Source organism: Oppia nitens, unplaced genomic scaffold, assembly GCF_028296485.1.
Source record: "Oppia nitens isolate AA-2021 unplaced genomic scaffold, nextdenovo-longstitch-racon4-pilon3 scaffold2_pilon_pilon_pilon, whole genome shotgun sequence".
Lineage (NCBI taxonomy): Eukaryota > Metazoa > Arthropoda > Arachnida > Sarcoptiformes > Oppiidae > Oppia > Oppia nitens.
This window is the reverse complement of record NW_026533210.1, coordinates 7,917,536-8,061,714: the sequence shown is the minus strand read 5'-3', so window position 1 is coordinate 8,061,714 and position 144,179 is coordinate 7,917,536. Positions and strand designations below refer to the sequence as shown.

The following is a 144,179-nucleotide window of genomic DNA, read 5'->3' as shown; positions in this document are numbered from 1 at the left end:
ATTTTAATCATGTAATTAAAATCGCAAATAAAATCCAATAAGAGAATTGTGTTAAACATTAAATTTATTGATTGCAAAGTTGATACCATATATTATATATAATTTAATATATATTTACAGTATATAAATATACATAAAAGTAAAAGTATATAATAAAATGTTAACATCAAAATCGCATAAATAAACTATACAGTTGTATACAAAACAAACTAATCATATTCAATTATAAAATATCTATTAAAATATTTTATTTTGAAAATAATTATTTGTAAAAATTAATTTTAATTAATTTAGCTTTATTAATATTTTTTATTAATAATAAAAAATTAAAAGCACACTACATTGTAACAATGTACTGTATATAAATATTTATTTAAATATCTTTAATAAAATTTCTTATCAAACAAATAAAAATAGCTATTATATCATAAAATTAACACGACTCGATAATAATGATATTTATTTATTTAATAACTTAAAAAATATTTATTATTATAATGTCATTATTATAAGTAAATTATATTTTGTTTAACAACTTTGTTTTTTCATTCCTAAATTACTAGATTTTACAAAAATTAGATTTTATAAATAATTAAATATTTTGCTAAAAAAATAATTTATGTAATATATTAATCAAAATAAAATTTAAATTTGCCAAATATTTTTCGTTGACATATTTAGCTCTGTATTGGTATAAATAGTTTTGCAATTGGGTGTATATATATATATATATATATATATATATAAATATTATATATAATGTCATACGCTATCTTTACTAGTATTTTATTAATAAGTTATCCCTTATTATTATTTTTTCTTTTTTTTTGTTTTTTGTGGACATTTACGGCACAAAACCCATACACTATATAGACATAAATATAACGGTGGAGTTTGTATTGAATTTATTATCTCAATATACTGTGTATTACCGCAACTCAGAGAGAGAGAGAGAGAGAGAGAGAGAGAGAGAGAGCCATATAAAGGTGTGGCACACATGATATGTCTTTTCACTGATACATCTCTTTAGTATTATATCTAATAGCCATAGCTTTTCAATATATATATATATATATTTATATTGATATATACCATAAATATTATATATATCTGACACTAATCTCTCTCTCTCTCTCTCTCTCTCTCTCTCTCTATTTTGTTGTATTATTTATTCAAAACTACATCCTTTTAAAAATGTATACATAAATTGCATTATACTCTATATATATATGAAGTATAAATTTTTGCAATTATTAAAAAGGATAAAGTTATTAATATATACAAAAAAATTATTATTTTTTATATTAAAAAGTTATTAAACCTATTAACTATGACATTAATATTTAAACAGATTAAATAATATGTTTAAATTAATTAGATTTTGTTATGTGTGTGTATGTGTGTCTACAATAATAATTATATATATTTTTAACTAAAAAATTTAACATTAAATAATTTTAATAATGCATTATATATATTCTACAATGCAATTTATATGATATTTTAATGGTTTATTATCAATAATTTATTATTTTACTATAATACTGTAATATTATTATAAATTATAATATGATGATCAGTGTTATATATTGTAGTATAGTTTAATATTGCTTATTTATCTATTGATTAATATAAATTAATATAAAATACATTATAATAAAAATCTGCAATTGTTATTTAAATTATGTTAAGAGTATAAATGTTTATTATTCTCTTATATGTTTGACATTGTTTGACATATTTAAGATTATAAATGTAAATTATTTGTACTACTATTTGTCTACTTTTTTAATATAATAATTATTATATTAATATATTTATTTTTACTTAAACAAATTAGTGCATTAACGTTAATAAAATGTTATCTAAAAATAGCACATAATATATATATATATATACAGTATGTTATATATATTGTATATCATATAATATAAACTTTTCATTTTTGAAATGTATATATAAATTATGAATTATAATAATAATATTCTCTAGATATTAATGTTAAAGTGATTCATATATTTAATGTTTTTTCTCTCTCACTCTCTCTAGAATTATTGCTTCGGAAATATAATATTTTTCACATATAATAAACTATATAAACATTACACAAAACTACTGTTTAATAAATAGTGTCACAAATATAGCACTGTTTCTAAATTTAGCAAATAATTGTATGAATGAACTCATTTTTAGGGTCACTTTAAATGTAATGCATTCCTCCCATTGTGTTATATATATATATTAAAAGCAATAGTTATTTCATTGCTATTCAACATTTTGTTCGCTATTCATATGAATTTGAAAGTTCACAGAATATTCTGTATTATATATTCTATATATAAACACAAATATTGTGTACAAAATAATATTTGTGTCACACATACTGTGCGTATATATATATATAATCATATATACATTTATATGATTGAGTTATTTTTAACTCAATTTATTAATAGAAATAACATTTTTATTTAGTTCTTTATACTTTTTTTATTTAACATATTAATTATTAATATATGACATTATTTGCTGCAATTTTTTGAATTAATTTTTAAAATATTGATTACATTGCATAAATGCAATTTATATTGTTTATTATTATATTGTACAGTATATACAGTATAAATTTATATATATATATTATACATATATAGGTGCAATATTATACCGGATATATTTTTATGATGTCAATTTTTATTAAAATTTAATAGATAATTTATTAGAAAAATTAAAAAAAAATTTTCTCTATATTTTTTAATCTCTAGTGCAACAAAATTATTATTCATATGTAGTAAATGTTTAAATCAAAATGTAAGATACATTTATGTTATGAGTTTGCATGAAATATAAATATTCTCTTATTTAATCCGATTTAAAGTTATATATATATATAAATAATATACAGTATATTGCTAACAGAATATTTATATAAAAATTTATTTAAAAATGACTAAAAATAAAATCATTATTTTAAATGATTTATAACATTCAATGGCTCTAACATTAAACTAAACTCAAACACATTTGTTTGGATAAAAACACTTCAAAAACTCAATGACATTTTCCTTTCATTTAAAGTTAAAATATAAATTATATATAAGTTATATATATACACACTATATATGCAGTATTTAAAGTATTTTAATTAAGAGAAATACAGTATATTTAAATAATTTTCTTGTTATATAATATAATATTTGAAATGATTATGAAATACATGTATCGTTCATTATATAGCATAGAGTATATAAATATACTTTCTTTTTATTTCTAAATTAAGAGCCCAGAAAAATATTTGATAAAAACATTTTCTTTCAAAATTAATTAATATATTGAAGTTAAGGAAAAAAGTTAAACTAATATAATAAAAGTCAAATATTTGCCTTCAAGACAACCAAACAAAAAAATATAAAACAATTGTATGTAATGTAAGCAATGGATTAAACATAAAAATATTACTAACTTTAACAGGAAAATAAATGTTTGACAAAAAATTTAATATTAATAATAATAATAATAATAATAAAATACACTTTAGTTATAATTGAAACAATTATTAAAAATTAATTCTAATAATAATGTATTAATTTATATCTTTAAAAAATATAAAGATATTTTAATTTTAAATTTTGTTTTCAAACTGTATATTATGAATATTATTATTTATTGAGTGCTGATATGCTGTTTATATATTTTTGTTATTTTTTTATTAAATTAAAAAACTATTAATTTTTATTAAAGATAAAACAATTTTTGTAAATAAAATAATACATAATTAAATATTATAATAATATACTGTATATACAATGTTAGCACACCTGAGCAACAAATGATCTTTTTTTCTTTCACTTATAAATAGCTAATAGTTTAGTATTTATCAATTGTCTCAATAAGGAGTATTGGTATACTGTGTATATAATAAATATAATATATATGTATATAATGTGAATAGCGTTTGGTTTTTATCACACGAAACACTTTTTTCTCTCTATTTTTTCTTTTGTAATGATTTCACTCTTATTTCCCACAATAAGCTGGCTTTCAATGAAATCAATGAAAAATTATTTATATAACAAATTGAATTGAATTTCATTTTGAATGCATGAATAATGACACTCTATTTATGGTTTCACACACACACACACACACACACACACACACACATATATATATATATATATATATACCAGTATTGTTCACATAGTTTTCCACAATTTTTTATGGTGTGGTTTCTTGTGTGTAAACGAGCAATACATTCAAGTATTTTCCATATATACTAATACTTTTCAATTTGCACATCGCATGCAATTGTACTGCAAATATAAATTTATATATATATATATATATATATATATATATATATATATTATGTATGTATAACATATAACAAATGTATTATATATATATATATAAGATCTGTAATTTTATACAGACACACGTTATATACTATATGTGTATATAAGTATAAACTAAAAATCTTTGTCTAACATAATATATAAAACAAAATAGTTATCATTTTCTGTTTGTTTTGTGTTTTGAACAATATATATGTGCAGCTTTTAAAACAGGTTTAGGGGGTTGTCTGTCAAAATGTATACCAAATTTTGTCACTCATAGAAATACACGTGAGACCAATTTTAAATGAAACAAAAATAAATACATACATATTATACATACTGTACATAAACACAATTATTTGGCATATGATTTGTGACAATTTTTGTGTGTCTATATATATAGGGAATATTCTTAAACAATATTATATACAGTATATATACTATATAGGTATATATATCCAGAATATATATCATATATTATTTTAAAAGATAGACTTTTATTTAAGTCTCTTTACGTTTGTTTAGAGACTTAAAAAAGTTTATTTCTATTGAATACTATTTCTATATCGTCGTTGTTGTGTTTTTGTTGTTTTTTAGCATAAATTGTTTAGTCATAAAAGTCATGCATTTTTTTCTGTCCATTATTTTGATTCACTATCTGCTTGTTTGTTGTGTTATATGTTATATGCTATAAACTTGTTTGTTATTGTATTGAAATAATAATAAAAAACTTTTTGTTTTCTTTATTGATTTTTAAGCAAAAATAAAAAACACGATTATATACACAAAATATAACTTCAAAATAATATTATAAATATATAAAAATACAATTTTGCTGACTCTTCATACTAGTAAAAATACTATATATATACACACTGTATATATATATATATATATATATATATATATATATATATATATATTATGCAATTATGTTTAATAAAACAACTAAAAATTAATTAATTAATTTTTAGTTTTATATAATTTAATTATTATATCTAAAGTGTACAGTAATATACTGTATACACTTACACTGTGTGCAAAATTTTATAACTATTGCATTTTACATTTTTTATACAATTTTTTACATATGATTTAAATTTGAATATAATTTATAATTTTACAAATATAGATACATTTTTATATTGTATATCAATAATTGTAAATCTTGCAATTTCACTATATAATGTTTTTAAAAAAATGAGTATGATTTAAAATAAATGCAATTTTATGCAAAATTAATGCAACATTTTTCATATAAAAAATATATATTATATATATATATATATAATCTGTTTGCTAACTCATAAACAATTTTAAGTCAAAAATATTATATATATATCTAACACCATATGATGGACCTTTAATACGGCAATAATACAGGGCTTAGACTTTCTATTTTTAAACACACAATCAATAAAAATTTTTGACATTATTAAAATATATTTTTAAGATTAAAATTTTTACACAAATAGCTTGCAATATAGCTTAGACAACAGCAACAGAAAAAACAATTGGTTTAATTTGGCAAATGTTTGATATGTCTAAACGTTTGTTTATGTTTTGTTAAATACAATTTCTATAATGTATACCGTAATGCAATTATAATATAATTTATGTGCTAAATATTTATATATTTATTTTATAACTTTTAAGTATACAGTATCTATAATAAACTATACAGTATATTGATATATAGGGATAAACATTTATTTTAGGATTTTAAGCAGCTTTTTGAAAAATATATAAAGAATTTTATCAAAACTAAAAAAATTTGTTCTTAAAAATTGATCACAATTTTGTTTGAGACCTACCAGTGCTTGACTTAAAGGCAAGCAGTAGTAGTAGTAGTCAGTCTGTTAGTCAGTCAGTCAGTCACTGATATCATAAGTGGCACTAATTCTAATGGAAAAAGCATTACATAAGGAGATGGATGTGTAGACAACCAAAGAGAGAGAGAGAGAGAGAGAGAGATATTGATCCAACCATTTCTGAGGCAAGGATTTCAAGTTTAATTGCTTTTATAGCACACAGTTTTACAGTATGTGTGTGTCATAAGACTCTTATGTCTATCTAAACATTACTAACACAACCAAAACCTGTATTTTTTAAAGCCCTGTACACCACTAGTATCTGTAGTACAATATGTGTGTTTGACTCCATTAATGGCATAAAAATATTATCAAAGAAAAAAATTGTAAAAAACTGTTAGTCACTGTAAAAATAGTGATCAGTTACTACTGTAATGGCATTATTGGTACACTAGAGCACAGACCTATCCAAATGTGTTTTCTCCTCTAAGACATTGTATGCTATACTAAGACATTATCTCTTTTCAATTGTATGTGTGTGTTGTCTGCATGGATGAGCTGTCCTCCTGTCTTAACTAATAAATTTCTTAATTATTATAAGTTTATTGTGTTAAACATTTTTGTAGATATATTATATATATATATATACAGTACTGTACACTGTATTTAGATTAATATAATAACCCAAATATAATTTATTATAAACAAATTTAGTATATACTGTATATAATTTACAGTATAAACTGCTTACTAAAATCATAATGAAAATAAATTATTTTTAGATAATTACAATTTGTTTTTTTTTTGTTTTAAATGAATGAATAAAATAAAAAACAAAACATAAAATAATTTATTTAATTTACTTAATTAAAACTAAATAAATTAGATTTACACTTGTCTTATACATATAGACAAAAAACAACTATAAATATCTTTAAAATTAAGTAAATAGTAAATTAAAGTATCATTTCCTTTTATTTAATGTATAATATGATACTTATATAAATATTTGATACTTATATATATATATATACTGGTAGAAAGAGAGAGAGAGAATAAATATTTTATATAATTTTTATATATACAGGTATATATATACAGTATATATAAAAGACTTTATCACAAGTTTAGATATTTAGCACAAAATTACTTTTCAAATACATATCTACAGTATATTATATAGTTAGATATGATTGAGTATATAAAAAAAATGATTTCAAATAGTGTATAAACTTATATATAATGCTATAAAATTGCCTAAAAAATTTATTTTATTGTGAATTTATTTAAATGTAAATATGTTTGGAAAGTAGATCATTACTACTAGTCGACGAAAACATATCGTAAAATGCTTTTCAAAAGAGAGTGGAGGAGTGTTGTGTGTGTGTGTGTGTGTGTGTGTGTTAGTGATGAGCATAATATTACTGAAATTGAGAGTAAAAATGCTGAGAAACCTTATGGAAAGTGTGGGAAGTGTGTGTATATTATGTGTGCGGTAACGGTAACTAAGTTTTGGATGCCTTTTTCCCAATGATTATGACTTAACATTTACTTTAGATATCATAGACTTTTTACATCAATAGTATTAAGTAAATACAAAAAAAAACTTTGTGGCATTTGAGTAGTGAGGAGGCAGTTACTCACTCACTCACTTGCTCTGTGATATATTGATATATGTACTGTATATACAGTTTATATACTATATAAATGGATTTTTATGTATTGGATATTAAGAGACAAATTTCAGCTGCAATTCATTGAACAGTCGGTTTTTTCCTCTACAGAACTGACAGTAAGTAATACACAAAAAATAAAGAGTATATATAATATGATTTGAAAATCATTGCTATTGAGAGACACCAATAAAGAAACCTCCATTCATACGATTACTTCAACATTTCAATCAAACATTTATATTTTTGGTGTTGTTTTTTATAAAGGAATTTTTTTCAATGAAAGAGAGAGAGAGAGAGAGAGAGTAAAAAAGTTCACAATCTCTGCCCTGTATTTTGTATGTTAAGAGTCTTGACTCAAGACATAGAGAAAGAAAGAGAGAAAATAAATCAATAAGTTTTGCTAAATTATAAATTAAATAAAAAAGCGTAAAAAGAGAAATATATGTCTGAATAATCAATTCAACTGAAAAATATGCAAATTATATACCAGAGAGAGAGAGAGAGAGAGAGAAAGAAAGAGAAATTTTGTTAAATTTTAAAATTAATTTCCAATTCTTTATGATATTTTTCAATATTAAATATCTTGCGAGAAATTCAAATACTATATTAAAAATATTTACTTTATTAATATATTACTTTAATATTCGTATTAAGTAAAAAAATCAATTTCTTTAAACTTTAGTTAATAAATTTGTAATTATAAAAGTAAATATAATTTTTTAAACATATTTAGATAAGAATATAGTGTATGAAAATTAAACAAACAAACAAAAAATAAATATAAATATATAAAATACGTGTCATATGATTTAGATAACATTAAAAAATGAGTTTTTATTTACTATATATTTTATTTAGTATGAATATTGCAGCATATAATTTATAATATAAAACAGTTAAGCTATTATGCAATAAATTTCATAAAAATATTTTTAAAACATAATTTTATTAATGTTTAATTTAAATTAAAAAAAATTGTTTACAACATGCATCAAATATTTCATATAATATTTGTGTTTTAATATAATTTATATTTTTTGACAATTATCTTATATTTTTATTAATTTATATATATATATATATTGCTTTGATTTATAAAATAACTTTAAGTTAAATACTAATTATTATTATTAATTTCATTAAAAATTATCACTAATCAAAAATAATATTTTAATTTTGCATATAAAAAATAATAACAAACACATAAGTTATTTTAATATTAATATTAGTTTTTTAAATAAAAAAATATCAAATAAATATCTTAAAACACAAAATTTGAAAACATTTCTTATTACAAAAATCTTAAAACTTTTTATTTTTCATTTACAATATTTTAAAAAACCATTCAAAAAAATTTATATATAAAGATTAAATTTTATAATAAATTATTTCTATCCAATTTTATTTTCATAGAGAAAAAATCTATAGAGAGAGAGAGAGAAAAAGATAGATCAATAAATATAAAAAATAAAGTTTATTATAAAAAATTGAACAGTTGAAAATTGTTGCTATAATACTACAGTAGATAGTCGTATAAAAGTTTAAATTAATTATTTTAGGCATCAATTGCAGCCTATTATATTGAACTATAAATTAGTATTATATATATATATATATATATCTATATATTAGTTTTCAAATCCTTAGAGACTAAACGAGAGGATAACTACACAACAAAAAAAGGACAATTCATTAGTTGGACAGCAGAAGCAAAAGCACAGTTAGCTTTTTCATGTCTTTTCTGTTATTACTGTACTGTACAGCTATTGAGCTTTACTGCAAAAAAATATTTGCATCAATATATACTGTAGTTATATAATAATAATAATAATAGTGATAATAAAAATAATAATAACTAAACTAACAATTTATTTGTGATAAGTAAAACTCAGCCCTAAATTGCTTTAACTATTTTCCAATTTGATTCATTAACATAGATAAGCGTAGAGAAACTACAGATAAATAGTATACTAAATATAGCAAACACAGAGAGAAAGAAAGAAAGAGAGAGAGAGAGAGAGAGAGAGAGAGAGAGAGAGAGAGAGAGAGAGAGAGAGAGAGAAAGATCCACATTTTTTGGGAGCAAAAAATAGACTAATTTAATATTAAGGTCTCATATATACAGTATATTATATGATATAAATATCTGGTATATTGTCCAGACTTTCATCATATATTTGAAACACTATTGTTATGGTGGCTAACATTTGCCTAACGTATCATCTTTCACCCGCCCATTGATCACCAATTATTTGTCAAACATATATTTTGACATCACATCAACCAATACAATATTGATATATATCATCAAAATAATTTATATCTCTTTTTTTTGTTAGTAATAGTTATGTTAGTTTGTAGTCAATCGCTGATATCTTATTGTCGGCAGTTTTTTTTGATCAAAATATTTCAGTAAAAAAATAAATAAATACATTATTATGTATTAAATATAAAATATATTATTTATGTTTTTTTCTGTTCAGTGACAACATATAAATGGGGTTTTTGTTAGGCAAAAGATTATATAAGACAAGAGAAAGTGAGAGAGAGAGAGAGAGAGAGAGAGAGAGAGAGAGAGAGAGAGAGAGAGAAGATATACTATATATGAAACAGATTATCAATCATTTTAGTGCCAATAATGGGCAAACATATAGCACTGGGAGTTTGGCCTACTCAATGATAACTGTGTGTATGTGTTATATGGCTATATATATTGCCGACTAAAACAGTGAATAAAGATATATAAACCTTATCAAGTGAGGGAGAAAAGGGAGCACATGGATGTGATTCAGGGAACAGTATGTACAACGTATATGTGCTTTATATCAAAGATTTAGTTCATCAAATCTTTCTAACATTAACTTTATGAGTGAACAGAGCATAGATATACATTTATACTCATATATATATATATATATATATATATATATATATATATATATATATATATATATATATATTTGGTGACAACTACTCAGACCTATTTATAAAGTAATATATTTTTAGTACTGCTGTCATCATCCAGTTTAGTGGTACAGTAGTAGTTGACTGAACATTAAAACTTATGTTCAAATAAACAACAAAATATAGCACTAAATAATTGATTTGCTTAACAAATACACACATCGAGTCCAGACATTTCTAACTAATTGCTTATATTTTTATATATGTTTTACAAAAGTTTTCTTATGAGTAAGTGTTTTGATAATACAGTGCAATACAGTGCACTTGTATTCAACAAAACTGTATTGGATTGAGATATAGAAGTTTGCAATAATAATATTATATATATATATATATATATTATTAATTTTTATTATCTTAATATCTTTTAATATTTTAAACTTATATTATATAAAGTAATATAAAAATTTTTATTAAAGTATTTTGTACCGGGAAATGAAAAATAATATTTTTATTAAATATTTAACACTCATTTCAAAATATTATAAATAAATGTTTAGTAGTTTAATAAAATCAAATAAATTATTATAGATGTTATATAAATGACACATTATTTTCTAAATATATAACTTAAAAAAATATATAATTATTTTTAGCATATTTTAAAAAGTTGTTTTGTCTATATTATCATTTTAAAATACGCACACTAATGTCTACATAAAAGTAATTTTAAATTATTATTTATTTATTATATATATAATCATATAATTTTTACAGACATTTTTAATATCTATTTTATTACTTTTAGTTTTGTAATAAAAATACATATAGTAATAATAATAATAATATTATTATTATATTTAATAAAAAATTTAATATTAATAATGATAATAATAAAATTTTCTGGTTTTAAAACATATTAGATTATTTGTGTTGTGCTATATATAAGATGTTTTTACTAAAAAGAGGTTTTATGTTATATTAGATTAAAAATAGGCTTTAGACGTAAATATGTGCTTAAATGTCGTGTATATAATATAATAGATATTATATAATACACATATCAAATATATACCACATATAATTTATATATAATACTGTACTCATGAATGTATGCTATGAGACAAATATTAACAATAAATAATTTATATAAAAAAAGTTAACATATAAAGTGGCAACAAAAGTAAATAAATGTTAATTTGCTTGAAATGGACATAAAATACAGAGAGAGAGAGAGAGAGAGAGAGAGAGAGAGAGATGCTTTTATTTCTATTATTTTGTATTTATTTAATATATACTAAATTATATAATATATAATACATAGTATACATAATATATACTATGCTTAATATAGAACTTTATTAAATGGATGTATTTATATCATACAGTAGACCATGTAGTATATAATTGCAATAAATGTAACTTATATAAATCTATAATATATTTAATATCCATTTAGGAAACAATCTCAAAGAGAGAAAGAGAGAGAGAGAGAGAGAGAAAATCATTATTTCAATTATTCATTAAATTTATTAAATGCATCGCTATGTATATGAAAAACAAATTTAATGAATTTAAGTTTTAATCCTATAAGTTATAACATTGATAATAATAATAATAATAACAACTACTACTATTGTATTATAATGATGTCATTATTAGACTAAATATTATATCATATTAGTCTCTGGCAATAGTGTAATGAATATGTTGGTGACACGGGGTCTCTCTTTCTGTCTCTCTCTCCCTTTCTATCTCTTTCCCTCTATTAAGTCACTCTTAGTTTGTCAAACTGTCCAACATTTCTACTGGTTATCTCTCTCTCTCTCTCTCTCTCTCTCTCTCTCTCTCTCTCTCTCTCTCTCTCTCTCTCTTTCATTCACTAATAAATCAATTTGAAAGACCAGAAACTAGTTGTTATTTAGTACATCTCAATGCAAGATGTGATGCATCGATGACTTTCCATTGAATTCATTTACTCCTATCAAAGCCTCTGCAGTAGTCATCTATACATAACAAATGCAATGCAAACTTACTGTTAATATCGTGTCATTTGTTTATTATTACAGCTATTTATTGTTATTCCTGTTTCAATCAATCCGTAGATATATATATATATATATTAGTATATATATTGTGTTGATGTTATCTAATATATTAAATATTTCACTGTTTGACAACTAATTAATCCGATGCACATTTCAACAGTATTATATGTTACTACAGTATAAATATAATATAAATTTATATAATAACAATCATAAACTGGTAAATGGCTGTTAAATATTGTTTTTCTATTTTAAGTTAAATAGATAATAGAAATTTTTATAAATTAAAATATACAATATATACTAATATATATAAAAATTATATATATATATATTAATATATACTATATTTAGTATATAATTTGCATTTTTATTGCTGTATTGTGCGTCAAATTGTAATATGATTTTATCAAAACAAAATTTAATGGCAAAAAAATGCATAACAATTGCAAATATTGAATAACCATTTGTTAAAAGAGAAGTGGATAGCACTTGAATATAATATACACACTATATATATGAGCCAATTGTAGTGTTTTTCCCTTAGGGTTTCGCATATTTTTATAGATTTATACGTTAAAAGTATAAAAAAAACTTCCAATTTCCTGGCCTTATATATTTTATATAAATAAATAAATAAATTTATTTATATATATATCCAAATCAATTGCATTTATATTTTATCTCAACGAGTAATTCAAATTATTAAGTAATGCGATGGTGTTTATAACGACGACCAGTATTATAGCTTTAAGCGCTGAGTATAAAAATAGTATGGTTTATACATATCATATACTGTATATATATATATATATATATATATATTGACTAAACAGAATCGATTGGATATACCATTAGCTTATACCTAAAAATGTTAGTTAAAATTTTGTGCAAATATATGGTAAATAATATTATATAATATATAAATTATATACATATATATATATATATATATATATATACTGTATAATATACACGTACAGTATTTACTGAATATATGATAAACATGTGATGTCCAATAAATATTAATCTCAATCACTTAAGAGATGCTTATTGAAATGGCCAAATAATATTATTAATATTATTAATACATACAATAATAATAATAATAATATATGGGGTACTACTGTACATAGCATTATATTATTATTATTATATTTGATGGGCACTCATCAAATGAAAACCGCTATTTTTATGAGATTTGTATTTGTAATGTGTCTATAATAATGGTATACATATGTTATATACAATACTGTGTGTATATGTGTTTGAAACAAACAAAACAAATAAATATATAGATATTTATTCAATAATTGAGTGCCACCAATATTTTGTTTGTTTGTTTCTTCTAATCATCACTTTTGGTGTTTTTATTTAGAAATTTATTGTCAAAAAAGAAATAATAGCTGTAAATGAATTGATTGTAATTTTTTTTATCGTTGGTTTGCTTTTTGTCTATTGAATTGAGTGTTCATCCATATGTTATTTTTTGTTGGCCATTGAAAGCGTAATATTTTTGGACATCAAATAAATTTGGTGTTAAATCTTTTAGAAATAAATTCCTATTGAGGGTTGGGTTGTGCTGTGTTTTGTTGGATAATATTTAGCCAAACATTATAAAAGAGTATAAAAAACAATGAGAGAGAAAGAGAGAGAGAGAGAGAGAGAGAGAGAGAGAGAGAGAGAGAGAGAGAGAAAGTTGTTCTTCAAAACCTAATCATCATTTGAAGCATAACTATAGTATTAGTTTTTGTTTATTGTTATCATTGATAATGGTTTGTATGTGTTTGCTGTGTTAATTACAAACATATTTTTTGCCAATTCATCAATAGCATCCACATAAGTACATACATAAACACACACACACACACACACACACACACACACACACACACATACACACACACACATACACACATTATATATATATATATATATGTATATAAGTAATCTCATTGATGGCACACACCTAATGATATAATGTTAAAGTTGAACAACTTTTTATGATTATATATACACTGTTAGTATGTATTAAAGTAGTTCATTGCAACACTCGATAACTATTAAATATATAGAAATAATACTATTTGTTATTATACTGTAATACAATAATAACTTTCTATATTTCATATCAAATTTTATGTTTTTGTGTTTCAAATTTGATTTTGTCTTTTTTTATTGCTATATAAAAGACAAAAATAGTATTTAGTTTCCAAAGAGTTGTGTGTGTTTTGTTGTTGTTGTTCATCAAAATTATTATATACTTTATAATAATAATAATAAATAATTTTTTTAACAATAATAAAAAACAAGAGATATGTTTTATCAATTTTCAACAGATATTATATAATGAAGCGTAAAGTATATAAAATTTCAGTAATTTATATATATATTTCACTCTACTGTAAATTACAGTATATATATGGTATTAGCTACTTATTACGGGTACTTATAAAGCTATTTGATTTTACAATTGTTTTTAATTATATAATACTATTAAATATCTGTTTATTTTCACGAATTCCTGAAAGGAATACGTATATGCATTCTAAAAGTCTGTCCGTCTGTCCGTCTGTCTGTCCCACGAGGACATAGGTTCGAATCCAGGCTCCGCTGCAAAAATTTTTTTTGATTTTTTTTTTGATTTTTTTTTTGGTTTTTTTTCTTTTTTAAGTTAAGGAGATCGTATGGGAATGCTTTTGAAGCATTCTCAACTGTTTTTTTTATTTTTTTTTAATTTTTTCCTTTTTAAGTTAAGGAATTCGTGTGGAAATGCTTTTAAAGCATTCTCAACTGGTTTTTTATTATTATTATTATAGTTTTGTTAAAATATTTGTATATATTTAAAATATAATTAATTTAATATTAATACCGGAATACCATTTATTTTTATTAACATCAAAGTAAAGTTAATATTTAATAACTAATAATAATATATAAAAGAAATATTTATATACTATATATTATATTTAAACCAAACTTTACTGGTTGTTAACAGCAATTACTTGACTCAATGATACTTATGGCCCAACACTTATAACTACTATATTTATTGTAAAATTATTGAATATTATAATTGTATATCATTTTAATTAGTACTCAAAATTGTGTTAACATAATAATAATATTATTATTAATAATAATAATAGTCTATTACACAAAAATACAGATACAGACAAAAAATATAAATGAATATTCAATTGAATGGCATTAATAAAACTAGAGTTACAAATTAGAGAGCATTATATAAACATTACAGCATTAAAACAACTATTGATTAGAGTGTTATATATGTTTATCGGCTAAAAAATACTAAAAATATCAAATAATTTATGATAAAACTTGTCTAAAGCTTTTTTACCAGAATATTCTGTATATAGTAATCAGTTTTAGTGTATATATATATCTAGTTAATGTATTACACAGTTTATATATTATAAAAAGATTAATTTAATTTCATATGACACAGAAAACATATTTTGCTGACTATTTATACAAATTGATCTAATCATATAACGATCTAAACATTAATATATAAAAAACATACTTCATATTTACTATAACAGCAAAAAAAAAGTGTTATAATAATAAATAATAATTTTTCTAACAAGTATAATGTAATATATTTTTTGTAAATGTACTGTATGTAACACACACACAGACACACATAAACAAACAAACAAATACACACAAACAAATACACACACACACACACACACACACACACACACACACACAGACACACACACACAAACAAACACATACATACGTAAGATATTAGCTTTTTTGTTGAGTTCAAAACAAAATTATTGAACAATTATTATTGCATAAAAGTGTTACAAATATTTACTATTATATATATACAAAAAGCACGTGCACTCATAGATATGTGCACACATACTGTATATATATATACGTGTGATTAAGGGGACAGAGGTGGTGTGGGTGTGTATGTATGTATTTATTTTATGGATTATCTATAATTCACACTTACCAATGGTTGTCAATACAGTAGTAGCAAAATAGAAAGCTCCCGAAAATTTCCACTGAACCCCTGCTTTGTGGGGCACACTTTTGATGACAACTGTTGTCATTATTTTAAAATCCTCGTCACTTATATTATACTTTTTTTTGAGCATCTCTTCAAACGTATCCAATGCTACTCTTTGTTTATCTTCGTGTTCAGACTCTAGTGCGTCAAATATAGCGGCGCCGACCAACAGATAGGTGAATGTGCACACTATTAGACTGAGGGTCCGGATGTTCTGCCTTTTCATGGCAGAAGCTGGTGGTGTTGTTGTTGTTGTTGTCGATGGTAATGAACCCTCCCTTTTATAAACGCACACTAAAGCCTAAACAACTTAATAAAAAATATTTTTTGTGTGGGTATGATATTAGCAGTGATTCACGTATATTATCACTTCACTTATCACATAATATTTTTTCTATAAATATATATATAAATCTCAACTTTTTTTCTTTTTCACAATCATTATGTGTTTTTTAAGTGTTGTGTTGTCTATGAGTTGTGGGTATCACTTGTCTCTCATTTCTCTCACTCCTCACTCTAACTCATCGCTAATGCGAAATATTTTAGTCCATCTCTTTGAACGCCTGTAACTCAACTGAATGATAACGATATGATACTCAACACACACACACATCATGCATATAGACATAACATACATACATATATATATACTCTCACTCACTACCAACATATATAACACACACACACGCACTCATATAAAGCTGAGAGAGAGATTCAACACAAGGCTCTCCCATTCCTCTCTCTCTCTCTCTCTCTCTCTCTCTCTCTCTCTCTCTCTCTCTCTCTCTCTCTCTCTCTCTCTCTCTCTCTTACTTACACTCACTCACACATCAACTAAATTCTGGTCTAAATATTCTATAATATTCTGTGGGTGACGTCAACTACCATTCCTATGGCAACCCCTGTCTCCCTTTCCCTGTGTGTGTGTCTTGCTGTCCCTGTTCTCTATATTCTCCTGTTGAGAGAGAGAGAGAGAGAGAGAGAGAATGGTTGTGTGAAATATATATATATATATATATATAATTTTATGGTATATATATATATTATGACCAAAAGTGTACAGTATTATATAGTATGTACTGATGATATTTATTAAGAATATATTTATTTTTAATATTTAGTTATAAATATCAACAACAATAATATTTTATAGCATCACCAATGCATTAGTTTAATTTGCACTAAATTTAATTTTTGTAACATTTTAAAATTAAATACAATATAGCATTTTGTTGTAGACAGCAACATTAATAGTAATTATAATACTATTAATATAAACTAATAAATAAATATGCATTATAAAATTAGATTACAATTATTTTATGATATAAATATAATAATAATGATATTGTATTGCAATTGAAAATTTAAAACTGAGATTACGGACCAAAAAAATAAAAATAAGATTAACATTTAAAATGTTATTTTATTATTATTATTATTATATTGTATATATTGCATGATTTACAAATAACTAATTCTAGTTTATTTACAGTATAAGTATAGATTTTACTCTACAGTATATATACTTTATATATATATATATATATATATATATATATATATATATATATACAGTACTTTATATTTAGTATACAGAATATCTCATTAGTATTATATTCACATAGTGTTCACTACACGTAGCACTTGTATGTATGTATGTGTCTCAACAATAAATACAAAACTCAATTTTGAGTATCACTTTGTGATTAAACTTCCTGTTATGGCAGCTAAACATCGCTAAAATGAAGAAATGTTTTTTAAGGAAAATAATACCTTTAAATATATATATATATAATATATAAGGTGTTTGTCTGGTAGTCATCAAAAAACAATCGGTACCGAAATTTTTTGGGAATGAAGACAATTTAAAATTACTTATTTTTTAAATAAATCGAGATTAACAATAACCAGATTGCAATTTATAAATTTAAAAATAAAAACTAAAAATTTTGCTTAATTTAAAATTAAACATATGCACTGTTTATAAACAATGCTAATACTATTACAACTACTGTATATACTTAGTAAGCTAATTTTGCAATAATAAACAAAATTTAAAAGTTAACTAATTATTTGAGGATCAAAATAAAAGTTAAACACAACAATCTTGCATTAATTGCATTATACTATTGTAAAACTATTGCAATTTACTTAATGCGTTTAATTTAATTAAAATGTATAATTCATTTGATATAATATATATATATATATATATATATATCATATAATAGCGGACCATTAAAAATGTAATTTTTGTTTTATTTATTTATTTTTTTTAGTTGTTGTTAAAACTCATTGCTAGTAACGTTTGTTCAGAAACTTTTAATATAATATTACGTAAATATTATTATTATTATTATTTCATATTATTCTATAAAATATTACAATAATATATTGTGACATTTATATTTAATATATAATGAGAGATCATAATTCATACTATGTTTTTTATATAAATTTTTTTTTGTTTGTTTCAAAAAACAACTTATTCAATAACAAAAAAACCAAATTACTCTTTATTTTAATAAATTTTTGATTTTATACCTAAATATAATTATGATAATAGTTGCAAAATTTATTTGCTGACGTATTATTTTTATTAACGATTTTAAAATAAATTTATTTAATGATAATAATAATAATAAATAATTTCTTTAATATATATATATGTAATTTATAATATGTTTAAGTAAAACATAGGCTTATAAATTATTAATAGAGAATCTATTTTTGATATATTATAAATAATATATATATATATAGATTTCTGTTGATTAATTTGAAAACTAATACTTTATTAAATATATATACAATATGTCCAAAATAAAATATGTATGGATTATTTATTTTTGTTATATCAATAAATAAAAATTTAATTAATAGTTATTTAAAAGCAATTTATTTTAGCTAATAGTCGACACACAATTGCATCGATTATATGTATTATACAGTATGTAGTGTATTATCATATAATGATACATCAATGTATAAATTACTAAAAGTATATATATTTAATACTTTTATCTATAAATATAAATATATATATATATATATATATATATATTAAAAATGAATTTTATGTTTATCAAAATTTATATATAAATATCCAACTTTTTTGTTTGTGTTTATAAAGAATTGCATTAAATAAAAGTAATAATATATATATAATAATATTCATATAATATATATAATATATATTTATGCTCTAACTATGAGCTAATGTGATGTTGCGGTCCAGCGATTAATTGTACTGAAAGTTGAGCTAAAAATAGCCACAAATGTATTGAATGTAAAGCAAACACACAAACACTGGGAAAGAGAGAGAGAAAGAGAGTGAGTGAGTGAAAGAAAGAGAGAGGAATGCTGTGCTGACTGAGACTCTCTCTCTCTCACAACTAATAGAGAGGTTTTCAATGTATACAACAAATAGAGAGAGAAAAATAGGAGAAAATATTTATTCATTTTCTTCTTCAAAAAGAAATTGAGGCCTTCATTGACACTATTGAACCCCATATTTGCTATTCAAGTATTTAATGAGTTTGTCAGCAAAACATACATACAATACAATCAAATACTGTATAGAGTTAGACAATGAATAGTCAAGAGGGTGTCCATACAGTAAAAGGTTGTCAGCAATTTGTCTGTTATTTTTGTTTTTATATGTTTGTTTGGCTATCCTTGTAATGGACAAAAAAAGTTTAGGAAAAAATAATTATTGCATATTTTTTTGGATAAATAAATATAATAATGCAAAAGTGTATGTATTTTTGTATATTGTATACACACATACATAAAAAATTGTTGAAAATCTAGTGAAAATATTATGCATTATATATATAGTGGTATATACTGTATATTATTAGATAAGTTTAGAAAATAAAATTTACATAACATTTTTTTTGAATAACAATTTTGAAGAAAACAAAATTAAATTTATAGTTATTTTGAACCAACAAAAATAAATAAATATTAATTTAGCACCTGAACACTGTATGAAAATGTTTTTATTAGAGTAATTTTTTTTGTTGAAAAATACAATTTGCGCGATTACACAATAAAATCTATACACATTGATTTACACACACAATTTGGTTATATTTTTTATCGGATAACCAACAAAAAAAATAAAATAAAAATAAATAAGTTATCATTGTTTCGGGTCATAGCATTTGCTGTGGAGGAAAAAAGGTTTCACCAATACTATTACTACTACTCGAGAGTTAGATTTTTATGGGTATATTCAAAGATAGATAGATAGATAATGACAAACAATATATATATATATCGCCAGCAAAAAAAGGGTTTACACTAGAGTTGACTTAAATGCTGGAATGGTTTGAGTGGTTTTGTACTCTAGTTTTTTTTCTGTAGAATAGTAGGAAAAAAACATACAATAAAAGTGTTTGAGAAAAGTCGTGAAAAAAGTGAGAGAAAATAGATAAAAGATGGTGAAAAAAATTACACTTATTTTTGTTGCTGTTATTGTTGTGGCAATAAATCAGTGGTTAGGATAAAAATACGATGAGTTTATAGGGATTCATAGATTAGTCATAGATTTTGTTTGTATTGAAGATGACTTATATATTGTATATATATTTAGTTGCTTTTAATCTGACTATTTTTTTGTCTAAAAGTTGCATTTTTTATATTTACATTTAACTCAAATTATGTATCGATCATCAAATATAAACGTTTCAAATGAATTTCAGAGTTATATTTTGTAGGCCAGCAGTTATATCATAATATATTATATAAGTAGTAAATATACAGTATATATATATATATATATACCGTATACTATATATAGACTTTATCTATCTATAAGATATATGTGCTGATAGAAAGCCAATAAATAATACATAAATAATTCCCAGAAATTAGACATTGGTTTTTTTCTCTCTTAGTTGAACTAAAAAAAAGACATAAATTTTATGGTAAATGAGTAGTAAATACAAGTATTATATTTATATATTATAAGTACACTTAAATTGAATTGATGTAAGAATATACATATCAATCATTGTCATTGAATTTATGTTTTTTTATTTATTTATTTAGTTTTTTTCTCACTATTTGTGTGTATGTGTGTGTAGATATTTAGACAAATTTTGCATCACTACACACACACACACACTCACAAAACTTATGGTTATATTATTTTTAATATATGTAGAGTATTACAACAAAAGTCTATTAACATTTAATATTAAATATACGTATACTGTATTATATATATATATATAATTTTATTAAAAATATTATTTAAATTAATCAACTAAATTTGTACAAAAAACAACTCAACCATATAATTATATACAATATATATAAATTTTATATATATCATATATACTGTACGTATACTGTAACTAAATTTGTCTTTTTATTATAAATATAGTGTAGTTTCAAAACAGTTGTTTTATTTTATTATTAAATTATTGAAACATATTTCTTATTCATCCATTTATCCATTCGTTTATTGATTAACATAAAAATGTTTTGTTATAATATAATGCGTTAATTAATTAATTAATATAAGTTATTATACATTTTATAATATACGTTTGTTTAATCTACAGTGTGTACTGTATTAGTCAAAATGTATGTAATAATAATAATAATAATAATATTAAAATATAATTTAAACGATAAATAAAATAAAATTTTGATAAATATTATGTATTGTTTCTAATACATTAATTATTCTGTACTTGTAATGTTAAATAATATATCTTATATTTAATTCATATATTATAATAAATATTGTACAGTAGTATAAAACATATTTTATAGTTTAGTTAATAATATTAATTTTATTTGTCTATTATCATTATTTTTACTTAAATAACAAAACTTAGAGAAACCGTATTTTTCTATCGGATTTAAGCAATTTTTTTGTTTATTTGGTTGCAAATGTAATATTTGATGCAATAAAATAATAAAACACAAAAATTAGACGAAATGAATGTGTATTTTGAAATCCCAGATCACATATAGTTTTTGATTCATTGCAGATAATTAGTGGTCAGTCGCCTAAATCATTGGAAATGTCAAAAACAGGAAATCTATTTTTAGGTCAATTGAATATTTCAATCAATCAATACTTAGCAAAACATATTAGTTTTATTTATTTTTATTACTTATATATTTGTTTTTATAAAACATAAAGCTTAAACATAATTAATGCTTAATTATTGATGCATAAACTTATTTATATATATTGTTAATGTTTTTTCAACAAATTAAATAAATTATTCATTGATTTTTTGTTTTTTAAATAATAATAATACTATTGATAAATGTATAGTATTTAACTCAGTATTTTTAAGTCTATTTTCTAAAAACTATGTAAAAACTATATATATAGTAAACTATAAAGTATATATATATATATATATATATAAACAAGAGATGTACAGTATTTATATATAACTTTATATAAAAATATTTTTATGTATTTATGTTGTTATAGAGATAGTCTATCTCTCTCTGTCTCTCTCTCTCTCTCTCTCTCTCTCTCTCTCTCTCTCTCTCTCTCTCTCTCTCTCACACACACTGGACAATCACTGGGCAATTAATTGTTTCGGATATACAATAGTAGACAAGTGTTGTAACCAATTGAAAAATGATTGATACACGAGATGTCTAACTTCTGTAGATAAACAATACCAACAAATCTGATGAGTAGATAATCTATCTATGAGTCCATCAATAGTGAGGTGAAAGCAAAACGAGACATCATTTGTCATACCGATGAGTGAAAGTAAGTGTATGTATGTATGTGTGTGTGTGTCTCTGTGTATGTGTGTGTCTATGTGTGTGTGTGTGTGTGTGTGTGTGTGTGTGATAAAAAGAGAGATAGAGAGTATAATTGCTATTTGTAGTTATTGTTTGTAAGATATTATTATTATTATTATTACTATTATTTATGATCATATGATATGATTCATATCTGATCAACTCATCTATAGTTAATAACAACAATTTTTTTGTTGAATAAAAATAATGAATGATATTTTCAAATATTGCTAGTTTTTTAATAATATAAATTCTATTATTATTAATACTAATACAACTAATAATAATAATAATAAATATCTGGGTTTTCGAAAAATCTAAGCAATTCTATAGAAAATACTGTATATTATGTCACGAAATCTGTCAAAAAAGGAGATATTCTCAACATTTTCACAGAATTTCATAGAGATATTCATTTGAAAGGGAACTTTGAATTCTTTTTATTTGTGAAAATGTATTATACAAAGTATTTATATATATATATATATACTATATATATATATATATATTATATACCATATTATATACGTAGTGAAACATAACGTATTGTCGAGAGCTTTATAAACATATTTAGACTGTCATTAAAGTATTGTGTTTTTGCTATAAAAATCCATTCGTGCTCTCAATAGATCTCAGATTTACAGATCTTATATTATACAATATATATACAGTATATATAATAACACACAAACAAACATATATGCATACCGTATATAATAATACATAAAAATAAATTCACGCCATTTTGGGAAAATTTTCACACATGCTTATTTTTCAATTTTAGTATATTTATTTTAACTAAATAAATAATATATTTATATAACATATTATACAAATAAAAATAAAAAAAGATTTAAAATATTAGAACATAAGAATTTTTTTTAAAAAAAGATTTATTTCAATTTTATCAACAATAAAAACAAATAAAATATAATTTTCATGACAAATATGTGAATATTTTTATCCAATGTATAAATTTTATTAATAAAAAAAATTCAAAAATACTAAAATACTAAAAAATACTTTAAAAATCTAATTTATTAAATATAATTATAAACATCACTTGATTTTCAATAAAATAATTTCAAAATTTGTTTATCAATTTTTTACATTGATTATAATTTTTGTTTTAAAAAATAAGTTTCAAAAATCTAAAAAAATATGAGTAAAACCCAATAGATTTGCCATTAGTTGAAGAGGCGGACAGATATTATTGATTCATCACTTGTAAAGAAAAAAGAGCATATATTTCATAGAAAAATGTTATCTGAATTTTTTTATATATAAATTACTGTTGAAATCATTATAAATTGAGCTAAAACGCCAAATCATTATACTATATACAGTACAGTGTATTATACACTTTGTATATGATATAGTCTAGAAAAAAGTTATTTTTCATAACATAATAATGTTTTATTAAGAAAAAAAGGTTATAAAGAATTTTGAATTTGATTTATAACAAGAAATTAACTATTTAATAGAGAGAGAGAGAGAGAGAGAGAGAAAATTGTATACTAAAGTAATCTATTTAATACATTGTTAAAAATTAATTTTTAAAAAATTTTCAGTACATTTTCTTTTGTAAAAAATTATTTTCCAAATAATTAACTGTAAAATTTTTAGAAATTACATACAATATTAAATGTATTATACATATAGAGTATTAATTTACTATTAAATATAAAATATATTTTGGTAAATTGCATATTAATACGGTTGTTTATGTATATATATATATTACAGTAAGTATACCAACGATATATTATAACACACACACACACACACACACACACACACACACACACACACACACACACACACACACACACCACACAATATATTTATATATATATATTGTCAACCATTAACTATAGTCATATTGAATGACTGAAAACCATTAAACCATTATTCAAAAGCTAATTACTTACACAATATTTTTGTTTCTTATCTATTGAATTAATTTCAATTTGATTAGCAAAAACACTAGTGTTTTTGCAATACTTTTTTCAGAATCGACAGAATTAACTATAATCTTACCAAAAAAAAAACATAACATTATATACAGAATATTTTACAACAACAACAAAATACTAATACATTACATGTAACCATCAAAAAAGTGTTTATAATATATTATATAATATGATTATCAAAGCAAAATAAAGATAATATTAAGCAACAAATCTATAGAAAAAAGAGTCTAAATGTTTGTTAGTTTGTTATCAAGATTTGCAAACTATTTTATTGTTGTTGTTGTTGTTGTTGTTGTTGTTAAGTTAGTCCTTAAACACAACATAACTCTTATACTAATATATCTTAAATATTTTTATTTCTCGCACTTAACTATTTTTTTTGTAGATACAGTCGACTATCGTTATCTAAATAAAAAAAACTTTCTATTTAATGACTTTTAAATCATTAACATAAAGATTGTATCAGTTAAATTAAATTTTTTACAGAAAATTAACATTTATTGATTAAATTAGGTTTTTACTGTCTTTTTCGTGTATGTGATAATTAAATGATGTAAAATTACAATTAACTACCCAGGCAATTTTATCCCGAGTAGTTTTCAACAATAGCGATAGTTATTAGTAAATAATATCAAGTAATATAATGTTTTTACTAATATATCTTATGTTATCTCATGTTTTGTGTTTTGTTTGTAAATCTTGTTTCGGAACCCAAGAAAATAAAACTAATTTCTCAACAATTTTGTTGTTTGTTTTGTAATACAAGTAAAAAAAGGTAACTTCAGTTTGTTTCGTTGTCTTAGTTTTTTCTGTAATAATAATAATAATAATAACATTATATAATAAATGTTATAAAAGCTGCAATTATTATTGTATCTAAAAATTTTGCTTAATTATTTTTTTTAGTATTTATGCAATTTATTTTATTTAGTAAATTTATTTTATCTAAATTACTTACTTACTTAATTTAGTTTACTGTAAATTGCAATTAATATAATTTTATTTCATTTATAGACAACTAATGGATAAGTTTTTGGAAATTATATAATATTTTTTTATTCTTTTTTGTTGCAATTTTATTTTATTTTTATTTTTTTTTATTAGTAGCCAATAATAAGTCAACAAATTATCATCAAAATTTGATTACACACTGTATTTTTGTTCAATGATCGACTAAATGAACCATCACATCACAAATATATATATATATATCTTCAATTTATTTATTATAGTTAATATAACTTTTATAGATAAATACAATATATATATATAATATTAATTCAATTTAAAAGCACTACATCTGAAAACAACAAAAATGCTTTCAATGTTTTTTTTATTGAGCTTTTTAATAATTTATAGCCAATAACACCAATTATTAGATAATATTTGGCAATCAATTTAATAAATTTGTTGCTTTATTTTACTGTAGTTATTGTAACAAACAAATAAATATAATTTCAAAAATAATGATGAAATTGTCAAAAATTGTTTACAACCCCGCCCCCCAATTAATTTAATTATATATTTAGTAATTTTTTTTAATATAAACTGACTTTAATTAAGATTTTTAATTTAATTTTTAATTATTATGTTTAGTCTTTGAGATATTAAAAGAAAAACATGTTTACTATTATATTATTTTGTCTTTTATAAAAATTTTATTAATGATATTTGTTATAATGAGAAAAATTTTATGTTTTTCTTTAATATCTCAAAAAACTAAACATAATAATTAAAAATAGCAAATATTAATAGAATAATTATTCTTTACAAAAATAACAAATTAATAATCTACTAAATATCATAACAAAATATACCTTGGCAGTTTTATTTTAAACAATATCAAAATATAGCAATTTTCATATTTATGTATTGTTTTTATTCGATTACATTATAATTTTTTGATATGATATTGTATCTAGTATACTAATATATATATATTATAAATTCACATTTTACAGAATCTTAAATATCTCGTATATATTTTGAAATATCAACATCCCTGACCCGACATCCCGGAGCCGTAATATACATAATGTGCTAATGCTATAATATCAATGATTGCATAATACCAAAAAATTGTGTATTATTTTAATTTTATTAATTTTAAAGTAATAGTTTAATCTTTATAAACAATTATTAATGAATTTTATTAAGAAATTAATTTAATAAATTTCTAAAACTAATTTTCAATAACTAATTTATATTAATTTATAAAAAAAATTAATATATGTATTTCATTTAATTATTTTGTTGTTGTAAATGTTTGAATAATAAATTATTTATAACAAAATAAATAATTGTCAAAAAAATTTTGTTTTATGTTTAGTGCATTTTAGAAAATTACATAAAAATGTTTTTCAAAGTGGAATCTTTTGACATATATTTTTAAAATTTAATCAAAATTTCAATTATATATACTTTTAAAAATTTTTATATTATATAATTCATATAAAACATTAATCATTTTGATAACTTAAAAACATGTTTACAGTACTATTATGTTTACATTAAAAATTGCTAAATATTTTAGTAGTTTTATTTAATATAAATCATAAGTGTTAATATAAAATTGAGCAAGTTCCCTCCAACCATTTATTTTCCAAAAGTTCCCAAAAATTTTGTCTGTTCACTGGGAATTCATAGGGAATCTATTTCCTTGTATTAGCAAAAATATTGAAATCTAAACAACAAATTTTATTATTAAGATTTGAATAACAAATGTTGTATTAAACTGTATTTTGAATGCTATTATTAAATAGTATTTACTGAATTTATTGTGATTTCAAATTGATTTTTTTAATATTTGTGACAATAAAATTTAATTTAATAATTTAATATTTATTATAAAAAAATACATTTTCCTTTCTAACAATAAAGGGAGGGAATATAAAATATTTCCTTATTTTCCGTGAAACTTCTCTCCCTTGAAAAGTTGCCCGAAGCCTAAGTATAAGACGGGTCCTTTAATATTTTTAATGAAATTACCGGTAATTTTTCGTTTAAATTGAACGAAATTATATATTATTTTTAAATTTTATACAAATTTTAATAGTATTAGTACAGTATAGTAAAAAGATATATAGATATCTTATTATTAATAAGTTAATACTATAAATTAAATTATCGACAATTGCAATACAATATATTTATTAAATGAAAAATATAGTAGTTAGAAATTTTAATTTTATTAAAATGTAAATTAAAATTTACAAATTAGTTTTCTGTAATATCTTTAGACAATAAAAATACAAAATATTTCATAATAATTCAATTTTAATGAATTAATAATTGAATACATTATTGATTTGATAAATATTTTATTTTTCAAAATTTTTTTTTTTTAAATTATAAAAATATTTTAAGTTTATTAGAGTTGAAAAATATTATAAAATAGTTAAACAAATTAGATTACGGTAAACCATAAAACCGGAACCGACAACACAAAATCGGTTAGGATTTTTAGATATTAAATACGATTTAAATTTGGGATTTATTTTTTTTGACAATAAGATTACCGGTCAGGTTTCGGTTCGTTAGGTTTCTGAACTCTATTTATAAATTGAATATACAGTAGAAAACAAAAAAACAAAGAGATATTGTCTATAAATAGATAAAACAAAAAATTTATAGACAAATCTCATGACACCATCACTATTAATACCAAACAGTACTTCAATTTATTTTTATTTATAAACATTATAAACAAATATCTAAGAGCTAATCGAGATTATCAATTACGGGGTAAATGTGTATAATTTTATATCGAAATAATAAAGTGTAAAATAAATAGTGTATACAAATTGAAATTAATTATCACATACGCTAACAAATAATTAGCGTAATTTTTACAATATATGAAAATAGTATAAATGAAATTAAAATATTTAGTTTAAACAAATTAAAAAATGAATTATCAATATATATATATATATAAATATTGTTTTTAAACAGACATATCCATCGCAATCTTAGCGTACGGATTGTAACCGATTAGTTCAAAATCATCACTTTTGAAGTCATCGATCTCATGGACAGTACGTTTGATATGTAGTTTTGGAAATGGACGGGGAGTTCGAGTTAACTATTGGTATAAAATAAAAACAATTGATTGTCAATCATAATCAACTAATATGTTTGGTTTAAATTACTTGTTCTTTGAGTGGATCCAAATGGTTCAGATAGATATGCGCGTCGCCTATCGTATGGATAAAATCGCCGCACTTTAGACCAGTTATGTGGGCCATCATATGTGTCAATAAGGAATAGCTGGCAATATTGAATGGCACTCCCAGTCCCTAAAGTGACCACAAAATAAATGTCATTTAAATACAGTATATTTGTCTGTCTATATGTTTATCGATATATATATATATATATATATACTTAAAGAGATATAAATATAAATTTATATCAAATAACTATAAATAATATGTCAAATACTATAACAAATGTCACAAAAAAAGAAGAAAAGATATCTTCGTGTTTAAACACAAAAAGATCCGTTAAATTTGGGTGATATTTAAGATAATAAATACAACCATTACTTACCACATCACCAGATCTCTGGTAGAGTTGACACGAAAGTTCACCATTTGATACGTAAAACTGGACCAAACAATGACACGGAGGTAAAGCCATTGATGGGATATCTGTTTTCAATATTAGTTCCGACAAAAAAAAAACAAAACTATGTGTCAATAACTACGGTAATCACTGAACATTTTTGGTCAAAAAATAATTATTACCGATCGGATTCCACGAACAGATAATCATTCGTCGGTCGTCGGGATTTGTTTTAATCGTTTCGATGACACTCTTCAGCTGATCGATACCTTGGTTGCCGTAATCGCTGTCTTTGTTGACATAGTTTGCACCGAAATGTCTCCATTGAAAACCATAAACGGGTCCCAAATCGCCTTCTTGTCGATCATTAAAACCAAGAGAGTCGAGAAAACTTCGGCTGCCATTAGCGTCCCATATCTTAACGCCAACTTTGGACAACTCTGTACTATCGGTACTGCCTCTGATAAACCAAAGAAGTTCTTCGACAACACCTCTCCAGAAGACTCTTTTGGTGGTCAATAGTGGTATAACACCTAAAAACAAAAATTATCAATTAATTAATATAAAAAATAAGTAATTTGATGGATCAACTTCAGTATACAAACCATCTCTTAGCGAATATCGGCATTGACTGCCAAACACCGAAACAGTTCCCGTCTTTGTTCGGTCATTCTTGCGGTGTCCGCGATCTATGATATGTCTGATGAGATTCAAGTATTCATATTCATCGTGTTGTTGTTGTTGTCTTTCATCATTATAATCATCGGTCACTTTATCATCGGTGGTCAATTGGTGACCATTTTCGATAGTATTCATGATAGTGTCACTGCCGCTTATATAGTTTGACCAACTTAATTATTATGGGAACCGATCAGCGATTATATATGAGTGTCAACTGAACGACACAATTATGGACAACTATCACATCAGGTCAATGGCCAGTCGGTATGTCAAATGGTTTGCACGTCCGACCACTACCAACACGTGTGGACTAAAAAGTAAAATAGCGCTAAAAGTTATTACAGTATTATTGTTTGGAAAATGTGTTTTTGAAATGTTTTTGGGATAACTTGTAATAGGATTAGCAATACATTAGTATTAGTATAATATTACAGTATTTATATAAACTTTTTTTCAATATATCAAAGTTCAATATAATATTAATAGTTAGCAATAGTTATCTAAATTTGTAATCAATTATTTTGACAAAACAACAAAAATTGTTTAATAAATTTATATCTATAGTATATAAAGTTTTTTTTGGCAAATAAATTAATTAGTATATATATATTTCCTATTCAATTATTGTTATTTCTATTCAATAACTCTTTTATCAATAATACAACAATTATTATCAAATATTTCATGACTGATATGAAATTACAATTTAATATTAAATATTTTATTTGTAATACAATAGTAATCAAGTTGAGAATGCTAGAAAGCATTTCCATACGAACTCCTTATCCAAAAGTAATTTTTAATTAAAATCAAATAACAGTATATATAACAAAATAAACACAGCTTTTGTCATATGGTATAAAATAACTCAAAGAAATTATTATATTTATTCTAATTTTTCTAATTTTAGTATAATTTTACTAATTTTAGTATAATTTTACTAATTTTACTAATTTTTTGTTCACTTTTTTGTATTTCTAAATTTTGTATCAAAATGATAATTACTTATAACATATTTTTGATGCTTTATTCAAATTTATACTTTTAAATTTAATTTCAAATTTTTTTGTACTTTGACCGCCATTTTCTCTATGTTCCCGAAGAGATATGAAAATTTTTATGCTAATCACTTATAAATTATTTTTGATGTTTAATCCAAATCTGAAGTAAAAATTGCAAAATTCAATAAAATACAGACAGAAAGACATATAGAATTCAGATACGCACTCCTTTCAGGAGTTTGTGAACAATATGGGTTTAGCCAATCACCCACTGATTAGTTGTATTACAATATTTTTTAGTATCAAATATAATGTATGTTTAATATTTTATTTAATATACTACAGTAATGTAGTGTTTAATGTTACCGGAATAGGACTATATATATATATATATATTTAAATTAAAGCAAATTAAATTTGTTATCCATATGTTGTAATAATACTAAACTAAACATATCTTTGTAATACAAACCGTGGATTAGATTTGAATTTTGATGAATAGATAGTGAATAGCATATAAAGTGAATACATTTAAACAATAATAATTGCTATAAAATAGACTCTAAAAAATGACCCTGGATATATTCATATTATATTAAAGCAATTGAATCAACCCGAGGGGGTAAAAGGTAGAAAATGTAAAAGATTTCAAAGTTTTTATCTTCAATAGTCATATATTTGATATTTATGTTAATTTATTATAATTTTATACAATAAAATTATAATAAAAAAATTATATATTTGAAATTCAATATATAATATATACTGTATACCGGTAAATGAAATAAAAAATAATAGTATTTGATAAAACTATATAACAAATTAATCATTGAAAACACACACACAATAATGTTAAATTAAAATATATAGGAAACATAATATTTATGGTACTATAGGTACTATATAATAAAAATAATAATCAATTGGTTTAATTTATTAATTAAAATCTATAATTTATTTATAAATTTCTAATATATAATAATAATAATATTAATAAATATTTATGAATTAAAACAAAAATTAATAAATATTCGCTAAAATAATAATAGATTAAATTATTACATTTCGATGTTCCAAATAAATATACAATAATTACATAATCATTATGTATATATAATTATTAACAGAAAAATATTTAATCATCTTTTTATATATATATATAATTATAAAAATAACACAATGAGTTAAAAACAATAAAATTCAATATCAATTATTTAAATAAATAAGAGTTTCTGCTTTTGATGCTAATTATAATCACTTCATTATTATTATTATTATTCAATACTAATCACTAAAGAAGGCGAACACTTCCACAAAGTTGTTGATTTTTGATGACTTTTGTTGCTTTTATTATGTTTGCCATCACTATTGGCCATAGGTTTAAGTCTGATGGTGTCATCGCTTATGGTATTAGTGTTGCATTCAATGCCTAACTTATAGATTCCTCTGTAGAAGAATGTTAGACCACATTCGTGACAATAGTTCTTCATTGATTCAATCTATGGTTTTTTGTTTAATTAAAAAACAAATTATAAGATATTTTTAAACAGATTATTCTTCTGGTATGTTATGGTTAACTTACTTCTGGTATAACAACTCTATCAAAACCGGTCAACGCTTTCTTCATTTCTAACCTATAGTTTCGCTCTTTACCGATTCGGTGACTGTTTTGGTAGTCCTGATAGTAATTGATTGAGAGATTCAATGATTTCAATGAAACGGCCGAACAATTATACAACGATATGGCGACTGATATGTATTGACCGGCTTTAAAGCTAAACTCATTACCATTACGCAAGTTTTGGTCGTTTAAAGTAACTTCTACTCAACAAAAACATAAAAAAAATAAATATTAGATTTTAAATTATAAGATAATTTATTTTTTGTTGTTGTGTAATAACAAACCCCATTGGATGGGCGATAAAAGTATTGAGTTAAGCATTTGGTCGGAATAGGGAACGTTGGCCACCGATGCCGTTCCTCTAATACCAGATGATGGGAGTTTCCAATTTAAGTTTAATTGATTGATGAGATGTTGTCGACATCGAGCTAATAATGTTTGAGATGAATCCTCCCGTTTGTCATCACTATCGGTTTCATCATCAACTAGAGGACATCGTTCAATGGGCACCGGTATACGACAGGTTTCATTGGCTTCTATTAGTATTTCTTTAGTGGCCGTATAATGTAGTTCCATCTCTTGAGTTGTGACGTTCAGAGCATCCAATACTAAAAAACAATTGGTTGGCCTAACAGTTTGACAATTATATAATTAATAGTAATAACAATAATATGCTTTCAGTAGTTAGTCATCTTACAAATCGGCGGGTAATACATCCCAATGAGTAATTAAAAGTGACGGTTGAATCTCTATAATAATGGCTAAACAACTTTGCCGACAATAGCCGGAAGCGAGTCCCGGTCCTCCACTATACTCAAACATTAGAAGAACTTCTACTATCTATTAATAGAAAAAATAATTAAATATTATGTCAGAAATTTAATTTCAATAACAAAAAAATAATAGACAAACCTTTGAGGGAAATGGATCAAAGGTATCGTTAATTCTTTTATCAATTTGTTTCGGTTTACTATTCGTTTGTAATTCAGATATAAAATTCGCTAAAGTGGTTGAACCTAACAGTTGAGTCTTTTTGGTGGTGGCGGTGACACCGGTATGTGCGGGAGAATTCTGGTGGGAGCCAATCGTTGCCGACCTATTGGTCGTAGCTTTTGTATTATTTCTATTATTATTATGGCTGGACTCGACTACAAAGCCGCCGATGGCGTTCAAATTGAGATCGAAAGTGATGGACGCGCCACAGGCCAGTGGTAAGTCTTTTATTATTTCGTTGTCATCCCATTCAAGTAGTGATCGTTCAGTTTCTTTCGGCAATTTTGTTATTATACTGACATTAATTAGTTCAATGAGTTCACTATTGGGACTGTTATTTGATAGTGTGATCTGAAAGGTGCGCTTTTCGCCGGCAAACATCGTTACCATAGCATTGTAAGCGATATGAGTCTTATCGGTGGCCAATGAGTTGGTGGGTAATGTTTGAGTGGTCTTCGGCAACGAACATGAAATGCCAATCAATGGAAGAAATGGAATGACTTCTACTGAGTAATTCTTAGGAAGTTTCAACTTCTTGGCCTTCGGTAGCTCACGAAGTCGACACTCGCTGTTGACGCCCAACGTTTGCATACTGTAGCCCAAGATATCAAGTTTGCCACTCGATCGGGGAATTCCTGTCAGTTTTATTGTTACATTTTGTGAATCGGGTGCCATCGTCAGCGATACAGCATGTGTTTCAAAAGTCAGACCATTAGTCATGAGTACCATTTGAGATATATTCAGTTCAATCGGCAAATAATTATTGACTACCAGTATTACTGTCGCTATCTCGCCTTCTGTCCACTTATAGTCCAATAGTGTACTAACTGTGGACAGTCTTCGCGGTGTATTCACAGTACTTCGGTTGAGTTGAAGCGGTGTAAATATGAAAGGACTGGATGGTGTCGATGATGGTAACGGTTTGATTTTGGATTTCAGTTTAACAGGTCTCAGATGTGGCGACAGATTTTGCACTTTGAATGAGACTACTGTTGGAAATTTAGTTAAATTAACTGATGGTATGACAAATCCGTTCTGCAGTTTCATCGCCGACGACTCGACAGTCGGCGACGATGATGATGACTCTTCTTCAGCTAAGCGGGCGGACAGCGATATAAGTTTATTTGCAAACTCTTGCCGTTGATTGACAGTCAAGTGTTGAAACAGAGATTGTAACAGAAAGCTCATGTGTCTTACGGCCAGCGAATGACAATCCATTTTGGCGGCAGTGGTCACCAATTCTTGCAATAATTGCAAATGAATGCCCGGCCAGCCGACAGTATTGGTATCGATTCGGCGCTGATATTCAATGGGATCCAATGTCAGACCGTAGCCGTCGAGCGATGGCAACAACAGCTGATAGCATTTAATCCAATCGGGATCTTCGAGATGCAACGATACGGCTTTCAATGCGGCCAATCGGCGATAGAAGGCGGCCTTTCGGTTCTGGCCAGTGTTGGCGTACACCTCGGCTATCATTGTCAGATTGTCTACATTGCTCATCGCTATTCACCGCCTCTGTCTCTGTCACCGCAAATCAATTGACAACTAATCAACCGATAATCGGTTGTACTGTCGATAATACTGTCATTGACCTGAATATGCAATAGATATATAAAGAAAATAATCGGTTAATTGTTTTGTCCACAAAAAAAAACAATAATAATAATAATAATAATAAAATACTTGCAATGATATTGTTTTATCAATTAACGTATAATTAATTAATTGGTACTAAATTTTTTTGTGATGATATTATCACGACATCAGTGGTAAACATAATTTTAAAAATTTGTTAAAATGTTTTTATGAGACAATTATTTAGTTAATGATATTTTATTATTAATATTTGTGTCAATAATACTGTAATAATAATAATAATAATAATAATAATAATAATAATAACTCTCTAAACACTGAAAACTGCGGTCAAAACACTTTATTATTACAGGTATTACTGTATAAATAATATATACACCACTAATGGCGGGTTACATGCAATCACTGTTGTCAATGGCAACCGTCAACATTATATTATTAACATTTTGACAACTATTTATTTATTTGCTGGATATTTAATATAAATGTACTTGCGCATTTTTGTTGTGTATTCAAATTTATTTATAATATTGTATCCAGGAACAATTTTTGTATTATCAATAAAAATACCAAATATGTGACCAAAAAAAAAATAGTTACGATAATAGTAATGAAGTTTATTTTAGTTATAAATGAATAACATACTGTAGTACTGTACTGTTATAACTAGTATTATTATTTAACTTAATTATATAACTATTTTATATATTTTAGTTTAGACATTTACAATATAATAAATCAAAACTTTTATATAATATAAGTTTTGATTTATTATCATTGTCATCATTGAATCAGTATAAATTATTTAAATGCATGATAAAACAAAATATTTAAATAAATTGCATTGAATTTTAATTAACAGTAATGATTTATAATTAATATTTTACAGTTTTTTGTTTTTAAATTAAAAATTTAGTATTTATATTATCAGATAATTAAATAGAATTGAATTCAATTTACAATCAATTAATGTAATCTAATTACTAATTACTTTAATTTATTAAAAATAATAGCAATTTTTATTTATTAAAAAAATTATGCTATCATAACTAAATAATAAAATAATATTTTTAAAAAAAAATATATATATATTTATTGAATACAAACTTGAATTAAATATAAACTCTTGTAAATTATACAATATTAAAACAATAGAATTTAGTAAACTTTTCAAAACAGCTAATAATATAATAATAATAAACAAAGAAACAAAAATTATGAAAAAATTGAGAAAACTATAAGAAATAAAGACAACACAATATAAGTGGATTGACCGGCAAATGAATGGCCTCTTCGACCTCCTCCAGAGCTTCCACCAGAGTCTCCACCAGTTCCGCCTCCAGTACTGTCGTCGCCTGAGTTTTCACCACTTCTCGACTGTATTTTAGTATCAGTCAGTTTAGTACAGGGTATGTACTGTTTGCACCCATTGTCGCCAACATCTTTGGGTTTCAATGATTTGCACTTAACATCACTAATTGAAATACCTTTCTTCGAGCAAATCTCTTCATTGGTTTTTTGCGACCAAAACTTATTTTCTGCGGCAAAATCGTTGTTATCCTCTTTACTACACTCCTTCTGAATCTATTGATATAATATATCAATTGAAAATTATATATAAATAAAAATTATAAGTTTAATAACTATCAGTTTTTTTTTGGTCAGCAATTAGTTACCACTTTATCAACAATACAATTGAATTCATGTCTAAGACAACAGTACTCTTTGTTGATATCTTTCGGTATAACCCCTTTGACATCCCAATCAATTGATCCCCATCTCTGTTGCAAACAAACGTCTGCCTTATGAACCAACGGTTGTATCTTTTCAGTGCATTTGTCGCTGACATCGAAAATAAGACTCAAAAAGGAAACCGAATCGTCTTTGAAATTGAAGTTTCCTTCGCCGGACACCACTGTCAACAGTACTCCAGAAGTAATCAAAATAATTGATGTAATAATCAACAAAATATTCATTTTATTAAACAACATATCAATTAATTATTTAAATTAAATAATCAATAATTTCTAATTATTTGTAGAGCACTGTATACAGTATACTAAGTAAATATTAAAGAATAATAAATTAATTGTATTTTTAAAATTATGTTAACAATCATTGAAAATCTCGTGATAATAATTAATTAATTAATTTTATTTAAAATTATTGTAGCCTTTGATTATTTTTCTGCTATAGTTTTAGATAATAAATTTTGTAGTCAAAACAATTATTGCTATCAATTAAATGATAACACCATTAAACATATTCATTACTGTTTTGTTACAATTACTCGTTTTGCATATTATATGATATATTAACTGAAAATATATTACAGATAATTGAATAGAATTGATACTCAATCAATCAATATAATCTAATTATGGCTAATTTAATTTATAAAATAATTTCAATTTTTAATTATTAAAATAAAATATGCTATTATATTCTAAATAATTATGCAATAATGCAAGGTTATATAAATAAAAATTAAATTGGAATTAATTAATAAAATTATAATTTGAAAACAAAATATTTATTGAATAAAAACTTGAATTATAAACTCTTGAATAAAATATTAATATAATAAAATTTAGAAAACTAATTTAGTAAACAGCAAAAAATTAAGATAAATAAATAATATTAATAATTATCTATTTAACAAAAATCATAGAAAAATTGAGAAAACTATAAGAAATAAAGTGAACACAATATAATTGGTCTTTTGAGTACCGGTGCCGTCACCAGTAACTCCATCAGTGTTTCCAACAGTGCTGTTACCTGTGCTGTCACCGGCAGTCTCACCACTTCTCGACTGTATTTTAGTATCAGTCAGTTTAGTACAGGGTATGTACTGTTTGCACCAATTGTCGCCAATATCTTTGGGTTTCAATGATTTGCACTGAACATCGCTGATGGAAATGCCATTCTTCGAGCAAATCTCGTCAATGGTTTTATGCGACCAAAGCTTGTTTTCTGCGGCAAAATCATTGTTCTCATCTTTGTTACACTCTTTCTCTATCTTTAATATATCAATTAATATTTATATACAAACAAATTATAAGTTAAATAATTATCAATTTTTTGTTTGTTTGTTAAGCAAAGAGTTACCATTTGATCCATAATACAGTTGAATTCATGTCTGAGACAACAAAATACTTTGTCGACAGTATTTGGATTGTGACCTTTGACATCCCAGTCAATTGATCCCCATCTTTGATGCAAACAAATGTCTGCCTTATGAACCAACGGTTGTATCTTTTTACTGCATTTGTCGCTGATATCGAAAATAAGACTCAAATAGGAAACCGAATCGTCTTTGAAATTGAAGTTTCCTTCGCCGGACACCACTGTCAACAGTACTCCAGAAGTAATCAAAATAATTGATGTAATAATCAATAAAATATTCATTTTATTAAACAACATATCTGTTAATTATTTAAATAAAATAATAAAATTTCTAATTTCTATTTATTCTGTATATACAGTATAATTAGAGAATTATAAATTTATTGAATTTTTAAAATTCTATTAGCAATTATTGAACAATTCTCGTAATAATAATTATATTATAATAATTGTAGTTTTGATTATTTTGCAATAATTATTATATTTTTGATATAGTTTTAGACATTGAATTTTTTACTATTATATTACATGAAATTAATACATCATTAAATTAAATACAATAAAAATAGTAAATCTTTCAATAACAGATACAAAATAAATTATACAATAAATATTTATTTTTTTAGATAAAAATCATAAAAATTGAGAAAACAATAAGAAAAAATGTGATCACAATATAAGTTGATTGACCGTCAAATGAGTAGCCATTTGATGTTTCGTGACTACCGGTTCCGTCATCACCAGTGTTGTCACGATTACGTGACAATAGATCAGTACAGGGAATGTACTTTTGGCACCATTTGTTGTCAACTTTTTTCGGTTTTAATGATTTGCACTTAACATTGCTAATGGATATACCATTCTTCGAGCAAATCTCATCAATCGCTTTATATGACCACAGCTTGTTATCGGTGGCAAAATCATTGTCATCATCTTTGTCACACTTATTAATTATCTTTAAAAGTATTGTTTTTTGTTTGTAAACAAATAAGTTATTAAAAAAGTTATTTTTTGAAAAAAATAGTAATAACTACCACTTTATTCATAATACATGTAAATTCATGTCTGAGACAACAATACTCTTTGTTGATATCTTTAGGTATAACCCCTTTGACATCCCAATCAATTGATCCCCATCTCTGTTGCAAACAAACGTCTGCCTTATGAACCAACGGTTGTATCTTTTTAGTGCATTTGTCGCTGATATCGAAAATAAGACTCAAATAGGAAACCGAATCGTCTTTGAAATTGAAGTTTCCTTCGCCGGACACCACTGTCAACAGTACTCCAGAAGTAATCAAAATAATTGATGTAATAATCAATAAAACATTCATTTTTTATTCAAAGAAAAATCAACTTATAAATGAAAATATTATAATATAAATTATATAACAACCCCCCCTTAACAAAGATCTTTGTTAGGGAGGGCTGTAGGACAGATGTTGGGTCACAAAGGACCTAACAGTCCTTTGTGTGTCCCAACACTGTCAGTATGTGTTTGGGCACTGATCGGTGTAGTTGTCTCTCGTAGAGAGACAACTAGTTTTAATATATATAGTATATATATATTTATTTTTTATATATAAATAATTATAATAATTATTATAATTATTATTAGTATTATTATCATTATTACTATTAGTGTTGTAGTTATTATTATTATTATTATTAAAATTAATAATATTGTGACGACTACTACTACTACTACTACTACTACTACTACTAAATTTAGGGTATGTCTGCTCTCTATCTCTCTCTCTTCTAATTAATTATTTTATTAATTATTATTATTTATTATTATTATTACTATTATTATTATCAAAACTAAAACTTTTTAATAAGTTATTTAAAACTTTTTAATATAATAATATATATATATATATATATATATTGCAACTGTATATATATATATATAATGTGCCGGCATCTGCGCACTTAAATTTTCTTTGTCTTCAGTATCTATCTATAATTATTGATTTTTATTTTATCCGCCATTTTAATTTCACAATACAATGATCAATAATATATTATTTAGTATGTATATATACTACAAATTTAATTTATCAATATCTCATTAATTATTAATCGTAATTAAATATAGTAAGAAGTGCCGGTATCCCCATAGATATACCTATCTAATGATACTAATTCTAATTATGTAGTAGTTGCCGTTTATAAATTTATTGATCGACTTTTAAATTTGTTTTTAATATAACTTTTTAGTTATAAATAATACACAGTTTTATTTTATATGATTGTAAACACCGGTCAAAGCCTAACACATACATCTTAACCAATTTACTGTAATTGTAACAACAATTCAGTAAATCACAATTAACTGCCATAACGTTAAACTCAATTCACCTGTCAATCATCTGAAAGTACGCTGCCTACGAATTCGTAACCATAGACAACTACCAGTGGCGGATACATATAACATCAGTAATCTAAAATCAATACTCAGCCTTCATAGTGCTTTTTATTATCGATTGATGTCTCAAAACGCGTATATAAACCCCTGATTTCAACACAAAAGTACGATTAAGTTGACTGCTAAACAAGTTCACGTCTCATTGAAGAGCTTTTGGGACTGCTAACCGCGTCCACGTCTCCTTAAAGAGTTTTGGGCCTGCTATCCGAACTCACGCCTAGCAAACCTTTATTGTGTTATCTCTATAATACTACAATACTGTATTTATGCTAAAGTGAACTCAAGACATCATCACAATTCAACTGTGGCGATTATCTCTGAACATCTCCAGAATCAGGCACTGGTGGCCATCCACGACGGCGACACCAGTCTCTTATCTTTCTCTTTCATGGTTTTGTTTGATGAGTCAATTTAAGTCAAGTAATTAAATGTTTTAATCTATTCAAATGATTTATTTAAATTATTGAGCGATTATGCGGGCGACGGCCATTCTGGCGGCGGCGCAGGCAGAGAGTAGCGTTGCAATTAAATAATATGTATTAAATGTGTCAAATTCGTTTCACCGTACCTTTCGGTCGGCCAGTAGGATTCTTGTAACCCTGCTCTACCGACTGAATCGGTACTCGAGGTTCACCGATTACACCGCATGTGAGGTGGTGGCGGTGCACCGGTAGTGCGGTTGTACCGTATTCTTTCTATTAGTTTAGTATTGAGTTACTGAGACCAGTCCTACGCATTAGTGACTGTTCAGTAGATAGATAGCAGCCAGCGGGCGCCGATTACCGACGGCAGCCGGGCAGGGGCGCAGCGTTTAATATACATGTTCAATGCAATTGAGATGATTCGATTGTATATTGGTAGACTCGGCGGTCGACGCCAGTAGAGTTCTTGTAACTCTGCTCTGCGGCGATTGGCTGGGTGGGGGATCGACAGAAACTTGGTGGCCGGGGCCAGTAGAGTTCTTGTAACTCTGCTCTGCCTTGACTAACCCGGTGGGGGATCGACAGAAACTTGGTGGTCGGGGCCAGTAGAGTTCTTGTAACTCTGCTCTGCCTTGACTAACCCGGTGGGGGGTCTTCAAAATGGCCGACGATATGGTTCGAGCCAATAGTGTAGGATGTTAGGTATACAGGTTGGGGTTTAGGTTTATGCGCATGACTATGCGTACCGTGTAAAATATGGTTATAGACGTTGTAGTCAACATAGACACGCGTCTGGGGTTAGGAAGTGCCGATCGGTACGGCATTTGCGCGTATTAACTGAGTTATATGAAACCCAATAAGTAGATAATGAGTTTTACTTATTATCATTGGTTAGCATCGGTGGCTATGACCCACGTGTATGCGCGGTGTAGGTTTTATATTGCTAGCGTGTGTACGGTTTGTATGCTGTAATATACAGTGTATAAATATATTTATAGGACAACCTATAGGTTTGTCTATTATTTCTGTAATATAGTGTATATACGTTCCTATACGTATTATTTAATATTAATTTGTATATTTGGTCGATTATTTAATATAGTAATCGATTTTATTAAATCTTAGTCATTAGTATTTGATACTTATTACAGACCAATGACTATATGACCTATGATAGTATTAATACTATTTAATTATTATAGTATTATTTATATAATGATTGAATCTTTGGTATTTTTTATTGATAACGTTAGGTAATTAAATATGAATGTATGAGATGGTATTGGTGTATATATATATGTATATATATACATRTATATATATATATATATATATAATAAGGTACGGATATAGGTATACGGGCCAGGTAGTATACGATATATATTTTATCGAAATTAGTATTGAGATAATAGTTGTAATTATTTTAAGTATAGATTTAGTTAGTATTCGAATTACATATAATGATTATTGAATATATTTATTTATAAAGTATACACATTTAAGTAATAATAGGTTAGGTTAAATTAGGTTAAGTTAGATTGGGATTAATATATAAGATTTTAGTTGTTTTACTTTTAATAACCATTATTTTAGTTCATCAGACTTAGACTACTTATTAAGTGGCACTGATAGTTATATTTCTTCTATTATTTGTTAATTCAGAATAATTAGTCARTTAGTTAATTGATTGATTAAATGATTGATTGAATAATCGGTTGTTTGGTTAGTTGATTTGTTGGTTATGTGTTTTATAGTTAGGGTTAGTTTAGGTTTTAACTATTGTTTAATTTGATAAGATTTAGGATACGAATTTGATTTATTTCAATTCAGATATTTTATTTATAATTATATAACAAATAGTTTAACTTACATTTTAGACAGTGTTTAGTTTACTTGTTATTAGTTATTTATTAAACATATATATCGCAATGATTGATTTCAATTATATGAATATATTACAGATTACTTGTTTAGTGTTACTCTCAGGGTAACCATTAGAAGTAATAGATTTATGGATGAAATAGATTTATAGATTTATACGACGATAATGATTTATATTAATAAGTTTTTTATTAACAACATAACAGTGATTGTATTTGAGTCGAGTTTAGTCATGGTTTGAGTCTAGACATTAGATTGTCGGTTGATATTGGTAATATCAGTAATTTAAACTGATTCGGTTAAATATCAGGGATAAACGCAAATCGGGTTGAGTTTTAGAAATGTAGCGGTTAAGTGGGGATTCAATAAATCTAGCTTGATTGTGACACTTGTAAGACTCAAATATATAATTTGTTTAAGTGATTTGTTGGGAATTATGATTCCCATTATATTAGAGAAATGAGTTGATTATTAGAAGATAGATTGGATTAGATTGTACCGAACATACATTGCATCATATTTATAGATATGAGGGTATGGCGGACGTGGTTATATGTATGAAAATAAATGATTGATTTGATACAGAGATTGATTCAATATTGCATCACATGTATATAGGTGTGGGGGTCGTCCTTTCATTGCACTGTATGAGTTCAATACGGGGGTCAGGCCGACATTGCATCACATTTATATGGGTGTGGGGATTGTCTCGATATTGTACTGTATTTAGAGTTGATAGATATATCCTTAGCAATTACTGGGACAGGCACTGGACCAATATTGGCGGCCGATCCGGTAAAGACTTGAGTTGTAATGATAGTATATAGCAAACAGCAGTTGAGTTAATATAGATTAAATGTTTGTCAAGTTAGTCATGGACAGGGTACATGGGGTATTTATATAATGTATTTAGATTATAGACCCGATTGATGTGGTCTTTTGTAGGTAGCCAGGCGGGTCTAAAGGAAATGGCCGGCAGCCGTGGCTAACCATAGTATTTGGATTAGTGTTGTTTTATACTCTGAGACGACTACCATGATTTACGTCTTATTAATAATAATTGGTTCTGTTATAGATTTTAATCATTAGTTGAATATAGATAGGTTTTGTGAGTATCTAAAGAATATGAGTGAATTTCTTTGTGAATTGTATTGATTTTTGAGAATAGTTATAGACGTATACTGTGTGTATATGAGTTTATTGTTGGATGGATTATTGAAATTGAGATAGAATATAGATTTATTTGAGGTACTTTGTGTGCTTTAAAGTTGAGATAATTAAGATTGAGTATTGTTGTATTGAATTCCTGATAATAAGATAACCTACTATAATACCAACACTTAGACCGACCAGATTATCATTATTACCTTATTAAATTACTGTCATTTTTATTGCCAATAATACAACTTTACATTAGATATCATTTTATAAGTAACCTGTAAGTGGACTTAATATTAGTAATTGAGAATAATAACTAGAATAGGATTCCGGCCGCCTAGCCAACGGTCGATGATATAAGTGGTCTGTTACCAAATACTGGTTCCTGATCCATAAAAATCAGGTGGTGGAAGCTACAACCCCCATTCAAGCAGAATCCAGAGGGCATATGTGCGACCAATGCTTACGAATTATATAATTTTGAGTATTAGTTAAGTGAGTTGTATCAAACGGCACCGGAAATACCGGTCCGGACGTATGATAATTTTTATTGGGAGTAAAAAGCAATGGCGTATGTCAGTTCTCTCTGCTTGTCTTATTAATAATATAATAATAAAGATAGACTAAAATCTAGTCATCACATATTTGGTGGAAGTCAGCGGGGTATGCACTTAGAGTGAAACAACAGACTTATTTCTAGCTAAGTACTGTAAATGTCTAACTCTACTTTGCATTATTTGTTACATGGTATTTACTATGATAACATAAGATCCAATTACGTACGATTAATATTACTTAAAAAATTTAATTAATTTTAAAAAAATTATATATACAAAAAACATTAAATAACTACTGAATATTTTCTAGTATTTTGATTTATTTAAGAAAAAAAAATACCTATAGACCATACATTCATATTGCCAAATGTTATTCCTATTTATATTAGTATTACTTATATATAAAAAATAATTTGTATTAAACTTAATATAATAATTAAATTTTAATAAAAAATAAGAAAGTTATTAAAAAATATAAAATTAAAAAAAAACCGCAGTTTAGAAACAAAAAAAATAAATATATTAATATATCTATTTTTAACTTAAATTTTTATAAAATTGTATATATAACATGAATGTAAATATATTAAGATGTATAATAGTAGTAATTGTGTATATAAAAATGATTAGATCTATTGAAATCGCTCCAATAATGTACTGTGAAAAATTACCGTATAAAGTTTTAATTAAATTATATAAAATTAAAATATTTATTATTCATAGCAACCCATGCGATGAATTATACAAAATCAACGAGATTTCTCTAAATAAATTACTTAATGATTGGTGTAGAAAATTTTATTATATGTCTTTTATCAACCCGACCAACGAAATTTGCATTGCCAATTCAAGTGGTAGTTATTTAATTAAAAATAATCAGATTTATTTTAATCTAGGAAATTCCTACATCATTTAAAGTGACACATTTAGCCTTAAATTATAGAGACTCAACAGCATTATATAACAACCAAATAATTGAGCTATATTCTCAATCACTAAACTATCTTAAGGTTGTCAATTATGCAGAGCCTACAATTCCAATTCAATTTTTTGATGTTTCATTTACTAAATGTAAAAATTTACATACATTGGAATTACATGCTATGTCAATTAGTACATCAGGCGACATTATTAGTCTAAATAAAATGTTTTCAGGTTTCAATCGCCTTAAATATCTTGACATTCATTTGTTTTTAGATTATGATATTATAGACTTTATGCTTACATTTGATAACCTAAGCAATTTAGAGACATTGATTATTGATGCACACTTTGCTTATATACAACATATTCCTTCAAATTGTTTTCGTAATCTAAAGAACATTAAGACACTAGTGTTCACATCAAATAGAGGATACTTTCATTACTCATTTTTGCGACATATTATTAGATATATGCCCAAAATTGAAGTACTTGAGTTAGACGATGTTCTCGCAAAAACTTGGGTACCATTAGTATTCTCAAACAATGAACCTAAAAGATTTAGCCGTTTTGACACATTTAAAACTAACTATAATACAGGAATCAGGGCTATCATAGATTTAATAACTAAAACGAAGATTAATTCTATTGACCTAACAGGTAATTTTGACTTTCGTCAACAAACAGTTAGAGAAATTAAGAGACTGATAAGACTTAAGAAAACATCTCTAAACTATTTAATAGTGTATAATAATAGACACATTAAATAATATGTATAAGCATTGTAGACCGCACTCGTCATCATCACAGTGTAGGTGTGAAGCACATACAATTAAAGTGAAACCAAAACCTATTAGTGAAAAGTGCTCAAGTCCAGAACCAGAACCTGGAAAACATCGAATGTTTTCTTCATTAATTAAAAATTATAATAAAATATACAAACAAAAATACTCTCTGAAAAGAAACAAAGAGTTCGGAAATGTGAAAGTGAAAACCGACAATGAATCGACTTACTACCAGTTGTTCGATTTTGGTAGACATGACAATACATCTGATAAGCCAGATATTTCCTTTTTAGTTAAAACATCGCATAAAAAGGCTAAAAAATATTCACTGGCTTATAAATTAGACAACAACTATGTTCTCACATGTATTAAACAATATTATAAATGTGACAAAGTGGATCAAATTTCAATATATAGTCGTCCAAAATATTCAGCAAGTTTAACTCGTGCGCTTTTAGAGAAAACTCAAAAATTAATCAATAATAAAATATCTTTTATTTGTGTTTATTGTAACCAGCGTTTTAATGAGTTAAAAGTGATGATCAAACATTTATCTAAAGAAATATCCGATCGTGAACAGGTCCATGTGTGTATGCCATCATTATGTAAATATTTATGTGCTAATCATCCTCACGCAGAAACTTTAAAACCAATTAGAAAAGCTAATAAATGTTTGATTTATTGTCCAATTAAACGACATAAAGATAGCTTTAAACGTGTTTGGGCAAAAACCTTTATCGACAATCATATTACCTCTAAGGACTGTTCATTATGTGAGAAGTATTTCTTTAGAAAAGACATTTATAAGAAAAGTGACATTAATTATGAAAAAATAACAGAATTATATGAGCATTTAGGCATTAAATCCTTAGCGTGTAGGATATGCAATGACAAATCATTCAATGATAAATCAGTAAAAGTTAGTCAGGTTTTCGTACCAAACGATTTGTTCCTAGCTGTATATCATTTAAAAGAAAACCATTTAAATGATATCGATTTTACAAATTTTATGGAGATTTTGTACTTCTGTTACAGAAAAGAAATTTCCGTAAATTTGTTTCTATTAATTAAAAACACTTTTATCGATCTCTTGGAATCTCAGTTAGAAAGAAATATTAAAACAAATTTCAAGAGAATTCATCCGATGAGTAGTGTTTATAATTCATTGACCGATGCTGTTTGGCAATATAGATTATTAGGAAAATTTTATAATTTCATTGACCCAGAAGCATCGTATAATATTGATAAAGTAGAAAATGATAATTTGTCAAACTACTTTGTCAATGTTAATGACGAAAAATAACATCATGTCATAATCATCTTGTATCGTACCGATAACAATTAAAAATTAAATAAAAATTGCAAAATAAAACAAAAAATACAAAAAAAAACAATTAAATAAAACATAATATAAAAAACATTTTAAGCCACAATTATACTCTCATATCAATACATTTAAATATCTTAATCACAACCTTATATACAATTTATTATCTACTCTTTAATTATATTAGTGAAAAGCCATATAATTACTCTATACTCATAAACATACAATACAATTTAGTAACACTACTAAACATTATTTCAATATAATCAATATACCTATCGCTATATATCTAATTAATTTTATAAATTTAAGTAATACATTATAACAAACATATATAACTACTAAAATGGAATGAAAACTACAATTAAAATATGAAAAAAAATACACAAAAAAAAATACAAAATACTGAAAAAACAACACAAAAAAAAACCATATTAAATACCTTTTAACTTTAATATACATTTTTGCATATAAATTAATATTTAAATAAAAAATAATTACAATAATTAAACATAAATATATAGAGTCACCAATTTTCTAGCATTATTTTCAAATGTAATAAACAAATCATTTTTCAGAATTAATTAAAATACAATACACATTAATCTATTAATTCACAAAATTTTAAATATTTGTTTCATTTAATATATGACATTGAGATAAAGAAGGACTTGTCGAGTAAAATAACTTTTCTTATTAACATAAAACTATGATAACCATTAATATATTTAACAAACATAACTTAATATTTTTCAATATACATATATATAAGTACATTATTAAAACATAACCAATAATCATATTATAACCATACATAACCAAAACTTAATAAATTAGCAATTTATTTATGAGACTTTTAATCTACCAAAACTTAATTGAATCATTTTTATTTATTGACCAAATACTTACATAATTATAAACACATAGTTATAAAATATATAATCTCAATATATTTAACATTTTACGTATTATTATATAATTATTAAACTTGAAAACAATTATAATATTATCGATGAAACTTTAATCTACATAAAAATAATCAACATATAAATCATAAAATAAACATATCTATAAATTAATCATTTGTAACACTTATGAAATTATATCATAAGTGATAATATTGTCATGTAAACGTTTTTGTAACGTACAGTAAACCTATTTAATATAATTAACAAAATATAATACATAAATATATAATATAATTTATGACTCTTTAATTTAAACTTATTCATTATATAATTAATAATAATCAAGTTATAAATTATTATTAAATAAAACTTTAATTGTAAACTTTAATTAAATATAAATGTAAGACAAATCAATCATTATCTTGAAAGAGATTGTAAGAGACCAAGAAGATAGAAGAAAACAGAAGAAGACGGTTGAACTTGAGCTTGGAGTCCAAGCTATCGAAGAGGGAGGCAAACTATATAATATAAATTATATAACAACCCCCCCTTAACAAAGATCTTTGTTAGGGAGGGCTGTAGGACAGATGTTGGGTCACAAAGGACCTAACAGTCCTTTGTGTGTCCCAACACTGTCAGTATGTGTTTGGGCACTGATCGGTGTAGTTGTCTCTCGTAGAGAGACAACTAGTTTTAATATATATAGTATATATATATTTATTTTTTATATATAAATAATTATAATAATTATTATAATTATTATTAGTATTATTATCATTATTACTATTAGTGTTGTAGTTATTATTATTATTATTATTAAAATTAATAATATTGTGACGACTACTACTACTACTACTACTACTACTACTAAATTTAGGGTATGTCTGCTCTCTATCTCTCTCTCTTCTAATTAATTATTTTATTAATTATTATTATTTATTATTATTATTACTATTATTATTATCAAAACTAAAACTTTTTAATAAGTTATTTAAAACTTTTTAATATAATAATATATATATATATATATATATATTGCAACTGTATATATATATATATAATGTGCCGGCATCTGCGCACTTAAATTTTCTTTGTCTTCAGTATCTATCTATAATTATTGATTTTTATTTTATCCGCCATTTTAATTTCACAATACAATGATCAATAATATATTATTTAGTATGTATATATACTACAAATTTAATTTATCAATATCTCATTAATTATTAATCGTAATTAAATATAGTAAGAAGTGCCGGTATCCCCATAGATATACCTATCTAATGATACTAATTCTAATTATGTAGTAGTTGCCGTTTATAAATTTATTGATCGACTTTTAAATTTGTTTTTAATATAACTTTTTAGTTATAAATAATACACAGTTTTATTTTATATGATTGTAAACACCGGTCAAAGCCTAACACATACATCTTAACCAATTTACTGTAATTGTAACAACAATTCAGTAAATCACAATTAACTGCCATAACGTTAAACTCAATTCACCTGTCAATCATCTGAAAGTACGCTGCCTACGAATTCGTAACCATAGACAACTACCAGTGGCGGATACATATAACATCAGTAATCTAAAATCAATACTCAGCCTTCATAGTGCTTTTTATTATCGATTGATGTCTCAAAACGCGTATATAAACCCCTGATTTCAACACAAAAGTACGATTAAGTTGACTGCTAAACAAGTTCACGTCTCATTGAAGAGCTTTTGGGACTGCTAACCGCGTCCACGTCTCCTTAAAGAGTTTTGGGCCTGCTATCCGAACTCACGCCTAGCAAACCTTTATTGTGTTATCTCTATAATACTACAATACTGTATTTATGCTAAAGTGAACTCAAGACATCATCACAATTCAACTGTGGCGATTATCTCTGAACATCTCCAGAATCAGGCACTGGTGGCCATCCACGACGGCGACACCAGTCTCTTATCTTTCTCTTTCATGGTTTTGTTTGATGAGTCAATTTAAGTCAAGTAATTAAATGTTTTAATCTATTCAAATGATTTATTTAAATTATTGAGCGATTATGCGGGCGACGGCCATTCTGGCGGCGGCGCAGGCAGAGAGTAGCGTTGCAATTAAATAATATGTATTAAATGTGTCAAATTCGTTTCACCGTACCTTTCGGTCGGCCAGTAGGATTCTTGTAACCCTGCTCTACCGACTGAATCGGTACTCGAGGTTCACCGATTACACCGCATGTGAGGTGGTGGCGGTGCACCGGTAGTGCGGTTGTACCGTATTCTTTCTATTAGTTTAGTATTGAGTTACTGAGACCAGTCCTACGCATTAGTGACTGTTCAGTAGATAGATAGCAGCCAGCGGGCGCCGATTACCGACGGCAGCCGGGCAGGGGCGCAGCGTTTAATATACATGTTCAATGCAATTGAGATGATTCGATTGTATATTGGTAGACTCGGCGGTCGACGCCAGTAGAGTTCTTGTAACTCTGCTCTGCGGCGATTGGCTGGGTGGGGGATCGACAGAAACTTGGTGGCCGGGGCCAGTAGAGTTCTTGTAACTCTGCTCTGCCTTGACTAACCCGGTGGGGGATCGACAGAAACTTGGTGGTCGGGGCCAGTAGAGTTCTTGTAACTCTGCTCTGCCTTGACTAACCCGGTGGGGGGTCTTCAAAATGGCCGACGATATGGTTCGAGCCAATAGTGTAGGATGTTAGGTATACAGGTTGGGGTTTAGGTTTATGCGCATGACTATGCGTACCGTGTAAAATATGGTTATAGACGTTGTAGTCAACATAGACACGCGTCTGGGGTTAGGAAGTGCCGATCGGTACGGCATTTGCGCGTATTAACTGAGTTATATGAAACTCAATAAGTAGATAATGAGTTTTACTTATTATCATTGGTTAGCATCGGTGGCTATGACCCACGTGTATGCGCGGTGTAGGTTTTATATTGCTAGCGTGTGTACGGTTTGTATGCTGTAATATACAGTGTATAAATATATTTATAGGACAACCTATAGGTTTGTCTATTATTTCTGTAATATAGTGTATATACGTTCCTATACGTATTATTTAATATTAATTTGTATATTTGGTTTTCGATTATTTAATATAGTAATCGATTTTATTAAATCTTAGTCATTGGTATTTGATACTTATTACAGACCAATGACTATATGACCTATGATAGTATTAACACTATTTAATTATTATAGTATTATTTATATAATGATTGAATCTTTGGTATTTTTTATTGATAACATTTGGTAATTAAATATGAATGTATGAGGTGGTATTGGTGTATATATATCTGTATATATGGATATATATATATATATTTATATATATAATAAGGTACGGATATAGGTATACTTGTCTCTGACCGGAAGGCCAGGTAGTATACGATATATATTTTATTGAAATTAGAATTGAGATAATAGTTGTAATTATTTTAAGTATAGATTTATTTAATATTCGAATTACTTTAATAATTATTTAATATATTAACTTATAAAGTATATACATTTAAGTAATAATAGGTTAGGTTAGGTTAAATTAGGTTAAGTTAGATTGGGATTAATATATAAGATTTTAGTTGCTTTACTTTTAATAACAATTATTTTAGTTCGTCAGACTTAGTCTACTTATTATGTAGCATTAATAGTTATATTTATTCTATTGTTTATTAATTAAGACTAATTAGTCAGTTAGTTAATTGATTGATTAAATGATTGATTGAATAATCGGTTGTTTGGTTAGTTGATTTGTTGGTTATGTGTTTTATAGTTAGGGTTAGTTTAGGTTTTAACTATTGTTTAATTTGATAAGATTTAGGATACGAATTTGATTTATTTCAATTCAGATATTTTATTTATAATTATATAACAAATAGTTTAACTTACATTTTAGACAGTGTTTAGTTTACTTGTTATTAGTTATTTATTAAACATATATATCGCAATGATTGATTTCAATTATATGAATATATTACAGATTACTTGTTTAGTGTTACTCTCAGGGTAACCATTAGAAGTAATAGATTTATGGATGAAATAGATTTATAGATTTATACGACGATAATGATTTATATTAATAAGTTTTTTATTAACAACATAACAGTGATTGTATTTGAGTCGAGTTTAGTCATGGTTTGAGTCTAGACATTAGATTGTCGGTTGATATTGGTAATATCAGTAATTTAAACTGATTCGGTTAAATATCAGGGATAAACGCAAATCGGGTTGAGTTTTAGAAATGTAGCGGTTAAGTGGGGATTCAATAAATCTAGCTTGATTGTGACACTTGTAAGACTCAAATATATAATTTGTTTAAGTGATTTGTTGGGAATTATGATTCCCATTATATTAGAGAAATGAGTTGATTATTAGAAGATAGATTGGATTAGATTGTACCGAACATACATTGCATCATATTTATAGATATGAGGGTATGGCGGACGTGGTTATATGTATGAAAATAAATGATTGATTTGATACAGAGATTGATTCAATATTGCATCACATGTATATAGGTGTGGGGGTCGTCCTTTCATTGCACTGTATGAGTTCAATACGGGGGTCAGGCCGACATTGCATCACATTTATATGGGTGTGGGGATTGTCTCGATATTGTACTGTATTTAGAGTTGATAGATATATCCTTAGCAATTACTGGGACAGGCACTGGACCAATATTGGCGGCCGATCCGGTAAAGACTTGAGTTGTAATGATAGTATATAGCAAACAGCAGTTGAGTTAATATAGATTAAATGTTTGTCAAGTTAGTCATGGACAGGGTACATGGGGTATTTATATAATGTATTTAGATTATAGACCCGATTGATGTGGTCTTTTGTAGGTAGCCAGGCGGGTCTAAAGGAAATGGCCGGCAGCCGTGGCTAACCATAGTATTTGGATTAGTGTTGTTTTATACTCTGAGACGACTACCATGATTTACGTCTTATTAATAATAATTGGTTCTGTTATAGATTTTAATCATTAGTTGAATATAGATAGGTTTTGTGAGTATCTAAAGAATATGAGTGAATTTCTTTGTGAATTGTATTGATTTTTGAGAATAGTTATAGACGTATACTGTGTGTATATGAGTTTATTGTTGGATGGATTATTGAAATTGAGATAGAATATAGATTTATTTGAGGTACTTTGTGTGCTTTAAAGTTGAGATAATTAAGATTGAGTATTGTTGTATTGAATTCCTGATAATAAGATAACCTACTATAATACCAACACTTAGACCGACCAGATTATCATTATTACCTTATTAAATTACTGTCATTTTTATTGCCAATAATACAACTTTACATTAGATATCATTTTATAAGTAACCTGTAAGTGGACTTAATATTAGTAATTGAGAATAATAACTAGAATAGGATTCCGGCCGCCTAGCCAACGGTCGATGATATAAGTGGTCTGTTACCAAATACTGGTTCCTGATCCATAAAAATCAGGTGGTGGAAGCTACAACCCCCATTCAAGCAGAATCCAGAGGGCATATGTGCGACCAATGCTTACGAATTATATAATTTTGAGTATTAGTTAAGTGAGTTGTATCAAACGGCACCGGAAATACCGGTCCGGACGTATGATAATTTTTATTGGGAGTAAAAAGCAATGGCGTATGTCAGTTCTCTCTGCTTGTCTTATTAATAATATAATAATAAAGATAGACTAAAATCTAGTCATCACAATATAATAAATTTTTTGTGAACTTATATTTTATTTCAATAAATTATGAATTTATTGGGAAACTTTTTTTTAAAATAATTATAACTGAAAATCTCGTGATTAATTATAATAAATAAATTATTATATGTTTATTATTATAATTATTGAAAAGTTTATGTATTTTCACTTATGCGGCCAAATATTGAACATTATTTTCTACTTCGGGTATATTTGTCTTAGACATTGAATTCAATAAATATACTAAAAGATATCCCAACAGCACTTGTATGATACCCAGTAGCAGATCGATGACTGTCGGACCCAATACTTCATTGACATCAAACATACCGTAAATCACTGAAACAGTGTTCAATATAGTGATCACCAAAATTGCTGTTAACCTGTTGTAGACAATAACATAGAGAAACAGTAGGGTATAGATGACCACCAATAACAGTATCAACCAGAATATAATAGTAACCAACAGTTCAATCAGTTTGACACCCATTCCCTTTAATTCAAGTTCGTGTTCATAGTATTGGTAGAGTGTCTGCCGGTTCAGTGAGAAGTCAATGATAAAGACTATGGCCGTCAACAATGATAACACCATTAAACTTGTCTTTACTAACTTAACACTGTTTTGTCTTAAATAGTTTTGCATATTATTTATTATATAATAATCCATAAGTAGTTTTTTATGCTTAAATTAACTCAAATATTTTTTTGGTACTAAACTTTTTTTAAAAAAAATTACTAATAAATATAACTTTTTAATACCATAAATGGTTTCATAACATTTATTTTTGACACTTAAATACTAATAATAATAATAATAATAAAACTACAATTGTATTAACAAAATGAAAGTAACTAAAAAAATTAAATTAAACAACATTTAAACAAACAATAATAAAGTTTTATAAACACAAAGTTGTTTGAAATCAAACATTTTTTTCTGTAACGTATATTTAAGCAATTCAATAATTATTTTCATTTTATAATTTTCACAAAATACACACAATTTATTTGGTAGAGATAATAGTTGTGAAGGCTATTTCAAGTGATGTCAATCAATTGATTGATTATTTAAATAAATATTTAATGTCTAAATATATTTCTTGAAACGCATAATTAATTTTTATTTTTGTAAAATATAATTTATACAATTTAATAATACAGTATAGATATAGTTTAATGATGAAGTTGATCACATTGGATAAAAAAAATAATACAAAATTATTTATTATTAAACAAAAAATATATTTATTTTTAATGCAGCACAAAAAAATGTAAAAATAATGTTTGCAATACAGTACATATATGATATGTAATTCATCATCACAAAAAAACTGGTTAAAACAAGTTTGTCAAATGAGCCAGATAAAACTATGTTTAAATTTGGTCATCATAAGTGTTTAAAATTAATTTTATAGAGACAGTGCAAATATTTTTTTTAACAATGATAAATATCATTAATGTTAACATTTAAATTATATACATATAGTTACTAATTTATTTAGAAGTTTATTTTTGTTTGTATTTTATTTTTTTAATTCAATATACACGTTGTTATTTTAATGATATTATATATATATATATATATATACTACATATACTATATTATCCTTGAATTTCTACAAACAATTTTAATATATTTTTATAAATTATATTTATTTATTTTTATTACATTGCTTATTGTTTAATATAATATTAGTTAACTTTCATTTAATGAATATTTAATAAATTAATATTTGCATTTATAAATTTAGCTCATTGATCGTTATACTTTAATATTTTGTTTAAAAAATAAAAATATATTTTATTATATACTATTCTAACACTTGACAATTATTTTTGCTTAGAGATTATTTTTTTGAATTATTTATAAATAGAGTATTAATAATTAAATATAGACTGTATATTTTAAAAACATGTATTATATATGTATATATAATAAAATAAATTATTATTTGTGAATTCCGATTCATGTCATCCATAAAAATTTTAGTTTATTGTCTGAAAATGTTTATAATTGAATGCTATTGTTTATCTTAACAATACAAAAAAAGATAAATAATATAAAAAAAAGATTATCATTAAACTGTATTCAATGTCCCTCTCTTTCTCTTTATAAAACTATTCATTATTATAATAATATATCATTTTATTATTCATTTCATAAACACTTTCTCTTTCTATAATCATTATTATTATTATTAATATTATAATAAAACCTTTTATTTTTGTTATCTTTTTTATATATAAATAATAATAATTCTATATATTATATTAATATTTAAACAACTTTCGTCTTCCCAATATTACTTATATAAATGTATTTATTATTATTATTATTATTATTTAAATAAAAACTATAAAAACTATTTTAAAATTAAATAAATGTACAGTATAGTTAATTTAGAGTATTAAAAATAATAGATATTTATTTTATTAAATAAAATCGTATTAAAATGTAATTAAATTTAAATTAAAATTTTTCATCTGGTTTTAAAATGATGTCATTTTTCATTAAAAAATAATAATACTAAAATAATGGCGTTTTCATTACACACTGTAATTTTTAATTATTAAATTAAACTAATAATTTCAATTTATCATTAGACTAAATATTTCAAGTTTATCATCTGAATATATATATAGATATAAATAAATTTATGTAAATACAAAAAAATATGCAAAAAATTACAATATGTCTAATAGTTTTGGTAAATGTTATGATCATAACCGACGCATTTGTCGACAAATTGTTTGGTGAGAATCCTGTCGAAGAAGGTATCAGCAAAGTTAAGGCTAAGTTACCGGTAAATAAATTGGGAAAACAAATGGTTAAACAGTTTGATCCGATGTCTAAAATGAAATTTGCCAAAAAACTTGCAAAAACATCTCAATTGGATAAATTAGGTTTAGATACGGAAGGATTAAGCGAAAAACTAACACCAAAGAAGTTTGAATCGCAAGTGACTAAACCATTGAAGATGTTGAACATAGAATCAGCTATCGGTGGAGACAAAGGTAATGATGGAGAAGAGGAAGAAGAAGAAGAAGAAACAACAGAAGACAAAAAAGAAGAAAAGAAACAAACAAAAGAAGAAAAGAAAGGAAAGAAAGAGAAAAAAGATAACAAGAAAAAAGATGAAGAAGAAGATGAAGAGGAGGAAGAATCAGTGACCACAACAACAACGAAACCAACGAAAAAGAAATCTAAGAAAAAAGTCTAAATGAAAACATCAGTTCGTATTTTTTTCAAACAAACCCCAAAAAATTGTATTCAAATGTTTATTGAAGACCTTTTAATAATTTTTGTTAAGTTGATTGTATTAAATCAACATTAAATACGATTTTTGTGTGTGTGTCTAACTAATAAATTAGCTTAAAAATTAATAATAAATGTATGCATAAAAAATATGACTGAAACTAAATAAATAAATTCCTATTATAATGAGTAAAAATAACTGCTACTTCATTGAATTTTAAAAAAATTGATTTACAATCATATTTACTATAATATTAATAGATTTGTAATTTAATTCTCGAAAATATTTATCGTTTCAAATATATGTTATATTATTTTTAGTTAACCTTCAATCATACTTATAGATTGTCATTTGACAAGTGAGAGATCAAATGAGTTGAACTCCCTGTGCTCTCTAATTAAGTATTACTACTAAATTACTACTAACTTAGATGCTGTGCATTTAATCAACAAAATTTATGACTTACACAGTAGTTATTCACTTTTATAAATAACTTTCATGTAAATAAACTTTTAGATTTGAGAAAACTTCAATTATATTATTATACTATTATACATGCAATGAATAAGTAAATTAACAAATTATTTTAAAAGTCACATACAGTATACCAGTCATCGCTTTATTCATATAAAACTCGATGACATATACCTCTAACACTTGTATTATATAATATCATATTATATTATATCTATTGAAACTAAAATGTTAAATAAGATAATAATAAAAGACCTTTTATTTTGATTAGGATTTTAAAAGTATACAAAAACCAAATGACAGCAATAGTTTTTAAAAGCCTTTTAAAATTGAGTTTATTTATTCACAACAGTGATTATTATTACAGTAGTAGTAATTATACAATAATAATATATACTGTACACTGTATACACTATACATTTGTATCGATGATAACATTTGGGGGTTTTTAGTTAGAAAAATCTGTTTAATATTTTCATTGCACTAAAATTTTAAAATAAATAAACAAATTATAAAATATGTTTCTAATATACAATATTTATAATCAAAGAAAAGTTATAATAAGTTTTTTTTCAAACACAAAAAGGGTTTTAGTTTAAACAAAGTTTTCATTTTATACTATCATATATTTTAGTTAATTTGTAAAGAAAAAACCAGATATACGGTATATATATGTTAGTATAAAAACTTTAAGGAAAGACATATAAAATAATAATACTTCATATGATATATACGCTAACACTGGCTGTTGTTGCTAACAGTGGGAACAGCTGTCGAGGATATACTGGGAGACCTTTAAAATAGATTTTGTCTTTCTTTGTTGTTAACGAAGACAGACTTATATTATAGTAGTAATAGTAGTAGTTTTCAATGAACTTACCATTCGCTACCTGAGCCTCAAAAATTGGGGCTTAAGTTCTCGTGAGAGAGAGAGAGAGAGAGAGAGAGAGAGTGGGTGCCCCCCATACAGGTCTTACTATATGCATATTATGCACCGATAGTTAAAGTGAAGGCTCTCTCACTTTATACACCAGTGTTTCTCTCTCTCTCTCTCTCTCTCTCACACACTCTCACACATACAGTCTGTTTGATAGTCCGTATGTGTCGTCACTGTTCTCTCTCACGACAGTCTGTGTTGTGTATCGAATGGAGACTTTCAATGCATTGACTCATTCACTGAATCACTACTCAATCCATTCATTGTTTGTTCCATTGGTTATACAGTATTGTAATAGCAATACAAACCAAATGCTATGGAAAACCAATGGCTTAACAATCGATGAGTTTTTTTTAATAACAATTTATATGATAATTATTTGGGTTTTATTTGCATTTATATCTCCATTAATTGCTAATAATATTATTAATAATAATTGTGTCGACATTTTCAACCACAACAACCACAACAACATTAATATACAAACGACAAGACATTTAATATAATATATCCAATGTTTAGTTAAATGTCTTACAATTAGACCAAATGTTTTGATGAAAATTTATATAACATTTACTTATATTATAGTAAACAACAAAACATTAATATCAATGTATATCTCATTTATATAACAACAATATATTGTGATGTGTTTTGCAATAATGCTATTGAAGTGCTAACCCTTTTTTAATGGATTTTTATTTATTTAGTTAATTTAATTTATATTTATTTATTATATACAACAACGACATCAGCTATAATAATGTGTTTATATTTATTTATTATAACAATAATTATTACATCAATTGACTATTCATATCAAGGTTTGTATTGAAAATATCGCAAAATAATTGATTGATTTATTTATATTATAATATATGAATTGATATTCATTATTGCTATCACTTTATGTATCCTATAATTTATTGATTGATTGATTATATTTTATTATTGTTTTATGCAATCAATGAGTTATAAATTTTTCTTTTTAAAAAATATTTTAAATATAATATATGAATTAGTATTCAAATAATGCATATAAACAATGATATATTAAATGGGTTTTTAATTTGTAATAAAAAACACATAAAGCGATAACAAAAAAACATTGAAATGTTTGTCACAAAAAATTAATTTTATTACTTTTTTTATATCAAAAATCATATCCTATTTATAAAAAAAAAATTGTTTTTATAGGAAGTGCACCCAAATTAAAGCCATTTTTGTTTGAACGAAATGTGGCCACCGGTCAATCGGTTCGGGTGTACTGTCGCCTACTGGAGGGCAGTCCTCCCGTATCGTTCCGGTGGCTAAAAGACGGCCACCAATTAAAGCCAATGACCTTAGAGTCGATGGGAGTTGTCATAGAGTCGCGCGAAGATTACTCATCGCTGGTTATCGATCGCGTCTCAGCCATCACTTCAGGCATCTATACGTGTCTTGTGTCCAATATTTACGGCTCCGACACCTATAGCGATGTGCTTGTTGTTGAAGGTATGCATATCTATTAAATAGATAACATTTAATGTATACACATATACACGCCTATCGACACTATAAAACAATTTTAATGGGCTATCATTTGTATTATTATTATTATAGACATTAAATTCCTAACCCATTATACCATTGAAAATCAAAATTCTTGTTAAAATCAATGAATGCATTGCTAAAAATAGCAATTCTGTGATAACATTAATAACGTTTGGGAAATGTTTTTTTAAGGAGTTATATTTCAGTATATGTTAGCCAATAATGGGGACTAAAATGATATATTATACTATATATGTAATAGTTGTAGACTTTTAACACAAATACTATGTAATATTATTTTAAATACAGTAATAATACCATTGAATTAATAATAGCTATAAATCATAATTGATTTGAATGAACAATAATAAAATAGAAAACAAGGTTTTTTAGTTAACATCAATCTTAACTGTTAGTTATAATTATGACTATAGTGTTTGTGCATAAAAGTATAGATAATTGTATATTTAAACACTTATACTGTATAATACTGTATCGTACTTAAGCGGCTAATATAATAAACAATTTATTTATTGTGTAAGACTTATGTAACATTTTTAACGAGAAAGCAAAATAAAAAAATACAATTGAGTTGAAACAGATTAAAATGAAAACTTATATAACGTTTATTTGAGATTAGGTTTAAATATAGAGTGAAAATAGTAACATAAAAAACAAAATTATTTACAAATGTTTGCAATAATAACAAGAATTCCTCTTTTAATATGTTATGTCATACTGTTTGAAATGTTAAATACTATGTATCATACACTATATATAATATATTATAATATTATGTGTAATTGAAACTATTTTTTAAGGAAATATAGCTGAGCTTTTAAAAAAATATATCAGTAGGAGTTGAAATACATGTTATATTTATAGCATACATATATAATTTAATTAAGCATATATATTATGTGGTCAGATATTAGATTTCAAAAAAATATTAACATTATTCATAATATAAAAATTAAAATATATTAATGATTGATATTAATGATCATATATATATATTAAAATATATGATGTATACATTTGACTAATAATTTTTTTTAATTAATGAATTATAAATGAATAGTTCCGCCATACTTGAGATCATCGGTATTGATACCAATATTGGTGGCAATTGTCATAATAGTGATGGCCTGTTCCGGTGCTTATGTCTATATAAAAATGGAAGAACGAAACGCTCAGTTAGCCAAAGCAGGTATACTATCCGTTAGTCCATCGAAACAATTTCATTATATCGACACATCAGCCACACCTCATATGAGCCATAGGACTAGTATAGTGTCCGAAGAGGGATCGCTTGCCTTTAAATATAGCGATTCATCAGATAAAACAAAACCATTGTTGGCCAGACCGGGACAGCCGGCTGTCCTCTGGGCTCACGAAACAATCGCCGAAGAGAGCGATGAAAATTCATACGCTAGTCTTCCCTTTCAAAAGCAACATATGGCTAGTTTTAAGTGTCAGCCAAACGGTGAACCACCTCAACTGCCGCCTCCCCTTCCACCTGACAATCGCACCCTTATGTATGATACGCCTCCCAATACATCGGGCGGCGGCAATGTTTTCTGCAAAGTAGACGTTCATCATAACGACAACAGTGACTCTTATGACGAATTTTTTAAACCACATCACGTCTGAACATCAAACGTTGATTATTTAGACAACTATTTACAAAATGATAATTTTTTTATTGATATTTTATTTTAATTGAATAACTCAAATTCAAGACACACAAAAAAAAGAGACATATATTTATCTCAATGAACATGTTTTTTATTAATAATGCCCATTTCAATCCATTTGAGTGATAAACATAAAAAATATTTTAGATTTTTCTACAATTTAAACAATTTTTCGCATTTAGTCGATAATAGTAATAATGATGACGTGATTTTATAGTTTATTGTAATAGTTTTATTTTATAAATTTCAATGGATTTAAAAAATTATTTGCAAATATATATATATATTTGGCATATAATTATGTTTTAATATTTATATATATTTTTACCATTGTAAAACCACCAAAAAATTAATGATTTACTGTTTAAATGAACTCAAATTATAATTTGATTATATATTTTTTTTTTGTTAAACCAAAACAAAAACTCATAAAATAATGACCAAAGATTTGTTTGCCGTTAACACACAAACACACATCACCTCATAATAAAAGACCTCATAATAATAGATCAATTAATTATTTTATTTTTTTGAAGAAAAAGTCTAATGATTTATGAAGAAAAGTCATCATTTTTTTTGTCATAAATTAATGGATTCTTCATATAATCGCTGGAAGAGTTTGATCCCAAACAAAAAAAAAGTTGGCGTCTATTTGGGCGTCAATTTGGTTATTCATTCATTTAGTTTCACTCTCATCATCATAAAGACTGAGCACTCGAACCAATCATTAAGAAAACATTAGACAATAAAATACTATTTGAATGCATTTAACAATATATATATGAATATAAACCTTATTATATATTTGCAAATCATTTTCATTCACATCTCATTTGATTCATTTTTGATATTCAATTTACAAACAATAGCAACAAAATTGAAAACCTTTTTTATACTCATTTACCTAATTGTCGCTAGAATTAAGTTTTTTTAAAAACATAATTATTTAATAATAATAGTAATAAAATTATATATACAATATAAATACTGTATAATAAATATTCAGGGCGTTAAAACTGATGGATGGACAGCCTATTTTTTATGTGGCGGTTCCCCTAAGTTTAATGATTACATGTTTGTATGTATGAAATTATGTATTTTTCAAGAAATAATTGTATATTTATGGTGTTTTATGAATTGTTTACAAATATTATTATTATTATGTATACATTGTATAACAAATAGATATTTAAATGATTTATTATTTACAATATTTAAATTATAAACTATAAATATATAAATTGTCAGAGTGACTAAAATTAATACAATATTAATTTTGAATTATATTATTTATATTTATTATAAGATATTTTAAAATTTTTTAGATATATACTCTCGTTAAATGAAATTATGTTGTGATTTATAAAATTAATTTGTAGACTATTTTTTCAATTTTATTTATTTTAAATATATTTATAAATATATATTACTTAATAGTTATTATTATTATAATAATAAATACAATTATGGTATACCAATAAATATTTGTATCAAATATTGATTGCTTAGATATACAATAAAACTAATGAATTTTAAAATGCCAATAATTACTATCAATTTATTAATTATATTATTAATTATGACACTATCTATGGATAAATGTTTAACATAAATCATTGATGGAAATTAATTTGTAAAATAAAATTACGGTAATAATAACAATTCAATTTTAAATGATGTCTCCACTTAATTGGTCACTCTTTAGCTGATTCATTGTCGCTGCCGGTGACCAAACGTGACCTAATAGTGTGATATCTGCTTCCAATAAAGTCATATCTTTAGTTGATCCCAAAAATCTGTCGGATATTTCCAAGTCGTTGATACGAATTTTAACTTTGGCTTCTCTGACATAATAACTGACAAATTAAAAGATAAAAAGTTTATAGGATTTAATTGAAGACAACATTTGGAAATAATAGTGTTTAGACAACACATACTTGGGATTAACTTTGGGTCGTTTGCAGACACCATTGAATTTGCCTCCAAAGTCAATGTAAAGATCGTCTTCGACGACATCAACAATACGACCGATAACTACCTTTCCTTCGGGATCTCCCATCTGAATGAATGGTGAATATCGAAGAAGTGTAGGAAACGGTTCCGACGGTTCAGTTGTCGTCACATTTGTTCGTCGTTTGTCCGACTCTTTGGACATTTGAGTAAACTTTTCAAACGCTTTGGCAAAAGACTGAATCGGATCGTCATTAGCTGTTGTTGTCGACTGTTGAGGACTTGATTTCTTCTTCATCATATCATTCTTCAAGAGTTCATTAGTGACCGATTCTTCAGTAGATTTGTCGTCCGATGAAGAAGTGCTCAAAAGTTGGCGACAGATTAATAGGTTTTTTGTCAAACATTTGGTCCTCAATTGAGACACACGTCGTTGTCGTAGACATCCAGAGACGACAACTGATCTGATCATTGCTGAAGAAGAAGACAATAAGTTAAACAATTAGATCAACAAAATTTCGAGACAAACAAAACTAAATCCAAACAATTATTATTATTATTAAATAAATTAAATAACAAATAAAATGTGAATTTTGTTTATAAAATACAATAACATGTGTTTTGATTGAAAAAAATAAAGACGTTTTTTATATCATAATATAAAATCAATAAAAATTCAATTGAATCACAAAATTAGTTAACAAAACATAAATGAAAAACTATTATGAGATATACAAAAAATATATAATTAATTATAATTTATTTAATTAAAAATTTTTATTACTTATTAGTAATAATAATAATAATATAAACAATAAAACAAATCAATTATTTTGTCTAAAAGTTTTTTTTGGTCGTAATTGACGTACAATTTTGATATAATAATAATAATAACGGTTTGCGTAACGAAAGTGAGAGTAAATAATGTAAAACTCATAAACAGTTTTGTTGTTTAGACTCACATATTGTCTAATCATTTGTGGATCAGTTTCAGTGACTCCGGCTTAAGACACACACACAGACAGACGGGAAACCAATTGAGTCGTAACGAGATGGCCGACGCCGGAGATAATGGTGAAGATGTGACCAATGGTGTGGCCAATAGTGGCGGCGTCGGTGGTGTTCGCCGCAGACGCGTTGGTTTAGTCGGCAGTAATGAGTCGTCGGACGGCAGCAACGGTTCCAATGGTTCAGCGCTTCCCTACAAGACATGCAACGAATATATCCAACACTTGAACGTCTGGATACTACAGACAATGCAATACAACTGGTTTGCAGCCAATTATCCATTGATAATGTCTTCGATGGCAACGACGACGACGACGTCATCGTCGGCCGCAAATAACAACAACAATGTATTTAACTTTAACTTCTTGAACATGAATCCACTGGTCAACCAAAATATGGTCAACAATAACATGAATAACAACACAACAACCACACAACGTAATGGTCAGTGTCTTCAGTCTTCACTCTCCCTCTCAATGTCTTTATTATTATTATCTCGTAATTAGCTTTTGATTGATCTTATAGTGTATTATCTAAATCTAAAAGTTTAGCTCAAAATTTAAATTTGTTTTTTGTTTGTATTTTTTTCTGTAAAATTTAGTTTCAAAAAAATATAGTTAAATTGTTAGTTTTATTAGCAAAAAAATATATGTAAATAATATGATAATAATTATTATTTAAAAACATTTTTTATTTAACGAAAAAAAATAATTATGTGATATATTATTATATAAAACAAATTTTCCACTAATTATTAGTTTTACTTAAAATTGATTTTATATTTAATCTATATGTGAGGGTTTGTTAAATTTTAATTAAATAGATAGAAATAGTTATATTATTTTTTAAAATGTATTTTTTATTTAATAAGTAATTATTATAATATATTTTTAAAAACAAAATTTAGCCTAAATCTAACACTTGTCCTCATATCTAATAAGTTATGTAATAATAATAATATCTGACATTTATTTCTGATAAACTATTGTATGTATAGATGACTAGCCTTTAGATGGCATTAGTCTTCGCACAAGTCTTCGTAAAAATACTTTTTGTCTGTTTGTCTGAATCTCGAAGATTGAGCTCATTATCTATCCATACATTTGTAATGTCATTCATATCAATCACTGAATTGAATTCAATTTTTAAAAAAATTTCTCACTTGTATTCATATATATATTAAAAGATTTTTTGACAATTTTTTTTGTGAGAGAAAGTGTTGAAAGAAATTGAAATGAAATGACATTTCTGTGAAAAACTTTTTGCCACTATTTTTTCAAAGCAATTAATCATTCAATGAGATCATAGATCAAAAATAGTAGTCATTTTTTGCGATTACTTAATCTATTTAATAATAAAAAAAATAAGTTTTAAAAAAATGTGTTTTTATATTTTCTAATAATTAAAGAGTATATTAAAAAATCACAATTTAAAAGAAGAAAAAAACACATGAATTCATCATCAAATTGAAAGATGACTTAAATGACTATTTGATTATATCATATGTCGATAGAGTAGCGGAGAAATCGTTTTAAATGCAAATTTTGGCCCTTATTTTAGCTCTCAAATGAATTTTATATTTATTTTTTTAAAGCATTCATTCATTGATTTTTATCGTAACACTCAAAATATATATATATATATATTTCTACAACAAAACAATTTCTTAGGCTCTCTCTCTCTCTCTCTCTCTCTCTCTCTCTCTCTCTCTCTCTTCAATGATCCCAACAAATGTTGAAAGCTTTTAGTCATGAAATCAATTTTACTTCATTTAATGCCTCAAGTATTTCACTTAAAATTGATGTCAACGTTGAGGCTAAAAAATATTTCTTAATTTATCGAAATTGGTTTTTTTGCTGTTATTATTTTGTGTATCAATTTTTGTAGTGTATGTGATTTTTGCTTCACATTTTTTTAAAAAACATATAATTAAATTAAAATTGCCCTGAATTTTATTTTATGGCCACAAATTGATCGCCGAAATAATAATAAAAAAAAAAGTTTAATTAATGGCAAAAAAAATCTTATATAATATCAGTTATATTTAGTGAGAAATATATTTTTAAAACACTTTTTTATTTTTGTTACTTAAAATGTAACTCAAAAAATATAATTTATTATTTTCTAATATTGTTTTTCTCTTTGTTATTTTATTAAATTATTTATATTGAATTTATATATTTATATATATTTTTGTTTAAACATCTCTCGATTTGATTTAATATATAATTTAGTTTTTATTTTCTCTTTTATTTTTTCTATCTCTCTCTTTCAATACGTTTGACATAACAACAACAAAAATACATTTAAAAAAAATATAATTTTATTTGTTTTTCATTTAGTTTTTTATATTATATGAAAACGTAAGCATTAAATCTAATTAAATTAACTGCTGATCAAATTCATTACCGGAAAGTAGTTTGATCTCACAGTTCAATCTCTCTCTCTCTCTCTCTCTCTCCCTCTCCCAATATCTACCGTTCCCCAGAAATCATCTCACATTTTTATGCCTATTTGAGACACAGCAGCTTTTTTATATAGAGTTAAACAAATTTTCTATCGTTTTATGCTTCAGGTTAGACAAAAGAGATAGAAATATATTATAGAAATACTCTAAAATGTTGTAAATGTCGGTATGTTTTATATTATTATTATTATTATGTTTTTTGTTTTGTTTATTTCATTAGTTTATTATAGATAGCAAATAATATAATAATAAAAACCATAAATTGATGTCTGAATTGTAGTGTAATCTGTGCCTTAAAGGCCTATATATATACACACAGAAAATATTTCAGAAAAATATGTAGGTTTTTATCGCCCATTTGTTGTATGTATTCATTCAAATGTTATGACAAAATTTGTGTTTATTTTGCTTATTTTGTGTTTAATTTATATATATATTTTATTTTACATTATTTGCATATTCAACGAGAAATAAAATATAATTAGAGTTTGAAATATATGGTGTAAATTATGTGTTTTAAATACAAAAAAAAAGTAATCACACTTTTATATCGTACAAACTTTTTGATTATTATGATATGTTGTAAATAATAATAATAATAATTTTTATAAATGACATAAAACTTAAGTAATGAGATAAATACTTTATCGTAACTACTTTTGACACTAATTTAGAGATATTATGTTTAAAAACTCCATAGAGTATTAAAAAAACTAATAAAAATTGAAAATTATATATCACTTTAATAATTTTGGTTACTATCGTTAAAAACTACAAACATTTATTACATGTTATGCAAAATATTTTTAGTATATTAAGAAAATTTTTTATAGTTTTTATTTTTTGTCTACTATTATTGTTTTTGTTTTTTAATATGTAAATTATCCAATTACAAGTTGTTATAATTTCAGTATAAAATTATTATTATTACGAGTAATATTAATTTAAATTAGTCATCACATCCTCTATCACATTGTTGTTGATAGTAATGCTAATCAGTCACACACACACACACACAGTCACACACACACACACACACACACAACATAACATTCACACAAATATTAATAAAATTTAATTAAAATAAAATATATAAACATTAAAACAAATTACAAATTAGTTTATATTAATGTTGTCAGTTAGTGTATTTTGAACACTTTTAACAAATTTTGAAATATAATCAGCAATTTTTTTAAAAATATATAAATATTTAAATGATTTTCTTAAACTTGAATTTGATGGGAATTGTCGGTAAATGTTGTTTTGTCATTTAGTATTTTTTGTAGATAACTGAACATGCTAAATTAATAACACTAAAAAATAAATATGATTGCTAAGTTTTCATTGGCTTACTGTTATATACAGATTTACCCACTATTTTTATAATTAGCCGGGATAACATTTATACACTTGTGTGTGATTGTGCATTGAAATAAACATTAGGGTCATCACATCACACAAGCATTTAATGCCTATATTATCGGTGGGAACCCCATGTTATTTCCCAAGTATCCCTAAACTGGGAACATGTGTTTTAATGGGTCAACATGTGTTTTAGGGGCTATTTTTAGAGGGAAAAGGAGACATAAATGATGCATTGCAAATAAATTATGAGATTTGAAAAAATTGTTATTTTTTTATCTCAAATTTCAATATACAATTGACTATATGTTATACTATATATTTTTTACTATTTTTTAAAAAAAGAAAAAATACTAAATAATTAAAATATGCATTAGATTAAAATGTAATTATTTTTTATGAAGATATATATTTAAAATTTAAATATAAAAAATTATAATTAATTATATCTAAAAAATATATATTAAATATTTATATATATATAGAAAATATATAATATAACTATATAAAATTAATTACTAATTATTTAATCTAATATAATTAATACATAAACGTGTAAAAGTATTTATATTTTTAGCTAAATTGATAGTTTTATAAATATATATTATTTAATTATTTTCTAATTAATTTCAATTAATTTATATTTCACCAAATATAGCAATGTTAATACTATATTATTATTAAGTAATATAATGCTTATGCAGCTATCGATTAGTTATTATTAAATATGTGTCTCATTTGATAAATATATACTGCATTATACAATGACAAATGAGATTGTTTGTTAAACATGAGATGCCTAATATTTTTCATACAAGATTTACTTATTTTTTATATAACTAAATCAAAATTTATGTATATTGATGTATAATAATAAATTTATATATATTATACGAAATATTTATGCGCTAAATATGTTATAACGTAAAAAGATTTTTTTGTGAATAACATTATACAAAAAAAAGTTAAGCAAAAATTTTTGAGTTTAGTTCATATTTCGAGTTTCAATTTTTTTATTATATGTTTTATATAATAAATATTTTATATTTAATACTTTATTTTAACCCTACATGTATGCGTATATACATACTGTATATATAAATGTTTTTAACGGTTAACTAAAATCTGTATCTTTTTTATGTTTGTTTGCTATTTAGACATATTGAAGACTATAATTTATATTCAATTAGTCTATAAAACAGTGTATTTAGTATTAGATTTATTTACATTATAATGGGTTGACTGTATAAGTATGTATAAAGTTTTGTTATTGAAGGCACTGTTATTTTCCACAAATGTGGGAATTTTTTTTATTTAAGTCAAAAACTATATATACTGTAAGTTTTGTAACACACTGTTTATATAATTATATCAAAACAAAATAGTTTGACTGTTGGACTGTGTTTTGAAACATATTGTTTATAAATATATACAGTATATACATATCGTTACAATTATCTGTTTATAGTTGACTACAACGTGAGGTAAATGAAGTAAAAGAAATTAGGCATTGATTTGCTTGGATTACTTGTTTAACTAAATTGCCTTAAATTGTCTTCAAATAAACGATTATATATATACAGTATATCTTTAGTTTATATCTTTAACGGCACTGTACCTGATATTGGTGTGGCCTGTTTACAGCAAACAACACACACACACACACACATACACACCAAAACAATCTCATATTATTAGATGGCATTAATTGTAATTCAGTAGATATAATGTACAATCATATTGCCATTCAATTGTCAGAAATGGTATCATCAAAGCGTACAGACATTTCCAATGTAATGACATTTTGTATATAATTTATTTGATATAAAGTATGATTGCAGGCAATTGTATCGAAAAAAATTGTATCCAATATAATAATAATATCAATAATATTAGCTGAGATATAAAGTTTAAATTATAAGCGCACTGTATATGTGTAAAGAATATTCTTTAGATATTTTATATATAATATAATATATATATGATTGTGTTATAGAGTATGAAAAAAGTCACATAAATATCGATGTATAAGACATTTACGATAGTTGCCATCAAATGTCTAATGTTGTGTTCAATAGTTGTCATTCCGTAAGTGACTCAAATAATTGTCTGTCCTCTCGATATGTCAGTTCCTACCAATGCTGGTGAGTGTGTGTGTGTCTATCTATCTGTCTGTCTATCCATCTAAATGCATGTATATATGGATGTGTCTGAGCAGAGCTTTTTCATGCGATTAAATGGAAAGAGAGAAAGAATGTTATGAAAGACAATATGAGAGTCCAATATTACAAACCTTTGCATTTTTCTGTGTATAGCACTGGTGGGTAAAATGCAGAGTACAGTCATCTCTCAATACCCCATCTCTCTTATTCTCGCCCTTTCCTTTCCACTCTTTCTCTCTCTCTAAATATCATTACTCTCCATGTATTGTAATGTCATTTGTTTGTCTGTCCTCTATTTGCGCCTTTAGTTTTATATCACACACACATACAGTGTTTGCCATATATTTTAATAAAAACCGGATTTTCTTTGACTCTCTGTTTTGCGCTTAAGAGCAGCAAAAATATAAGTAAAGAATAAAAACAATTTTTCTTTTAATAAATTAAATTCTCAGTAAAAATAATATATGATATATACATATATATCATATATTATGTAATATATTATGTTTGTATATATAAAGGATATGAGATTTTTTCTCCTTCCATAGCTTTTAATACACTATAAATCAATCATTTTGTAGACTTTTTCTCTCTGTGTGTATTGTTTTTTAAATGAAACGGCTATTGTTTTGTTTCCCTTTCACCCCATATCCATAGGTCGTGTCTATTCAATGCCGAAGCTCTGGAAGAGAATCGCTGCAGAAGTCATTGATTTTTGTTTTCTTCTTATACTTAAATTAATGGTTACATACGTTGCCGTCGATTATCTCGATCTCATGTATGGTATATTCAATTATATAATGCACTCAATTTTAATACTATTTATATGTATTTACAATATACATACAGTTCAGTAAAGTACAGTACAGTACTAGTAATATAGATATTGATATATCCTATATAAAACTATTAGATGAAAATAATACAATATTTATAGTGGAAGACTAACAATCTATTACTAAAATATTTATTTCATTGCAATAACCTATCGTATCTATTATAGACAGTAAATAATATATATTTCATGTTTTTTGCTCTATTTTTATGATATTATTATTGTTATATAATATATATTTTTGGATGATATTTATATTTAAGTAAAAAACAGCATTGAATAATACATTTTAAGTCTCACAGAGAAAAAAATAATTTCTTGATATCTTATATCTATTTATATATATATATATAATGAACCAGAGATTTGGATAAATTTGATTTGAGTTTATTGGACAACGACTTCGATGCGCTTCAAATAGCATATGAACTGACGTCTGAGATAATCATCATTGAAATGATTCACCGATTTATTGTTTGCGCTTATGAGGCAAGTATTTTTAAACACATCAATTGCCAATTTGTTATACACTATATATATATATATATATACAGTATATATCTATTTGTGTGTGTTTTTGACATCCCATATGGTGTCAGCAATCAAATTGCAATATTTTTGTTGTTGTTGCTGCTGCTGCAGCACTCATATTAGTATATATTAATATATTTATATTTATTAAATAGTTAGAAACATAAATTCATTATCAAATATTTTATATACTATTTACTAAATAGACAATATGCCTGTATTCGGGCCAAATGGGCCGCGAGGGTGGATCGACACCAGGAAAAGCCATATTTGGCATATCAGTGGTTTCCTGTGAGACTATCGACGATTTGGGCAATGGTTTGATTCGGGTGACACCCGCTAAAAATATCGGACTCTTTTGGTAGACTTAACTCTTTGTATTTTATTTTATGTTTTTATAAGTCATTTAATAATTTGTTATCTGATTTTTTTCTCAATTTGATTTATACTACCCCTAAACCCTAACCATCATAATATCATAGGTCGTTAGTGAGAGCTCTTATCAAGAATATGAGTGCTGTCTTTTTCATACCGGCCTCACTCACTGTATTCTTATCGCCACATAATAGGGCCGCTTATGACATACTCTGTAAGTGTGTTGTCGTTCAAGAGATCCAGAATCGTGCCTAAAAAAAGGACAGCCACTAAAAATTGTTAGCCATTTATTATTTTTTTGTTTAATGGCACCGTTACTCTCCGTGAAAACAAAACAAAAAAAAAATATTGTTAACTCAAACCCCATGTTTGTTATATACTCGCCGACGACTAACTCTCTCTCTACTCGACGACGAGTTTGATGTTAAGATTTTAATGTTTAAATATTTTTTTTATATAAAAAAGAGACTCCCCTTATATAATGTGTTTTTTATACATATACTATTATGACTAAAACTATATATATATATATATATAACTTTATCGCAATTTTACGTTGTTTTTTTTATATATTTATTAATATATTATTATATAAGTACTCTCTGTATGTAATATATATATATATATATATATAAGTAATGACTTTATCGTATGTTTTGCTAAGACCTCAGCGATGATGATGATAACAACTAAAAAAATATATAGTGAATAAAAACTGTATTTTTATGCACACATTGTGTATGAGTGAGAAAATGATTTTATTTTTATATATAAATTATTAAATTTTTTCACTACTAATATTCTTGACGACGAGTTTTATAACATTTAATTTTAATATATATATATATATATATATATAAAGAAATGAGTGAATGAAAAGCGAGAAAAATACGTTTTTTACTCAAAAGTAATTTCTGATTTCTTTGACAAAACAGTTTCAACTCATTTTTCTTGAGAGAAGACTCGATCCCCACTTCTTCTTCGTCTTCAACGACAATCTCTTCTTATTTTTCTGCTTTCACTCTATTATTACAATAAAATAATGTTTTTAAAGCCATATATTTTGATTATCACTATTTCTCTCTTTCTCTCTCTCACACACACCCACATAGCAATAGTGAAACATAAGTTTCATGTCTGTATGTGTGTGTGCGGACCAATGCATCGCTTCGTTATTCTTGTATTATATATATATATATATATAAATGTTTTGCATTACTATTTTGCAGAGCGACTTATCTCTCTCTCTCTCTCTCTCTCTCTATATATATATATATATATATATATATATATTCTTGCAATTCTTTTGGCTGAAAAATAGTTAAAGAATATTCTGTAGATATTTTTTGTTATCAAATTTCTATCAGTTATTTATATATATATATATATATATTTAAGGAAAAACATACAATCTCTTTACTATTTTATTTCTTATTGTCTTTTTTTAAACATATTCTGTGTTTTATATTACTATTATTATTATTATTATTATTATTATTAGTATTACGTTATTAGTACAGTATTATAAGTTATAAATTATAATCATTGACAGCACACGTAATATATTAAATTTTTTATTATATATATATAAAAGTGAAGCTCATTTAGACTGAACTGGTTGTCCTCACTGTACAATTTTAATGGACAACAATAACTGTGTGTTTTTCGGTGGTATTGGTATTGCGTTTGAATCTACCCTTCAATTACTAGTTTTTTATATACAGAATATATGATATTTTTTGCGGTACTTATATGTGTCTATATATATATATATATATAAAAGATTATGTTTTCTTCGTGTGAAATGAGAGTTGTTGTGTGATGTACTGTATATACTGTAAATAAAAAAATTGTCGACTAAAGCAAGTGTTGTGTGTGTGTGTATGTATGTATGTGTGTGTGTGTGTGTGTGTGTATGTATGTGTGTGTGTGTGTGTGTGTGTGTGTGTGTGTGTGTGTATGTATGTATGTATGTGTATGTCTATGACTATGTGTGTCAACTAACATATATTGCACACAATTTGTGTGTTTACTTCTTCATAATAAAACACAAGTGAAACACGACTTGAAACTCAAACTGCAATCACTTTTTTTCTCTAACACTAACTGTGAGGCAAAAAAATAGTGTAAAAATAAATGAACAAAACGAGACATACATTAGAGTTTTCACTCTCTATTATACAATAAATACACACTCATTGATGGTATTATTATTATTATTATTATTGTTGTTGTTGTAGTTTTTGTATATAATATACTTCTTTTTCCTCTTCAACTTCTTTGTTGTTCAATGAGTTTGTTTTGTAGAGTCGATTGAAAATTCAGACAAATATACGGTATTTATTAAACTACTACTAAACTATATGAGCGACTTATGGATAGTCACCTCAAAAGAAATTTTTTTGCTCCCCTTTCGCTCACTTGTGTTGTTAAAGCCATAAATGAGTGTATATTTTATATATAAATTATATATATATATATATATATATATATAACAAAATCGATTTTTACTTACTTTTTTGACTTACTCTGAATTTTTTTTTTAAAAAAAACTTATTATTTACTTCAACAGCAAACTAATAATAAAATAAAATAAAAACTTTTATATTTTATACGAAACATATTTATACAGGAATTCATTAATTTTAATGAAAGTATAGTATAATAATATATAATACATAGTAAAAAACTGGGAGTTTTTGTGTTGCCTTATATGTGTGTTGAAAATTTTTATGTATATATTTTTATATATATATATTATTAGTAATAGCAGTAGTTTTTAATTAATTATTTACAATACATAAAACTCACTGATAATTTATAATATATATATATATATAAAATAATAATAACTACAGTACAATATGATAATAATAATAATAATAATAATACAGCAATACATAATAATAATATACGGCTAATCAGTACAGTATTGCCGAAAGCGAATACACATTATTTTCATTGCCTTTTTTATACTGAAAAACATTATTTCATAAAAAACATAAGAAAACATTAGACACAAAAATACTATATATTAATATATATATATACTATTATATAGAAATGTAATTCACAGATATATTTATAATAATATAATATTATTTATTATATAACTAATAAAAATGTCCAATAATTTGCTGTTATCTCTCTCTTTCTCTGAAAATATTTTTATGATTTGCTTTATTTTTTATCCTTTTGTTTGAAAAAAAATTATTTTTTCTTTTCAATACAATAAATTGTGACATTTAATTATTATTATTATTGTTTGTTTGTTTCGTAATTAAATTAATTTTTATTTCTGTGGCTCTGTTTTTTCCTCGCAAGAAATATCTGACAAAACATATAAATTATATCTTTTAAAAGCCAAGCATTTTATAAACGCCTTTCCCTTCCCTTCCCTTAAGAGACCCATTTATATGTATGTTTTTTAGTGGGATATATAATACGTATCGTATTTAACTAAAAACAACAACAAAAATCATGAAAGATATCTATATATCTATAATATTTAAATATAATAAAATTTTTATCATAACATCTGTAAAAATGACAATATATTTACATATGAAGAATTAAATTAATGCTAATATTTTATATATATATAAACAAAATTATAATATATATTTTGGTTTAATAAATTAAAACTTGGTATTGCCGGGACCGGTAGATACTGGTATGGAAGCGCCGTAATCCATACGAGAGGGAAGTTGTCTTAAGGTGTTGTGTCCGTAGCGTTGTGTACCGTAAACGCCGGCATAGTTTGAGTTATTCAGATGATAGTTATTGGACGGCAGCTTAACGTGATGCGGTGTTCCGCCACTACTAGTGCCGTACACGCCGTCCATGGCTGCCGGTGTCGGTGTGTATGTATTAATTTGGGCCAGAGTCCTGAACGTTTCGTAATGAACACCGGGACCACCATTGGGTACAGTACTCTGTTGTGTATGATTACTACGGTGACCACTACTGCTGCCCGACGACGTGGCCGATGTGGTACTGTAGGCAACCACCGGCTTATTGTTAATCTTGATGTCCGGATCTTCGTAATCGTCGTCAATATTTGAATCTAACAGTAAGTATTGATTGATACAGACATACAAAAAAAGAAACAAAAAATAAAATTGTGATTTTTTAAAAAAGTGAGAATTCATAAAAATCATAGAAAAACTAAACAAAAAAATACAGTCAAAAGACATAAATCAAAGCGATTGAAGACTAATATATACTATATATACTGTATAAGGCATTTGCCCATCGATTGTGCTAATGTTTCTCATAAGACATACATACATACATACAGTACATATAACAACTGCTATGGCATACATATTATACAACACAAGCCATCACTACTGGCAAACAAAACTCATGGGAAAAGCACTCACTTTAAGGGTTAGATTTTTTTAGAGAAAGAGAGAGAGAGAGAGAGACGTTTGAAGTTTTTTTGCGACTTCTGATTTTGTGATTCAAAAATGTATTATTTTTTCTGTTTGTTTGGCATAAACTTCACAATACATATATATATACAATATATTGTATATTAGGCAATGAAAAAACCATAGAAATATATATATATAGCACTGAATATATATATATTGTTAGTACTGACTGACTGTTTCTCTTTTTCTATAACTAAACACATGTGCGTTGAAATTAAAGTAATAATTTTAGCAAAAAATTGGTTTAAGAGCGCGCCTTCCTCTGGCTATAAGACCTGTGTTGCACCATATGGTGATCTTACGGAACAAATCAATAGTTTGGTCTACACTTTGTTTGTTTGGCCGACATATACAATATATAAATATATATTAAATACTATAGATTGGTATACATAAGGAAATCAAATAACATATAAAATTGTGCATCGATTGCCTTATTTTTCGGTTTCTCTCAATAAATATATATATATATATGCGATCAGAAAAACACAGAAAAATAAGTATATTTCCTGTGATAAGGCATCAGAAATCTATACCATTAAACCTATTATTATTATTAGTATTATATATCTTATATATATTTTTTGAAGCAAAACATGAGTTTGTATTGAATAACTATTTTGGGGCCAATAGATAACCAAAAAAAAAACTATAAATGTATTGTATATATAAATGAATAGAAATGAACAGAATATTCTGTATTTATTATGATATAAAATGTCTTAAAAAAAGTACAAAAAATACATAAGAAAAAACAAAATCTGAATCTGAATCGCAAAGAATATTCTGTACTAAACTTTGTATATATGAATTGTATGGAATATTCTGGAATATATTGTATATATATATATATATACAACTATACTACTGTAATATAATGTAGCAAAAATCATCAATTCAGATAAAAGTCACTGAGATTTACAGTTCAGATGAGGAATACATAATGAGTTTATAGGGACCAACAAATAAAAAGCTTTGAAAAAAGACCTAACAATTCAATAAATTGGATAAATATTTTTTATGCAATACTTTTTTTTCGGGCTATGCTTTTGACAATCGATTGCAAGAATATATATCTATAAAAAATATAATATAACGTAAGCCACAAAAAAGTCATTTTCATATATGATATGATTGGCATAAAATTAACAAAAAAATATCCTAATATCCTACGCTATTTTTGGTGGGGTGGGGGTAATATCACTTTTGGTTTATACTATATATGACTGGGAAAGGGATGTAACAAATCTTATTAGTTGGTGTTTTCTTCTAACTATTTGTTGAGACCTAACATTTTTTTGGTAAGATCTCTAATATACAGTAATACACTTGTACTATACCAACAAAGAAATAAATAAATCTTATTTTCAATGCACTTGATTTTCATGATTCTCTAGGTTTTATCTTTATCTGATTTGATACCTATTTGTTTGTTACAGTTGTTTTGTAATGCTTTGTAATGTTATTTTCAAATTCAATGTTTTATATCCGATCTCTCTCTCTCTCTCTCTCTCTCTCTCTCTCTCTCTCTCTCTCTCTCTCTCTCCCTATCACTTGATGTATAAACTTTATATATTGGAAATCAATTGACTTTTAAAAGATTTTCAATTGACAGACAAACAAATATAAAACACAACAACAAACCTCTTTCCACTTCATCAAAGGCCTCGCGTATCAATTGACCAGATTTTTTGGTATCAAATATAAACTCATATATCAATCCGGCCACTACTCCACCCAATATAGGGCCCAACCAATAGACCTGTAAAATAGTAATATAGTTAGTAATTAATAAATTAATTGTCATTTTCAGAGCAGTTTGATATGTCAGTTATTGTTAACTTTATATTAATACTGTTTATACTGTTTTATAGTCTATAATATATACTCCATTAAATAAGAGTTAATTTTGAAAAATGATTGTAAAGTTAATTGAAGCGATATTTTTTAAAACACAGTTTTCTATAGTTTTTTGTCTGTGTGTGTGATAACGGCTTTTCAAACTCACAACAATCACTTTCAGGTCGTCATCCTATATATATGTGAGTGAATGAGTGAGTGAGTGAGTGTGATATTGTCATCCCATTTAGCGCACCGACACATACATACCAACAAGATATATATATATATATATTGTATATACTATATATATATATATAACATCTCAATTTGAGTCAATGTGTTTGTTAAAGCTATTATTCAATGAGATGTACTCAACACTGGAGTCATGTATTGTATAAAAGTCTTTTCAAACTCATTCTCAATGTATGTGCTCTTCACTCTCAACTCACGTCTACTACTTTCGCCATACAATACAATGGCTTTATTTAGTGTAGAGAGAGAGAGAGAGAGAGAGAGAGAGAGAGATCTATGGAAAGCTATGGAAAAGTTTGTCTCTCATGAGATTGATTTCTTCAAAAATATATAACTTTTATGAACCAATACTTTTCGTCAATACTGTTTGAGGCTCTGAACCGATACTCAAAAGCATTTTGGGTCCTAATTTCAAAACCATAGCTGTGTTCACCATTTACTCTAAAAGGATAGATAGCCTATGGATAAGAAACTCATTGGAGAATAAATATATTTATACTGTTATAAAGATAGAGAAAAATACCTAACAATAGGAAAAACAAAAATTAGAAACTATTGGGGATTCAGTTTATATAATAAAAACTATAGACAGTATATATAAATATAATAATAAAAATTGTATACAAAAGCAGATCAACTAAAAGAACAAAAGAATAGACAGAATAATAGGAGAAGCGCTCAGAATTGTTAAATATTTTTATATATATTTTATTTTTGTCGCCTTAACTAAGCTTCGAGTATTGGATTTCAATATCAAAATAATATAAGTTTTTTTGTTGGTTGTTGTTAAAGAAAATATATAATAAATGCAAAGCAAAAGCTAAGCCTTTAAAATACACTTTTTTATATATAATATATATTGTATATACAATATATAAATACATACAGTATATCGTATATTATACAATATAGACACAGTATCTATCTATACATACAATGTATTTATGCAATATAGTCACATATATTTTATAGTGAACTGTCGTTTCTGTCTAGTCATACATAAAATAATATGAACATTGCATCTCTCTCTCTCTCTCTCTCTCTCTCTCTCTCTCTCTCTCTTTAAAATATATTCTTGTTTTTTAAAGGTTTGATAAAACAATTTTTAGCTGTTTTCAGTACTATGAGTGGTATGTGTGTGTGTGTGTGTGTGTGTGTTGATTGTCTCCTCTTATATCATATAAATATATAGCACTAAAAAACACACTTGAATTGAGTTGCAATTGAGCGCCGAAAATGTGTGCCACGAATGCAGAAAATCGATAGATTAGGCAAACGATACTTAGCCTCAAAACATAGACAACACACACACCAAACAATCCATTCACTACCCAATTGTTATATATATATATATATATACTGTATATATGTATATATCTATTGTTTGCGCCATCACTGTCTGCATACACTACCAGCCATACCATACATCACTTCAATTACTACTAAAACTATAACGATTTGCTGTCCGCACAAGAATTTGTTATTACTATTATTAATATAACTCTTATTATTATTATTATTATATACTTATATTTTATTTTTGCGGATGAAAGCACTACACACACACACACACACACACTGTCTTAACAATAGTGTGTGTAAACAATGAATTTACTTTCAAACAAAAAATATCTTTACCTGAGTTTCCTATTATATAATATAATACTGTATAACACAAAGTTTGTCTTTTGGCTTATATTTTTTGTTTGTTTGTTTCGCTTAAAGTCATTACCACCGATACTATGAATAGTACTAACTTTATATACAGTATATACTACTCGGGAAAGTCATACGGGAAATCAAACCGTAATAAACATTATTTATAAATATCAAAATAGGTATTACATCTCTCTCTCTCTCTCTCCTCTTTCACTCACTTTCACTCACTCACTCACCCACTCATACATACACACAAATGTGATAACACGAATAATAGCTATATAATAAATTTTTGTATGTAATATCTATCATCAATAATGGCACTGTTATACAGTGTTTAATATATATATATATATATATATATATACTGTATATATCTTAGAGAAAATATGATGATAAATCTTCGAGAATAATTTCACAATTATTATTATTATTATTATATTTAGAAATAAAAATATTATTCTTGTTATATTAATAATAACAATAACAACAACAATAATATAATATAATTGTTATTATTATTATTAGATATGGTATGTGTAGTAGTATTTGATCCTATATTAAAATTAAGAGTCAGATTAGTAGCTTATTTACCGCAGCAGTGTTTGGGTGCTTATCTCATGATTGCAGAAGCAATTAATTTTATACACAATTTTTTTATAACTATAAATAACAAGCATTTTTTGACACAAATCGGTTATGTTTTGATAATTGAAGTGAACTGAAGTTTTATGGCAAACAATACCATATATAATAATAATATCATATCATATCATAAAAATATGATGTTTTATGTTATGTCCTAACATGTTATGCATTACTTCTTGCAATACAGTATTATACAATTTTGTAGATCTTATAAATTTAATATATTATTATATATATAAATATACAGTATATGCATAAAATTTATAACTTTTATATAGATGTGTCACATAATATATGCGTTTTTTCGGTATTATAAGGAAGTGTTATATGAATTTTTGTCGAGTTTTGCCACTTCTCTCTTTCTCTCTCTCTCTCTCTCTCTCTCTCTCTCTCTCTCTCTCTCTCTCTTTCAATCTTTAAATATATTTTATATATATAACGACTCCTTATAGTATTGGATCGATGATTAACATCGCAAACCATATCCATAAATATGTGAAAAATATTATAAACATATATTAAGAGAGAGATAGAGAGACCTAAAAAACGGATGACAACTTTTCCTATTTTTTGCTTACAATGTCGATATCAATAGTGAAATAAACATATTGAAGACATATCGCTCAGGGCTTACATTTGGAAAGCAAAGTTCAACTGTATGTTTGCTATAACATACACACAAACCTCCCCTTAAGGTCTCTGTTACCTTAAATTACATGAAATTGTACTAAAAATAAAAACAAACCCAACATTTCTATTAATTGTTTTTAATTCATGTCTTTTCATTTCTCTCTCTTTCTCTTGTTGTTTGTTTGACACATAAATAAATAGAGGAGAGACTAAACTTTAGGAGACTCTCTAGCAGACAACTGTCCAAATATTTCCCTAAAGAAATCATTATTGCGTTACAAATAATATAACCATTTTTTAAGTTAAACCTCCACTACTACTACTACTACTACTACTACTCCACTAACTACTCCGATAATGTCTATATGACTGACAGTCGGCTAACCCCCAGACTTTGGCTAATATAAGAAACTATAATATAAGTCAAAGTTTGAGAGGAATAATGGAAAGAAAAAAGATGAGGGAAAGAGAGTGAGTGAGTGAGAGAAAAAAAAGTAAGAGAGAGAGAGAGAGAGAGAGAGAGAGAGAGAGAGAGAGAGAGAGAGAGAGAGAGAGCTATTGAGACACTTATCACACTAGACGTCGTCGAAAGTGAAAGAAATAACTGATATATTGAACACAACTACTTATGATAGGTTATGAACTATTACTTTGCTTTAAGAGTTTATTTATTTCATATCTCACTTTCATATACCGTATATAATATATTTTTTGTCGGTCACCACTTCATAGTACTAACAGTACAGTACTTACAGTACTTATTGAATGGTCAATAATAATAATAATAATGGTTTCAAATATGATTTGATTGCATTTTTTTGTTGTTGTTTTGACTTACCCAATGATTTTTCCATCGATTCATGACAAATGCCGGTCCCAATGTGCGCGCCGGGTTCAGTGATGCACCACTGGCCGGTAACTATAGTGACCAAGAGATCAGCCGTGTGTGTATATATTTTGCACAGTTGGTAATATCATATTGGTATGTCAATGATATTTATCAATGCCATCATCAATGTGTATTTGTCGCCCCGTTTTTATATAAATGTTTTGTCCATCGATGTGAATGGAGGAAAATATAAGAGAGAAAATATATAAATAATTACTTAATGGGATTGCAATCAACTTTGTATGTATGTGTGTGTGTGTGTGTGTGTGAGAGAGAGAGAGAGAGAGAGAGAGAGAGAGAGAGAGATATCACAATTAAAATCTCATTTTATATGGTATTATACTTTAATTAATTTTAATTCTCTATTATTAATTGAATGCCACGCATGCATGCAATCGATTTATGGTTTATGTGTGGCTAAGAGATAGATAGAGAAAAAATGAGTCAATTAGATGATGAAATTGGAGATAAAATGTTGAATACATGAACTAAATTAGTAATTTATTTATTATTTTCAAAAAGCATCACTTGTATTAGTTTTCTATCAGATAAAATATAACCTAAAATTAGATTTTATATTAAATTGGAAACTTAAATGTTGTTATATAAATTATATTGTATATATATATACTGTATATACTATATATATATATAGAAATAGGATTTTTCGGGTTAAAACAAAAAGTTATAAAACAGATTCACTTCATTAATGATTGAATCCATTTTAATTAATGACTATGTATTTAGTTTGAGTCAAATTATAGGCAACACTTTTGTTAGTGGTGGTGGTTGTGCTGACCCCCACCAATTTATGATCCCCTCATATTATATATATATTGAATATATATATAACACTTTCGGTTTTTCTTTATCTGTTTCGATCAATAGTTTTTGTAGAAAAATCTAATGGAAATTAAGTTTTGTTTTCCAAACGGTTGATCCTCTCTTTAATTACAAACAAAACATAAACTCAATCAGGCATTTAACGAGATTGACAACTATAAGGTTAGTGTTTGGTTAAGAGAGAGAGAGAGAGAGAGAGAGAGAGAGAGAGAGAGAGAGAGAGAGAGAGAGAGAGATGTGATATCCAAACTCAAGAGCGACACTCCATTTGAGAAATAAACCCTAATTTTTCTCCCGACTCTCTCTCTCTCTCTCTCTCTCTCTCTCTCTTATTTAAGACATGTATTTAATTTTAAGCCCAAAAAAATCGTTTTCAATTCCTAAGACAGTCTCAATTGTAATGCATTTACTGTGTTTTATTTTTGTGTGTCGACTCATTTCTCTAGAAAAAAACATTTCACTTGAAAATACATAACACTTTTCTCTCATTATATTTGTAGTGATTTCGGGTATCAAATAGTTTTTTTTACTGTATGTTAATCAATAATAATGAATGAGTGGAAACTAAAGTCTTAATATATAAAATAACTTAAGATATTCATTAATGTCATTAAACGTGAGCTCTAATAGTATATACAATACAATACTTAACTGTATTTTTGGTTTTGAATTTATTATATTAACCAAACTATTTTCTGACCTCAATTTCTAGACATAGAGAGAAAACCGATACTCAATAACATGAGCTCAATAGTCGGCTCAGGTATTATCACAATTAATATTGTTATATAAGTTTATATATATATATATATAGTATATATCTCCGCCGCTCACATAATATTAATCTTTTTTTGTTGTTGTCTTAAATCATTTACTTGTATTATTGATTGGAAATATTGCAAAAATTTTTTGATTCAATATATTGAAAGACAAACCGCTGGTTTTGCGGAATTATGGTTATAATATAAGTTTATGTTTTCTCCATATAGTCATATAATTAATTATTCAATTTGTAATATTGATATTTAGTATTATCAGTATAATATTTGTATTATAGTTGTTTCTCAACTATTAATTATATTTATATTAGATTTAGGTTCAAAACCTGAGTATAGATACATGTATTAGTATCCGGGTCTCTGTTTTGAACAGTAGTGTCGTTTTGTAAGCCGACTAAAACAGTCGCATAGTTATATGGTTGGTTAGCCGTAAATATAAGCCGTGTTTTACACGTGTTGGCTATAATGGCCTGTTGGCCTAATTATTAATATAATTAATACCGTATAATATCTACTATTAATTTTAATGTATATATAAATAGTTTAAGTTAATAAAACACATTAAAACCTATTGTTCGTGTGTATCATAAGTGGCCACCAATTGCTGGGCAATTGGTTGAGTCTAACTATCTGTTGTCCGGGACATCACCTACAAAGATAGGTGTGTGCAATCGTAGGACTCGCATAGCTCGCGACTGTCCACATCAGGTTATACCCATTGTAAGACCTGATTGCGGTTCAACTCCACCAACCGGCAGTCAGTGTGGATAGAGGCTCCGCGTAAGGCCGAAGTTCCGCAGCGACCCGAATCTCGTCTTACATCTTTGGTGGAGGTGCGGGGTAACAATCTGAATATATAGCACCGGATGGTTAGGACGAGAGCACAATTGATAGCACAACATAGAGGATTAGTAGACGAGGCTTTTGAATCAAGTCTCGAGGATAACGACAACTCATCGGAAATGGCACAAGAAATAGGCCGTCTTAATGATCTAATCGAAGATCTAACTAAAAGGTTGTCCGAAATGGAGGACAAATATCGGCTCGCATTGGACGAGTTGGATCAAATGAAGAAAGACAAGGAGAAGGATGATGACGATACCCTATCCCATGTCAGCTCACAAGGAGCAGATCCAGCTCTGATTGAGATATTAAAGGAATTAAAGGCGAGATCCGATCCGAAGACAAAAGCGCCGAAGTATCCGGAAATGCCAGTCTTCGATGGAGAGTATGCGTCAGCACATGATTGGCTGGACAACTATGAGTTGTTAGCGGAAGGTCGTGGATGGACTAAAGTGGATAAGTTTAAATACCTACCGAATTGTATGAAAGACTCGGGAATGGATTTTTATCGCACAGTCGTATTGGCGGATCCATTGCTTAAAACATGGGAGTTGTTTGAATATAATTTCCGGAAACATTATATGTTGGGACCGGGAGGAGTTGGCGACTTCACTCGACTCATGGGAGCCGAGCGGAAGAACGGTGAAACGCCGATAGCGTTCGCCGTAAGAGTCCAAAGATTAGCCACAGGTCTGAATCTACCGGACGAGGCACTGATTAAAACCATTAAAAAAGGTTTGAAAAGTGCACAGATCGCCACTCAATTGGATGGATTCACAACCATGGATCAAGTGAAGCATAAACTCATGGCAAGAGAGGAAACGGCGGATTTATATCAATCAGCCGAAAGACGAACCGCCGCCACAGCCGCTAGAAAGCCAGAAATCAAGGACGCGAAGACTATTAAGTCTACAACAGAACGGAAAGACTACAAGTGCTTCAATTGTGGTAAACCGGGTCACTTCTCACGGGATTGTCGTCTACCCAAACGAGTTGGGAGAGACAGCGGACCGAAGAAGTTCGACAAAAGATATCCTAAGAAGGAGAGCCCGAAGAAACCAAAGAATACTAGAGATCGTAAACAACCACAGCATCTGCGAGATAAATCTGATGTTGAGGAGAGTGACGATGAAGTCGAGGAAAAGACTAGCCGTCACAATAGAAATATGAAACCAAAGCTAATTGATGTCAATTGGGAAAATAGAGCGGATTTATCAAAAAGGATAATGTTTCCATCTAAGAAAAATGTGGATCTATTGAAAGGACTCGACTTATCTGATGTACCGATTGTTACGGTAGTGATCAACGGTGTGCCCTCGAAAGCATTGCTGGACACAGGCGGGTGTATCACTACAGTTCACTCGGATTTTGCCGGTTATTTGGGATTAGAGTTATATGAGTGGAAGCGTAAACCGTTAGAAGGCGCAGATGGACAACCCATCACACCCGACGGAGTAGCCAAAGTACGGATCGCCTTTTCAGGTCGATCGCTAGAAATGGTTGTCGCGGTGGCCGAAAATGGATATCCACCGATCATATTGGGAGACGACTTCATCAAATCGATGGGGATCGCGATAATTGCCGGCTTAAGGATAATTGATTTCCAGGAGAATGTTTGTTCGGAACAATACATTCGTGAAAACTCGGGAAATATTAACAATCCGTACCAATACGTAAAAGCAAACAAAGAAGAGGTACGAATGTTAGCGAAAGTCAGGTCTAATGAAGTCAAGTGTTGGCCATTCTATAAGTCTGCGAAGTCATGGACTCCAGTTGATGGTCAACTCAATAGAGATCCATTAGGTCCATATTATGAGTCATTATTATTCGCCGAACGAAAAGTCAAATCCGGGAAAATGATGACAATTGGAAAGTCTGGCCATAGAGTTGCCAAACTAACAGTACCGAACGTGTCGGGACACGCATATACAACCCGAACGCAATGGTTAGAGGCGAGATCGGAAACAACAGTCCAGTGTAAAATAGTATCCCTTGAAAAGGACTACTGTTTGGTAGAAACCAACAGTAAAGTCAGTAAACAAGGACTGGATGTTGGACTGGGAATACTGAAACCAAAGTCGGCAAAGTGTCGACTAATTGTTATTAATGCTACGGAAGACCGGGTGAAGTTAGTGGCCAACACACCAGTGGCCGTAATCAAACCGGTAAACCAAGATTCCCAGATTATTAAGTGGACGCCTAACCTCAAAGCCAGTCGGGAAAGGAAGACAACAACTCGAGTACATCAGTCTATGACAGATGAGGAAAGAGTTGAGTTCGTGAAAAGCTTCGACATCGGGGAACAGTTAACAGATAAACAAAGGTCAGTGTTAGAGGATCTATTGTGCACCTATAGAGACAGGTTCGCCACTGGATCCGATGAATTAGGCCGTTTGACAACATTAGAGTACCGAATTGACGTCGGGGACGCAAAACCGGTAATACAGCAGCCGTACCGAACATCGGACACCGAGAAGAAGGTGATCTCAGAGATGTTGGACGACATGTTGAAACGGGGGATCATTAGTCCCAGTAACTCGGCCTGGAGTTCACCGATAGTATTGGTGGACAAGAAAGATAAATCGATACGACTTTGTGTTAACTATAAAAAGGTAAATAAGTTGATCCGACGGGACAACTACCCGATGCCGTTACTTGAAGACTTTATGACATGTTTGTCGGGGTCGAAAATATTCTCAACAATGGACTGCGCAAGTTTCTTTTGGCAGATCCCGTTGTCACCGGACACACGGGAAGTTACAAGTTTCACGACATTCAGAGGATTATACCAATTCAATTACTTACCTTTTGGGTTGCATCTGAGTCCTGCTGTCTGCTCGAGAGTAATGAATGAGATATTAGGACCCGTCAACAGACAACATTTGTTTTATTATATCGACGATATACTGTTGTATTCAACAGATTTTACAGAACATATCGACCGATTAAAAGACGCGTTCGAGAGAATGAGAGAATTCGACTTAAAGTTAAAGCCGACGAAGTGTCGAATGGCACAAAAGAAAGTTTCGTTTTTAGGACACATGGTGTCTGAAGAAGGTGTTCAACCAGACAGCGATCGAGTCAAAGACTGGTTAAACACAAGAAAACCCGAGAATATCAGTGAAGTCCGTGGTTTTCTGGGATACGTCGGATTCTTTAGACGGTTTATATTGAATTTTGCCGATAAAGCCGAACCGTTGACGAAACTTTTAAGGAAAGGTATCGAATGGGTATGGGATGAAAGTCAACAGCAGGCGTACGAAACGCTGAAGAGTTGTATCGCTGAAGAGCCGATATTAACTTTCTACGACCCGAAATACCCAATTAAATTAAGAAGTGATGCATCGTTGTTTGGGATTGCCGCACATCTACTCCAAGAAGAACCGGATGGCGACAAACTGATTGCTTGTGTTAGTAGGACTACCACCGATGTTGAGAGACGTGCCTATAGTGCGACAGAAAGGGAATGCCTGAGTATTGTCTACGCGTTAAAGAAATTACGCCACTATGTTCACGGCAGGCGTGTCCAGGTCTTCACAGACTGTCACGGCCTGTGTTTTCTATTGAAAGTTAAAGACCCGAACGGGCAGTTAAGCTACTGGAGCTTAACTTTACAATGTTATGATCTCGACATCAGATACAACAATGCTAAGAGTCATATCGACGCCGACTATATAAGTCGAAATACACCACCGGAATGTCCACTAAATGAACCGGAAGAAAACGGGGATGAGTTGATGGACACTAGGTTAAATGCTAAAGCACTTCATATGTATGGAAGGGCTGCTCCTGAATCAGATGATATCTTTGGCGATCTGACTCCGAAGAAGTTTAAAGACGCTCAAAGAAGAGATGCTAAATTGGCGATTAAGTTTGCTATACTCGAAGGCCGATATGAAGGCCGAAAACGGGACATCGATCACGTATACGACAACTATGTCATATACAAAGAGTTGATGTATCGAAAAGATATTACTAATGACAGCATAAATTATTTACTTTGTGTACCGGAAGAGTTGGTAAAGATGGTACTGACCAACGGTCATGAAATGGCATCTCATTTAGGACAGACAAAGACATATGAAAGGATAAAAGAGAAGTATTATTGGGACACAATGTATACCGATGTAGTGACACATGTAAGGTCGTGTCATAGTTGTCAGGTTCGTAAACTTGAAACAAAACCGACCCGAGGATATGTACTACCGATGCATGTGGCCAAACAGGCACATGAATCACTGTCTATGGATATTATTGGACCGATGCTCCGATCGACAGGCGGTCACCAATATTGCCTAACAGTGAACGATAGATTAACGAAATTTGCATTTATATTCCCTTTAATACAAGCAACAGACAAACAAGTGATCAGATGTATTGAGGACGGAGTGTTTCCGGTCTTCGGTAAATGTCGGGAGTTTATCACCGACAGAGGCACTTGTTTTCTAAGTCGAAGAATTACCGAATTCTACAATAGACACGGAATTCGTCACATAAGGACAACATCCTATTCGCCGAGTAGTAACGGACAGACGGAATGTTATAACAAAGTGGTTGGCGTGAGTCTGGCCATTCTGTCCGGTTTGAAACGCGATTGGCATCGATATGTGGGTCAAGTAATGTTGGCCTACAATACGGCAAAACATAAGACAACAGGATATACTCCGTATTACTTATGTTTTGGGAGACAAGCGATTGAAACTATTGATCTCAAGTCGGGATTAGAGAACTTGATCACCGAAAAGGAGACAATAGAGGACTCGATTGATCGACTAAACTTTGCCCGGAAAGTCGCGGCCGAAGCGATAAAGTCGTCACAGATGGACAATAAAATACGAGTCGACAAAAATCGAGTGGACTTTGAGTTCAAAAGGGATGACTTAGTGTTGGTTAGGAGACCACACTTAGACACTCAAAGATACAGTAAACTACTGGATCGATATGTAGGCCCGTATCGGGTGCTCAACCGAGTCGGACCAGTAAATTACATCATTGTTGAAACGGCCGAAGATATGCCACACTTTGATGTGATTCACGTTAACAAATTAAAGCCTTATTATGACAGAGAAGTGGTAGAGTCGACAAGACTTCCATATCCACTGAACAATGACCTCAATACTACCGATAGTATTGATATCGAAGACAACGATGAGACGGGAGTTAGTAACGACTCTCAGGTCGGAGTCACAGATAGTGTTGACACTATACCTGTGTTGAGACGGAGTCAGAGGGGGCGAAAACCACCCCAACGGCTCATATACCAATAAAAGACATTAGACTTGACGAGGACGTCAGTCGCAGTGGTGGGGAATGAAAGACAAACCGCTGGTTTTGCGGAATTATGGTTATAATATAAGTTTATGTTTTCTCCATATAGTCATATAATTAATTATTCAATTTGTAATATTGATATTTAGTATTATCAGTATAATATTTGTATTATAGTTGTTTCTCAACTATTAATTATATTTATATTAGATTTAGGTTCAAAACCTGAGTATAGATACATGTATTAGTATCCGGGTCTCTGTTTTGAACAGTAGTGTCGTTTTGTAAGCCGACTAAAACAGTCGCATAGTTATATGGTTGGTTAGCCGTAAATATAAGCCGTGTTTTACACGTGTTGGCTATAATGGCCTGTTGGCCTAATTATTAATATAATTAATACCGTATAATATCTACTATTAATTTTAATGTATATATAAATAGTTTAAGTTAATAAAACACATTAAAACCTATTGTTCGTGTGTATCATAAGTGGCCACCAATTGCTGGGCAATTGGTTGAGTCTAACTATCTGTTGTCCGGGACATCACCTACAAAGATAGGTGTGTGCAATCGTAGGACTCGCATAGCTCGCGACTGTCCACATCAGGTTATACCCATTGTAAGACCTGATTGCGGTTCAACTCCACCAACCGGCAGTCAGTGTGGATAGAGGCTCCGCGTAAGGCCGAAGTTCCGCAGCGACCCGAATCCCGTCTTACAATATTAAAAATAATATATTGTAATTAATGATAATATTATTTTGAGAAATATTTCAGTAAAAATTTTTTGATAATAAAAAATAATTGTTATTTTTTTGAAAAATAATTTATAATTACTTTTTTGTTTCAATTATTTAAGAGAATAAAACTATTACAACATATTGAAGGCTAACTAGTTTATAAAACAACATTTAATTATTATTAAATTATAATTATGTGTTATCGACTTAATTTTTCATCGATAAATACTAATAAGATTGACATTATTCAGCAATTTATTAGATAATAAGTTTTTAAAAAATTGTAAACTTATAATTTAAATCAATTTTTTAAAAATTAATCTATAATATTATATGATAATTTGTATTAATAATGATACTATAAAAGTTTATATCTTATCACAGCAGCTAATTATCAATAAAAATTATTTTTATTGACCTCAAAAATCGCTTAAACAACAATCAATTATTTCTTATCTGGCAATTTAATTGGATATCTAAATAAATTTTTTGAAATAATATTAAATACTTGTGAGAGACAATTACAATAAATAAAAATCTAGAAAATTGGTGTTTAAGAGACAAAAAAAAATAAGACAAACTTTATTTATATTATTTGATACAATTTGAGTAAATCGTTAACAACAAAAAAAACAAAACAAACCTAATTTAACTTTTAAAATAATACAATAACACACACACACACACACACACACACACACACACACACACACACACACACACACACACACACACACAGATACACACATATTGAAAGTTAGTTAAATGATATATCAATTGCAATTTATTGCACCGATTTTGTTGTTGTTATTATTATTATTACTAAAGATTGACTGACACACTATTGTCAAAATCAATCCATAAAACTATTTTGTTTTTTTTGTGTGTGTATATTGTGTGTTACTATTATATTGAGAGACACTCATAGTATCACATTATATACAATATATATATATATATAACTACAAAAAATAATATTATATAAAATTAACTTTAGCTTTAAATTACTTTTTATATATATATTTCTTCAAACAAAGTCATTCATTTGACTACAATTTCTCTATTGACTATAGTTTTAAAATAATAAAAAAAACTAATACTTTAGAAAAGCTCATAAAAATCTCTCTTTACTATTAATGAGTGTCTAATCTTTTAATTTAAAATAAGTGAGTCTACATTATAATACAAGTTAGAGTACAATATTACTGTATATAATAATATAAAATAAAGTAAAGTATATATTTTATATTATAAAATTTAAGGGGTAATAAAAATCTTGTATTCACAACAAAATGCATTGAAGATAAAACAAAATTTTTATGAATTCAATTATTCATTATTATTATTATTATTATATTATTATTACATAGAAATATATATCTAATTTTTATCTAAAACTCTGAATTAATGACACATAAAATTGTTGCTTAAAAATTATTTTAATATCTTTGGTATTTAATGTTGTTTATATTGTACCATAATATAAGTTAAATTAATAATAATACATATGATATAAATCTATTGTAGTGTACACTTGAAAACAGAAAATAATAATAATAATTATTATTATTACATTTATAACTACATATTACACAATAATGTGCACACCTTTTATGAATAGCTTTAATATAACAATAAATTTTATATTATGTCCCTATCATACAACAATATATTGATATTTATATTTCCAATAAAAATACAAATAATAATATAATAATAATAATATTATTATTTAGTAGTAGTAGTATTATTATTGTGAAATGTATCATAATAGTACATAATATCAAACTTATAATAATATTATTATTAATTTTCTTAATATTTATTATTATTATAATTTCAAGTCTCTCTTAATCTTAAGCAATGACTCTTGAGTTTGACATTTTGTTGACCACACATATGTTGACTTAATATTTCAATTTATTATTAGATGTAGTGCTATATAAATACTTGAAAAATATTGAAAATCTAACTTATAATGAATATAATAATATTTATTTTCATTAGCCGTCTTTTACTAACAAGTATTTTTGATATATAGTATTTGATGAGAGATATAACTTTGAAATATAGTAGTAGTAGTAGTAGTAGTAGTAGTAGATTGCGATAAATTGAAATATAAATAAGTTATATTAATATATAAATACTACAGTATATGTATAAATATCAGTACATATTTTCCATACAATTATTGGAAATATTTTATTCTTGACTAAACTGCAAAATTTTATTTATTTATTATAATAAATTGCGATCAAAAAAAGCATTGAGTTATATCAATATACTGTATATAAGTATATATATATATATAACGCAAACTTTTAATATTACTGACCGGAGAATTTTGCGGAAAAAATATTTTAGTTTAAAATATTTTTTCCCAATATATATATATATATATATTTGTTAAAATGAATTATATATGAATGAAATAACCGCGCAGTATATATTAAATATATCTATTTTATCAGTAGAAAAAAATTACTAAATATTTCCTAAAGTAATAAAATAGTTTTTGACATAAATTACCAACAAAAATATATATAATAATAATAATATTTATCCGGTTATGTGCTCATCTATATTGTAAAGTTTGTTTATTTTTTAGAGAAAAAAAAAGTTTTTTAGTAATTTATTTTATATAAAATTTTTAGAGTTGCGTGTTTTTGAACAAATTTTATCATTTTTGTTTGTGTAATTTTAATCAATTTTATTGATTAAATTATTATTATTATTACCATTGTATATATGAAAATAAAGTTAAAAACTAATTACAAAAATTTCTATTTGCTTTTCTCTCTCTCTCTCTCTCTCTCTCTCTCTCTCTCTCTCTCTCTCTCTCTCTCTCTCTTTCAAAATGATTGATATAAATTACACGACAATTACATAACTTATTTAAATCAATAAATCTTATGAGAATATCCAACAAAAATGTGTATAAAACATATATATATATATATATAGCATAATTAATTTATCTATAATTTGAGACCAAAAATTTAAATTTTAAAAGTTAAAGTTGCTGTCAGAATATTGTTTTTATTTATATTCTGTATAATAAATAGTCATATATACTAGTATTTTAGTTAAAGTAATAATAATGATAATTAGCAAATTATTTACAATTTTTAGTTGAATAGTAAACAAAAATGTTAAATAAATTTTATAAACAAATTGATTTTTTTGAAAAATTAAATCCAATTAAAATTGAGTAAACTTTTCGTCTAACAAATCGGCGGTCATATACAGTATTGTATACACATTATAAAAAAATTTATTAAATTTCCTAAACTTTTATAATAGCAAATATAATATACTGTAATAAAGTAAACCGTATTGTATTAGCAAATTTAAAGGTAATACTACTGTACTACATATAATAAACCTATTGGTAAGCCAATTATGACAAATATTTACAATAAAATGTATTATTTATTTTTATTATCTATTTATAGAGAGAGAGATATATAAAAATTTCAAATGAATTCCTATAAAACTTGCTTAACAAATATCCTGTCTGTTTAATGTCAGTAAAATTTTATTTATTATTGTTAGTATAAGTATTATTTATTTTTTTTATTTTTATAATCATTTCAACATTTTGCACAATATTAGTCATCGTAATTTCAGTCAATATATCAAATATATTCAATATATAATTTACAAGTAATTGTATTCTTTATACACTCTATATATATAAAATAATATAATGTGTGCACAAAAACATACACAAAACGCTGTCTAATGTTTGTTTAAAATTCAACTCATCTGACGCAGGCTTTAATTTTTATTTTAATGAAATTTTTATATTCATCAAAATCTTATAAATATTCATATTTACAAACAAATTGGTATAATTTTAAATATATTTATACCAATTAGTGAGTGAGTGTGTGTGTGTGTGTGTGTGAGAGAGAGAGAGAGAGAGAGAGAGAGCATTAAGTGTTTTCTATGAAATCATATATATTTTTGTCGATAAATTGCATGAATATTTGAGTGGTTTTGTATTTCATCTGTAACTGACTATCATTATATACGACTACTGTTTAACTCATTTAATCAATGATTATAATATTATAAATAGAAAATTTTAACAAAAATAAAAATAAAATGTTTTCTGCATTTAATGTTCGCCTATTAAATCAAAGGCTTAATAATGATAAGGAAAAGGAGTGATTTTAGGAAAGTCAGTGATCCTGACATCCAAAGTGTATGGCAAGTAAAGGGGGAATTGTAGACCATTGGAAATATATATATAATTTATATATATATATATATAGATAAGTAAAGTATTATATAATATATATAACATGTATACTGTATATATAAACTTAAATTTGTGTCTAACATTTGCTTTCATTTATTATATTGTAGAGAGTATTACCTAAAAGTCAAATCGCCTGAGAATTAGATCATATATTTTAACGGATTTTTTTCTTTAACTATTTTCATGTCTTGAATATTATGTCTGATTAAAATCAATGTCTAGTTTTTTTCTCTCTCTCTTTCTGCCACTAATAGACTATTAGCAACTGTTTTTGCACTGTAATGAGTGCTGAACATCCATGTAATATATATTTAAAAAACTAAAATAAATGTTGGTCTCATTTTTCAAATATACAGCTATAATATTAATGTCTTATTAAAAAAATATAGTTATATTTTAATAACTGGATAATTATGAGTAATAATGCATTTGTTATGTTATAGTGTTATTTAACTTGTAATTTAATGTGTTTCCATAATGATATATATAAATATATTTTTATATATGATATGATACTTATAAGTTATACAGTATAACATATCATATAATAATATATTATCCATTATATGAATTTGTCATTAAATACATAAGTAATAAATTAAAAATATAAGTAATCAAATATTATATATATATATATACCGGTATATATAGTAATAGATAGATGTAATAGTATTATTATATGAGTTATATATACAATATTTAATATATATATATACTATACCCCAGTCAATGAACAGACAAGATATGCGATGCCAATGGATAGGGAATCACTGCCTAATGATTTACGGTTTGGATCCAGTGTTGCAAATATGGTGAACACAACTAGAAATGTCAGCACAAACTCTACGCCAAATATCTGCCATGAGTTTAGCTGGTCGTGCGCTACTGAAATGCCCAGTGGACCTATACCTTGATGGCCAGTCACCGATACACTGCAATTACAAACAACAAAAATATAAGACAAACAAATAATAATAATAATAACAATCAAATAAATATATTGTATATATATAATACTGAATAAAAGTAAGAGATAGACCATTAATAATTAGTGACAGCAATGAGGCGTTCAATTCAAAAGATTATTTACAACAACAACAAAGTCTATGACTAAAGATTCTGTATATATATACTGTATATATACAGAGGGATGACTGCAAATGATTTATTAGTCAAACGACTATTAAAAGTGTTGGTATTATTGTCGTTGTTGTTGTTGTTGTTGTGCTCTCAAGATTATTAGCGGAGCATTTAGTTGCATAAAAAAAATTATTTGGGTTTAATGTCTGTTACTTTTATGTCCTCCTATTTCACACCATCTGCTCAGCAATTATTTTAATTAAATATATATATATTTATATATAATTTGCATATTAAATCAGATAGAAATTCACATTATAACCAAAATATTGGTTAGAAAAAAATATATAATACACAAACAATACAACAGTAATGTACATAAAATTTTCACATTAATAATATTGATTACCAATTAGGCAATTAGTTAATTATTGTGCAAATTAAGTCATAAATAATTGAAAATCTGAAAATAATTACTGAATTATACTGATATTTTCAAAGGACACAAATACCCACCAAAAAACACATTATATATCAGTATAACTATTAAAAATTGTTTTATGAATTTAAAATAATTTATGTAATATTTTCTAAGATACTGGAGTTCCGGTTATTTTTTTAAAAAAGACAAAAGAAAATGTAAATTTATTTAAAATAATTTATACATTTTATATAATTTTTTTTTTGAAAAATTATATTTGTTTTCGAAGTTTAAAATTAAAATGAATTAATGGTTTTTGCCAGAAAAAGATCGTATGTCTGTATTGTTCACATTAAACAAAATAATACTAAAAATAAAACTTAAAACTAAAACAAAATTTTTTTTTAATTAATTATATTCTGGGATTACATTAGTAGTGTAATTTTTATTTTTAACAAAAAAAGAGTATAATAAAAAATGTTTTTGTATGTAATTTATTTTTATGACTCAAAAGAGTAGTCCTTTTGTTTTTTATTATTATATTAGATATTATTATTATTATCGGGAATTATGTGATTATTTGTTGGGCTGAATATAATACATAAATATAAAGAATTTCATACATAAAAATAGTATATAAAGATATTGTTTAATAATATATTATTAATTTAAAAGCTCCTCCAAAAAAATGCAGAGGAGGTCTAAATCATGAAATGGTATGAATGAGTGGCAATACAGCATAAAAATGTTTAAGTTATATAAAGCTATAGAGACAGTGATGATCCAACACTTACATCACTGTTATCACTAATGATAGCATACCATTGAAGATATTATTATTATTATACCAAACCATGAACCAAAAAGGCATTCATACTGCTTATGTGTATATGTATGTATGTATGTGTGTGTGTGTGTGTGTGTGTGTGTGTGTGTGTGCCTCACCCACACCTATAATTTATGAGTGTTGTGTGTGTGCTCTCATAAAACATATTAATACTGAAATGATGAGCATCGGATCGGTATTGTAGCAAAACATTTACAGTAAAGTACTAACACACAAATCAACTGTCCCTTTCATCACACATGTATTGAGGCGTTTTCCACGAAAAAAATATTAAAAAAAACTAAAATAATAATAATAGATAAGCAAAACATCACAACATCTCTAATATATAATACTATTTTTTTTGGAGAAAATGAGTAAAGAAAAGCCTCTATTTTTTCTGTTCCCATTCACTCTCTCTTTCATTTTCTTTATATAAGTTATATATACTATTATTTTTTGGTTGAAATCTTTCAATGCTTTATTTGATGCAATGATGAGATGCATTGTTGTTGGTGTTGGTGTTGATGACCATTACCTTAATCATTGAACACCAGCTTTTCAGATGCCTTTCTCCTCATCCAAAAAAATATCTATACATTAAACAAGTTATCGCTTTCAATATATATATAATATAAGATATATTGTTTGATGCCTATAGTCTCTCACTCTTGAAAATAACAAAAAATACTATTATTTACCACAAAATATCCCCACATTTAATGCCATAACATTATATAATAACATTTGGCAATTCACTCAATTTGTCAAACATTTGTTTAACCTATCATCTAATGTAAAGACAATTTAAAAAACACATTTCTATAATATCTTATATAATAAATACTTTCTGACAAATCCTTATAAAATCTTTTTCTCTCTCTCTCTCTCTCTCTCTCTCTCTCTCTCTCTCACACACACACACTCACAAAAAATACACTCACTCTCTAGACTTGAATTAAGACTCTCTGTTAATAGTTAGTACTCTTATAGTTTAAATGTATTTTTGTATTTCTTTTTTTCCCAGACATGAAAACTGATTTAATGAAACAAAATTTGAGACAACAACAAAACACACACTCACTAACTCACACACACACACACACAATGTTTGGTGATATAATTGAAAGAAAGCACCTGCACTTACATTATCATAAATATAACTTTCCTGACGTTTGTCTAAACTAAATGCCAAACGAAATACTATCTAATAGTTGTATAGCTTCTGTATGTATGTATATGTCTGTCTCTCGATGTGTTTCCACATTTATATTTGCATTTTATAACATTTGTATATTAAATTAGTTTGAATTTTTAGCAGTTGTAGTAGTAGTAAACACAATGTGTTGCTGTATATATATGTGTGTATATATCAAATATACATATATATTTATATATGATAAAATATAAGATTTAATTTGATATTTTAATTATTTTGTATTCAACATTTATAATCAGTGTACAATCTCAAAATGCTGCATAATAAATATATTTTATTATTTAATTTCTCTCTCTCTCTCTCTCTCTCTCTCTCACTCACTCACTCACTCACTTTCAATTCCAGTAAATATATATATATAAATATATAATTAAACAAATAGTAAAAATAACATACAATTATCATAACTATAATATTATACTGTATACATCATCTAATATATTAAATGATAGGGAGAGAGAAAAAAAGTAAGAAAATAAATAGTAGGAAAAAAGTTTTGCCGGGATTTTTGTTTTGAAAAAGACTATATTTATTGCAAAGTATCGGTAGTTTAGGGCATCAGTTTAATTGCAGTCAATGTCTGAATCAATACGTGCTTTACAGACAAAACACATCATTTTGTATGATCTGATACTACAGTATAATTTATATAATATATATGAGATATATATATATATATATATATAAATCCTAATGTTTATCTCCTAGTATTACCTACAGAAGCTCTGAAAAATAAAAATATTTTATCATTTGTTTTTTTAATACTTATTTTTTCTATTGGCTCTACATATTGTGTATAATTTATATGGCATTTATATATACATGTATATTATATATGTATATATACAGTAGAAAGAAAAAATTGTTAAACTATTATATATATATATATAAATTCAATAAATGAAGAGCACTTTTAGGGCATAACTCTTTAGGCTTTCTTTTTATATTTAATTTTATATTTTCATTTCCAAAACCCTAATGTTCTTAATATTAAAAGTTTCAACAAAAATATTTTAATCTATATATTATATGTATATATATAAATATATTGACTTTTTAATATATATATATATATATATATATATGACTATAAATAGAGTACCTCTTAGGAGACATAAATACAGTGAATTTTTATACTGTATATACCTTTTTATTATATGTCAAAAATGCTTTTGCATTTCTATTGCATTAAACTATTTTTGATGAAATAAGAGTAAATATTGCATTAATTTTTTTTTATATATAATATTGTTGTTTTGAATCCAATCATTTGAGGCATAAGTACATTACATTACCAGTTAGTTAGTTATATAAGGACTCAATCCTTCATTTCAGTCATTCATTTAGTCATTCATTCATTCATTCATTCATTTGCATCGATTGTGACTCAAGGGTTTGTCATAAAGTTTTTAAAATGTTATTAAGTTTTTTTTTGTTTTGTTTTATATATGTGTGTGTTTTGTTTGGTGTCTATGTCTGTCTCAATGGGAATTAACTCTCATTTTTCTTTTTAAAAAGAGTTTCGCTTAAAATGGCAACTAATTAATGATATAATAGTCGTCGTCGACTCGTATGTTAAGTACAATACATGTCTCTAACACACATACTATCTCTCTCTCCTCTCTCTCTCTCTGTAATGTCATATATGAGAGGAAAAATTTTTTGAAATGAAAATTAAAAAGATTATTTATCCTAATTTTTGATCAGTTCAGTAAATTTAATAATAATGATAAACTTATTTACTGATAATAATTAATATATTGTGATCCGATAACACTGGGTTGACAGCCACTCAACTATACTAATAATAATAATAACGGTACCAAAAATTTATTAAGCTATTCATTCATATACTGTATACTAAAATATTCATAAACTCTTCAACTTTTGTTTATATTGAATATTAACAGTATATTATAATAATTTAATTATAAAAATATTATGGAAAACTTGTGTATCAAACAAGTATTTAATAACAAAATAATTTTTAAACAAAAATCTATTTCTTTACACTTCAGTTAATTATAGAGACCTTTACTATTATATACAGAGTATGAATAAAAATAGAGTTTAAATAATAATATGATATACTTTTATATACTGTATTTAGACAATAAGTGAACGCATGATTTAATTTTGTTTATTAAAATAACTTAAATATAGATTATATATACACTGTTTGGTTAAATACTTTTGAAATAAATAATTTTAAACAAACTGTCTGTCGGTACCAAAAAATCGATTATAAAATTTTTTAATGAGTTATAATAATAATAATAAAACTTTTAATTCAGTTTTGACAACAAAATTTTAATTTAGTTTACGATCAACGATACTATTGTTGCGCTTATTATACCTAAAAGTTTATAACACATAGACTATAATTTTTTTTTCACTAAAAGTTATATTTTCAAATATATTTATTTTTATTTCTAAAAGTTTATTGTAAAGAAAATTTGAAATATTTGATTATTGCTCGCATGGGGTCACACAATATATTGAATGTATACTTTATATATACAGTATGGGATGGTATGGGTCTCACAATGTGGTTAAGGTTTGGTGAGGACAGGTCAGCAGTTTCTCAAAAGTAAAATTTTGTTATTGAATTTTTACGTATTGTTGCATTGAAAGGGGAGACCCTGGCCTCGTATCTATACAATATAAATTATTTATATATATATAAATAGTGGCTATATATATGTGTGTATTTTATGCGTTTTTCAATAATACATTATATTGTTCACTGTGTGTGTGTGTGTGAGAGAGAGAGAGAGAGAGAGAGAGAGACCTGGGATAATAGGGAGAGTGTGAGAATAGAGCCTTAAAATTGTGATTTTCATTTTTATGGCCTAACATTTCAGTAGCCATATGTGACTCTCTCTCTCTCTCTCTCTCTCTCTCTCTCTCTCTCTCTCTCTCTCTCTCTCTCCCTAACAATCCCTACGGAATGCCCTTTTTGAAGAGTACTTTAATCGATTGGGTTTATGTTAACTATTATTCAATCGACTAATAATATTGTATTATAAATTATAAATAATATTGCATTTGTTTCACTCAATACATAGAGTGTATGATATCATATATATATTCATATTTCAATTGAGCACCACTTTGTCCCAATAGGTTTATATATTATATATAGAATAATATTTCTATGGGAAACAAATCAATTGTAAATATGACTTTTGTTTGGGAAATATTATGTTTTAAAAGTTTCCTCTCTTTTCTATATATATACAGTATATATCTATCCATACACTTGTCTATAAAAAGCAACAACTGTTATATAATTAAATTATTATTATTCAGTGGTCTCTCTCTCTCTCTCTCTCTCTCTCTCTCTCTCTCTCTCTCTCTCTCTCTCTCTCTCTCTCTCTCTCTCTCTCTCTAAACATATAAAAACCTGTCGTTCAGTGATAGGCAAAAAAATTTTAGGCTTTTATTAGCACAAAAAAATAACACTCATAGTGGCTATAATCGGGACACAAAACAAAATAGTACTCAAAGTAGTGGATAAAAATAGAGTAGATTTTATTAGATTTTATCAATAAATAGAGAGACAGAGAGACACATAAAAACTAAAATAAATAAAAAGCGATTTGGATATTAACAACAAAAAAACTAAAACACACAATGAGTATCAGTTTATTATTATTATTATTATTTAGTTAAGTCTTCATTCATTACAAACCAGATTATATGTATTGACATTATCATTGAATCTCTCAATCTGTATGTGTGTGTCGTTGCACTTGTATTTTTCAGAGACACATAAGTTTTAGACATAGAAGAAATTGATATCAATAACAACAACAACAACAAAAACATAGATTATCAACAACAACGACAATATCAATGAGTTGACAAAACAATGAGAGGGGAAACAGTTAGGTTTGCAAAATCGTGCCATACATTCATTCATTCATTGATTAATTTAATCAATTATTTTTCATGCAATTCTCTCTCTCTCTCTCTCTCTCTCTCTCTCTCTCTCTCTCTCTCTCTCTCTAACTATTAAACAGGAAAAAAGTGTTAAACACAGCAACACTTGAAATGTGTAAATGCATTGGACTGTCAACTAAAATCTCAAAGCAATTGCCAAAATAAAAGTGTATTACTATTACATACTATTACTATTTATACTACACAAACACACACACAGTGGTAGTCATTCACTACTACTTTAATAAATTAGAAAAAACTACTTTGCATTGCATTTTTATGGTGCGATTTTTATGAACTTATTTGCAATAAAAATGAATAACAAATATACTGAATATTTATTGAATAACAAATACACCGAAAACAAGTATACATTTAATACACTGTAATACATAATATAAGGAATTAAAGCTTTTCTGTCGGAAAAAAAATGTTTCAAAAATTTAAATCAGTTTAAAAGCTTCAATGGTTGATAATAAAAATAAAAATTGCTAAATATTTATTTTGTTATACATTTTATTATTGTAGTTGTTGGAGACTATCTCACACATACATACATAAGTACACATAAACATAGAAGCATTGAATACAATAAACTTTATATTTTATATTTTTTTGAAGTATTTTTGGGTATTTATTTATTTATTTTAGTGTTCAACAACAGCAACAACAAAAAAATATTGGCGCAAAAAAATATATTATAGTAAAAAGATTGTTATGTCAGAGCAAACATTTGATGAGAGATTGAATGCTTTATATATATATGTAAAAGTATATAAGATATATATATATATATATATATATATATATGTTTAAGAAAGAGATGTTTGGTGTGTATGAGAGAGAGAGAGAGAGAGAGAGAGAGAGAGAGAGAGAGAGAGAGAGAGAGAGAGAGAGAGAGAGAGAGAATGTATACCTCCTGTTGTGTGAACCTAAGCTTATGGAGCTTTTAAAAACTTAGTCTGCTTTTCATGTAATATAAGCAACAACAGAAAAATCCTCCTAAAAATTTTTTTTCTCATACTTTTTCACATTTTGTTAGAAATTTTAGTGAATAAGAAAAAACCAAACGACAAACCATCACTAATAAGGAGTCGACGACAACGACTAAACTAAAAATCGACACAAAACTACAAAACTATTTGACAGAAAAAGCTAAAAAAAAACTCTGAAAGTCTGAACTCCCGTATTATTATTGTTTAGTTAATAGCGAGTATCAGGTTATACACCGACTACTACTATACGTATGGTTTATCAATATATTTGTTATTTGTGTGTTGACTTGTCATCCAATATATAAAATTTTTGTTATATATACTGTATATTAAGTGTGTCTGAAAATGTCTTGAAACTCATGTAAATTGAGTTAAAATGTCATCCAATTTATACGTTTTATTTATTTTTTGCATAAGTTTATCATTTGAAACATGTTTTTGTTGTTGTTGTTGCTCTTCAGTGACACTAAAATATATTTCATATAATATTTATTTATCAAATATGATATTAAAGGGAATTTCTTTTCCGATAAAAAGATAATTTTAATATACATGTTGTAGTGTATATAAGATATTGGATACACAAATGGTTAGCACTGGTATATCTGGTGCAACCAAATCATATAAGGCATCCCTTTGAGGCAATTTAGTTGTGTATATTGATTGATTTCATCCCTCAAAAAAGTGAATGACATAAAAATACACACATACAGTACATATACACATATACTGTACATACATAGCATCACTACTAGTCTTTTATAGCAATACATCACTTAATATACAACTACTATATATCATATATTGACTTTTCTATTAAATAATGTCTGTCCCTATCAGTCATTATCATGTAAAACACAAGTAATTGGATCACAGCTTTTGAGCAAATAATTGCCAAAATTTATATATATATATATACCGTATATCTTATCTCTCATTTAATTGCTTAACCGTTATTAAACAACATATATACACACAATAGAGACCTTAATATTGATTTACAATGAAGTAATTAAATTTATGTTAAACTAAATTTGCATCAATTATTTTGATCGTCAAATTCAATGCATAAACAATGACTTTTTGTTTTGTTTGTCATTTGTATTATTATTATTATATTTTTAAAAAATGTTATTTTATTATACTTGTAGTTAAGTTATGTTATGTATAAAATTTAGTTTCTATTGTTTTATATGTTAGCAATTGAATAATAGATGCATTAAAATGAATAATGATATGCAACTCTCTCTCTCTCTCTCTTTCTCTCTCTCTCTCTCCCTCTCTCTTTCTCTCTCAGCCTCTGTCTGACCCAAAAAACTATGGCTCAAAAGTATTGTAGAAAAGATAACACACAAAAAAATAATAAAAGACAATTTCGGTATACATTTCGGGTGAAAATCCTAAAACCAAATATAAGTCAAACAAAAAATTGATTCCTAAGCCACACACACACACACACACACATACACACACATAACTGAGTCATAAATAAATAAATATAAAAAATAAAGACTAAAAGCAAATGAAATATAGTGTGAAAATATCTCTGCAAATCTCAGCAAATGAACTATTTTTTATTATATTTAACAGACAATAAAAATTTTAGACACATTTTTCACTTATTTTTCTCTCTGTCTTTCTTTTACTCTTCAAAAAACTCAAGTATTTATAATATATATATGTTTTTCCCTTTCATTTTCATTCATTGAGTGATTGTCTTTAAGTAAGCATTAAAGCAAATAATATATTAAATATATTAAAGAAAATAAATTGCATTTTTTGTGGAGCATAGAAAAATTTGAATTATATTTCATCAGTGAGCTGTCTAAATGGCACAGTTATGTTGACAACAATTGTAGGCCAGCATTATTAAAGTCAAGTCGGAGGACATTATAATAATTGAGTGAACATTAGCCTAAACTTCACTTATTCTTTGCCTATCAAAAGTCATTGCAAGTCATTGTTGGTAATAATAGTGAAGGAAAGTAATGGTTGGAAAACGATTCACTCGTTTTATTACATGAGATGTGCCTTTTGATGGCACAAATGTGACGGTGAATGGCTTAGACTTATATAAAATTATATAATAAGTCAGAAAGTTATTTATTGTTATTAAAAAATAAATGAAAATAAGTACAAAAAAATCTAATTTCTTACCCATAGAGTAGTGCCGCGCCGGCAATGGATCCGCCGCACTGTGCAATCACATACAGGAGTGTCCTCAGAGGGGTTATCTTAGAGGTGACAAACAGTGCACAAGTGACGGCTGGATTGACGTGAGCACCGCTGATATGTCCAAAACACTGCGAAAGTGTTGCCATTGCACAGCCACTGGTCAACGACATGATTAGCCAATTGGGCTGATAGGCTAAATGAGAGCCCGTCCATGATATATGTGTAGCACAGAGTAAGAACACATAGAAAAACGATGACAAACACTCGGCAATGATAGCCCTCCAGAATTCAAGTGTCCGCACTTCGTCGGTCATCTGTCGGCGACGATTGGCCTTAATTCGGGTCGTGTCCAGCCGTGACATTAGATGCAGAAATATCTGTTCATTGGACAGTGAGCCCAGCTTTGGTGGTGTCATTATTGTCGGTAAATCGGTTGGGATGACTGACTGACTCTCGCCAAACAAATATTATTAATTGATAGGATATACCAAAACACTAACAGCTATTTGTTATATCTTTGTAACCAAAGCTGCTGCTGATGATCAATGCCTAAAGGATTTACCCAATGATTATCGTTTTGAGTCCATATATATATATAAAAGCGTTATATATTAGTAGTAGAGATATAATATATCGCTGAACCAATTGATTTAACGCCAATACGTGAGCCACACATAAAACTATTTGAAAGGTTTTAAGGGAAAAAAATGAGAAACAAAACAAAAAACTTGATATAAAAGTTTCTGCGATACGACTATTGAAAAAACACACTCAATTGATATCAACAAAAATAACTTTGTGTTTGTATTACTTGTTAGTCCCCATTTAAAAACTAAATTAAAAGTTTTGTCACTACTTTTTTTTATTATCTCTAGAAAAAATTACATTTATTATATTATCTCTTAAATATTTGTGTTTATATTAAATTTCATGTACATACTAAAAATATATTATAGTTTTAAACATTTAGTGCATTAATAATATTTTTGAAAATAATTTTCCCCATTATTTTAAATATTAATTTATTAATAACTTAATGCAAACTATTAATAATATAAAGATTGTAATTATATGTGTGCAGTATTTCCCGTCTCCTAATATAACGTGAGATCCTCTGTGGTAATACTAGCTATGGGGGACTGGATATACATTTTTTTTTACTGAGAATACTAGTTTCTAACCTTCCGGTGTGCAGTGCACTTGTATTTTGGGGGTATATATGTATAATATATATATTTGAGAGAAAGAGAGAGAGAGAGAGAGAGCGAGAGAGAGAGAGAGAGTGTGTGACAGAGAGAAAGAGTGAGTGAGTGAGTGAGTGAGTGAGTGAGTGAGTGAGTGAGTGAGTGAGTGAGTGAGTGAGTGAGTGAGTGAGTGAGTGAGTGAGTGAGTGAGTGAGTGAGTGAGTGTGAGAGAGTAAAATCAAAGGAAATATTAAGAGAGGAATGAGATGTAAGATCTGTGGGAATCAACTGTCGTCTCCAAAGGCACTGAAAGAGATTTTCGCCACAAAAAAAATCTTATGAAATAAAAACGTAAAGTAAATAAAATAAACTGTCAATTGTTTGTGACTTTAAGCTATTTTCTCTTTTTTTAAAAACCACTAAAAAGTACTGTTACGTCAAATTGGTGGTCAGTTTGATGAGACAATTGACTTTTATTGTATTGATATATTGTTTTTTAAAAGTATTGTACTATAACTTCAAAAGTCTATATATAGTACAAACAAATCGATATCAAATTTAAATTAAAAATTAATTTATGAGATATAAAAAAAATATTTATTTATTTTTAAATCTAGCGTTAATTAAGTAATTAATTAAATATTATTATAACATAAATTATTATACAGTAAATTAAGTAATTTTTTTTAACATTTCAGTAATAATAATAATTTTTTTAAATAGTAAAGTCTATGAAAAAAATTAATGAAATATTATATTTTGAATTAAAAAAACTTACATTTTTTCTCATATCTGGTGTATTGAATGAATCTTATATGAAGACTACTTTATATTCTGAACCATTGAATCAATTTTTCATAAAATAATAATAATAATAAAAGCTTTTATTTACGATGGGATTGAAAATATTTAACCAAATATTTTTTGAATCTTTTAGCAGTGAAAAAATATTACAGTAATTATTTGCTTCAAAAGATTGTCTTCAAAACATATACACACACGAGTCGTCTATCATTATATAAGTATTAAAAATAATTATTTTTTTTTACTTTCTCCTCAACAATAAGTATCTGACAATTCACTTACAGTGTAAATGATATACTGTTTTAATAAATTGTATGTATATTATACTATAATTGACCGGATATTATATCTGACAATTGTTTAGTAGTAGTGCACCGGTTATTATAGTTGCTGTGACATACAAGTTGTGTTTCAGTAAAAATACTATAATAAATACATATACAGTATATATATATATATCCTATTTTTGTGTAGTAAAAGTGTAGTTAATTAATATTAATTGACGGATCAATTGACAGATACAAACGGCTTTGAATAAAAATAACAACAATTGCAATGAAAGACCAAATTATTATTATTATTACCACAAGAATATTCTTTTGATTCACAGCAACAATAATATTACATATAATAAAAAAAAATTTAAGTCAAGTTGTGGTATAAGTTATACCGTATAAACTGGTGGTGCAGTCAACGCACCCACACATACATACAAACAGAACTACAGCAGGAATTGCCACTAATTTGTTAGTCGACAGACGTTTACACTCCAACACTCATAGCATTACTACTGTCGAAGACATTCATACAGTGAATGGTCTCACAGATATAGACGAGAGGAGAGCTCTGTTAAAGAGAGAGAGAGAGTGTGAGAGAGAGAGAGAGAGAGTCAGTCAAAGGCATAGCCAAACAGATACTAGTTTTTAAAGCTAACTCTTATCCATATATTATCTCAGACCTCATATATGAGGCGCCGTCTACTGAATCAGCCGTTCACTAAAACACATAAATCTCTCTCTATTTCTTTCTCTATATGCTTGGGATTAGTTTTTTTGGTTAAATATGATATATATTATATATTATCGATTAGACAATTACCTATTATACTGTATAATTTATGAACATCAAATCAGGCTTAAGCAAGTGAGTAGGGTAGGATATAGGCAATTTTTCACCTCCTGAGATCACGATTTTGTGATATACCCCCCCCCCATCACCAAACATGAGACTTAAAAATAAATAGAAACTGACCCACCTCCTAAGCTTTTAAAAATAAATTTTAATAATATGTTTTTTATCGGTTAATTTTAATTAAATTATTAAATAAAAATAATTTCAAAAAAGCTTCAATATCTCAAAAAATATAGTAGGTAGTTAAATTATATAAATGTCCAAAAATAAACTAGATACAATAAAATAATTAAATAAATGTTTTAGGATTTAACCTTGAATTGTTTAAATAATGTGCAAACTTAATGCAAAAATAAAAATTTTAAAATTCATTAAAAAATTAAATATCTAAATATTTGATAAATTACTCTATTTTATTAAATTCTATATTTAATCCAAAATAAATTATCTATTGAAATTAATTTTCAATTTATTATAAATTTTAAAACATTTACTAAAATACATTTTTCTATTTATAAATATTTTTATTATTAATACAGTTGTTTGTTTTGATACTATTTTTCATAATTTATTTGTCAAAATTTATTTTACATAATATCTAAAATTCTATATTAAATAGAAAATTGTTTTATACAGTATATTAAATATAAAATATATAGAGATTTAACTTTTATTAAAATTAAAACTATTTTGTTTTGTTATTTTGATTAAAAAGTATTTTATATTTATATGAATATTACTGTAACTAATTTTAATATAATTATAACATTTTTTCAGATAATTTAGAGTTTAATAGTTTTTTTTAAATACATTTCATTTTCATAAGATATTTAACAGTAAAGTGAAATCAATTGTCTTTTTATATAGTTTATCAAGCTAACTAATTTAAATTAATTGTTTTTGTTATACAATAATATGTAGTTTTTTTTTGCCATTTTGCAAATTAATTAAAATGTGTATAATATATATATAAGTGTGAGAAATAGGTGGGATGACTGTAAATTAAGGTCAACACCAAAATATGACCATAAATTGTGTGTTTTCTTTCACTTATTTTTAGGTTAGGTTTAGCCCTAATGTTTTGTTTTTCAAGGATAGCTAATATCGTATTATTTTGGCAGACATTTGATTGCCAGACAAACACACGTAATGTTTATTTCAGTGGAAAAATACATATTTTCTTATAAACTTATTTACTGTATTTTACTGAACATAAAAAGTTTTATAATGATATAACTGTTTTTGTGTTAAACAGTGTTACATTTAGCACCGGGACCTTAATATTTAGTACTATATAATTTCATCAATCATTATATGACCGCACAAATAGAGGCCTACTATAGATTTTACCTAAATTTTTAGACAATATAATAGTTTTCTGAGAATTGTAAAAATTTTAGAAAACATTTAGAAAATTGTTTTTTTTCTTTTATAAAACTATCAATTTATATATTTTAGAAATAATAATAATTGATTTTATTTTGTGATCATTTTTTACAGATAACAAGAGTTTAACAATTAATTGTTATTTTAAATGTCATAATACAAAACATCTATTAATATAACAAAAAACAAAATAAAAATTAATTTTAAATAGAAAATTTAATTCAATTTTAATTGATTACTTTTATTATTAACTATGGATTTGTTTTTTGTATCAAATGTTTAAACTATTACCAATGATATAATTGTTTTTAATTTTTATCTTAAATTGTAAGATAATTACGACAATAAAAAAATAATTTATTATACACAATTATTATAAAATTAAGCTAAAAATTAGTAATAAACAAAATTTATTGTTTTAGAAAATAATTTTTCCAATCTCTCAATCTTTTCTCATTTAGTTTTTTATTTCTATAACTTTATTAAATCTATAAATTTAGACATAAATTTAAAATTATAATTTAATTTGATTTTAGACATAAGTCAAATATCATTAATGTCATCAAAATTTTTTTAAAAAATTTGTCAAATTTAACGTCTTAATTGCATAACTATAGATTGTATCATATATTCAATAGATAGTTATGTATATAAAATAAATTTTTTAAAAATTGACATTTTTGTGCACATTTAACATTGCATGCAATTTACGTCTAATATCTATTATTTTTATTTGTAGATTTATAGATTTATCATTACTATTATATCAAAAATTTTTATTTCTATTTTCTGCAAATATATAATAAAAAAATAAACTTATTCAAATAATAAATATATGCTGTATATAATATAAATGAAAATTAAAATCAATACAATGATTAAAGTATTACTGATAAAACATTTTTTATTCAAATATTTGCTTCAAAAATCAATATATATTTAAATAAAAATAAATTTTCTGTTTATTTTTCAAAATAAAGTGTCAGATTCAGTCAAATATTTAGATTCATGATTAAAAGTTTGATAAACCTATTTATATTTAAACTATTATATTCATGTTTTTTGTTACAAAAAAAATAAAAGTTGTCTAAATTACACAAAATAGTAATAAACAAATAATCAAAAAACAATTTAAGCAGTTTTAGCAGTGTTTAGTTTAATTAACATTAAATATTTCTTATGTATACAATATATATAGTCTATACTTTATTATGTAATATATATTACAACTATTGACAAATGATTTAAATGATAGATTATACGATATAATAGTTTTGTCGATATACTGTATAAATAATATATATATATATATATGACATATGATATATACACTGTATATTATACAACATACAAACAAAAACACATATATATATAAGTTTAACAAATGATGTTAAGACAATTTTCTAAACCATTTAATGTTAAAATTTATAACTCAAAATACATACAGAGGAGGGGTTTTTCACTATAGTATAATGTTTGCTAAAAATGCATTAAGCAGTGAAAACAAATACAGATTATTTTTAACAAAAAAAATAAAATTAACAACAATTTAATTATGTTAATTATGTGAATATTTAATATTAAATTAACTATCTAATTTTGACATAATTATTACTTGAAACTATACAATGTTAACTGAATTTTTAAAAATTTTTCTATTAGAAATTTACTTAATATACAATAATATATAAATGACTTTAATACATATAAATTCAATATTTCTAATGGTTGAATGTTTTCACTGTACATATTTAAATCCTTAATATTAATAGTATTAAAGTATTAAGTTAATACTAACAAAAAAATAATTTTAATTAATGATTAATTTTTAAATAATAATATACAAAATTTAACAAAATTAAATTAATTAAATTAATACTAAGCAGTTAATTTAAATTATAAAACATTAATATGTTTATATTTAAATTATTTTCAATAATCTTATTTATAATCATTTAATTAAAAATGCCATATAATTAATTTTGTTATTTTTTAATGCATTATAAATTTTATAAAATTTCTATTAGAATTTAAAATTTGAGCATCTATATGAGCTAGCTCAAGTATTTAATTTAATTTAAATATTATAAAATCTCACTACAATTTTAATATTTTTTATATTTAGTATAATATACTTTTAATAATATAAATAGTATATATAACTTATATTTAAATTACAACAACACGTGTTTATTAGTGGACAACAAAAAATAATAAGATGATAATTTAATGTATATTATATTTTTTTTGTTAAAAACAATTTTATGTATTTTTTTATAAGAAAAACAAAATATTAAATGCATATAAGTTTTCATTTAAATAAAAAATATGTAAATACAGCATTTGTAAAACAACAAAATGATTGTTAAATACATTGTATTATATATTTTTAAAAAATTTATGCATTACTTTCACTAAAACACAATGTTTTATGATTTAGAAAAAAATATTTTATATGCAAATTATTATAAAATATGTGTTTTAAAAGCCAAAATAAAACTAACTTATAAAATACAATAGCAATAAAAAAATAAAGAGCCGGTGTTTTTTAAGACAATAAAAATTGTTTAAAATAGCAATAAAATTCAAATATTATTATATAGCTTAGTTTATTTTTTTACAAAAAAATCCTAGTTTAATTAATTCACATAAATATATATTTATATAAATATAAAGGTAATATAATGTAATTTTCACAAAAAACATATAAATGATATAATAATAAAAATATTATTTTAAAATCTAAAAATACCTAATAAATCAATTTAGACTTTTAAGAGATAAATATATACTATTATTATTGACTGTATTTGTTAAAATATTATTTTTTTTGAGATCAATTGTCTAACCAAATAACCCAGGTGTATTTTTTCCATTGAAAAATATAATTATTAACATTTTAAGCCATAGAGAGAAATAGTCCTACTTATATAATGGTATTTTTTATTTATGTGTAAAATTGTAGACAGGGATTGAAAAACGTGTAGCAGGGTAAACAAGGTTTCTATTATAGGAGGGGGGGTAGTACAGAGTGAGATAGCAAAAATCACATAAAAAATCTTAGTGTATTGAGTAAAATATAAATTTTTTTGTTGCATTTCAAAAAAATAGTTAAATTTCAAAATCCGAATAAATTTTTGTATGAGTTTCAGAAAATTTTTATGAAAAAATGAAAACAATTTTTAGGAAACAGATATTCCCAATAAATTGCCTCAAATTATTTACTTATAACTAAAATTTAAAGAATATTTAATAAAATAAAATTTATAACAAATAAAAAACAAATATATAATTTTAGATTTTATTATTTTAAAAACATATTTGAACATATAATTTATTTCTAACTTTTAAGTTACATATTTTAATGAAAATACTGATATATTTAAATCAATATAAACTTAATTTTAATACTAATACTTAATTGAAATAAGATATAATAATAATATAATAAAAATTATTAGCAATTGTGAGTAAATTAGAAATTTAAGGGATTAAGATTTTAAGGGGGGGGGTAAAATGCCTTTACTCCATACATCCATACCCATAATCTAAGGTGTGCATAACACTATGTATATATATTCAGGTATTTATATAATACTTTATGTATTGATAGACTACACAACCCCCTTAAATGGTCCGCTGCCAGTGCCAGGGAGAGAGAGAGAGAGAGAGAGAGAGAGAGAGAGAGAGAGAGAGAGAGAGAGGGATAGTACAGTAAGTGAGAGGACTACAGTATACTTGTTTATATGTATGAGAGATGAGCTCCGGTTTTAGGACCAACCCATACATAGCACACGGCTATATCCGAGAGAGAAATAGATAGAGAGAGTCAACGATTGTGCTGTTGTACTGTCAGTGCTGTATAAAGTGTTGTACGACTTGAAGTGCCAGTGATTTTTTTAAACAACAAGTGTAAGTGCTTTGTGTGTGTGTATGTGTTGTGTGCTATCATTAGGAAAGTTAGTTTTTCACAAAATACCGATTCTGTATACTTATGATCGCTGAAAAAGACTCAGTCAAGTATTCAACCGTAAGTCACGTTTGCCTCAAATAGTATTGATGAACAATAGTCAGGTAATTGTCTACTAAGTGTGTTATCGATATATATATTTATAGATATATTATATATATATATATATATGACTAATAAAATTTTTGTGTATATTTAATTTATATATGATATATAAGTTATAAATATATTTTTAACTCATAAATCGGTAAATATTTACACTCAATAATCTTTAAAATCTATTCACTATTAAAACATTAAATTGTTTACTATTGAAAGACATATATAGTTTGTTGTTATTGTTGTTCAAACATAGTTTTGAAAAATATATCCATTTATTTGATTCAAATATTCAATAGCATAAAATTTTTTAAACAATAGATTTTATACAATTAATATATTTTTTACTATTTCCATAAAGTTTTATACAAATGGTATATTACATTATATTACAATATAATATACCTATATTATTTTTGATTCAGTTAAAAAGCTAATTTAAATTAAACAACTAATAATTATATAACAATTGCTAGTAATAGTTATATAACAATTATTTTTAGTGAATTATAATTAAGAAAATAATAATAAAAATTAAGATGTTTCCTATTTAATAATTAAGTTTGCCAAGGTAATAGTTGAATATATAATTATGTTTATATGTAATTAATCTTTTAATAATAAATTTTATTATATAGTAGTATCAATTTTTTTTCAAGTATTTTTAAGATAGTAATTATTACAATAAGAAAAAAGTATACTGTATTTTATTCAAACATTGCATAATAATTATATGCATGTATTCATTTATGAAAATTATATAAAACTATTTTATTTTTTAATACAATTTTTTACATATATAAATTTATATATATATACATGTATACAGGTATATATATATATATATATATGCAAAATTAACTAGTTAGATTATTTAAGCAATTATGTAATTATTTAAATATAGTTTGTTGTTTATTACGATTTTGTTGTTGTTTAGCATTTTTACTTATATTTATATAAAAATTTATTTATATATATAACTTTATATATAAAAACTTACATTTGGTTGCCGCTATATATATATATATATAAAAGGGCCTTACATTAATCTCGGGCACGCGGTTTTTGCTATAATTATTAAACGAACTGAGATATATTAATTTTGTAAAAAGTGTATTAAAAAGTGATTTACGCGTGATATTATAAATTATTTAATTTTTAATTTTGATCACGTGATCATATTTATTCTTGGACGTTTGCAAACCACTATGTCATAACCTATACTATAAATGCTAGAATAGAATTTCAATAGTAAGTTTGTAAAGCTTAAACTGAAAATTTATGGGAAGAAAAAATTTTTAAAATTGGTCGAAGAATAAATTTTTATGGCTTTTCAAACTTGTGGAAAAACACATTATATAAAATCGTGGAAAATAAAATGACGTTATTTATGGACAGTAGACACTTATTAGATAGAGATATTAATACTATTGTTTATTCTGAAAACAATATTTTACTATGATAAATAATTTTTTAGATAATCAAATTTAATTAAAAATTGCATTATCGAAATATAATGTTGTGTTTTTTATTGTAATTTAATTATCTAAAAAAATATTTAACATAAAAAAAATTTGTTTTCAGAATAAGCAATAGTATTAATATCTCTATCTAATAAGTGTCTACTGTCCATAAATAACGTCATTTTATTTTCCACAATTTTATATAATGTGTTTTTCCACAAGTTTGAAAAGCCATAAAAAATTTATTCTTCGACCAATTTAAAAAAATTTTTCTTCCCATAAATTTTCAGTTTAAGCTTTACAAACTTACTATTGAAATTTTATTCTAGCATTTATAGTATAGGTTATGACATAGTGGTTTGCAAACGTCCAAGAATAAATATGATCACGTGATCAAAATTAAAAATTAAATAATTTATGATATCACGCGTAAATCACTTTTTAATACACTTTTTACAAAATTAATATATCTCAGTTCTTTTAAGAATTATAGCAAAAACCGCGTGCCCGAGATTAATGTAAGGCCCTTTTATATATTGTATATGACCTTCAATTACCTGTATTACAATATAACAACATTTATAATGCATTTCTCCTTAAAAAGACTGGTTGAGAGAGCACAGGGATTATTATTTTTTGGTGGTAGAGATAGTGTAAGTGAATGAGTGAGTGAGGGATGAGCAATGCATTGCATTTTTACAGCTCCAGTACGGCATACACTTTGACAATACCTGTGCTAACTGTGGTAAAGCATTACAATATAAATACTGTATATAACTTTATGATAACATTATTTTTTCTATACATATAAAAGTTTCTATCAATTTTTATTATATAAAAGATAACTTTTTGTGTGTGTAAATTTTCCTACAATTTCTATTGGATATTATGTTTTTAAAATGTTTTATATATTGTAAAAAATTTAATGTGTCTCAAAATAACTATAGTATTTAAATTTAATGTAATATAATTTATATTTCTCATATTTTTAATTAAGTTGTATTGAATGATATTTTTGAAATAATTTTATTTTATTGTTGAAATAATTAGATCAACAATGTATTAATTTTTAATCTTTTTGTTTGTTTGTTTGTTTAATTACCAGAGCTCTAACCAACTGTATTTGTGACTTTATAAATTGTTTAACAAATTATAAATTTAGTTAAATTTTTAGTTATAATTAAAAAAAATACATTCAGCAGCAGATATACCGAGCAAATGATGTAATGTCAAAGATCTATAAGAAATAACAACAAAAAAAACATCAATTGAATCAAACAATTGAGTTAAACAAGTGATAACTCCGATTTAGTTTTATGTGATAACTGTCCCTTCAATGTCCAAACTCGACGCCAAACATTACTTAACAAATGGCTTATCACGTGATACGTTCATCGATCGGTTTGGTCAGACCCGAGACCACGTATTTCTGGACACAAATCACACACAGGATAACATGAGACAGGTATGTCAATCATTCAATACTCTCTCTCTCTCTCTCTCTCTCTCTCTCTCACACACACACACATACTCTATCAGGACTACTCTCACACAAATTTTAGGTCCCGAAAAACACATACCTATTAATAGCCCGAAGCGCTAAATCCTAATATCAGACACCATTGCTTTGAGTGGATGTCTATTCCCATACATAATAATAGTACAGTCTATGTGTAAAAATCAATTAATAATAAGGTGTTTGTAATACACACTATAAGTAACTTATACAATATATACATATAAATTATACAGTACATTATATGATATAAATATATTTATATATATATATATATTAAATTTTATGAAAACTTCATTAAAAAACATTTGAATAAAAAATTAAATTTTATTTATATATGATATACTACAGTATTTAATTATTGTTTGCTGTGACGGTCATTACAAACATTATAATTACTATTTATTATTATTTTCACGATTTACTAAATAGTCTTATGTAATACTCATCATAAATTTAAAAATAAATAAATAATATTTGCAATGTTTATATGTTTTTTCTATTTAATAAATAAAAAAATACATACAGCAGTACATAATAAACTATTTTTTTAACAATAAATTAATAGACAATGATTTCAACTCAATAGTTAATATAATAAAATCAATGTTATACAAGATTCTCGATTTTATTGGAGGGGGGGGGGTAATTGAATTGAAGTGTTTAATTGAAATTAGTTATAAAGTTGATAAATAAAAATTAATTATCCATTACTTTGTAAAATTTTAGGGGGGGGGGTTGATTTTTTTTCGAAAATTTGGGATAGGTGTAAAATAAAATAAAAACTTGGTCTTAGGGGGGGGTAGGTAAAATGCATTTAAAATGTTTTTTCACTTTCTATTTAATAATGCTTTTAGTTTTAATAAGTGATAAAAACAAAATTGATTTTTTTGTAAACAAATATAATTATTTATTATTTACATTTTAATTCACGTTTACAAGAAATTATAAAAAATATATATTACATTGAGAAAAAAATTATTATCATTATTAATAATATTATCTATTCATATAATTTTTTTTCTTCAAAAATTTTGTTGTTGTATAAAATCTTTGTATAATATATAGTATATAAGTGTTTGTAAATACATTATATACGTTGTGATGAAGCAATTTGTAAAATAACCTCAATTTTGTTGTTTTATTATTAACAATAAAATGCGAGAGAAATTATTATCATCAGTAAATAAAAATTAAATAATAATAATTGTAAAAATTATTTGTGTTTATTATTATTATTATTATTATTTATGATATTTGAAGTGAGGAACTGAATATTGAAATTGAAATATAATAGTGAAATGGTATAATACGGGCTTATGTATGTATGTTTTTTGGTGGTAATTGTTTATTATTTAATAGACACACAACTTTTACATTTAATAAAACGGATAAATTAATTGTTTAGCAAAAAAAAATATATCTAATTTAATTACAAATGGTTGAATATTTTTTCACGTAAATCACAATAACAAAAAACTATTTTTTTTAACTATAAGGTATAAAAATTTTTTAGCATTAAATTGAGTATTTTGTGTATAATAGTAATCTTTATTTTATAAGTGTGTGAAAAAATTTAATGGTTTTAAATGTCAAGTGCCTTATGAGAGGTAAATGAATGAAACATTTTTAAATATATAAATGTTTTCCTTTAAAAAAAACTATAAATTAACATTTGTTGTGAACTATTATGATTATTATCAAAAAATAAACGACAATTATATAATTGCAATATTCATTCACAATAATGTAGCCAAATATATATATTTATTTATTTATTTATTTATTTATATATGATATAATTTAAAAATTAACAATAACATTATATTTTAGCGACAGTCCATGATTAAGTTATAATAGTTTTGTTATGTTTTCTTATTGCATAATAAATTTGAAGTTTTAATATATAATATTATGCACACATACTGTATATACTGGTATAATAATGTTTATCATTGTCAAGCTTTTTAATATTTATAACAGTAATCATTAATATGTATATACAGTTATTTATGTATACAATATATGACTATAAATGTTTTTTATTTCCTAATTTTCTAATGAATAGAAAATTATTTTTGATTTGTTTTATCCGAAACAAAATAAAATAATTATATTATTTTTTTATATAATATAAAACGCTTAAGAATTTAGCCTTCAATTCACATCTGATAAGTCATGCTTTAAGTATTTTATATGCAAATCATATACCAATTATATATATATTTTATGTTTATTTGTTTAAAATATAGTGAATCTTCTCATTTAAAAATAATAGCGATAATTATTTGTCATTTATAACTTATTTTGAGGTCGTTTAATATCTTTGTATTTCTCTTTTATTTATTTAAAAAACAAACAAAAATCAAAATTATTATTTTAAAACTATTGATTTATATATATATATATATAAATGAAAATTATATATTCAAATGATTAGTTTTGTATAATTTATGTTTAAATTAAAAAATAATATGCTATTAAATTAGAAAGCATTTTATATTGATTTAGTACTGTATTTAAAAATATCAAAAAATATATCTTATTTTCTTGTTGTTATTTAATAGCAATGTTGTTGGGCTTATGTTATTGTATGAAATGATTATCATTATTATTATTATTATTATTTACCCATTGTATAGACAGATAAGGCCTCGAGAGAGAGAGAGAGAGAGAGAGAGAGAGAGAGAGAGAGAAGTTATATGTGTTTTAAAAACAACAAAAATCTGTGGGTTGTCTTCTCAGGGGATGATTTCAAGTTTGTTGCCTTGAATTGTGTGATGAATATTCAAATCACTTAAAACATTTAGATCCCTAATCTCGACTTGAAATCAATAGGAAGTAATGTTTGACTATTTTTCTCTTTCAAACTTACACTCACTCTTAGTTTATTACTGAAGAGAGAGAGAGAGAGAGAGTATTAAAAATAAATATCAAATCTCTCAAACATTTAATCTGATGTTCAAATTATTGAGAGATTTTCAATATTGAGAATTTTGCATTGCTTTCTAATTTTATTTTTTAAGAAACATAAGTTTGATACCTGTATAGTGATATAAAAAGAAAAATAATAGCAAATAATTATAAGGGATTGTACTGTATTTATAATTATTTGCAATACAGGTAATAACAATTTGTATATTATTAAGCATTTCAAGCTTTTTTTCACGAGATATAATTAGAAACGGTTTCTATTACTAACTAATAAATTTTACTTTTTTATAGCTATTCAGGTTATATATATGCTGTAAAATATATAATATTATCATCATTTAGTGTTTTAACAAAAAATAAAATAAAATATTATTAACAGAGTTCAATGAAAATTATAAATACCAAAATATTTTAATGAATGTTTTTTTAAGTAAATGTATTTTACGTAAATAACACACACATAGTGTATAATATTATATAAAATACATTTAATTGAAATAAATTTTAAATAAAAAAAAGCTTCAAGCATTTTGTTTGTTGTTGTTGTGAACTTTAAGATTTATTGTTATACAAAAAATTATTATATAATATTAAATACTAAAGTGTTAAGTTTCATAATATATTAATTTAAATTAAATTAATATTAAAACTTCTCTTATTTAATTTTTTTGCTACAATTTATCTTAATTTCCAATAGCAAGTGATTCATAATTTATTTTTAAAAAAGTTTGTAAATCATTTTTGAAAATAATTATTATTAAATAATTTATTAATATGTTTTTATTACAAAATAAAAATATTAAACAATAGATAGGGTTATAAATGATGAAAATTTTGTAATATTTTCACTTAAAAATTAATAAATTCTACAATAAATAAACTTGATGATACACTAAACAACAAAATTATCTATTGTTATGTTGTATTATCATTGAAATATTTTATAATAATAATTTATGCGCTTAATTTTATATTTATATTGTATATAATATTCAATTCAATTTTTAAAATTCATTCAATCATTTAATATATGTACATATACTGTATATTTTAATCATATATACAGTATACGGTATTTATATGTTTATCAATTATTTTAAAGTTATTTTATTTATTGATTTATAAAACAAAATATTAAAAAGATAAATAATTTTAATTGATGCATAGTTATTGTCTTATCATATAAATATTAAAAAATTTAATTTTTTTAAAAACTTGATTTTTATTTTATTTGTTTTTTTTAAAAAAAAAGATATAACTTTTAATTTTAAAATTATTTATCCATATTATATGTACATATGCAGCATATACTGTATTAGTATACAGTACATTTATAAAAATAAAAATAAATAAATTCAAAATGCTGTAAAAATATACAATGAAATTGAAGTATCATTTATTATAAAATATCTGTGTGTTTATATTTCCTTTAAAATTAATTACAATAAATATTATACAATAATATTTATAATTAAAAAATTTATTTTTTATTAAAATTATAAGCAAATTATAATTGTATAATTTATATATAATAAAGTATTTAACAATTGTATTGTTTGTACCCAAAACAGGCCAATCGTTTATCACTGTCCTTTGCGACGGCAAACTTTCCCGAAGACTACTTGCCCTATACGGCCACTTATTCGCGAAATAATAATAATAATAAGGATCCGTATCTGGTTTGGGACAGTGGTTTCAATGTCGAATCGTCGACCAGCGATGGCCATCACCACTACCCTAACCAACACCACCATAATAACCCCCACCACACTCACACCCATACTGCCAGTATTGACAGCCATAGTCCGGCCAGTCTTAACCACTATCACATGCACTCGCAAAGTCATCTCTATCCGACCTGTTCCGGATCATCAGCTTCGTGGCCAACGACCTCCAAGAAACGCAAATGTTGTGGCGTGTCGTGCGGCTGCTGTTGGCTAACAATGCTGGCACTGGTCATCATATCGGCTCTGGCCACTATTGTCGGCTTTTCCATATATCTGGCAATGATTACAAACCTACATAAAAGTTCGCAATTTCTAGTAAACGGCAGTTTCAAAGTGGATTCGGGCGATAACTTTAACCAAAAGTTAATCAACACTTCATCGCTGGAGTTCATCAAAAAAGCCAACAAATATGAGACTATTGTAAGTGATTTTTTTGTTATTTAACTTTTTTTATATGTTTGTTAAATATTTTTTGATATCAACTCTTTAATAGTTTTCCCATCACTTTTCATGCTAATAATATTTTCTTAATCGATTGAATAGTTAGGTTATATTTATAACCAAAAAACTTTATTTATTATAGTGTGTGTGTGTATACTGTATAATAATAATATTGGTGTAGAATAATGTATAGATAGATAGATAGATAGATAGAGAGAGAGAGAGAGAGAGAGAGAGAGAGAGAGAGAGAGTAAAAAACGCTGAGAGAGAGATATTTATTGCTTAGAAATTTTTACTTTTTTGAAAAGTTTATGTTTCAACACAAAAAACCGTAAAATAAAAGTAACAATAATATGATAATAAAAAAAAAAAGTTTTTAGAAAAGTAGACAACGAAAAGGTCCAAAATTTATTTTTTTTTGTTATAAAATTTTTATTGTATTTCCAATACTTTTCTCTCACTCACTCACTCTCTTTCTCTCTCTATTTCTCACTTACTTTTAAAAGTCACACATGAATTGTTTTTGAAAGTAAATTGAACTTAAAAATACATACATATATATACAGTATATAAACCGATATGAATTTTTTATCAATAGATTATACATGATTTGTCTTTCAACTGTTTGGGCAATTGTTATGCCATTTAAAAAAATATCATGTGTTTGTTTGTTTGTATTATGCATTCAATATATGTATTCACGCATATGTTATTAGGAAATATGTGTTCACTAATAATGATGAATGATTTTCCAAAAAATTTGTGGTTCATTTTGTTTTGTTGTTGTTGTTGTTGTTTAATAGTAATCCTAGAAATATCTGTCCAAAAAAACATACACACAAACAAATACATACATAGTTTCAATAGCCATAGACCCAAACAAATTAAATATCAAGTGAAACAAGTTTTCAAAAAATCCGTGAAATCAGTATTTTCTTAATAGTTAATACTTTTATATATATATATATATATTTAAAAACACACCAACAGTATAGACACTACCATATAATATGTATTGTAATAAAATTAAGCAATAATTATATAAATTTCAATACAAAAATCGTGATTCCCTTCTCTCTCTCTCTTTCTATCATTTTTTTTATCTAAATCTTCTTTATTAGTGTTGTATTACTCAATAATATACAGTATATATTCAATATATTCTCTTTTTTCGGTTAGTTTTTTTTGCAAACATTTACTATAATATTTTGTTTATTATATACACATTGTGTAAATTATTAAACACACACACACATACTCGCAAAATATGTTTAATATACATAAAAATAATTATTATTTCACAATTTTTTGTGCATAAAAAATAAAAATAATAACATTTATTAAGCAATATTTTTAGTATATATAATATACTGAATATATTATATAAATAAATATATATATATATATTTATTAAAATGATTTGTCCCTCAAGTCAAATCATGAGGACTTACAGTAATATTTTTTTTATTATTTATCATAATTTTATCTTATTTTTTTACTACAATTTTTTGCAAACATCCAACTCTTTTGCTAAATTGCTTTTACTTTTTTTTTGTTGATTTTATTTTTTTGTTTTGTTATTATTATTTTGCAAATAATTTGTCTCAACGACGAAACATAAACTTTTATATTATTTATTTTTTTGGTTATTTTTCAAGCAATTGAACTCTTGTTGAGGCAATTGAAAAATAAATAACAAACAAACGCAACGCTAATAACAAACAATTTAATCAATTTTTGTTTAAAATTTTTAAAAAATAAACTATATATAAGATCATAAATATGTCTTTTAAAATTATCGCAAAATAGTTATACAGTACTCAAATTGCAATAGTATTATGATTAGTGTTGGTATGTATAGTAATATTAATAATACAGTAATAATAATAATAATAAAATTTCAAATAACAAAATAGATGTCATATGTTTTAAAGGCTATACAATAATAATAAATAAAAACTTTTTAATACTCTTTATTATTGATTTTCATGGTTATCAATAAAAAATATCAGAATATTTATAGAAATCTATTTTAAATAACTTTATTGAAATATTTTTTTTTGTTATTTGTGAACAACAAAAAAGGGTTATGACTTTACAACAAAAAATATCTCATTTGATGTCATTCATCATTTGCCGCATAAAAGATGAGAGTGTTTTAGACACATATTGTATTATAAATGAATTGGTTTTTTTCAGTGTATCTCATCTGAAATTATTTTTTTCTTGTATTGAAAATACTGTTACAGTCTTTATAATCTCATATTTTTTTTCTTTATTATCTAATCTTTAAAATAGATTTTTTTGTGTATATCTTCACTTCATTTTTAAATTTTCTCACTTTTTTTAAATATTCATTATTTAATTGAATTGATTGTTAAACGACAAAAAACAGATAAAGACGGCATTGGAGACGAGTTCATTGAGTAATGCCATCACTAAACAGGAAGTCTATGCCTTTGGAAAGGGATCTCTTGTCGTATATTTTAGGCTGGGTTTGGATCGAAGGAAAGTCAATACTGTTATGGAAAGCGAGAGACGAAGTGGTGAGACCAGAGTTGTCGACAGGACTGACAGCAGGATTGGCAGCGATAGGAAGGATAGTCCACTGTTTGATGACATGTTTGCCGTAAAATTGATACAAAAAGAGTTAAGAGATGGTATGAGCCAATTGAAGATTACTGGAACCGAACAAATTATTATTGATATGACATCAATACAAGTGATGACTGATTTGGAACCAATGACCGATCGCAATGTCAACGATATTAAGACCAGCGGTTTTCTATCAAATAAAGCGTTGTCACCCATAAAGGCTAAAGACATTATGAAACAAATGTCAAACAAGTCTTCTGACATAAAGCCAAAAGACAGCCAAACAGACAATAGCATGACTACGACTACTACTACTACTACTACTACCACAGCTATAGTAAACCCAACACTGCCTTCACTGGGGAAAAGCCAAAGCACTTCACAGACAGATATCGATGTGAGAAACGCTTCAAATATTACAATAAATATTTCAAATACCGATCCATTCATTACATCAGCTCTATCGACAACAACAACCACTACTACTACACCAACAACAGCTCACTTATCAACAACTATAGCACCAATTGTTGCCAATAATGAAAGTGAATCCAATGTTCCCACGACTACTAAACCCAATAATTATAAGTCAACAACAATTTCTTACATAAGATCGACGACAACTACTACTACTGTCCCACCAAAGTCTGAATATAAAAACCCATTCCTGCCGTTTACACGAAAACAATCGACCACATCATCGCCTAAAACGCCTACCACTTCCATTCCCAATGTTCGCATCACTACTAGATCTCGATTAAGAAGCACTACCACCACAACAACAACTACTACAACTCCACCCCCACCACTGCCAGAGACGCGTCCACCAAACCATATGCCGCCGACACCACCACTCCCGCCTCTCAACGATATGTCTAATGTTTTAATGAAAAGAACTGATCTTAAAGAGGATGGACAACGAATTAGTGGACATAAAGAGGATGGACACCGAATTAGTGGAATAGATTTTGGTCAATGGAAACCTGTTGTAGCACAGCCACCACCACCTCCACCACCTAAACCTATACCACCTAAACCAATTCCACCTCCAATACAGGTGCCAACTAACCAACAATTTCAACCAAATCTAGGCATACCAATGAAACCCAAACCGCAACCCCCGCCACACAATATACTAATTCCACACCGACAGCGACCGCCATTCAGAATACCAATACCTATAGGCATACCTATGCGCGAAGTTCCCCGTCTTCTCGATGATGATGATGATGGCCCTAAAGTAGAAGATCAAACTTATGCACCAAAAGGTGAAACACCTAAAATAGTAGAAAATCACAACATATCTATAACACATCCGACTATAGGCACCACAACCACCACCAGCAGCACTACACCTATATCTTTATCATCGACTTCATCACCAATAAGTCCATTATCTCTTTCTTCTGCCGCCACTCGTTCGCCGCGTTTGTCGTCGACAACTAGTGACCCATCAATGGTCGACGGCTTTATTGTACCAATAAGTGTCGGTACCAAACCTGAATCGTCAGTACAAAAGACCCAAACAAACAAAAATGACTTTTTCGCTCAAGATTTTAATAAAGAGTTGCGAAAAAATAAATCATTAAACATATTGAATGATAATCCTATTGTCAGAGATGATAGTCAAACAAATAAGGATTATTATAATTCTCATTCATTTATCACAACAACAACTATAAATACCACTAACTCTTTAAGTAATACCGGTTCTCGAGTACAGGAATTAGGAGCCGGTAGTAGTACTGTGTTTAACAACATTCCTAATGTTGTAAATGTAACTACCGTTACATCAAACAACCAGTGGTCAGAAAGTGGTGTCAATCAATCAACACAATCGCCAACAAACAGCTTAACAGAGACACAGACAGCGCCGGACTCACCAAACAGTTCATCGTTGCTAACGAAAAGCCCATTTGATTATTTCAATGTAATTAATGAGACTTTATTTTTGTCATCAGAAAATCCAAGAGATAATTCAGACAGTATTGCAAATAACAATAACAACAATAACATAACAACCAATTCATACACTAATACTTTAGTAGACATAATCACATCAACAATTCATCCACAGATTAATAGTGACATAAATACTGCTAATCCTCCAAAAAATGTCAGACGTGTGGCCATATCATTGTCAACGACGACACAAATGCCTGACAGCGGCAGCCAATTGATTGCTGGTTTACCACTCGGTGTAGATCTAAGCAAATCTGATTTAATGATACCGGAAAAATTGATCCGAACAGTGGACTCATCGGAACCATTATATGGAGAAAGATTACCCAAATATATTCCTCCGGCACTTTTTAATAAGTTACCAAACAATGACATTATAAGCACAGACATGATTACCAATACGGATGAAGATCTGGCAGATGAGACCCTATATGATGACGAAATTGCATCGATTAATCACACGTCACCACTGGATATGATTAAAATGTTTTCATTGACGACCACAACCCTAAGCCACGGATTAGAAACAACAACTGCCGGCAGTGTTTGTGCCGACAATGAGTTTCAATGTTTGAGCGGTGAGTGTATGCCATCCAGAGTTTACTGTAACAGACGTATAGAATGCTCCGATGGATCCGATGAGAGACAGTGTACGTGTGCTCACTATCTGCGGGCTGAACGCCAGTACAAGAAGCTGTGCGATGGGGTTATTGATTGTCACGACATGAGCGATGAAAGTGACTGTCCCTACTGTAAGGGTGGTGACTATGTTTGTCCACAAAGTAGTGTCTGTATTGATAAGAGTAAAGTTTGTAATGGAGATAATGACTGTCCCAATGGTGACGATGAAAGTGAATGCATATCACTGGTGCCAAACAATCAGACATTAGATGAAACCGGTAAATACTTTAACAATGAGGGCTCACTTTATATAAGACAAAAGGGAAAGTGGGCTCCACTTTGTTTGGATGACATCAATATCAATGAAGACTTAGACATCAAAAGAAACAGACCGTCGGAGGAGTTGTGGAAAATTGAAGACTTGGGTAAAGCTATTTGTAGAGCTAACTCGTACTCGGATATGGACTCAATTAAGATGACAAGTCTAACCAATTATAAGTCTAACGAGTTCTTCAAATTGGAACCGTTTAACAATAACAACCGGATCTCTCCATCACTATCGATGTAAATATTTTTTTTCTCAAAATAATAAATCATATAATTATTTTCTGAAACAGTTTAATATAATTTCTTTGGACTAAAATCATTGGTATTTTTATATATATATAATATTTATTTTCATTATTATTGTCTTATCTCAGGTGGAGTTCGCTTTTTGAACGGTCTGAGTGTCTGTCGAAGAGAACCACTTACGTGAAGTGCAAAGATTTTGGTGAGAGATATATGTTTTTTTTGTTGGTTGTTGTTGAAGAAAATAATGATAATAATGACTATAATTAGAGAGAAAGAGAGAGAGAGAGAGAGCCGTACCTTTTTTATACTTTAAATATTTATATATATATATATATTAATATATACCTGTATATTGACTTACCTATACATACCTGTTCTCATCCCTCATATATATGATGCACATCCTCCTCTACAACAACAATAATAACGCATTACTTGATCGTCTACTCCTGTATATAAAGAATGTGGTGTACGTCCCGTCACGAACGGTATCAGACGTCGCATAGTTGGGGGTCAAAGTTCATCGCAGGGCTCCTGGCCCTGGCAGGTGGCGCTGTACAGGGAGGGCGAGTTCCAGTGCGGAGGTGTCATCGTTGCTGATCAATGGTTACTAACCGCAGCTCATTGTTTTCATGCGTAAGTTTTTTTTATAAAAAAATATTTTGTTTTTAAAAAATTTCAAAACTACCATAAAGTTTGCCATCCATTTGATTATCATATAATTATATAGTCTTTTATTTTAAAAGACTTGATTACAAATTGTATAACAAGTTATAGTTATATATATATATAAAGAGAGAGATAAAAAACATTTATTTTATTAAATGATTGATACGTTGCGTGTAGTAATCAAACTATAACTCATAGCACCCGTACTTTTATTTTATATAATAGTCTACTTTAATCTCTATCTCCCTCTTTCACTCACTCACTTACTCCGCTTAGTTAGTTTACAAGTTTTACTACATATACACAGTATACAACATACCTGTGCTATTCACTGCCAGAATCTCTGTAATCAGTGAAAACATAATAATAATAATATAATTTTTTATTGCAATCATTTTTTTCTCTCTCTCACACACAGTACTCGTGATGCCTATTGGACGGCACGCTTCGGTATCTTAAGACGCGGCAATCTGTTTGCCAGTCCATATGAACAGATACGGCACATAACGCACGTTATTGTGCACAAGGATTACGTGGACAAAGGCTTTATTAATGACATCGCATTATTACGGCTCAATGAGCCCATCAATTATAGGTATGTGTGTGTGTGTTGGCTATTTTGACCACCACTTTCATCAGTCAAATACCTCTTATATATTGCAATATACTATAGTTTTGTCAGTCAATATGTCATTAATCATATTTGGATCTCTTAATCATTTTTATTTTGTTGATAATGTGTTTGTATGTTTGTATATGTGTTTTTGTATAGCAAACACGTACGGCCAGTATGTATGCCCACCGAATTGGATGATGAATCTAAATGGCACCGTCAGCTTTGCACTACCGTTGGTTGGGGTAAACTATTTGAACATGGACGTATTTTTCGTATGTATTTCCACCACATAGTTTAAATAATTTAGTTATTAATTTTAATTATTATTATTATTATTATTACTGAACTTATATATATATATATATAGTTTTTCTTACTTTTTATATAATTCCCATAATAACTTTTAAACTATAATTATTAGTATTAATGCAATTATTACCCATAAAATTATTGCTTTCAGTGACTATATAATTAAATAGTCATAATAATAAATAATTATATAATTGCTTCAAATAATTTATTATTATTTTTTCATTTGATATTTCAATCAATAGCCGATACACTTCAAGAAGTAAAATTGCCGGTAATATCGACAGAGGAGTGCCGCAAACGAACCCTATTTTTGCCGCTCTATAAGATAACCGATAATATGTTTTGTGCCGGTTATGACAGAGGGGGTAGGGATGCGTGTCTGGTAAGTCATATTTAGTCTATAACAGCATATTATATTAACACTGTCATTAGTACATCAATGAATTAGTTAATTTTCAGTTAATTAGACAAAAAATTTTGGTTTATAAACAATTTTGTTTATTCTCACACCACCCAACCCACCATCTCATTATATAGGGTGATAGCGGAGGACCATTGATGTGTCAAAAACGTAACGGCAAATGGTTTTTATTAGGAGTGACCAGCAATGGTGACGGCTGTGGCCGAGCTGGTCGTCCAGGAGTTTATACAAAAGTTGCCAAATATATGGATTGGATAGACTCTGTCATTAGTGAGTGAATTTTGTTTTGTTTTTTTTTTGTTTTGTGAATAATTACAACAATAATATGATATTTAAAAAAAACACTTTTCATTAGTGAAAACAAAAGTCATTATGAAAATCGTGTGTTTTTTTTGTTGTTTTCTGTGAATCAGTTTAATTACAACACATTTTTTAATTATTATCTCTTTCTCTCTTTTTATTATAATTACTATCACTCACACAAAAAACATCAGACAATGACTTAGAGCCGGAAACAATTCGTGTCTGTGATGGCCACAGATGTCCATTGGGTCGTTGTATCAAAAAGGACAGCATATGTAACGGTATAATGGATTGTAGGGACTCTTCCGATGAACAAAACTGTACGGATTTTAGTAGAAAAAAATCCGACTTTTTTAATAATGATTACAACAAAACTGATTCTTCAATATAGTAGTAACTAAATGTTGTGTTTTTTTAGACGATTATTTAAATTATATGTCTTTATTAATATTTTAGTTTTTTATAAGAGAAAAACTTTTTTATATAAAATATTTTTTTTATATACACACGAAACTCATCCAAACATTATGTAAATTATTTGTCGCCTAATTTAATGTTCACATCATATACAGTATATTTTCAATCATTAGTTTCAGAACTTTACGGAATTTTTTTTTATATATATAATAATTTTTTACAATATATTTATATAAGTAAATTTATAAGTAAGTAAAAAAAGTTAATGTAATTTTTTTTCGCAACATTTCAGTCATTATAAATAAATCGTATATTTTTTTATATATATAAATAAAATAAAAATAATGTATTTTTTATTGTATTCCTAGTACTAAACATGCAATCAAAATGATATCCACTTTCTCTCTCTCTCTCTCTCTCTTTCTATAAAGTTATCCGCAAAAAAATAGTCTTAAAATTAATTTTTATGATATCTAACTCTAAAAAGTGGAAGCATTCAATTTGAAAGTCATTTCCCTCTATTTTTTATTTATTTATTTACAAACAATTATTATTATGCTGTTATACCGCTTAATAAAATGAAATTTTTCTATTTAATTATAATGTATTGTTTTTTGTGTAGTTGTTGTTGTCAATCTATGACAAACAACAACAACAACTAAAGCCACACATTTGTGAATCCCTTTCAAAGATAAGAGTGAGTGAGTGAATGAGTGAGAGAAAGAGAGAAAGAGAGAGAAAGAGAGAGAAAGAGAGAGAAAGAGAGAGAGAGAGAGAAAGAGAGAGAAAGAGAGAGAGAGAGAGAATTTACTATTGAATTGATGGGTGTTTGGCATTTGGTTTTTGAAAAAAATTAACTATAGGTTAGTATCTACTCGTTGTGTTGGGGTTTGCATTGATTATTATTATATACAAGTTTTTTTTAAGTTTAAAGGTTTATTTTAAATGACATTTTTTTAAGTCAACAAAAATTAGTTGTATTATACAATCATGTGTTTTCTACACTCTATTTCTATTTATTTTATTTTAATTTTTTTGCTTTATTTTACGTATGACTTGTGGCTAATTTTCAAAACATATGATTAGGCTGGCGAAGAAAAATTGTATATAATTTATATTATTTTATAGCAATTATTTTTTTCCTAAAACAAAATCAAATATAATGTAAATGGAAATGTTAATTGTCTGTCTCTTTTTAAGTATATATATATATAATATATTTATAGTAACATCAATCTTATGACAAACATTGACAAACAAATATGTAATTACTGATGACTTCAAAAAAAATTTAGCATTTGGTCTCTAATTAGAAAAGAAAATACAATGTAATAAAAAAAGTTAAAAAATATTTTTTGAAAATAAACATTTCGGCAAATCGTAGAAAAGTATTTGCAATAAAAAATATATACCTATATATATATATATATATCTGTATTGATGTTATATAATAGTTTGTTGTGTGAATGTTTAATACAGCATATACTTTACAAGTATTTGATGTATTAGCAAAACTAATAAACTTATAGATATATCATATATACAGTATATATTTATATACTCTAAAACTTGATAACTACTGTAACTTTTTTGTTGTCTTTAGAAATTGATAGATATATTAAGCATTTCAAAATAAATCATATAATTTTAACAACACATTTTACAACTTAATTTATTAGTCAAATTATAGTTACTGTCAGTTTTAATTTTTTTTAAAAATACACTTTACTACTATATTATTAATGTCTAGACATTTTTATTAATTAAGTTATAAGTTAAGCTAATTACTAATAATAATAATAAATAATAATAATATTAATTAAAGTTAATTTGAAATATATTTAAATTATAGTAAAATTAAAACATTAAGTATAAATAAATAATAAATCATTGCTATATATAATAATTATTATAATGTAGTGATAATTGAAAAATATTAAAGGCCTGAATGACTTGTTATTCAAAGCAATTAAATTGTTATATAAAAAACATTAAATTAAATAGTTTTCTAGTTATTACATAAACTACTATTTGTTTTATATCATACACATAAAGTTATTGCCAAAATAGATAACAATTATTTTCAAAAAAGCATAGTTGTAATATTGAAGTCAAACAATAAAACATTTTAACGCAAACCTATCAATCGTTTGTCATAATAGACATAACTTTTATAATAATAATATTATTATTATTATTTGTTTCTTTAATTACATTTTCCTGATATTTCGCACAGATATATATATAAAGCTGTCTTAATCAAAGACAATAAGATTTTTTTGCTTATTTATTTATTTAGTATTATTTGTTTGTTCATTGTTGATCATCAGTCATGTTTTGATGGGCACCGGTAAGGAAATTGGAAAGTCAATTGAGTCTTAAGTTTATTGACAGATCCAATATACAGTGTATATAGACTTTATGTGTTTAAGACTGGGCTCTAATAAATGGGGGGCGAGAGAGACAACAAACACAAACCATGAACTCCGGTAAGCGGAACACATGTGTCGTCAAATTAATTGCTTTATTCTATAATTGTTTGATTACTTTCCTTCCCTATGAAAAAAATTGCTTAAACAGTATAACTATATTATTAAGATCTAAAATAGTAGAGTATATATATTTTCAAACTTCATATATTGATATACTGTATATTATACTATATATTATCTATTAAATAATTATTAATATTAATTATTTTGATGGTTGAATGGGCAAATATTTTTTTTTTAATTTCCAGACACTTAATAAAAATTAATCAACATTTTCAATGTAGTCTATAGAGTCTATAGTCTTAATGATAATATTGTAATATAATAATAATAATAATATGCATATAACAATAATTGTCATTTTGTCCAAATAATAAAGTGTATGATTTGATAACATAATCAGTTTAAATTAAACTCAACTTTTAGAAGATTACGATAATTTTTTAATTTTGGTAATCAATTTACAAATAATAATATATTTCAATGTTATGAGTATTAAAATTTGTTGAAATCTATTGTTTTTATACTATTGATAGTAATGTTATTATATATAAAGATAATTTTCAACTTATATTAATTTATCATATATTATACATAGTATTGATGACAATCACACATTAAATAAAACGTATGGAGAAAAATGATGGGCCTATAAATTGGTGATTTGTGATAACTTACACTTAGAAAAGTGTAGAAAAAAATACAAATAAGTATAATGTGATGAATAAGATCATCAATTGTAATGCGAAACCATTAAAATCATGTTAAATATGAATCATTTCCTATCATATGATATATTGATAATGGGTTTATTAGACTAGAAATCTCTATAAAAAAATAATTAATGGATTTATTTTTGTCACATATTTTTGGTGTTATTTGATATTAAAAAAATCAATTTTATAATTTCTTTTATTTTAAAACAAATAATACAGTATTACTAAAATTTTGACAAAATTTTATAAAATTGTATAAAATATAATATTTAAAATATATTTGTTATTTATTTATAAAATTATTGAATTATTAATATATTAATTAATTAGAAATGTCTATTCATTGAGACATAAAATCAAGATTTTTGTCTTTGTTTGACAGCAACGGCCGCTATAAGAGCTGATCCCTTACCACTTCCGTCGTCGGCTAAGAAAAGTTCGACCTTTTTATTATTGGGAACCAATTCAACGATAAAATCAGTGATCAAAGTATGAAGTTTTGGATGTTTTTTATAGAAAGAGCCGTCAATTGCCACTCTTATAAACGGCTTATCGATTCTGTCGACAACCGATGCAATATCTGTTGATATAAATAATAGGATAAGAAAATTAAAGATTTTGAAATACTCTTCAAAGAGTAATAAATAAATAAAAGTAAAAAAAACAATTAACGACTTACTGGCGGCAATTAACTGTGCGTTTCGCACAGCAATCTGAGAGCAAACGTATTTCACAATTTCAATGTCATCTTTGGTTATCTGAGCGGAGGTATAGCCTAATCGTTGGAGTAATTTAGTCACAAAGTCATCACTTTTGTCGTTCTCGACTAACGACGCGTCCGGAGCTTTGATTGAATCCTTTTGTTTGAGAGCATCGGTAATGAGTCCGCCGACAAACAGTTGGTTTTCGGCTAACGTTAATAGTGAACGACGTATAAGATCACCAAAAAAGAAAGCGCCGACCAGTTTCTCGAAACTAATATAATTTTATATATAAATTATTAATATATTTAGATTCATAGGAAATAAATCGAGATTTTTTTTTAATACCCATAACTATGCGGAATCATCGACTCTTCATCCAACTCCATATCCCAGCGAGTCTTTACATAATCAATGGCGCCGTCATCTCCAAGAAAGCCACACTCGGTGTTAACGATAATGCTTTCAACTGGTTTGTCAAACGTTTTTAACGGATCAATTCTACCGATGCGATCGACTTTCTCCAAATAACCGGCATTCATACCGGAGCCCAGTATATAACTGACATATGTCTCAGGTTTCAAATACATACCATACATGAGAGTAGTGGTCACATCATTGGCAATGGATATTACATCTACATTCACGCCCTGGCGTGCAATGGCATCCCGTAAGAACTGAACGGCACACTTGCCATAAGCGTCGGGAAAATTTGTTTGAATACCCATCTGAAGAATCTTTGATTTATCCAAAGCTAACTGTTCGTAACCGAAGGAAAATGTGAATCCAAGAGGTAGTCGTTTGTCACTTATGTCGGGATTCTTTGAAATAAAATCGCCGATATTTTTGGCCAATTGATCAAAAAACTATATCAAATATTAATAACAAATTAATAAATAATTTAAAGAAAAACAATATATTTTAATGATATACCTGTTCAGCACTTGTTCCCGATCTTTGGTCAGCAGTTAGTTCGTAGTGTTGGACACGAAATTCTGGTTCTGTTCCCGGTTTTAGTCGACATAACATAACCCGCAAATTACTGCCACCGATATCCATAGCCAGTACATCACAGTCTTCAGTTCCGTCCGGATAGTCGGTAACAAATGTGTTGGCCATATAAAAGCATGACTTTCGGGACGGGTTGGCCTCTAATCCGAGTCTCATCTCTTCACTGAAGACGTCAACAATTTTCTTGACTTTAGAAACCGATAAAATAAATCCCTTAAGAATTTCTCGGATCTATTAATTATTTATAATAAAAAAATACAATATTTACAAAATTATTATTATATTAATTTAATAATTACCAAAATTATGATTTAATAATTTTTAATACTTATTATAAAAGTATACAATATATATAAAATATTAATATTGTATTTCGAAAAAAACTCTAATAGAAACACTATTTATTATTTATAATTAACAGTAATATAAAAAAATAATAAATAAATCTAAATCTAATAAAATTTTAGACAAAACAAATTATATTGTTTTTTAATAATATGTTTATAATATTAAACAAACAAACGAAATCAAAATTGAATTATATTATTAAAAATAAATAATCATTTATAATCCAAATTTTGTATTCATTATTATGGTTAAAAAAAATATAGATTTTAAATTAGCTGTAGAAACAAAACAAAAATCATAAATATTTATTTATTTATTTATATAAATAAAAATAAATAGTGCATATTTATTAAACTAATTTAATAGTTTTTTCTTCAAAAAATGCATAAATTATATTTTTAAAAATATTATATATATACAGTATATTTATAAAGCATTATTATATTTAATATACTGTAAGATATGTGAATGTTATTGTATTAGCTAAATATTTTCTGCAATTTAAAAAATAACTAATATTTAATAAATTTTGAAATTTTTCAAAATAAGTCAAACCCTCATTATATTTTTGTCTCAATCAAACAAATATTAAAGTTATTATATCTACTATTAAAATATGAGTTGAAAATCTAATATATATAACAAAATTACTATTGATATTTAAATTAGAGCAGCAAAAAAATAGTGTATAACTTTTAATTTTGACTGGCTCATTTAGTAATTAGTTTTTTTAGTAATTTTAGTAAATTTAGTAATTAACCAAGTAAAATAGTTATTACCATATATTATTAAATTTATTTTTATCATTTTCAATAAAAAAAAATAATCAACGTTAGTATTGGTTTGGTATCATATTAATGGAGTTACTATGTGAGCTAATATAACTATCAAAAAATAAATTTAAAATTTATTAACACACATATAAATTTGGTGTTTTATATTATTTATATTTATAAAAAAATAACATAAGTTATACTGTTTTAGGGTATAAGTTATAAAACTATAAAGACAATAGTAGTATAGCTACTATTATGTGTAATGTACTGTAGTTTTATTTATTTATGGGTTTAAATAGCAAACGTGTCCAAACATGTAATATACAATACTGTATATATATAAACACATAAATTATATGATATTATTATTATGAATCTAAACAATTGATGTCCAAAAAAATATATACAGTATATGTATATACGTGACAAACCTTTTGTTTTTTGCTGTCATCGCCAATATTGAGCACCGGATTATGATATGGAGAGTCCGCCAGAAGTACTGATTCAGCCGATGAGTCCATAGTTATAGTTATTATTCTTGAATTTTGTTTATATATCTATACTGTAAGTACACACCCCTTGAAAACAGTGGTCACAACAATAATAATGTATACAATCCTGCCTTCTGTCAGACTTTTCAAGCGATAAAACCAACAAAAATAAACTTTTGTTTCATTCAAACACTAGTTTTTATCGCAGTATTTATATTCACTTAACATTACGTGTTATAAGACTTATCAAAAAAAAATATATATATTTCGCTGAGTACTCAATCAATTAAATTATTATTATATTATTATATGACTATTAAATTATCAGTTGCTGATTGTATAGATATATAAGTTACTCATAATATGTATATTCACTGTACTGTATATTTGATATGTGTTTATGTCATATGTTATCAATAATATATGATATACAGTAAAGTACAGTAACTTAACATTATTAGCTATAAGTTTTTCGTAGAAATAAAATCAATATTTAATACCATATTTTATGTTATGTTTGAATTACGTAATTGTATATAAAATAAGTTTATGTAATTTATTAATATACTGTATATAATATATATCTAATAAATTGAATAATTTCATTAATAGGCTTACGTAATGTAAATTTGTAAATTCATTGCACATTTGATTTTTTCACACAATTTACTACTATTACTACTATTATATAATACTATACTATAATATAAAGTTATTTAATCTTTAATACTTAATATTCAAACAAACAATTTATATAATATGACTGAATAAATGAATGAATAAATATAATTTTGTAATTTTTTTAAAAATATAATAAAATTGGTTGACATTTACACTATATTTGTTAACAATTATTGTAAATAATAGCAAATGATTGAATTACAATATTATGATAATTACCTTAGAATAAATTTTAATAATAATATAATCATATTTTTATTTTATTTTTTACTAATTTAGTTATACAAAAAAATCATAAATATTTATATATTAACTTTAATTTTGTTAAAATAATTATTTATCATTAATATACTACAGAGTAATATAATCTACTATTTATTATAATGTCTTAATTAAGCATAATCTCTGATAACTACTGTTATCATTCAAAAAATATTTATTGCATAACATAAACATTATTAAATATATCTTTGACTATTATATATATATATATAAGTTATACATTTATCAGAAACTATTTCATATTATTAAAAACAATTAATGTAAAAAATAAAAAATTTTAATTACCATATATCATGTTATTAATTTAAGAGTAGTAGTAAAATATTTTAAATTTAAAATACTGTACAATTAATGATTATTTAAATTATTAAGCATTATATGATTAAATCAAAAATAGTTAATAATATATAAAAAATCAAAATTTAATAAATCATTATCAATAGAATTGTTATATGAATTTTATTTTAAATAATCTTCAATAGTATCAAACAATAAAGTTATAGCTTATAGTTTTTAAAATAAAATATTATTGCGGTCGTGGACCGAGTTGTGTGGGTTATGGGGTGTGTGATTCCCGATTCACCATTATTACAGCGGTTACGGCCCTTAGGGAAGATCCGTTGCAATGATATGTGATGTACCAACTGGTTATCAACAGCCGAACAGGTATGTCTTGCTGTGTTGATTGTTGTTAATTCAGGTCCCGATGCGAACTGGTATGTCTTGCTGTGTGACCTGTGTCCGAGTGATTGTCCGGATATCGGGTAATAGTGTGTGTAATAATTGTATGATTTAAAACACAGTTATTTTTATCAATAACTAAATAAAACTAATTTATTCAATTAAAACATATATTAATTAATAAACATAGAAATTGTGGGCAAATAATATTAATTGTAAACAATTAAAATAATTAATTAAATATTTTAACATTGGTTTGAATCGACGGCAAACAATAGGTTTTGAATTACATGAATAATATTTGTATTAAAAAGTAGTTAACAGATTGAGTTCACAATTACTAATAACATTGAAATTTAACTAAAAATAATTGTATAAAAAATTGTATTTAACTAATGTTAAGACTTATTTTTGTAATTATATATTTATCAAAAATCTAATATAACATTTAATTATAATTGAAATATAACTCCTAATACTCCCCCGCGACCTAGATTAGATCCGTTTGAGATAAGGAGCTAGTTGTGACACATGTAGCTTAAGTGTCGGTGCATTTGGTTTATCCAAATGATGTCCTTCAGCGTTGACCTGTGATGTTATTTTGGTGATAACAAGCGGTCCCTCGAAGAGTGGATCCAACTTTTTACGGTCCGGTCGGTTGTGTGGAAGTTTGACTTTAACTAAGTCGCCGATCTGTAAATTGAGAGGACTGTGCTGTTTATCATATCTTTGTTTTACAACTGCTTTTTCGTTGTCTGATTTGGCACTTGCTGATTGTCTGGCGTTAGACAAGTCACCAGTTGTGTTAAGATTATCAGTGCCAGTCATGAGATATGCTGGTGTATAACCTGTAACAGAATGGATTGATTGGTTGTACTGATCAACAACCTGTGAGACGAGTGAACTCCATTTGTAGTTACGGTGCTTGAGTTGTGCTGATCTAAGACGTTGTTTGAGTGATCCATTGGCCCGTTCGACAGTTCCATTGGATGCCGGGTGATAGGGTGTCGTCAGCGAGTGCTTAATATTTTGTCTTCTGAGATAATCTTTAAATAATTTACTTGTAAAATTGGTGCCATTGTCTGTCAATAGGCGGGCAACAGGTGTTGTTGCTGATTGAATAGCTTTGTTTAGACAGTCAACTGCTGTCTGTGCGGTGTTAGATTTGGTAGGGTAGGCCCAAATGTATCTGCTGTGGTGGTCAATTATTACTTGTAAATAATTGTATTTTCCATCGCTTGAACGGAAATCCATTGTATCCATAGCTAATAAGTCGTATGGTTTTGTTGGTGTTGGTATGGGCTGTAGTTGACCAAAGTGTTTGTGATTGACTGGTTTAGTGAGTTGGCAGATATGACATGACTTTACATATAACTCGATGTCTCGGTGCATGTCTTTCCAGTAATATTTGTATTGAATTTGTCTTTTTGTTGTCCTTATACCAGGATGACCACATTCATCGTGACTGGATGTCAATATTTTTGATACCAATTTTGGCGGTATAACTATGAGATTGCGACCAAATAGTCGTTTTGTTTGCAATCCAGTAGTGTTTGTTTGGTCAACCAGTTTAGCAAATAATTTATTTTTATCGGCTAATTGTTGTAAAGGCATCTGTGTGTTTGATACAACTGACAGGTCTTTCGATAAAGTAATGTTATTTGAAGTATTGACAACTGGAGTGTAGCTATCATTGTCTTTGATTGCCAGTTGTTGTGATTGCATGATTGTTGTGTCTGAAATGTAATTACAGACAGGTGCTCGTGATAACGCGTCGACATGAGCCATGTATTTGCCCGGTTTGTGAATGACTTCAAAGTCGTATGTGCTGAGTTCATCTGACCAGCGATAAAGTCTTTTTTTGGTTGACTTGAAGTTTGATAACCATTGAAGAGCTTTGTGATCCGTATATACTGTAAATTTGGTTGATTCGATGTATATGCGAAAGTAATGAATTGACTCGTAGAGTGCCAACAACTCGAGTTCTGTGACATAATATCTGGTTTCAGCGCTGGATAACTTGCGAGAAAAATAGCCAATTGGGTGGTTATCTTGAGTGAGTATGCCTGCTATACCAATAGTACTGGCATCGGTATAGAGCACACTTGGTTTTGTTGGGTCAAACAGGTGTCTGACCGGTTGTTGTGTTAATAGATATTGAAATCGCTCAAAGGCTTGTTGTTGATTTTCTGTCCAGTAAAATGCTATCCCTTTGCTTATAAGTTGAGTGAGAGGTTCAGCTATTAAAGAGAATTCATTTATGTATTCACGTAAATAATTAATGAGTCCATGAAAGCGTTGAACATCCTTTTGATTTGTTGGTATTGGGAAGTCAACTATTGCTTTGACTTTGGCATCTGGTGGACGGACAGTTGTGCCATCAATGTTATGTCCTAAAAACTCAATTTGTTTGACATTGAATTGACATTTTGATAGCTTTAGACGTGCGCTGTGTTGTGATAATATGTCAAAGACTTGATTTAAAAGAGTATCATGTTTTTGTTGTGTGTCGGCATAAACAATAATGTCATCTAAATATGATATGACGCCACTATATAGAAGAGTACCGAGAATTGTCTGTACGATACGGTGAAACGTTGATGGGGCGTTTTTAAGACCAAACGGTAGTACTAACCACTCGTAGTGTTTGGTTTGTGTGACAAATTCTGTCTTAGAAATGTCATCATTGTGTATGGGTACCTGCCAATACCCTGAAGCAAAATCCAATTTACTGAAATACTGTGAACCCTGTAATCGGTTCATAATATCTTGAATGTTAGGAAGTGGTGTCTTATCTGCAACGGTTTTAGCATTAAGGCGACGATAATCAATACACAAACGTTTAGTACCATCTTTTTTAGACGCCAGTGTTACAGGAGCAGCATAGGGTGTCTTGCTTTCGCGTATCAATCCTTTGCTTAATAGCTCAGTTATCTGGCGCTCAGTTTCAACTGAGTTTTCGAAAGATTGACGGTATGGCTGTTGTGATATTGGGATATTGTCGGTTAAAATGATCCGATGAGACTCGACTTTAATGCGATTCAAATCAAATGAATCGGTGGCAAAAATATGTTTGTAATTGAATAATAATTTTTGCAATGTTTGTGGCAATTGAATTTCTTTGATTTGATTGTCAATAGATATCATAGTTTTATTGATAACATCGTGTGTCCGTGATGTGCTTATTATTGAGTTGTTTTTAATAATTTCAGTACTGATTTTATTTGTGTTTAC

At 26.3% G+C, this 144,179-nt stretch overlaps 11 protein-coding genes across 13 annotated transcripts in view; 3 read left to right on the top strand and 8 right to left on the bottom strand.

Moving 5' to 3' along the window:
* Positions 1 to 17,151, bottom strand: part of LOC128955998 (two pore potassium channel protein sup-9-like) — a 51,174-nt gene extending 34,023 nt beyond the window's left edge. Inside the window, exon 1 of the mRNA XM_054301679.1 lies at positions 16,771 to 17,151. Within this exon, the coding sequence (XP_054157654.1) occupies positions 16,771 to 17,053 (283 nt within the window). The 5' untranslated portion in view covers positions 17,054 to 17,151. The remainder of the gene's footprint in view (positions 1 to 16,770) is intronic.
* Positions 17,152 to 29,523: 12,372 nt separating this feature from the next.
* On the bottom strand, positions 29,524 to 31,261 carry LOC128956435 (thymidylate synthase-like). Its single transcript, XM_054302176.1, has 5 exons — positions 30,773 to 31,261; positions 30,350 to 30,700; positions 30,153 to 30,253; positions 29,753 to 29,899; positions 29,524 to 29,685 (listed from the first exon to the last, which is right to left on the bottom strand). Exons 1-5 carry the CDS (start codon positions 30,981 to 30,983, stop codon positions 29,548 to 29,550), a joined length of 948 nt encoding a protein of 315 aa, XP_054158151.1. The 5' UTR covers positions 30,984 to 31,261; the 3' UTR covers positions 29,524 to 29,547.
* A 1,829-nt stretch (positions 31,262 to 33,090) lies between these two features.
* LOC128954894 (protein brunelleschi-like) lies at positions 33,091 to 36,300 on the bottom strand. The gene is made up of 6 exons (XM_054300498.1): positions 36,150 to 36,300; positions 34,383 to 36,058; positions 34,168 to 34,310; positions 33,755 to 34,098; positions 33,432 to 33,670; positions 33,091 to 33,348 (listed from the first exon to the last, which is right to left on the bottom strand). Exons 2-6 carry the CDS (start codon positions 35,964 to 35,966, stop codon positions 33,124 to 33,126), a joined length of 2,535 nt encoding a protein of 844 aa, XP_054156473.1. The 5' UTR covers positions 35,967 to 36,058; positions 36,150 to 36,300; the 3' UTR covers positions 33,091 to 33,123.
* On the bottom strand, positions 35,969 to 38,121 carry LOC128955997 (uncharacterized). Its single transcript, XM_054301678.1, has 3 exons — positions 37,739 to 38,121; positions 37,320 to 37,646; positions 35,969 to 36,058 (listed from the first exon to the last, which is right to left on the bottom strand). Exons 1-3 carry the CDS (start codon positions 38,051 to 38,053, stop codon positions 35,969 to 35,971), a joined length of 732 nt encoding a protein of 243 aa, XP_054157653.1. The 5' UTR covers positions 38,054 to 38,121.
* Positions 38,122 to 38,727: 606 nt separating this feature from the next.
* LOC128955996 (uncharacterized) lies at positions 38,728 to 39,521 on the bottom strand. The gene is made up of 2 exons (XM_054301676.1): positions 39,171 to 39,521; positions 38,728 to 39,081 (listed from the first exon to the last, which is right to left on the bottom strand). Exons 1-2 carry the CDS (start codon positions 39,483 to 39,485, stop codon positions 38,728 to 38,730), a joined length of 669 nt encoding a protein of 222 aa, XP_054157651.1. The 5' UTR covers positions 39,486 to 39,521.
* Positions 39,522 to 60,571: 21,050 nt separating this feature from the next.
* On the top strand, positions 60,572 to 63,487 carry LOC128955412 (hemicentin-2-like). The gene is made up of 3 exons (XM_054301080.1): positions 60,572 to 60,767; positions 61,141 to 61,437; positions 62,558 to 63,487. The coding sequence occupies exons 1-3, from the start codon at positions 60,707 to 60,709 to the stop codon at positions 63,127 to 63,129; spliced, it is 930 nt and encodes a 309-aa protein (XP_054157055.1). The 5' UTR covers positions 60,572 to 60,706; the 3' UTR covers positions 63,130 to 63,487.
* A 1,355-nt stretch (positions 63,488 to 64,842) lies between these two features.
* On the bottom strand, positions 64,843 to 65,729 carry LOC128955995 (28S ribosomal protein S28, mitochondrial-like). The gene is made up of 2 exons (XM_054301675.1): positions 65,111 to 65,729; positions 64,843 to 65,029 (listed from the first exon to the last, which is right to left on the bottom strand). Exons 1-2 carry the CDS (start codon positions 65,593 to 65,595, stop codon positions 64,843 to 64,845), a joined length of 672 nt encoding a protein of 223 aa, XP_054157650.1. The 5' UTR covers positions 65,596 to 65,729.
* Positions 65,730 to 66,009: 280 nt separating this feature from the next.
* Positions 66,010 to 74,340, top strand: LOC128954930 (protein FAM8A1-like). The gene is made up of 5 exons (XM_054300546.1): positions 66,010 to 66,575; positions 72,780 to 72,900; positions 73,320 to 73,446; positions 73,695 to 73,849; positions 73,971 to 74,340. The coding sequence occupies exons 1-5, from the start codon at positions 66,176 to 66,178 to the stop codon at positions 74,116 to 74,118; spliced, it is 951 nt and encodes a 316-aa protein (XP_054156521.1). The 5' UTR covers positions 66,010 to 66,175; the 3' UTR covers positions 74,119 to 74,340.
* Positions 74,341 to 77,462: 3,122 nt separating this feature from the next.
* Positions 77,463 to 109,811, bottom strand: LOC128956323 (aquaporin-4-like). The gene is made up of 6 exons (XM_054302037.1): positions 109,585 to 109,811; positions 107,605 to 108,302; positions 97,683 to 97,893; positions 84,172 to 84,252; positions 79,947 to 80,064; positions 77,463 to 77,929 (listed from the first exon to the last, which is right to left on the bottom strand). The coding sequence occupies exons 2-6, from the start codon at positions 108,036 to 108,038 to the stop codon at positions 77,502 to 77,504; spliced, it is 1,272 nt and encodes a 423-aa protein (XP_054158012.1). The 5' UTR covers positions 108,039 to 108,302; positions 109,585 to 109,811; the 3' UTR covers positions 77,463 to 77,501.
* Positions 109,812 to 115,987: 6,176 nt separating this feature from the next.
* Positions 115,988 to 132,765, top strand: LOC128954924 (uncharacterized). Of its 3 annotated transcripts, none has more exons than XM_054300540.1 (11): positions 115,988 to 116,201; positions 118,859 to 119,124; positions 123,681 to 124,256; positions 126,673 to 130,019; positions 130,157 to 130,227; positions 130,490 to 130,664; positions 131,116 to 131,292; positions 131,470 to 131,585; positions 131,868 to 132,007; positions 132,163 to 132,316; positions 132,541 to 132,765. In XM_054300540.1, the coding sequence occupies exons 2-11, from the start codon at positions 118,996 to 118,998 to the stop codon at positions 132,738 to 132,740; spliced, it is 5,085 nt and encodes a 1,694-aa protein (XP_054156515.1). In that variant the 5' UTR covers positions 115,988 to 116,201; positions 118,859 to 118,995; the 3' UTR covers positions 132,741 to 132,765. The 3 variants fall into 3 exon arrangements, with proteins under 3 accessions (XP_054156515.1, XP_054156514.1, XP_054156516.1); XM_054300539.1 differs by having other exon boundaries at positions 118,765 to 119,124; XM_054300541.1 differs by lacking the exon at positions 118,859 to 119,124.
* Positions 132,766 to 136,314: 3,549 nt separating this feature from the next.
* LOC128954926 (hexokinase-1-like) lies at positions 136,315 to 139,548 on the bottom strand. The gene is made up of 5 exons (XM_054300543.1): positions 139,242 to 139,548; positions 137,609 to 137,917; positions 137,024 to 137,541; positions 136,654 to 136,949; positions 136,315 to 136,554 (listed from the first exon to the last, which is right to left on the bottom strand). Exons 1-5 carry the CDS (start codon positions 139,329 to 139,331, stop codon positions 136,331 to 136,333), a joined length of 1,437 nt encoding a protein of 478 aa, XP_054156518.1. The 5' UTR covers positions 139,332 to 139,548; the 3' UTR covers positions 136,315 to 136,330.
* Positions 139,549 to 144,179: the final 4,631 nt, after the last annotated feature.

Bases quoted from the DNA above. Each gene is read 5' to 3' on its own strand.
- LOC128955412 (XM_054301080.1), top strand. From the start codon at position 60,707: ATGTGTTTATATTTATTTATTATAACAATAATTATTACATCAATTGAC. The intron at 60,768-61,140 runs GTTTGTATTGAA...TTGTTTTTATAG, and splicing joins AATTGACTATTCATATCAAG to GAAGTGCACCCAAATTAAAG. The intron at 61,438-62,557 runs GTATGCATATCT...ATAAATGAATAG, and splicing joins CGATGTGCTTGTTGTTGAAG to TTCCGCCATACTTGAGATCA.
- LOC128956435 (XM_054302176.1), bottom strand. From the start codon at position 30,983: ATGAATACTATCGAAAATGGTCACCAATTGACCACCGATGATAAAGTG. The intron at 30,701-30,772 runs GTTTGTATACTG...TTTTGTTTTTAG, and splicing joins CCGATATTCGCTAAGAGATG to GTGTTATACCACTATTGACC. The intron at 30,254-30,349 runs GTAATAATTATT...TATTGAAAACAG, and splicing joins CTGTTCGTGGAATCCGATCG to ATATCCCATCAATGGCTTTA.
- LOC128955995 (XM_054301675.1), bottom strand. From the start codon at position 65,595: ATGATCAGATCAGTTGTCGTCTCTGGATGTCTACGACAACGACGTGTG. The intron at 65,030-65,110 runs GTATGTGTTGTC...TTAATTTGTCAG, and splicing joins CGACCCAAAGTTAATCCCAA to TTATTATGTCAGAGAAGCCA.
- LOC128954924 (XM_054300540.1), top strand. From the start codon at position 118,996: ATGTCCAAACTCGACGCCAAACATTACTTAACAAATGGCTTATCACGT. The intron at 119,125-123,680 runs GTATGTCAATCA...TACCCAAAACAG, and splicing joins CACAGGATAACATGAGACAG to GCCAATCGTTTATCACTGTC. The intron at 130,228-130,489 runs GTGAGAGATATA...CTGTATATAAAG, and splicing joins CGTGAAGTGCAAAGATTTTG to AATGTGGTGTACGTCCCGTC.
- LOC128955996 (XM_054301676.1), bottom strand. From the start codon at position 39,485: ATGTTGTTTAATAAAATGAATATTTTATTGATTATTACATCAATTATT. The intron at 39,082-39,170 runs GTAACTCTTTGC...GATATATTAAAG, and splicing joins ACTGTATTATGGATCAAATG to ATAGAGAAAGAGTGTAACAA.
- LOC128954894 (XM_054300498.1), bottom strand. From the start codon at position 35,966: ATGAGCAATGTAGACAATCTGACAATGATAGCCGAGGTGTACGCCAAC. The intron at 34,311-34,382 runs GTTTGTCTATTA...TTCTATTAATAG, and splicing joins TTGATCCATTTCCCTCAAAG to ATAGTAGAAGTTCTTCTAAT. The intron at 33,671-33,754 runs GTTTGTTATTAC...TTTGTTGAGTAG, and splicing joins TTTATCGCCCATCCAATGGG to AAGTTACTTTAAACGACCAA.
- LOC128955997 (XM_054301678.1), bottom strand. From the start codon at position 38,053: ATGTTGTTTAATAAAATGAATATTTTGTTGATTATTACATCAATTATT. The intron at 37,647-37,738 runs GTAACTAATTGC...TTATATCAATAG, and splicing joins ATTGTATTGTTGATAAAGTG to ATTCAGAAGGAGTGTAGTAA. The intron at 36,059-37,319 runs GTGTTGTCTTTA...TTGCATATTCAG, and splicing joins CCGGTCAATCCACTTATATT to GTCAATGACAGTATTATCGA.
- LOC128954930 (XM_054300546.1), top strand. From the start codon at position 66,176: ATGGCCGACGCCGGAGATAATGGTGAAGATGTGACCAATGGTGTGGCC. The intron at 73,447-73,694 runs GCAAGTATTTTT...TTTACTAAATAG, and splicing joins TTATTGTTTGCGCTTATGAG to ACAATATGCCTGTATTCGGG. The intron at 73,850-73,970 runs GTAGACTTAACT...ATAATATCATAG, and splicing joins AAAAATATCGGACTCTTTTG to GTCGTTAGTGAGAGCTCTTA.
- LOC128954926 (XM_054300543.1), bottom strand. From the start codon at position 139,331: ATGGACTCATCGGCTGAATCAGTACTTCTGGCGGACTCTCCATATCAT. The intron at 136,950-137,023 runs GTATTAAAAAAA...AAATTATATTAG, and splicing joins ATGATTCCGCATAGTTATGG to TTTCGAGAAACTGGTCGGCG. The intron at 136,555-136,653 runs GTAAGTCGTTAA...TTATATCAACAG, and splicing joins CGCACAGTTAATTGCCGCCA to ATATTGCATCGGTTGTCGAC.
- LOC128956323 (XM_054302037.1), bottom strand. From the start codon at position 108,038: ATGACACCACCAAAGCTGGGCTCACTGTCCAATGAACAGATATTTCTG. The intron at 97,894-107,604 runs GTAAGAAATTAG...TTGTAATTGCAG, and splicing joins GGCGCGGCACTACTCTATGG to TGTATCGGTGACTGGCCATC. The intron at 84,253-97,682 runs GTATAGTATATA...TGGTCACTATAG, and splicing joins TTGTCTGTTCATTGACTGGG to TTACCGGCCAGTGGTGCATC.